Genomic DNA, 144,179 nt, shown 5'->3' on the forward strand with positions numbered 1-144,179 from the left:
GACTTCAGAGGGTATTTCATCAGGTCCTGTGGCTTTTTTATCTTTTAGAGTTTGTACGGCGCGTTCCACTTCTAATCTTGTTATTGATGATCCAGCTAGATAATTGCTTATATTATTCTCAAGAGGTGCTCGCTGCTCATCCGTGAAAAGTTTTTCTATATAATCTTTCCATATAGTCTTTCTTCCCTCCATATCAAACACTGCTTCATTATTATCATTAAATATAATTGCACTTGTCTTTCTTCCATACGTCCCCGCAGATTCCTTTATATTTTTATGTAGGTTAAAGTCGTCATGTATGGACTGTAGAAATTCAATTTCTTGACATTTTCTATTCAGTTGGTCATTTTTTGCTGCGCGGATTGCCGATCTTATTTCTTTGTTTATTTCCCAGTACCTTTCATAATTTTTATTTTTATGTCTACTTCTTTCTTCCCGAAGTTCTCGAATTTCGTCTGTTATCCAGTCTTCAGTTCTTGCCATTGACCGGTTTCCAGGGTGCTTTTAGTTACTGTGTTTATAGTAGTTTTTAGGTTGTTCCACAGTAGATCCGGATTGTCTTCCTTGATGTTTTCTAATTCTCCATTTATGGTATAATCGCTAAGTTTTCCGATATCGATTTTTGGCTGGGTTTTCTTTTTCCGTATAAGCGCGAGTTTGAGGCGCAGTTTTGAGACCAATAGATTGTGGTCTGTTGGAACATCTGCACCTGGATATGTTGTACACTTGGAAACACAGGAGTTATATCTTTTGTTTATCAATATATAGTCTATTTGATTTCTTACTATATGTCCATGGTTGTCTTGCGGTGATTTCCATGTGTATAATCTCCTGGGGTGTAGACGATAAAATGTGTTCATGATCTTCATATTGTTTTCTTGGCAGAATTGGATAAGTCGGTCACCTCTTTCGTTTCGGTCTCCAAGACCATATTTCCTAGTGATGTCTTTAACTTCATCGTTACCAACCTTCGCATTAAAATCACCTAGTATAATATTTATTTCATGACTATTTGTCATTCTTAATAGTTGCGAAATGTTGTTATAGAATTCCTCGATGTCATTGGCATTTGCATCGCATGTGGGAGCATAAATTTGGATTATGTTGATGTTTATTGGTTTTGCCATTATTTTGAGTAGGATGACTCTACCCAGTTACGCATGAGGCTATGTGGTTTTTTACAATGATACACACTCCATATCTATGAAGGCCGCGCTGATTTCCTGAGTGGTAAACAGTGACATTTTCTGATCTAAAATCACAACTGTCCTTCCACCATATTTCGCTAACACCTAATATGTCTATTTTAAGACGATTCATTTCACTGATGGTGTTGTTCAGTTTTCCAGTTTCATAAAGACTTCGGACATTCCAAGTCCCAATTGTTAATTTTTGTTTGGTTTTACCTCCGGCGATTCTTAGCACCCTCTCTTGGCCGGAGACTGAGGGTCGTGTATTTTGCGTTGTATTGTTCATGTTGTACGATTTTCAAGGGATGTTACTTCAGTGGTTTCCCGTTGCCTTCTGAAGGGTTTATAGTTATCCGTCTACATATTCAGCCGCTCCAATGGAGTACAGACGCTGTTTGCTGCCGCCGAATCTCGATCAGACGCTGCCTTTTTCCTTTTATTTTTGGTTCGCCCCACATATTTTATTTTTGCGGTACCCGTCATATCTGATGAGCTTTCCCCTATCCACCACCTGGGGAGGCGTCCGATGGGAGAAAAAAGAAAAAAAAAATTTTATTAGTTCTGTCCTGACCAATATTATTATTATTATTATTTCACTATTGTTGTTTGTTGTGTTTATGGAGGTGCAGAGAAAGACGAAGTCTTCCAGTAATATTTAGTCCGTGTTCTGTGGATTACGTTTTGTCGCCGTTTACTGCCAGATCTAATTTAACAGATTCTCTTTCGACTTTTTCAAAGGTATCAGTTCATTATTTTACTGATCGACCGTATGATGTCGTTGACGTCAGCATAAACAAGCATTGGTGTATATTGCAAAGTTTCTTAAATGTTGAATAGTTTGCTCGAAAGCGTGTCTCCTTGTTTAAAACTTCTTTCGTCAATGAACTGTTGGGAGAGGTCCTTTCCTATTTTAACTGAGGACCGAATAACAGTTAACGTCATCTCATAAGCGGAGATACTAAATTCAGACATGGCTTGTTATACCTTTGAACGTAAAGGCTGCTTTATAATAGACATAAAGACGGAAAGTGCCGATCTGTATCTCTTGGGTCTTTTCCAATTGTGGATTTACCTTGTCAGAGCGACATTGGCATGACCCGTAGGCTGTTGTTCAAACAACATTCTCAGAATGGTCATGTTCCAATCGTTGTGTATGCGTTGATGTCTAGATAATGTATACACCTTATTACCGTGTCGCCTCCGGTTTTGAAATGATCGACTGATAAGATATCGGCTCATGCTGCCTAATTATTTGTCAGCCGGTTTATTGCTGTCTTCAACTAATCCTGGCCGGGCGGTATACATACACTCAAACCATCTTATGCGATTGAATCGGTGGTATCGTCGTCGACTTCGCTAGTATTGGATACCAACAGTTTGGAAAAATTCTGTTTTCACATCCTGAGCACACTATCTGTATTTGTAACCAGATTACCTTGCTGGTCTCTACAGGACGATGTGCTTGCACCAAAGGCATCAGTTTGATGTTTCACTCTTTGGCAGAATTTTCGTATTTTATTCACATTCCTTCTTTTTCCTGCGGAAAAGACATTTTCTCTCTCTTCTTTTCTCCCGATCCGTCCCTCTCGAGGGTTATGCGTTGCTGTTGGTTGTAGAGTAGCAGCACGACACTCCCGGTCATACTATGGGTTCCTTGGTACAGGTCTCTGGTGACCAAGTATGGATTTTGTGGGTGTATGCCATTAGGTCTGTTCGATAACTTCGCAAGAAAAAAGAATTTGCAAGTTCTTGCACTAACTTCTGATTCCTATTTTATTGAACAAGTTTGTTATCGAACAGCATTTTGTAAAATTTTGTAAAAATTTGTACAAACTTTTGGGTTATCGAACAGGCCTATTGTGTTGATATATTACACTATGCAACACTGAAAAGGCAAACAACTTCTATTATGCATTTTTTGAAAGTACATACTTAGACTACAAAAACCCTAGTAGGGTTTTGTCCTGTCAGATCCAGTTCGGATTTTATGGCCTCATCTAAACCGGGCTAAATCTACACTTGTTTGCATTTATCAGGCCTTTATCTCAGAAATGATTTGGAATTTGACTGTGCTGTCTTTGGCAATATTGTAGCTCTGAACTAGTAGAGCTTATCATTTAAACAGACCACATAAGAAATACTCCATCTACAGCATCAAAATCTATAAAATACGAGTATAGAAAATTTTACATAATTGCTGAAATTATGGTCAGTATCGGCTAAACTATTGGGAGTTGATTTATCCGATAGCCTTAGATGCTAGTGCTATTTTTTATATAATTTTATTGTAATTTTTTATTATAATAAATATTTGAAATAAATAAATAAATAAAATTGGGAGTTGAACCAAGTAACGTTTTGCAAGAATCTTCCAAATAGAGTTCTCAACAATACCTTAGAACATTCTGAAACTCTAAAATGCTTACTTCATGTTGTTTCAGCGGTATTTTGCATCATATCTTTTACAACACGTATTTCAAACACAGTTCACACTAACAGTTAATCCTAGCATTTCGGATTTCACTACATTATTGAAAAATGTACTGAAAACAACGGCATAGAGGCATTTACAACAATGACATTTTCTGAAGAGTTGTGTATTACATTCCGGGGAATATTTTCCCAAAAGAAACTATTCAGAAAAAATTTACGGATTTGGAGATACGGCGCGAAAAGTATAAAAATTGTGGAATTTTGCATATATTTTGAAATTTGAAGCACTAAATATAGTTTTTCGAGTTCGTTATTTCTCCAAATATTTTATTCTTGCCCTTATCTACAAATTTGCTTCAGAAGTTAGAAGAAGATTCGCATTGATTTCAGAGATATAGCCCCGAATTTCTTTAAAAACTCAATATTTAACCATGTTTAGATGGGGCCATAAAATCCGAGCTGGATCTGACACAACAAAACCCAACAAGGGTTTCTTGTCGTTTGGGTCTGTAGTTTCAAAAAATCCTCACTTCGAATTGTTTGCGCAAGATAACCTTAAAAATTTTGCACACTGTTATTTTAAACGTGGAGTGTTTCAAGCAATTGAATGAGTAGAGGGGAATATGCTGTGGCTATATGTTATGATTGCAGCTTACGGATGTTCAACATTTGTGTTGTGCCGTTTCGTACAATATTTGCTATGTTTAATCGGGTACACAGCAACAAGGTGGTGTTAGCTCCTCAGAACGATCGTAAATCCAACAAGCTCGATGAATCTCTTCAACATTAGAGGGATTTGTTTTGCTTTCTTGTTATACCCTCCACCATATTATGGAGGGTATGTTAAGGTAGTTTTTTTTTCGTTTGCAACGCATTGAGTCGATCTAGCTGTGTCCGTCTGTCCGTTTGTTGTAATCGTAGCGCCCACAATTAAAAGAACTGTATATTTTTGCACAAGAGTGAATTTTTCCAAAGGCAGTTGAAGTTCGAAGATGGACTTTATCGGCTCAATGTAAATCCCGATTTTCGCTATTTTTATTATTTTACCTACAATTACACTGTGATACAAAAGTGGACGAAAATTTTTTGCAGGATTTCTGATGCACAAATTCGGTTTTGTGGGAGTCCATAGAAGACGAAAATACTTTTGGTTTCTTTGGGTCACTTCGGTTTTTCATTTTATAACGGTAAATGTAGTGAAAATGGACTTTCTTGGATTTTCAACTTTAAACGGACATTACTTCTTTTTTCCACAACCGATTTGCACGCACTGTTTTTCATTATAAAGAGGAGGGTAATGCCTTTCGAACAAGCCATAGGTTTTTAAAATCGGTCAACAAATGGCTAAGTAATAGTGGTTTAAGTGTGACAAAAACGCATTAAAAAACAGTAAAATGTGTTTCCTTGTGCTCTAGGCTGCGTAAACGACACCTAACAGTACAATTATTTACTGTTAACAAGTAGGAAATTTAGTTGGCTTTCCAAAATGGGAAAAACCAACGAAATCGGTTGAAAAATGAATGCGTTATGGCATTTTTTGTGTTTCAACTTTTTGGTTTTTTTTCATATTTTCCTTTATAAAAGATGGGTATCTTAGAATGTATGATTCTAATTGTGATTATCCTGCTTAACAATTACGCACAAGGTATCAATGTTTTATAAGGGAAAATATGAAAAAAACTAAAAAGTTGAAACACAAAAAATGCCATAACGCATTCATTTTTCAACGGATTTTGGTGTTTTTTCCCATTTTGGAAAGCCAACTAAATTTCCTATTTGCTAACTGTAAATAATTGTACTGTTAGGTATCATTTACGCAGCCTAGATCACAAGGAAAAACATTTTACTGTTTTTTAATGCGTTTTTGTCACACTTAAACCACTATTAATTAGCCATTTGTTAACCAATTTTAACAATCTATGGCTTGTTCGAAAGCCATTACTCTCCCCTTTATAATGAAAACCAGTGTGTGCAAATCGGTTGTGGAAAAAAGAAGTAATGTCCGTTTAAAGTTGAAAATCCAAGAAAGTCCATTTTTCACTACATTTACCGTTATAAAATGAAAAACCGAAGTGACCCAAAGCAACCAAAGGTATTTTCGTCTTCAGTGGACTCACACAAGACCGAATTTATGCATTAGAACCCCTGCAAATTTTCACTGTAGCACAGTGTTATTAACCGAACAAATAATTCGCATTTGAGTTTTCGAATGGTCACAAACCTTCTCCATCAAAAATTCTCAACATAGGTCCATTTTTTGGTAGAGCGTCATATATATGTAGTTTAATATTTGAAGTTCTCAGTGGTTACAAAACTTCTCCACCAAAAATTGTAAAGTTAGACGGCACAAAGACGCTTGCAATATTAAATAATTAACATTCCGCCCAAGTAACATACATATATTTGGAAGAGGAATTCTTGACTTTTTCCAACCATAAGTGCTAAAGGTCGCAGTTATAGTTTAACACTGAAAAAGTTTTGCACGAGATTAACGTATAATTCAAGGAAGTTGCTCATAATTTTGAATGATGATTGGTAATACTAAGCGAATGTGATTGAAGAAGATTTTTTTTAAAACATATCCAAATTGCAACAAGCTGGCTATATATGGAAAATAACTGTTGATCTTTACCTTGATGGAAATTATAATAATGTAGCGATCTTAATCCGGTTTGATTTTATTTCTCAGAAATATATGTATATGTGTTCATATCTGTATCACTTTTATATTTATTTTCTTTGAGTTACATATTAAATCCCGACTACGAAATAATATGACCTCCATAATAATTTATCCTACCACATCACTGTCTTTTTCTTCTTTATCCGGTCAGCCTATGGCATTACTAATGGACGGTTGAGCAAACCACAGAACTCCGGTTATGCAACCCATAACCAACCAATTCAATGTCCATCACTTTGGGATGCGCCACAAAGTTTACACCCATTTTGGCAACCATCATCACACGAGTCAAGCGTGTTCTATACTTGTGCATCTACAGACATACATACATACATCCAAACATAGGAATATAGTGTTTAAATATTGAACGAAGATTTATTGTAATGCCATCGTGTCCAAGTGGAAATAAATCAAATATTTTTTCATGTGGAAATTGTAGCAAAGAAACGCATAAATGAGACGAGAGGCAAAATCTAAATCAATTTTTTTGTTGCACAAAAAAAAGAAACGAAAAACGAGGAGGAAAATCTAAACTTAAAATGACACATGAAATGACCTCTCTTGTGAATATATAGCACACACATATACGGTAGAAATGTGTTTAGGTTCATTGGTGTGTGTGTGAGTATACGTATATTATGTTAATGTTACGAAATGAGTAACTGGGGGATATGAAAAATAAAATTTTGGAAGAACTTTTTCGGTGAATTTTGTCAGAGGGTTCCTTCGGTTTGTAGGTATGTACATTAGGGTGATAGTATTTCGACTTTTTTTCTAAAAAAAAACGTTCCTTTAAGAGGAATGAATGACCTTTTTTGGAAATGTTTGTTTCCCTTCGTTTATAAAAGTACTAAGCTTTTCATCTTATCCTTTGCAGGAGCAGAATATTATTTTAACTGATGGGCCTTCATCGTTGTTCTTTCCAAAATATGAACCCATATTTATAATATCCCGATATTGAGTTTTGGTAACCTCTGGCAACACAAAATATTAAATTATACCGAAAAAAAAAACATAAAATTGGGCAACACCCAACAGTTTTTTGCAAGTCAATTTTTTATATTCTGGGAACACAATATTCCAATTAACAACTACTTTGGTGTGACTAAAATGGGGCTACACACATGGGACTATTCCCAAACCTGGACCTATACCATCTGATTTTTTGCAAGGTATTTTTTGTACCTTTCAGTTAATCCGGTTACAAATGTGACTAAAACTTTGGAAATACCGAAATTTGGGAGGGATCGCTCTATGGGGCCTATATGAAGACGTGGAGCAATACCAACAAATTTCAGGTGAACAGACGAAATGCCAAATTTCAGTCGTTTCGGTGAGATATTGAGGGTTCAATCTTCAAAATTCCAAAACTCGTGAGGAACGCTTTTATGAGGACTATATAATCTAATCCACCGACGTAGCCAGGGGGGGGGGGCCCGGGGGGCCCGGCCCCCCCCGAAATGATTTTAGTTCCCATAGGATATTAGCTTATGTTACACATTTTTTTTAATTTTTGAGTAAAATTTTAAACCGTTTTAAATTATTCAAGAAATATGTAATGTAGTTTGAAGCATTACAGAGAATTATTTAACTACATTGGTACACTTATTGTCCAACATATTTGAAAATATAATAATAATGAACAAGTTAGGCTTTTTGAGCAATTTTATGCATAGTTCTTGTTAAGTTTTAAGGTGTTGTTTAATCGGAATTTTAGGCTGACGGTGTTACTAAGTTCAGAACAATACGTATATTTGTGTTTATTGAACGTTTGTTTGTAGGTCCAATACTTTGGCTTATAAACAACATCCAGAAAAACATTTTTGCGATATTTCGTTTTTGAAATTTTTTATAAGAGCAATTCAACAAAAAAATGTAAAACTGTTACTTAATCTTTGAGGTTTTAAGTATTTGTATATTTTCTCTAACACGTTGTTATGATGAACTATTTTGAAATTCATAACAATTACAAATTCTTTATTATGTTTGAAATTTGCAATAAAAATACTATTTTTTTTTATATAATTTCTGTTCCACCGCAGTGTCCTAAATGTATATTGGACAAAATGATTTTTCTGCCGAATTTTTATGTTTTGTTCCACCTTTCGAATGTTAATAAAATCAAGATTATTGAGCTTGAGATCAATGTTTGTATTTTACTAGCTTAACCCGGTGCGGTTCGCTACCCTGAATAAGGTAAAATATATTTTGACAAATTTATTTGTTGGCCAATTTTTCGTCACTCATTGCAACTTTCATTAAAATCGGGTATATAAAGCGTGTTTGGTGCATCAAATACATGAAATCGGAGGAAAATATATATGGGAGCTATATCCAAATCTGAACCGATTTCAATATGATTTGAAAAATTTATTTCTAGACCCAATTCCGTCACACATTCCAAATTTCATTGAAAGTGGGCCTACATAGCGTGTGTGCATAAAATACATGAAATCGGCCGAAAATATATATAGGCGCTATATCCAAATCTGAACCGATTTGAATTCTAGACCATTTTAGACCGATTTATTTTTAGACCAAATTCCTACACACATCCAAAATTGGGAGACATTATCTGTTACCATTCTATAGATACTTGCATAAAAAATCTAAATTTTTTGGAGGTACCTCCGATTCTTATGATATATCTCCGGATCAACGCGGAATTTCAGAAATTTTTATAGCCTCTGTTATCTTCAGGCCCTGTAGTGATATACTCTGAAAATTTAAGGAAAATCGGTTTAGCGGTTTTTGAGTCCAAAATTGCAATGAATTTCATCTTCAGAGATTTTTCTGTGGATTACTCTTTGAATAAAACCAGAAGAAAACGGCATAGAAACCCACAGCAATTGTATTTTTGGGAAGTACTTTCAATGGATGCACATTTCTAGAAATGTTAATTTTTCCTGCTTCGGTAAAGGACCTTGTGACGACAAACGAAATCTAAAAACTGATCGGAAACAGGATCTTCTTCGTCAAAATCTCAACAAGTACCACTCGACTTTGCGGACAGGAATATACCCTGAGTCTGTGTGAGTTGAAACTTTCATCTATAGACAGATCGAATAGCGGCTACACAAAATCCTTAAACCCAAAAACTATGCATTGGGAGATTTTCAGAAATTTGTAGCCAATTTCGGACGTATGAACATGCAAACAAAATATGGATTTGTATCATTGATCACAAGTGTTGCGGAGAAGGTATGGAGAAATGGACCGGACCGACATAGTTCATTTTTGGAGTAGATCTTATTTTGGGAGTCATTCCTTTTAAAAGATATTGCGCCCACCAGTCATTTCAGTTCGCCACAGTATTATTTTCACCTTTTGACTCTTATGTCAGGAAATATGGACTTGCCCACGATAAACTTAATACCGCTCTAAACTGCACTTAAACAACTATTTTGAATGTTTGTGAGGGAGGTACCCCAGTATGGCCCATTTTCGAGCAAAAACTAAGTTTGGAAAAAATATTACTAAATCCAAAGTTTGGACCAAATCTGTTGCTTCGTTCAAGAAAACTCGCGCATACCACTTTAGCTAAAATTCTTGAACTTTGGGGGGAAAATACCAGAAGAAGTAGACCGAAAAGCACCATCGAATTTTGTATATATAAGGCTCGCTGAAATATTGCGATAAACAAAGTTTGGACCAACGCAGTATCCGGTTCGAAAGTTGTCGTGTGCACTAGCCACTACACATTTTCTCTGGAAGTATAGACTTGCCTCTGAAAAACCTGTACGGTAGTAATAGGAGCCCCGAGAACACTTGTTGCAAAAAAGCAATGCGTTTCCAGAGAGTTTTTTTATTTATTAATTAATTTATTTTATATTTTTACTTATAACTAATTATTAGCATAAAGGGAGTAAAGCCATGAACATTGAGGTCTTAAGCATACACAGCTTATCCAGAGAGGTCTTAATCTGCACTTAGCTGAAAAATTTTGAAAAACTCTGCGGAAGTTTGCCGAAAGAGTAGATAGATCAAAATATCACGAAGGCCAAATTTTGGACCGAATCGGTTGATCTGTTTGAGAATTATCGTGCTCCCCAGGCGACTACCCAGACGAACGGACATAACTAAGTCGACTCCAAGTTTTCTGAAACAGATTTCTTCCAAACACACTTTTGCCCTAAAGCCATTATAGAGTATAAAAAATGTGGGAAAAATTGTGTTTATGGATTTTTGCTAAAGGAATGTATACATGTATAGACCTTGGATTGGGCGACATAATTTAATGTTAAACGAAGTTAAGACTGGATTCCAGAGATTCCCTTGTTCCTGGTAAATTTATGAGAAGATCCAGAATTTCTATAAGTGAAGTCCGACGATTGGGCGCCAAAATTAGTCTTACATAACCGCGATTAGGTGCTAGAATTTCTTGATGGATAGACTAACTATTGCTCAGCATTAGTTCTCAGCCTTCAGAAATTGTTTGCGATATGTGGACATCGGATTTTTGCATATTTTTGAAAATTATAATGTTAAGATATTTGAAAATTAAATGTTATGATATTTCTAAGGTTTTCCATTGTATTCGCTTTCTTTTGGCCTTACCGAAGTGATATCACTGAATTTCAAAACATTCGCTGTAGTTTTGAATTATTTGATAAATGATACGCCCAAAAATATATGGCATTATAAATATATTCATTGTTTTGACCATATATTAACTGTGACATATTGTAAAAAAGTTCTAAAAACAAGATAAAATTGGCCAAGAAGTCTTGCGCCATATGAACTAAAAAATAGTATTATTTCATTAGTAGAGTAAGTCTAAAATAAGGTTTGCATCTTTGCTAAACATGAACTTTCAAAATTTTGGTCAGGTGGGCCCCCCCCGAAATGAAATCCTGGCTACGTCCCTGATCTAATCTATATTATTCCCTTCTAGAATAATGTATACTCCTGTGGAAAACTAAATACAAAATTTCAACCATTTCGGAGGGATACTGGAACCAAAACGTTCAGGAAACTGAAAATTGGGAATGACCGTTTAATGGGGCTATATGAAGACTTGGGCTTATACCGACAAGTTTCATATGGATAGTTTTATACCCCCAACAAAGACAAATATCGAAGTTTAGAAATTTTGGTCGGATATTGAGATCACAGAATTCAAAATACCGAAAATCGAGAGGTACCTTCGAATATGGGGTTATATGAAGGCGTGGAGCTATACTAACAAATTTCAGGTGAAAAGTTTTATAACTCCAAATTTTAGGCATTTCGGTTGGATATTGAGGCCACACTAGCAGCCCTATCTTTAAAATTGCGAGCTGTATCATGACAGAAGGACGATCAGACAGACGTGGTTATAACGACTTAGAATTTGCGCTGATCAAGAATATATACACTTTGTAGGGTATCCGTCGAATATTTCGATGTGTTACAAACGTATTGACAAATTTAAATATACCCTCCATATTATGGTGGAAGGTATAAATACATACAGTCAACACGATGCTATGGAAAAGGCGTCACAACAACACCTAAGGGTGATGCCTTTATTTATAGCTGACATGACATAGAGTATGAGTTTGGTTGCGGTTTTGTAGATGGCTGGAGCCTAAAATGTGAATGCAAGACGTGCTTCACTTCGGATAAAAGCTACATTTTTTGCTCTCATGTTCCAACTGAAGACAAGTACGAACAGACCAAAGAAAAAAATCAGACAGTATAGGTCCACGTTTTGGTATTAGTCCAGGTTTTTAGTCACTTTTTTCTACCGAATTGGTTGTTAATTGGAATTTTGTGTTCCCAGGAGAGTGAAAGCCTACTTGCAAAAACAACTATCCATATATTTGCAGGCTTGGGCCTAACCCCACTAAACTGATATTGTACAATTATATGTATTTCGATGGTTTTTGTAATATTTCCGAACCGAGATTGCTGTCATTTGAAAGAAGAACTTAGAAGAATTTTCGACTTACTTCAATACAGTTCGTAGTGGAGGGTATAAAAATTTCGGCTCGGACGAACTTAACGCCGTTCTTACTTGCTAAACTCTACAGCATTTAGTCTTAGTGGTCCTGATCGAAGCGTCCATCTGTTGAAAGACATGTGGTCTTATTTACATATATTGAGCGTATAAATCGTGTGTTGTTAAACGGCGCATTCGCCATATATTCTTTCTTGCTCGTCCTTGTTTTCTGTCGAGACATGGGCGTTCCTTTCCTGTCGGTCGTTAAATTAATGTCTACATGAATACATTCAAGCGGTATTGAAAGACATATAATACAACCGGCAATATCGATTTTAAGTTCACAGTACTAACTGGGTCCCCTCATCTCGTTGATACATTTTAAGCATGAACCAGGCTGGGATTCAAACATGGGTCTCCGACAACCAAGTGACACAAGTGACTGATACAGAAGTACATTCACAATCAAAGGTGGAAAATATCTGCCATAGTATTTGTAATAAAGCATTGAAAAATAGGGTTACCAGCCAAGTCGGACTATAAGAAAAGTTTGGAATTAAATAACATTAAAATAAATAAAAAAAAATCGAATATACAGTTTTCGAATGATTTGTGGTATAAATGCTAGTTACCAAGCTTAGCCTTTGTCCACCCATTAAAATAACATTCTATTATACCTGATGATCGGACTTAACAACCCGTGAAACGTACACAGAAAAAAATTGTAGCCATTTGATAAAGAAATTCAAAGATTCAACCAAAAATTTATCGATTTTCCGGCAATAAGAAAAATTGTCATATTGACAAAATTCGATAAAATTTTTTGATCACAAAGTAAAAATACATTTTGATAAAATAAAATTGTAATATTGATTAAAATATTTATCGATTTTTTTATTTTGAACTGATAAAATATTTCACAGATTGACAAAAATATTTATCAAAATATTCCACATTTTGCTTGATAAAAACAAAATATTTTCTTGATTAAAAAAATTGTTGAATGCATTTTTTCCAATCAATAAAAAAATATTCATATTTACAATTATTTCGTTGTTTTTTTGTTAAATACAGACCCAGAAGCCACAAAAAAAGATACATACACACATTTTTAAATGGTCGTGGTTATTTATTTAATTGAAATGCCAAGTACAAAAGCAACACCAGACGCATAGGTACATAAAAAATAACAGATGAAAGAAAGAAAACAATGGAATGGAATAATTAATAACAGAAGTACATAATTATTTAGTGCCACACATTAATTTTAATATAAGAAAACAAATATATCACTTTTAAATATAAAATACAGGGAACATCATTGAACGTTGTGAAATAAAACACATTCTTCTGCCACATTGAAAATCATCAGGGGAAAATGGGTATCTGTAATGTGAGAAATAGTACATCCATATATATTTCAAATATATAAAATGTTTTGATGTTATTACCAATATCACATGCGGTTGCTTCTTTGTCCAATAAAATATTCGTATTATCCTTTTTCATATTCGTGAATTCAATTATAAAATGCATTGTGCACTTGAAAGGCACCTTTACTTTAAGAAAACACACAAACATTGATTTATTTCTGCACTACTGATCCACACAGAACGACTGCTTTAAAGAGACTGCCAAAATAAACCAAACTGATGGTTAAAAAATGTTATCTGCCTTCCTAAACCACCAAGCAAAGCAGAAAAAAACATGAGAACTCGTACCGTTTTTTTCTTTCCCTCTTCTTTTGTTAGGTTCATAAAAATCAGCAACAAAAAACAGTAACAAACTTACATACAAGCCTTCACCCGAGCACAAATAAATAAACAAGCCAAATGCCACACAAACGCTCCATCCCTTCATGCCGCAAAAATTCCATGACCATGCTTTGAAATATACACAGCAACGACACTCACATCTCAAGAAAAAAAAACACAGCACCAGTGTTGCCGTTTTGGGCATATCGGCCCAAATTTGCCGAATAAAAAATAATTTTTAATTTCGGGCCGATGGGCGGCCCAAATCCTTTTTGGGCCGTTTTCATGCTAATAATTTTAAACAATATTTGATAAAATATCAAATATTATTATTTGGGCTATTATTGCGTTTTCAAATCCATCCAATAGTAAAAGAAAGGATGTAATAATGGCCCTTAAACTACTAAATACAATAACTCCATATAAGGTAACCTCAAACGAAGTTTTGCCTGTTATGAACCAGATATTACATTTTCCCAGACTTGTAGAATGTGACCCCGATTTAATAGTAACAGATTTGAGTTTTCTAAGACTCGGTGAAACTATACTGTCTTTCATCTCAAAGAGCACATCTTATAATATCTTCGGAATTTTTGTTGTTGAAAGATAGTGCAAATTCTTGAGGTAAATGGCTATCTGCGAAACCATATTTTTGTAAAAGCGTTTTGCGGTGCCAAGATAGCTCGAAAACGGATGGCCCGATCATAGTATATTTTTGTAAGCGTTTTAGGAACCTAATAAAACAGAATTAAAAAAAAATATTTTTAAAAAATTTTTGAGCTGTCAAAGTCAAAATTTCGATTTTAACGAAAAAAATTGACTGTTTTTGTCAAAAAATTGGGCAAAATAATTTTTTTAATCTGTCTCGCTTAAAGGCAGGCGTTTTATGTATTTAATAAGCTCACATGAATAATATAATAATGTCATATGAAGTTCGGTCAATTCGTTTTAGAGCTATCGTTGGCACCGACTTCAAAAACGCCGTTTCGAGAAACACGCACTTAAAGTTTATATGCTACGTTCAAATCGCAATAAATTGTTGCCTTCCAATCATTATTTCTCAGACAATTTTTTGCGACATACTACCTTTACGTACAAATAGACAATATTTTTTTCGATTTTTCTAAAAGTAGTAAAAGGTATCTATGAGAAATATATATTTTTGTTTTAATTTGTAATGTTGGGCCGTTTTAGGTCGTTTTGGGCCGTTTTTAGGAAAATTTTGGGCCGAAAAAAATTTTTCGAACGGCAACACTGCACAGCACATTGTTGTAGCGCTCTCTTTATGCCCTACAAATTTTGTTTCTCTCGCTCTTGAGAGCGAGAACATGCGACAAACGTTGAAAACCATTTTAACTACAGAAATTTATTAATAACCATAAACAAATTTCAATAAATTATTTGTTTGAAATCGTTTATTGATCGCTTTCTAGTAACATTTTCATGTTTGATAAACATTTTCCCTATATATTCGTAATATTTTGTCGCCATTCGACAAAAATATGGTGATAAAGCTTTTAATCAAAATTTTCAGAGTGGCTTTTTTCTGTGTAGCATAATGGTTGTGTGGGACTTCGGTGGATTCCTAATTTTTCAATGTACTTCTTAGGTCATAACAGTTTAACTTGAAAGAGAATTAATTTAAATATCACTATAAAATGACCATCGCCTTAATAAGGCAAAAAAAAACATTTTAATTTTTCGACACTTTCCGCCCAAACACCCTTTACTTTTTCTAAATATGTGCGAGTAAATAGAAAATTTAAAATCATTTGTACTGCGGATCCTACATTTTGTTTTGTTTTATTCTATGACATCTGTTTACCAAAATCCCTTGTGTTGCTATATTCTACTCTTTAATTTCGCACCTGTCACAGGGTGAAATTACTAAACCTATGTCCTTAATACACCGACCAAGATTTTGGTATGGCGGCAAGCGTATAACACACTGCACTCTAGCTTAGTTAGTATATAACACTTCTGGGTATCCATCCAAGAATCTTAGCTACTAGTTCATGCTCTTCCTCCATGTAGTTTCTAATTACAACCTTAAAACCAAAAACAGCACAACCAATGGCAACAGAAGCAAAACGTGCATCTATTCAAAGGTATGTGTGTGGGCAAGTAAGTGCGTTCTTAAATGAAAATGTTTCTCATTTTCTCATTTGTTTGTAGTTTGGTTGGTGTTCATTGTAAACAAGTTAAGCTAAAGTAAAAATAACGACTGCAGAATGAGTGGCAATGGAAAAAAACAGAACTTCACCAAACTCATTTGCATTTTCTTATGCTAATGTATGTTAATTATAGAGAAGTCCAGTGCAGGGGATTTGCATTTGCTATTTTTTTGTTCTTTTCTAATTTTCAAAAGCTGTTTAGAAGGAACCAAATAATGAAAAAAGTATTTAGTTAAACTTTAAATAGGAACCAATGTTAGTTTATAATTATGCACAAATATTGAAACAGTTTGTTTTGGTAAAAATTCATGTAACAACGCGAAATATTTGTCAGAGACCACCAATGTGGTATACCAATCTTCATATCTCATATCGGCCAATGCCAACATATGAGTCTAGATGTTTACTTATTGGGATGGAAACCTTGGAAAATAGACATAAATTACAGTCAATGATGTTCATTTATGATGTTATTAACAATAATGTCAATTGTCCTTCAATTTTAAATAAATTGTCTTTCACTGTTCCTTCTCGCAGTCTTCGAGGATACAATATGTTCGCGATAGATATATATCGACAAAATTTTATAATAAATAGTTCACTTATAGGGACTTTGCAAAATTTTAATGCCCTTAATAAAATATCCATGGTTGACTTTAATGCACCAAGGGAATCATTTAAACGTTTCTTAAAAAGCCATATAATCTAATATATTATGTATATATAATGTATTCACTATTATTTAGATTAAGTATATTTAATACTTTTCAAGTTACATATTTGTTGTAGTCTGTAAGGAAATGAATTCCATAGACGAAATAAATAAATATCTCGACGAGATAAGGCGATTTTGAGATGTGTGTCCGTCCGTCTGTCAATTACACTGTGCAACAAAATTCAAATTTTTTTCAAAATGATGGAAAAAATCGAGTAGATTATGAAAGTAGAGCTAAAAATATGAGGCACTTGTATCGGCGTTTTTAAAGTTTACGTCGGAAAGTAACCAAAATAGGCGGGGCAAGTTCCGCCCATTTTTAGTTTCTTCGAAATATTCGAATTAGGATATCTTGGAATCCTTGCATTTCAGGTATATAGTGTCTTTGGCAACTTTACTCAGGAGGGTATGGGGAATATTTTTGATAAAAATTTTGACTCTCATGCTGTTCATCAAAGGGGTCTTTTTTGTCCTTTTTTGAAAATCTTTCAAAAGCTCCTTGAAAATATGATCGTATCAAATCCAGATATTCTACAAAATTGTTCGCCATAAAATTTTATTATAGGTCTCAGAATACACCAAATCTGTAACTCTTGTATAATCGCCAGGAATCTCTAAAAATGAAAAACACGTTTTAGGGTTAAAGTCGGACTTCATCTGAGTTTATTCAAAATTGTCCCACAAAACATAATTTTAGAGAGATGATGTCAGAGACAAAAATATTCTTTATTAAATTTCACTATGGGTCAACAAAGAAATGAAATGTCTATTTACATTTTATAGCATGAAAATATCAGTATCAATTTTGCTGAAAAAACATGAAAATATTTCCCAATTTTTTTGATGAAAAAATGTTTCCTTCTTTTTTCGAGTTGATACATGGAAGTAATATAAAACTTGGTTATAGGTGAAAAGTGTCAAAGGACGAAAAATTCTACACAAAATTTCACCATATATCTATGTATACTATTTCCTTAAAAAATTAGATTACAAATTTATATATATTAGGATGAAATTATATATTAGGATGAAATTATATATTAGGATGAAATTATATATTAGGATGAAATTATATATATCCAGTTAGGATATATTCATTTATGTCAATTGCTATAGTTAATTACGTAAATGCCACCAATGTAGGAGTGACACCCATCTTCTGTATGAATTTATAACGAAAAACCATCAATAAGATATTTATATTTTTTAATCACAACGACAATCTGTTTAAAAATTGTAAAATACAGCACTAAACCCTACACCAAAAACAAGGGCTGCTAAGAATGTTATACGTTATGGTTACAGATTTCTTTTAATCAGAGACTCACAATGAAATTTCTTTTGGAACATTTCTTTCTTTAACAATATTCCCAAAAAGTAAAGGATTTTGCTAGATTTTGATCCAGTATGGAATTATGTAAAATTAACAGTCTAAAATTAAAACATATAATTTCATCCTAATATATATAAATTTGTAATCTAATTTTTTGAGGAAATAGTATACATAGATATATGGTTTATTTTGAAACTCATAGTGAAATTTTGTGTAGAATTTTTCGTCCTTTGACACTTTTCACCTACAACCAAGTTTTATATTACTTCCATGTATCAACTCGAAAAAAGTAGGAAACATTTTTCATCAAAAAAATTGGGAAATATTTTCATGTTTTTTCAGCAAACTTGATACTGATATTTTCAAGCTATAAAATGTAAATAGACATTTCATTTCATTGTTGACCCATAGTGAATTTGATGAAGAATATTTTTGTCTCTGACATCATCTCTCTAAAATTATGTTTTGTGGGACAATTTTGAATAAACTCAGATGAAGTCCGACTTTAACCCTAAAACGTGTTTTTCATTTTTAGAGATTCCTGGCGATTAGACAAGAGTTACAGATTTGGTGTATTCTGAGACCTATAAAAAATTCTATGGCGTACAATTTTTAAGGAGTTTTTGAAAGATTTTCAAAAAAGGACAAAAAGACCCCTTTGATGAACCGCATGAGGGTTAAAATTTTTATCAAAAATATTCCCCATACCCTCCTGAGTAAAGTTGCCAAAGACACTATATGTCTGAAATGCAAGGATTCCAAGATATCTTAATTCGAATATTTCGAAGAAATTAAAAATGGGCGGAACTTGCCCCACCTATTTTGGTTACTTTCCGACGTAAACTTTAAAAACGCCGATACACGTGTCTCATATTTTTAGCTCTACTTTCATAATTTACTCGATTTTCCTTGTCTTTTTTTTTGTTGTCACACAGTGTTATAAATTGTAATCAAACTGCAGGCCCCAATTATGGATGATATGAATTTTGCATGGTGGTCGGGCTTAGAATAGACACCTATTGTTGTTGGTGATGATCGTGAAATATTTATCGGGTGAGATGGACCAAATACGTTATTTTAATTCGATTTTGTAGCTGCTCTGTAGGTCGCAATAATAGTCCGATCGCCTGGAAATTTTAAATAAGGTAAGGGTATATGGCAAAGAAGAAGCTTGCAATTTGGGATGGTGATCGGGTAATATTCAGAGGGTTAAATGGACCATAACGTTTGTGTGAAAATCTTTAATTACAGCTTATATTTTAATTCCTGGGAGACACATTGCTGGTAAGTAAGCTATACTTGGAAAAGGAACTCTTGACCTTTCTATTGATGTCAATTGTGTTGGTGTACATGATCAATTAACAGAGTAACAGCCTAATATATCGACACGCTAGAGGTCGCAATTATAGCTCACTAGTCACGAAATTTTACACGAGGTAAGAGTTTAGGTCGAGGAAGTTTGCTACAATTTTGGATGATAATCTGATATCATTTAGCGGGTGAAATGGACCATGGACCATTACATTAAAATTTATTTTTGGTCCATATTTTAATTCATAAAAGAACTACTGACCTTTCCCCTGATGCAAATTGCAATAATGTGTCTGCTAGAAAACGGGCCTACTGCCTAATATATAATGGGTTTTGTGTATAGAACCACATCTTCCTATCATTCTACAAATTGTCTTTATCATGGAAATTACGTGGATTTTCTATTCATATATTGCAGCATGACCTAGCTTCGCCACCTTTTTTTCCAAAATGTACTCGGTGTCTTATGTGGGGCTCAAGGCATATCAAACTGGTAGTGGCATCGACATATTTGTAATATCGCTCATTTATTCAAAGAGTGGCATAACTCAAAAAATGCGTTTTCTGAAGAAGCTTGCAATTTGGGATGGTGATCGGGTAATATTCAGAGGGTTAAATGGACCATAACGTTTGTGTGAAAATCTTTAATTACAGCTTATATTTTAATTCCTGGGAGACACATTGCTGGTAAGTAAGCTATACTTGGAAAAGGAACTCTTGACCTTTCTATTGATGTCAATTGTGTTGGTGTACATGATCAATTAACAGAGTAACAGCCTAATATATCGACACGCTAGAGGTCGCAATTATAGCTCACTAGTCACGAAATTTTACACGAGGTAAGAGTTTAGGTCGAGGAAGTTTGCTACAATTTTGGATGATAATCTGATATCATTTAGCGGGTGAAATGGACCATTACTTTTATATGAAAAATATAAAAATGTATTTTTGGTCCATATTTTAATTCATAAAATAACTACTGACCTTTCCCCTCATGAAAATTGCAATAATGTGTCTGTTAGAAAACGGGCCTACTGCCTAATATATAATGGGTTTTGTGTATAGAACCACATCTTCCTATCATTCTACAAATTGTCTCTATCATGGAAATTACGTGGATTTTCTATACATATATTGCAGCATGGCTTAGCTTCGCCACCTTTTTTTCCAAAATGTACTCGGTGTCTTATGTGGGGCTCAAGGCATATCGAACTGGTAGTGGCATCGACATACACTCCACGTCAGTAGAATAGAACACCTACATTTTCGTTAATGTCAGCTTATTTATCCCGAAACGAATGAATCTGCGTTTTTAATCTTGTGGGGATTTAAAGTCTATGATGTTACGTATCAAACACAGAAAAAATTATGTTTCTAGCTCTTCGCGAAATGATTTTCTGATTAATTTTACGATAGTACTATGAAAAATAGGCATTTATTTTTGGTCATCAGGATAGAACAGTCACTTTATTTTCGCGAATTTTTGAGATATTAACGCCGAATTTTCTTTCAGTCGATAAAGCAAGACTTTCTAATCATTTTTCACCAAAGAAAACCTATAAATTATTCCGCGGACACCGAAATAACAGCGTTAAAGTGTTTAAATTGACAGATATTTGAAACATCTCGGAATATCAATAGGAGTCTCGCAGTTATGTCATATTTCTTCACAATAATATAGAATATGACACAGACAACCTCGACGGATATTATCGAGTGCTTCGGATGCTGATAAGATGGAACATTTTCAAAATAATTATGAAAAACGTCGAAATTTCTTATAAAAACCTTGATGTTTTGTTCAATAAAATGGTTTTTCCGCGAACAAGTCTGCCGTTTAAAGGTTTGGAAATATGCTCCAGATTTGGAGGAAGATAATCTGATACGAAAACAACCGTAATTTTAATACACTGAGGGAAATTTTAGCACATTTTTTAAATTGAACACACCCTTTGGACTTCGAGTTTTATATGTGTTCTTTTTTCGGTGTCCGCGACTGTTCTCAACAGTCTTATGCTCCAATATAAATGGACCGGTTATGCTCTCTATACCGGATTTTACGAATTAGTAGTTTTTTTAACTGAACTCGCAAATGTAAAAGCCCCGTTTTCGCGGGAAAACACAGTCATGGAAATTGAGGTTATAGGTTTCGTATGTTGTTTTACAAAGTACTAAAATTTCCTTCAGTGCATTAAAATAACGGTTGTTTTCGTATCAGATTATCTTCCTCCAAATCTGGAGCATATTTCCAAACCATTAAACGGCGGACTTGTTTGCGGAAAAACCATTTTATTGAACAAAACATCAAGGTTTTTATAAGAAATTTCGACGTTTTTCATAATTATTTTGAAAATGTTCCATATTATCAGCATCCGAAGCACTCGATTGTATCCGTCGAGGTTGTCTGTGTTATATTCTATATTATTGTGAAGAAATATGACATAACTGCGCGACTCCTATTGATATTCCGAGATGTTTCAAATATCTGTCAATTTAAATCCTTTAACGCTGTTATTTCGGTGTCCGCGGAATAATTTATAGGTTTTCTTTGGTGAAAAATGATTAGAAAGCCTTGCTTTATCGACTGAAAGAAAATTCGGCGTTAATATCTCAAAAATTCGCGAAAATAAAGTGGCTGTTCTATCCTGATGACCAAAAATAAATGCCTATTTTTATACCCTCAGCCTTTAGGCTAAGGAGGGTATATACACTTTGATACGATGAAAATGTGCCTCATCGAAATAATGGTTTTAGACCCCAAGTATGTTTGGACGAAATGTGTTTCAGACAATTTGGAGTCGATCTAGCCATGTCCGTCCGTCTGTCTGTCTGTCTGTCTGTCTGTCCTGCTGGCTGGAGCGCACGATAACTCTCGAACCGATGAACCGATTTGGTTCAAATTTTGGCTTTCGTAATATTTTGCCCAAACTTAGTTTAAGTTCGAAGATGGGCTATATCGGTCCACTCCTTCCGGTACCTCCCCCACAAAAGTTCGAAAAAGTTCGGAAAATTTGTGCGCACGATAACTCTTTAAGGGGGTAACCGATTTGGTTCATACTTTGCTCATCGTCAAATATGTACCAGACTTAGATGAGGTTCCAATATGGACTCAATAGGTCTACTCCTTCGGGTACCTCCCACACAAAATTTCGGATAAGTTCAGTTTAGGACCTGCTCTCGAATCGCTTTGGTTTTTTTAGCAACTTGTATTCACTGCCCCCCATACGACGGTACAAGTTTCAGCAGGGGCAAGTCCAAACTTCCTGAGAAAATAGCTTGAATGTTTCACAAAACCCCTATGACACCGTGTGGGGTGGTTGGAGCGCAAGATAACTCTCCAACGGATCTGCTGATTGTGTCCAAATTTTGGCCTTAGTAATATGTTGTCCAAACATAGTTTAAGTTCGAAGATAAGCCATATCGGTCCACTCCTTCAGGTACCTCCCCCACAAAATTTCAAAAATGTTCGGAAAAATTATTCGTACGGTAACTTTTGAAGGGAGTGGCCTAATTGGTCCATACTTAACACATCTTAATATATCTACGAGATATAGATCAGGTCCAAATATGGACTATATTTGTCCACTTCATCCAGTACCTCCCAAACAAAATTTTGGATAAGTTCACTTTAAGACCTGCTATCGAATCACTTTTATTTTTGTTGAAGCAACTTGCATTCGCTGCCTCAATTATGATGGTAAAAGTTTTTTCAGGGGCAAAACCACACTTCTTAAGCAGACAGCCCAAAGGTAGTAAAACCCCCTATGTCAACGTATGTAGTGGCTGGAGATCAAAACTTCTGTTCTTTAATCTAATCAACATATTTGTCGGTTCATGCGTTCAAAATTTTTAAAACCCTCTAAATACCTACGTTTTATGGGAAAAAAATTGTTTCAATATACACAGGCTGAGGGTATATCTCTGTCGGCCAAGCCGACTGATACTTTTTTTACTTGTTCATAGTACTATCGGAAAATTAATCAGAAAATCATTTCGCGAAGAGCTAGAAACATAATTTTTTCTGTGTTTGATACGTAACATCATAGACTTTAAATCCCCACAAGATTAAAAACGCAGATTCATTCGTTTCGGGATAAATAAGCTGACATTAACAAAAATTTAGGTGTTCTATTCTACTGACGTGGAGTGTATTTGTAATATCGCTCATTTACTCAAAGAGTGGCGTAACTCAAAAAATGCGTTTTCTGAGATAGCAATTTCTATTTTTTATGTGACTTCTATTTTATCTTGTGCCAAATTTTCATGTTGATATCTCTAAAACTCTACGAGTTACAGCTCATTTACTACGAGTTTGACATTATGCAACAAAAAAGTTTTTTTAAGTTTATGAAACACTAAAACACTTCAAATCATGCTTGATCTTGCACAGAAATTTAGCAGTGATATCTGGCAAGCTGTTTACGAAATATGGTTCATGTTCAAGTTAAAATGAGTTTTTCTCGAAACTCGATTTTTTGAAATGTGTCACTCTTTGAGTAAATGAGCGATATGTTATTTCAAAATTGTCGTTATACCCTTCACCACCTTGTGGTAAGGGGTATTATGTCTTTGTGCATTAGTTTGTAACATGCAACAGGAAACGAGATAGACCCATAGTTCTTTTAGGGATATACATAGAATCACTTTCTGAATCGATTTACGCATTTCCGTCTGTCCATGTATTTTTGTAGACAAAGTACAGGTCGCATTTATTGTCGGATTCGCATGAAAATTGGCCAAAGGACGAACGCTATTTATTTTGGTAAAAATCGGTTCAGATTTGGATATAGCCCCCAATTTAAGGCATCTGGTGCACGAAACACGCTATATATGTCCGATTTCAATGAAATTTAGAATGTGCGACAGAATTTTATCTACAAATAAATGTGCCAAATTATATAGAAATCGGTTCAGATTTGGATATAGTTCCCATATATATTCTCGGCCGATTTTAGGTATTTGATGCACGACGCGCGCTATATATGTACGATTTCAATAAAATTTGGAATGTTTACAGGGATTTGGCCTAGAAATAAGTGTGCTAAATTATATAGAAATCGGTTTAGATTTGGATATAGCTCTCATATTTACATATTTTAGGCAGATATTTGAGGCATTTGGTCCACGAAACACGCTATATTTGTCCGATTTAAAATTTAGAATGTGTGAAGGTGGTTAGTCTTGAAATAACTGTGCCAAATCATATCGAAATCGATTCAGATTTGTATATATGTAGCTACCTTATATATTTTCGACCGATTTGAGGTATTTGATGCACGAAACACGCTATATATGTCCAATTTTGATGAAATTTGGACTATGTGACGGAATTTGGTCTACAAATAAATGTAAAAAATTATATCGAAATCTGTTCTGATTTGGATTTAGTTTCCATATATATTTTACATATTCGCAGTGGTGTAGGGTATTATATAGTCGGCCCGCCCTACTTTGATCCTTTCCTTACTGGTTTTGTTGTTGGGGAAATTACAACAAAAATATGTTTGTTACAAAGGGGTTTGACATTTCATATTCGAACAGCTGGTGTGATACCACTACCTTGGTAATTGTGCCATGGTCGGGCTTATGCCTTGTTCATACTGACGGTAGTTCGCTCTCTATTTGTTGTTCGAGCCCAAATTATGCATTAATTACTTAATTTTCCATACAACATTGCATTGTTCAATTTAAATTACTCTCCGAATGACGATAATATATGTCCCATCTCTAACAAATGAGAGTATTTATCGAAATAAATTAATTTTGACAGACAAATTTAAAAATTTATGAAAAACACCAACATTTTTATATAAACATGCAACACATGAATGAAAAGTAAACGGTGGAACGATTATTATACATTCAAATCATAGTAAATGTTGACTTATCTTCCATTGCAATTGGATTTTTTGGTCCATTGCACGATGGGGCCGATGACAGGCTTTTGAGGCAAAAAATCACAGGGGCAAGCTAGACCTTCAAAATTTCGTGCAGATGTTTATAATCGGCCTAGAAACTAATCTGCCAAATTTGGTTGATATCGGTTTATATATACAGTCTGTCGCAAAAGTTAGTATACACCGTTGAAACCAAAATGTATTAGGGATAAATATCACTATAACTTATTGAAAACAACAAACAATTAGTTTTATTTGATAGGATTAAGGATTAAGGATTATTACATGTTTCAAAAGGACAACGGCCTCAAAAGTATGGGTTTCCTTCAAGAAATTCCCGTTTTTTCAAAAACGACAAGTCAAAACTCAATCAAGATCACCCCATATTGAAACTTTAGAGCTTTTCTGAGCATTTCATTGCTTTAAAATTCATAAACAGGAAATAACACCCGGAATTTTGTCGCTACAGTTGTTGTATTTGTAGATGATAAATTTTTGTGGATTTTACGATCCAGTGTACGATGGACTCGTCACTATAAGTACTACAACTGCCATTAAAACCAATTAATATACTCTTTATGATCTTAAGTACAGATTTAGTTTCATTTTGTTCAAAAATATCAAGTATTTTTTACACAGTTCCACGAGGATTCTCCGTTGTATACTAACTTTTGCGACATAAATTTTGGTCTTTTTGGGATTCGACCCCTACTTTCGCTAATGTATGCAAATATTGCGCACTTTTAATTGTTATTACGGAAGACAACCATCTTGTCTATCAAATAAAACTAATTCTTTGTTGTTTTCAAGAAGTTATTGTGCTTTTTATCCCTAATACATTTTGATTTCAACGGTGTATACTAACTTTTGCGACAGACTGTAGATATAGCTCTCATATATATGTTCGCCCGATTTCGAATAATTGATGGACCAAACACGAAAAGTTTGTCCAATTATGATGATGTTTGGAATATGTGGCGGAATTCGGACTGGAAATAAGTTTGCCAAGTTATTTTGAAATCGGTGCAGATTTGGATATAGCTCCCATATATATTTTCGCCCGATTTGAGTTATTTGGTGCAACAAACACGCAAATTCTGTCCAATTTCGATGAAATTTGAAACGTGTGACAGGATTTTGTCTAGAAATATGTTTGCCAAATTATATTGAATCGGTTCAGATTTGGATATATATTTTCGCCCGATTTGAGGTATTTAGTGCAACAAACACGCAAATTCTGTCCAATTTCGATGAAATTTAAAATGTGTGACTGAATTAGGTCTAGAAAAAAGTATGCCAAATTATATCGAAATCGGTTCAGATTTTGATACAGCTCCCATATATATTTTCACCCGATTTTAGGTATTTCGTGCAGCAATCACGCTATATATGTCCAATTGTGATGAAATTTAAAGTGTGTGACAGAATTTGGTCTAGAAAACATTATTGAGACATCATATTGAAATAGTTCATAAATTTTCTCTGTCGAAGTTAATTGTTTTCTCAATTTAGTTGGTTGATACCGAACTTCCTTGAGAACATAGTTTAAATATTTTTCTTTTGACAAATTGGCCGAAACAGAGGCGGCATGAATCAAGGGTTTGGTACTGTTGCCGTGTTCATAGCAGACTTCCGAAGCAAGTTTTCTTCCTTCACTATAATCCACATTAGGGCGCCCTCTCTTCTTTTTATCATTACCTTGTTCTAGCGTAAATACTGTGTAGCTAGCTAACCATAAGCTTTCAAATTGTAATACACGACTTTTTTACCTCCAATTTTTTATACATTTTTGGTTAAGGCGTGCACAAATATTATAAATTTGCTTTTTAACTTCCGTCATGAAGTTGTCTTTAACACCTCGATTAAATTTTGCAGAAATCCATTCTATAAGGAGTTTAGGTTTTCGCTGATTTTCCAACCAAAAATTAAACATATCCAAGTTTTTAAGTTTTACGAAATCTGGAAGTTGATATTTTTTTTATTCGCAAGTATACGCAAAAATTCTTTTCAAAATCTGTTAGCCGACATTGTCACCTTTCACCAGATACATATTTTTACGAGAAAGCACCCTGAAGTCGAAAGTTCTACTCCAAAGAACACATGGACGATACCACAGACTACATCAAAAACCTTCACTTACTGACACAACAAATTATTGATCACATCTAATATTACATTTACACTTTTATTAATAATCTTAATTTAAATACAATTACCCGTATTTTCCATTTTTAAAAAATAGATAATATCAACAGATCGGGTTTTGGCGCCAAAATACTTAAATTGTTTAATTACGACTGAATGTCAGAAATAAACGGAATCATAATTATGACATCTTTGACAGCTTGGCATGTCGCCGTGGGTCGTTGCCAGATTGTAATTTTTTGGTTTTGGAGGTATGAAAGTGTTAAGAATATAATTCCGTTATTATTTGATTTCAATCGCTGACTTGAAAAAATGACTTTTTGCCTCAAAAACGTGCCATTGGCCCCATCGTGCATTGTTTCAAATTCGTGCACAAATCTAGAAACTAAAATCAAATGCTTGCCTGAAAGTCTGTATGCCAAAAAGTTATTTTGGCAGGTTTCTCTCTCGTTAATTTTGTGAATAGTGAATAGAATTTGAAAAATGTGTTGAAAACACCACAATTTTTAGAACAAATAGAAAACATGAATTAAAAGAATAGAATTTAAAATAAAATAGATGTTTGAAAGAAAGAAAAGTATTTTTCCAGTTCATATCAACTAATTTTGCATGTTTTTTTGGTTGAAACTTCCTTTAAAATCAGCAAACAAAATGTATGAAAATATGAACTATGTTGGTATGAAGTATGTAACATGACGTATTAACGAGTTAATTGTGAGAGCGAACAACGTAATTAAAGTACTGGTATGAACATGGCATTATATTATTATTTATTTTAGGTGTATTCCAAAAAGAAACCTGATATTCAAAGAAAATTGTAATATGTAGCAGAAGGGGCTAAACAACGTGAATTTTCCAATTTAGGAATATTTATTAGAAATGTATAAAATATAAATGCTCCACAAACATCCCAGGTGGGACAAGACATGCCTTCTCTCATATCAATGAGTGCACCCCGATTCATGGGACCTACTGTTTATCACCGAGTCCGAACGGCGTGTCCCAAGACACCACCTGTAGAGAAGTTTTACGTATCGTTGCAACATTATTGTAGCTGATTGTTTTCTTGAATATTGAACGTTTTAATATCTGTGGACCAGAAACAGAGCAAACTAGATAAAAGTGACATTTGAATTGCTATTTAAGAACAGTTTCTAAAGAGTTCGTATGCTCTAGAAAGTTGTGTATTGAGATCTAAGGTACATTTTTGTAGTTGGTTGTTTGCTTCAATTTTGATCGGTTTCGTATCTGTAGACCAGAAAAATTTTAAAAGAAATTTGACCTTGGCGATTTTGACCTTGCATATGAAGTTTAATGGATTTATGTGTTCACAATTTTTGTTCTTTAAGACAAGAGCTACAACTTTGTCCTTGAGAGTAAATCAAATTTCTTAACAATTTGGAAGATATGATTCTAACAAAATGATCCCTTTTGACATCAACGCCTCAAACAATTGATGAGATAGGGAAAAAGGGAGAGACACGTGTCATTTCTTTTTTGAAAATCCTCAAAATACCTAAAATCTACAGATACCATAATATGTGTGCTATACCAAAAACTAGACCAATGCAGACAATTTTTTGTGGATACGTTGCACGACCTGCCTTCTCCCCAAACGTCAAATTACAGGAGTTCGTTCAAAAATTAATGTTCGGGAAGGGCATTGGTGCTAGCCTCGGTCTGCATGCGATGAGGCATCGGACAGTTGCTGTTTGATAATGGGCTGTGATGTAAATGTGGCAGGCCCAATGGCCCAATGGGAGAAATTCTACTCTCTGGCGTGTTCAAGGCTGAATGAAATTGCAGAACTTTATACAGCAATGGAAGCCGATAGAAGACTTGAAGATATCACAAGTAATAAGGAGTGGTTTTACCGAAGGCTGAGGTTAGCTCAGCCATTGCCAGGGTCGACTTAAGGATCCACAAACCTTAAGTAAGGAAAACGATTAATTGTATTTCAGTGCTTTATTGAAACAATTCAGTAAACATGAGGATTAAATGTGTTTGCAATTAGATGTTGTTAGGGTTGATAAGCTCGTTTCGGTGCTGTCGTCACGGTGGTGATCGGGTGTGGGGCTCGGCTTAGTGCTATTTCGGTGGCTGTCGGCTCAGCAGTCGTCGGGTGTATGGTTCGGCTCTGTGGTATTCGGCTGTTGGTGGCTCGTTCGAAATCGTCGGGAGTGTTGCTCGGCTCTGTGGTAGTCGGATGCTGTCGGCACGTTGGCAGACGTCGGGTTTGCTTCTCGGCTCTGTGGTAGTCGGATGCTGTTTGCTTGTTGGCAGTCGTCGGGTGTGCTGCTCGGCTCTGTGGCAGTCTGATGCTGTCGGCTCGTTGACAATCGTCGAATATGTCGATCGGCTCTGAGCGATCGGATGCGGCGGCAATCGTCGGGTGTGTTTCCCGGCCCTGTGGTATTCGGCTGAATGACGGTCGGCTGTGACACTCTGCATAGAAAAGAGACGAGTGTGGTTAGGCGACGGAGCGAACGAATCGCTAGGAGCGAACAAATCGCAGTGTTTGAACGAATCGCCAGGAACGAACGGCTCGGCAGGAAGCGAACGAATCGCCAGGAGCGAACAAATCGCCAGGGGCGAACGAATCGCAGGGCCGATGGCTGTTGTTAGATTCGGTTCAAGTGATTGCGGTTACTGCCGCATGTCCTTCTCTTGTACTTCTACAAATTTGGCGACGAAAACCCAACATCTTATTCGTCTAGCTGTTTAGAGTGAATCACAATTATGTCCGAACATAACTCACAGATTGTGCGTTGAAGTTAAAACTATGTATGCTCGATGTTCAATTTATGCATAAAGTTGTAATTATGTATGTACATTAGGGCTATAACAAAAAATACCACACCAGTACCATGTGCGGAATATTGTCCCGATAACGAAAATGAGTGTTTTTTTCGATTCGGTGAAAACAGTTTCCGCTCCGACTAAGATTTCTAAATGTCTTTTAAACATTTTTTTAAAAAAAAATATATGCTTTATTTATGTTAAAATAAACGCTTAAAATATGGCGATTTGACGAAATTTATGTATTGGACATATGTAGAATTTTCCGATATTAAGATTATATTCAATTTCAATAATAAATAGTTTATTTAATAACGATTTGGTAGCATAATGGAAAAATAAAGGATATAACTGCAATGGAAAATTTTTATGCAATCGGTTTCTTATATATTTCTTAATATTTTTCCATGCTCTACATTGCTATGTGGTTGTATTTTTGACATTTGCAAAAAATGCAAAAAAGTTATAACCTTAATAATAACTACTGAAGCTTGTGTAATATTAGGGAGGCGCCTGTGCAATGTAGTGGTCACGTTACAAAGTATTCTCCTTGATTCCTATGAAAAGTCTTGTTCATTAGCATATAGAAATTATACAGTTGATGAATTATCAACATTAGGTTCCCGGTCCTCTGACCTTCAGGTGGAGAACTGCCAACGCTTTGCTTAAGTCCTTTGCAGAGAAAACCGTAAATATCAGGCAGGACAGATCTGGTTGCAAAGAAATGCAGGCTATGTGAAGATGTAGAAGGGACTTAAACAATCGAGCACCTTTCTACCGGTGTCCTAAACTGACAGTCAAAAGACACAGACTATTTGCTGTCCGTGAGATTGCACATCTCTCTTACTCTCTTGCATAGATCCTGTGGCCCTTTTGAGATATAGCAGCATCCTTAAATGGTTAGGTTGCGGGTCATAAGTTCAATTAACCTCTACAATAATTGAGCTAAAACGCCATATTTTTGCACTCGAGTGCCTTCCAGGTAAAGTACGTCTTTATGTTTAAGATTCGTCAGCTCTGTACCCATAAATGATTTTAAGCTGTTCTTAAATAACACCGATCTGTTAGAATTGATAACAATCGATTATTTACTCGTATTTTGAAGCAAAGTTATTAAAAATAATAACATTTTTTGACCGGTTTTGTAATTCCGTTTGTAACACATCGAAATATTCATCGGAGACCCTATAAAGTATATATTCTTGATCAGGGTAAAATTCTAATTCGATATAACCATGTCGGTCAGTCCGTCTGTTGAAATCAAGATGCAGCACGCAATTTTTAAGATAGACCTTTTTAATTTTATATAGAAGTTTCTATTGCTCCTTGGGATGTTTAGTATTGCAAATGGGCTATATCGGTCCATGTTTTGATATAGACCCCATAGAACGAAACCACCCGATTTTCGGTATTTTGAAGGTTTAAGCTTTATTATCACACCGAAATGGCTGAAATTTGGTACTTAGTCTTCGTTGGGATATACAAATTTTCCCCAGAATTTTGTCGGTATAGGCGGTATAGGTTAGGCCCATGCCTTGATATAACCCCCATAGAATGGTACCTCCCGATTTTCGGTATTTTAAAGGTCGTGGCCTCAATATTCCATCGACATGGCTGAAAGTTGGTATTTGGTCTTCAATTGGCATATAAAACTTTCCATACTAAATTTGTCGGTATAGGTCCACGCCTTGATATAGCCCCCATGGAACGTACCTTCGGATTGTCGTTATTTTGAAGTTTGTGACCCCAATATTCCTCCGAAATTGCTGAAATTTGTTATTTAGTCTTCATTTGGGGTATACAATTTTCCATGTTGAATTTGTCGCTTTAGGTCTACTTCTTTACATAGTCCTCATAGAACTGTTTCTCCCGCTTTTCGATATTTTAAAGGTCGTGGTCTTAATATTCCACCGAATTGGCTGAAATTTGGTATTTAGTCTTCATATGGGTATAAAACTTTCCAAATAAAATTTGTCGGTATAGGTTCATGCCTTCATATAGCCCCCATAGAACGGAACCTCCCGATTTTCGGTATTTTGAAGGTTGTGGCCTCAATATTCCACCGAAATGACATTAACACACCGAAAAGTTTGGTATTTAGTCTTCGCTAAGGAAGTAAAACTTTACACCTTAAATTTTCCGGTTTAGGTCCACATCTTCATATAGCCCCCATACAACGGGTACCTCCCTATTTTTGGTATTTTGGAGGTTGTGGCCTCAATATTCCACCGAAATAAGCCATATTATCTTACCGAAATATCGAAGATTTGATATTTAATCTTCTTTGAGTCTAAAAATTTTCTTGCAGAAATTTGTGGGTATAGATCGACGTTTTGATATAGCCCCCATAGAACGGTATCTCCTGAATTTCGGTATTTTGAAGATTATCCACATTGTTTTACCGGAGTTGCTGAAATTTGGCATTTAGTCTTCTTCATAAACGAAAGGAAACAAAGGATATAACAAGTTCGGCCTGGCCGAACTTAAATCCGTTCTTACTTGTTTTTACTTAAATTGGCCATATTATTTCGAACATCTTTTTATAGGCCAAATCATATCTCTGTCATCCCTAATAGTCCGGTCAAAATAGACATGCGTATAAGGGGGAAATAGCAAAAATTCCCACAAAGCTGAATTTTGGTGGAAAGCTTGGGTTGGTCATTAGAAGCAACGTCCTAAAAGTCCCCATCGATCCCATGTGTGCAAAACAAGTTATTCGGGGTCAAAGGTCATTTTTGGAGGCATTATTCAGTTTTTTTAATTTTTCTTAAAAACGGTAATACTAAGCAAAAGCCCGCTAAAGTAAAAGTTGTAGACTCAATAATTGTCTACAAGATTGGTCTTTATGATTCTTAAAAAAGACTTACCATTTTCGAGATATCTCGATCTAAAGGTCAAATAAAAAATTAGCCGCGTAAGTACATTATGAGGCGAACCGGTTAAAGTAACGACACTATGTGTTAGATACTTCCGTAAGCTTTCAAACGATATCCACTTTGCAGTAATCGGGTCAGTAGAACCGGGTCTAACCCGGTTTTTAAATTTGGCCTTTCGGGTCTAATAACCGGCGAACCGGATCCGCAACCGTTGAAAATTATACATTTCCGTAATCAGCGCAACAAACCCTACCTTCGGACAAAACTTGAAAAAAATCGGAGAGTTTTCGTTGGGGTCGTTCCCGTTGGGCTTTCGATTATACATGTGGGTTAAATGGGCTATATTTGCATAAAATGACTCTAACATTGAATAACTCTACTAAACACGCTCCGATTTTGTTAGAATTTTTTTTAGAAGATAGCTATAATTTCGCTCTTCAAGAAAATATATATTTTTTGGGGGGACAGACCCGATTACTTCGCTTATTTTAGCCGGTTTGTCTGAATATGTGCATATTTCCCTTATAAGTGCATAAAAATCATGTGTTTTTTAGAACAGCTATATCTCACGAATGGTTCCTTCTAAGAAAAAAATTATAAGGGTCAAACTTGTAGATAATTTTTCTGTCTACAATATTTACTTTAGTCACTTTTTCATTAGATCCACCGTTTTCAAAAAATAAATCCGAAACCCTAAAAACCCTTAAATTTTGACCTTTGACCCCGAATATTTTTTTTTGCACACATGGGATCGATGGGGACTTTTAGGACGTTGCTTCTAATGGCAAACCCTAGCTCTCCACCAAAATTCAGCTTTGTGGGAATTTTTGCTATTTCAATGTCTATTTTGACTGGACTACAACGTCAAACCACCAATTGAACAAATGTTGACTTAATTTAATTTATGAGATAGTGTTCCCTAATAGAAAAGCAAATTGCGTCATAGCACTCTTAGCAGAAGTGTTGTAGAAACGTTTAAAGGAACTATAATGTCTGTGGATCTATTATTTCGCACATCAGTGTACTCTACTCCCATATATGTATTTTTTATCCGATTTCACTTATTTGATGCACGAAAACCCCTACAGGCAACGACATCTGTGCAACCAAAAACCTTACATAACCTTGGAAAATAATATAGACTAAAATCCAGCAACATATCACTTCTCCATACCAATAGCGACCCTTATGCAAATTTCCAAGACTCTAGTTTCAGAATTTTTGTCTGGGTGTTGTTGAGTCTATCAGAAAAAGTCAATAAGGCACCCAATCATTATCATAATTATGTAATGGAAGACATTGTTTAAGGCACTACCCAATAGGACTATTCAAATCACCCTTGGAATAAATAACTAACAAAAATACAGTTTCCATAATACACAGCAAATCTTTATGTTTGAATTGTTCCTCCATTGTCAGAGTTTACGTTAAAATGCATTCATGAACTGACATTCTGAAATTGGAAATTGTCAAAAAAAAAAAAAAAAAAAAAAAAAATCAAAAAAACCTACACGTTAAAGAAAAAATGTATTTTAAGTTCTGAGAACTTCTCATTGAATCGAATATATATACCAATTATTATTTTATAAATTGTCGATTGGTAAAACTGAGTGAAACGAATTGCAATTTCATGTCGTATTTTTTCCAGTTAAACTCAAAGAAACAGCGGTGCAAATGTGGGTGTGTGCAATGCAATATCACAGAAATAAATATACACATTTATTGATATGAATGAATTTGCAATATTCATTTGTATTTATCAAAAAATATAAAATGAAACAACAGCAATTGCAACAAAAATAATAACAGCAAAAATCATTGTTAGTTTGGTTTATGTATTGTGGCCAAAACAACAGCAGCAACATCAACAACACCAACAACTTTGTACATACATATACCAGTATCGTACATTGTACATCAATAAATTGCATTTCATTCATTCATTTATTCATTTAACTGGCAAATTTGAATTTGATATTTTTCACTTCAACAATGGTGGAATATTTTGTAGCTGAACGTTTCAAATTGTTGTCCAATGTAAAAATAAATGATTTTTTATTGTTGTGCCCATCAACCTCAATTCAATGCAAATGGATAGACATTTATGTATGTAAATGAATATGTATGCGGTTGGATCGAATTGAAAGTAATTAGAAAATATTATGTGGATTGAATTTGGTTTCGATGTAGTAGAATGTGGATTCCATTCTCCCATTGGGTACATAAACCAACACAATACTTTTGAAGCCCTTTTAGATTAGCACATCATACCTACGTAAAATAATTATCTGTGCAATTTAATATTGTGCTATTTTTTGTCGAAAACATAATATATTTCCAATATTATTTTTACATTGTAGTTAGTGCTTGTGTATGCTTTTAAAATATAAAAGATAATTGTGTATTTATTTTATAATTAAGAAAAATAATTTATAAAAACTTTGTCATAGAAACATTTTAAAAGATTTTGCTGAAGAACCGTTCGGATCTAATTGGACCTTTCTGCCAGATAGTGCTCCGATCCACGTTGATCGATTTACAAAGGACTTTTTAAAAGCACGAAATGTACGGCTATTGGAGTAGCAACCTGTGAGATACGGCCACAAACCCATTGAAGATCTTTGGGCATACTATCCGCCAAAGTTTTCTCAAAGTCAAAGAAGTACACGACGCTGAAAAAATTTAAATGTGTAGTACTGGAGGAATTGGAGAATATCACCACTAAGACCTTAAGAAACCTTGTCAGCTCTATGATACGGAGGCTACAACAAGTCCTAATATTAAATGTTCAACAATACAATATCATATTAATTTTACCTCAATTGGCCTCAATATCCCTCCAAAATGGCTAAAATTTGGTATTAAGTCTTCCTTGGTGGTATAAAACTTTCCACCTGAAATTTATCGGTATAGGTCCACGTCTTCATATAGCCCCCATAGAACTGTACCTCCGGATTTCTGGTATTTAAGAGGTTGTGGCCTCAATATCCCTCCGAAATGGGTGAAATTTGGTATTATGTCTTCCTTGGGGGAATACAACTTTCCACCTGAAATTTGTCGGTGTAGGTCCACGTCTTCATATAGCCCCCATAGTACGGTACCTCCCGATTTCCGGTATTTTGAAGGTTGTGGCCTCAATATCCCGCCAAAATGGCTGAAATTTGGTATTAAGTCTTCCTTGGGGGTAAACGATATTCCACCTAAAATTTGTCGGTTTAGATTCAGGCCTTCATATAGCCCCCATAGAACGATACCTCCCGATTTTCGGCACTTTGAAGGTTGAGGCTGTGATTATACATTTCACTATTTTATTGACTTGTCTGAAAATAATTTTAAACAGAAAAATTGTACATACAAACATTTTTGTACCTATTATTGAAATATGGGTTGCATAAGAAAATATGTAAAATGCATAAATTTGGCATATGCAAAAATGTGTGCATTTTGCATAATTTTGCATATGTCATATGTTTCGATTGCAACTGAATCAGAAGCCAAACATATGCCTAGTCCCAATTTGACCTGAATCGGACCAAAAATAGCGGTTGCATAAAATTCCGCTGTCTACATATAAGATAGTATCTGGCATATTGAGTGAGAGACTGAAGCCTATGGTCAATGAAATTATTGGACCGGGAAAATCCACCATTGACCAGATATTTACCTTGAGATAAATCCTGGAAAAACCCCAAGAAATGCAGATCGACACTTCTCGATTATAAAGCAGCCTTCGACAGCCCTATGCGTTCAAGGTATTCCAAACCATGTCTGATTTTGGTATTCCTGCAAAGATCACTCTGCTTTGTATAATGACATTAACTGATATTCGGTCCTTGGTTAAAATAGGAAAGAACCTCTCCGAAGAGTTTATTACCAAAAGAGGTTTCAGACAAGGAGACGGCCTGTCGTGTGATCTTTTCAACATCCTGCTGGAGAAGGTCATACGAGACGCGAAGATCAAAAGAAGTGGAACAATATACACGAACAGCCATATGTTACTTGCTTATGCCGACGACATTGACACCATGGGTCGATCGGTAAAGGAAGTAACTGACACCTTTGCAAAAGTCGAAAGGGAATCGGCAAAAGTGGGTCTGGCGGTAAACGGCGGGAAGACTAAGTTGATGGTGTCGATGCGCAATGCGTCCATAGATATCGGGCCAACTGTTGGTTGGTTCCTATAATTTTGAAGTAGTAAAGGACTTCGTCTGCCTCGGCACCGCCGTAAACACAACCAACAACATCAGTTGTGAAATACGAAGAAGAATAGTGTTGGCCAACAGATGCTACTTCGGTCTGAGTAAGCAGTTTATGAATAAAGCCACATCTCATCAATCAAAAACAACGCTTTGCAAAACACTGATACTATCCGTGCTGATGTATGGCCCCGAAGCCTGGGTACTTGCGCAAGCAGACAAGGCAGTGCTTGGTGTGTTTGAGAGAAAAATTCTTCGAAAGATCTACGGGCCAATATGCGTTGACGGTGAATATCGACGTCGTATGAACCATGAGCTGTATCTGCTATACAACGACATCAGTATAGATAAACGTATCGAGATGCAACGATTGCATTGGCTTGGCCATATCATAAGAATGAGCGATGATAAACCCGCTAAAAAGGCGTATAAATACGTGCCACATGGCGGTGCACGCAGAATTGGCAGGCTTAAGCTTAGATGGAGCAAACAAGTGGACGAAGAGATGAAAAGACGCGGTATCCCAGAAAGCGAAGCAGTAAATAGAGAGAATTGGAGATCTTTTCTAAGTTCGGCTTATGGAACAAATGTTCTGTAATGGGCCAGCTAAGTTAGTAAGTACTGCTTTGACGTTGCGATGACTTTGGCGGATAGTATGCCCCAAAGGTCTTCAATGGGTTTGTGGCCGTGTCCACAGTTAGCCACTTCAATAGCTGTACATTTCGTGCCCTTAAAAAGTCCTTTGTAAGTCGATCAACGTGGATCGGGGCGTTATCTTTCTGAAAGGTCCAATTATATCCGAACAGTTCTTAAACCATACAAATATCGCTTATACGGGTATTTCAAAAAATCAATTATAATTTGATATGTATATTGAAGATGTAGCCGACACAGCATCACAATAATGTACTCCTTTTGAGTGTGCTGGTACCCCGCGATATATTAGTTTTTTTGACGGGGCGGATCGTATACATCATAGATCGTTTAAATCCATCCACTGAACGGTGGAAACGGCTACTGCAAAATTTGAAAAGTTTGCAAAATTTTTTTTTGAAAATATTGCGGATTAATTCGCGTTTTCTGTGGATCGTTTCTTTTTCACTTAAGAAACCGACACAACACTCGCGTTTTTGCAGAAACGAATGTTTTAAAAGTTTAGCGGTATAGAAGTTGTATACGATTTATCCCAAAAATTTATTGAATTGAATGTACATCCACGGTTCTTGATGAATTTTTATACCCTACAGCACTATGTGGGGAGGGTATTATAAGTTGGTTTTGGCCAAAAATTTTGTAACGCATCGAAATAATGGTCGTAAACCCATACTTATATATATCAAAATGAATGTCTCGACGAACTGAGTCGATCTGGCTATGTGTGTGTTGGTGGATCCCGGAGGGGAAGAAGCCTATTGATTTTGGTGATGGTCGGATAATATTTAAGGGTCGGAATGGGCAAAAAACTTATGTGGATAAAAAGAAAACGTTTTTTTTTCAAAGCGAATATGCGAATATGGAGTATACCAAAAACCTGACAATGAAAGTAGAAAATATCACCTTTCTAATAATGTGAAGTATGATCTCGTAGGTGATCAAACAACGAAGATATCACAATAGTCGCAAATAAAACCCAAATTTTCATTTTTGCGATTTTAAATATAATGACGAATATCACGGCTTTGGCTGGGGACTTTCCAAAAGCAAAGTCTGACTATGAAAGTAGAAGATCCCATCTTTTCAACGAACTAGATCAGCGTAGGTGACCAAATAACGGAGATATCGCAATGGTCGTTAATACATCCCATTTTTACATTTTTTGGAAATCGCAATTTTGATCGGATCGTCACGAAATTTCGAGAGTTACTGAGGGTCTCACAGAGGAAGAAGCCTATTGATTTTGGTGATGGTCGGATAATATTTAGGGGTCGGAATGGGCAAAAAACTAATTTGGATAAAAAGACAATGTTTTTTTCAAATAGAATATCTCAGCTTCTATAAGGGGTAAACCAAAAGGTTGTCGTAGGTGGTCAAACAACGAAGATATCGCAATAGTCGCTAATAGAACCCAACTTTTCATTTTTGCGATTTTAATAATAATGACGGATATCACACCTGTGGTTGGGGACCTTCTAAAAGCAAAGCCTGACTAAGAAAGTAGAAAATCGCATATTTAAAATTATGCAAAGTAAGTTGGCGTAGGTGGTCAAATAATAGAGATATCGCAATAGTCGGCAATGCATCCCTTTTTTCCACTTTTTTGCAATCACACTACAGGTCGGAATTTTGATCGGATCATCACGAAATTTTTTTTCACAGAGATAGAAGCCTATTGATGTTGGTGATGCCGATAGCAGTCAAATATAAAATTCAATATTAATTATTTTGGTTCAGTTCGCCTTAAGTCATTTGGTATAAAAGCCAGATAGTTGAAAATTTTGGTATCTCCATAAAAGAAACGTTTTCGAGTGAAAAGATTATGCACAGAGGTAGTGGTGTAGGGTATCACATATATGGCACCGTACCGATTATAGCCTTTTCTCACATTTTTTGAAATAGGTTTAGATCGATGTATTTTTTCACGGTTGATAGTGAAAGCGGCTGCGCGTAAAAAGTGTTACACTTTGTGCAAATTATAAGCGTTATAAAGTTTTTTTGCACACTAAACTGTTGACGATGCTACATCGCAGCCGCCAAAATAAATTTTGGTAAATTTATACAAATGTAAAAAAAAACAATTCGTTGTATCAGGATACAGCATTTGCACCAAGTGATTTTGAGGTTTTCGCGATTTACACGCTATCAAAATGCATTTTATCCGGTACAATTTTCCTTCAAATTTATTTCCCATTTAAAGGAACCCAAAATTTTTTTAAAAGTCTTCCATATCTTCTTCGAGATATTAGCGTGTATTCGGGAAGTGATTACAATAATAAACGAGCGTTTTCGCGTGAATTTTACCTAAAATAGATAAATAACTCCCACCCATTTTTCCTACATTTTCTTACTAGCTTACAAAATAAATTTGAAAAAATATTTTTTCTTACAAATATTTATTAAATTTTCTCAATATATTTTTTGTTTTTGCTATAATATGCGAACTGCTAAACAGGTTTGTAATGTTTTGGTTTCATTTGAATCTTCACCATGTTTAGATTACGTACATACATATTTTTTTTAATATTTGAATTTTATTAAAACAAATTGAAAACTAACATTTTTTCTTATTTTCCGCGAAACTTTACAACTTTTTTACTAAAGTAATGGGACCTCAGTAATCATATAGTACGAAGGAAGCCAATAATTAACAGTGTTTCTCAATATATGAGTAGCGTTTTATTTAAGACGTTCAAGTCTGTATTGTGTTCATTATTCCTTCATGAATCATAGTGAAAAATAAGTTTTTGTATCGAGATACGCTGATGTTTGGCTACATACTCGTACACATATTGATGTGTGTCGTCCTCCTGAGTCTGTTCGTCGATTTGACTATTTTTTCCAAATGTTTGAGGAGTGGTTTATTCTTCTAATGGTCAAATAAATTTACATTCAAAATCCAAATGCATTTGCTGCCAAATGCACATTGAAGTGTTGCGAATGTTAAAAGCCAAATATAATACGAACAAACGAACGTACATCGGGCCACCGCTGATTATATTAGAGAATTAGAATTATTGATTTTTAAGAACCCTATGATGGGTTATGTTCACGAAAAATTCAAATTTCGTGGACAATTTAATATTGGCGCAAATTGAGAATGGAAAGGTATTCTTTTGGGAGAACTGTATAATTCTCCTAATTATAGTTCTTTGTAGATAGTCGGATATTTCTCATGATAGAGTGCATATGTATATATAAATACATACTTACATTTGCTGAGCGAGCTATTGAGTGTGACAAGTTACTGTCAACATTTAGAAATAAAACATTTGACACATTCCATTTTAATGCCCCTTCAAAATTTGGTATGTTAAATTTGATCGATTTGCTTCTATTTTGTCAATGGGTTTTGGGGTTGTTGTTTGAAAATTCGTAATCATTATAAAGTGTATTCAATGCACCACAAATAGGGCCTTTACTTAACCTGTTGAAAAATGTGTTTAACAGCTTGCTTATGTATGTTAATGCGAAAATGCATGTGAATGAAACGCACCCAAACTTTAGTTTTCGAAATTTTATATCCTATGCTTTTGCTTAAAAAAAAAAAAAAAAAAAAACAAGTGAGAAAAGGCTATAGTCGGTACGGGGCCGACTATATGATACCCTACACCACTACCCCTGTGCATAATCTTTTCACTCACCTATCTGGCTTGTATACCAAATGACTTAAGGCGAACTGAACCAAAATAATTAATATTTAGTTTTATATTTGACTACTCTCGACATCACCAACATCAATAGGCTTCTATCTCTGTGAGAAAATTTCGTGATGATCCGGTCAAAATTCCGACCTGTAGTGTGATTGCAGAAAAAGTGGAAAAAAGGGATGCATTACCGACTATTGCGATATCTCTATTATTTGACCACCTACGCCAACCTAATTTGCATAATGTTAAAGATGGAATTTTCTACTTTCTTAGTCAGGCTTTGCTTTTAGAAGGTCCCCAACCAAAGGTGTGATATCCGTCATTGTTATTAAAATCGCAAAAATGAAAAGTTGGGTTCTATTAGCGACTATTGCGATATCATCTTTGTGTGACCACCTACGACAACCTACGTTACATTGTTTCAAAGGTGATATTTTCTACTTTATTGCCAAGTATTGCTTTTTATATACCCCTTATAGACGCTGAGATATTTGCTTGGGAATAAAATGTAGACTTTTTCTCCAAATAACTTGTTTGCTCATTCTGATCCCTAATTATTATCCGACCATCACCAAAATCAATAGGCTTATTCCCCTCCGGGACCCTCATCAACACCCAAAATTTCGTGACGATCCGATCAAAATTGCGACCTGTAGCGTGATTACAAGGTTTAGATGGACAGATCGACTCAGCTCGTCGAGACATTCATTTTGGTATATATAAGTATGGGTCTACGACCATTATTTCGATGCGTTACAAACTTTTTGGGCAAAACCAACTTATAATACCCTCCCCACATAGTGGTGTAGGGTATACAAATGAAAGCCACACACATGTCGCATAGTGGGGGTTGTGTGGGTTCGAATCTTCTGTTCTCCTTATCACTTGCAAAAATCATTGGTCATTAAGCTCGACTCTAACGAGAAATTAATTAAAATTAATATTAACAGGTAACTTTTCATACTCCTCATCATAAAATATTCTGAACTAAAATGGAATAATTAGTTTTCATTCCTGTCCTTTCTTATATGGTGCCTATATCTAGCTATGTATGTTGCCAATTTCATCATGTTAAGGTAAAGATTGTAGCCACATCCCTCAAAACACAATAAAATCGGGAGATACCGTTATATAGGGGTTACAAAAAAACATGGACATGTTGACAGTTTTTGATGGAGAAGTTTTGTGACCACTGGGAATCTCAAATGTCAAATTATTGGTAGTTTGGATGAAAAATGTTGAACAAATTCTAGCTAGTTCGGTTAAAATTGTAGGTAAGTTCCTCAAAATTCCGAAACTCGGGAGGTACCGTTATATGGGGGCTAAACCAAAACACGGACCTACATATCGTCGGTGTCATGCTTAAGTGTTCCATACGCCATTTGCCCATTTTGAGATAATCGCATTTTAATGTTTTGCGTCAAGAACTGTATAAAGAAAATATTTATATTTTTGACTTGAATTATTAATAATAGTATATAGAAGATATTTGCAAAAATATAGAGGAATATGTGTTGAAATATAAAAGTTATAGAGAATTTTTTAAAAATATAATTTTTGTTGATTTGTTCCATATCCGCACTTATGACACAAATGTGAAATATTACACCATATGTAACAAAATGACAAAAAATGTCCATCTTTGCCACAATAAATTAAAAACTTCTTTTGAAAAGGGGTTTTTAAACTTGTACATTTTTTTACTGAAAAAAGTTTAAGATTTGGCGTCGAAGCATGGATATCCCGGAACCTAGAGCAGATAGGAGAAGATAGATAAAAAAATTCGGAAAGAGCATACAGGAAACCCTTAAAACCACCTATATCCCAAAAAGTGAAAAATAGCGTATGGAACAATGGATATAAATCAAAAAATGTAGCCAAAACCCTCAAAATACCGAATATCGTTAGGAACCGTTATATGGGGGTTATACCAAAACATGGACCGTTGTTTAACAATTTTTAATGGAGATGTTTCGCGGCTGACATATGTCAAATTACGGGTTGTTCAGACAAAAAGTGTAGTTTAATCCTAAAAATACCGAAAATCGGGAGGTACCGTTATATGGGGGTATATCCAAACATAGACCTCCATTGACAAAGGTTTGGTGGAGGGGTATTGTGACTACTAAGAACTTCATGTGTCAAATTATAGCTAATTCGGTCTATAAATAGTATCTAAAATCCTCAAAATACCTAAAATCGGGAGGAACCGTTATATGGGGGGTTATATGGACCTATGTTGACAATTTTTGTTGGAAAAGTGTGGTGACCACTAAGAACTTCAAATGTAAAATAATAGCTATTCCGATTAAAAAGTGCAGCTAAGATTTTCAAATTACTACAAACAGGGAGGTGCAGTTATACGTGGGCTATATCCAAACATGGATCTCTGTTGACAATTTTTGGTGGAGAGGGGTGGGGACCACTAAGAACTTCAAATGTCAAATCACAGGTAGTTCTAAAAGCCTCAAAATATCTAAAATCGGAAGGTACCGTTATATGGGGGCCATACCAACCAATGCACTATGTTGGAAATTTTTGAAGGAGAAATTTTTTTCAAATTATAGGTAATTTGGTCAAAAAAATTAACCAAAAACCCGAAAATTGGGAGGTACGTATGTTGTAGAAGTTTTGAGAAAATTGGCAACTTCAAATGACAAACTATAGTTTGTTCGGTTAAAACTTGTAGCTAAAATCCTCAAAATACAGAAAGCCGAGAGGTTCCGTTATAGGGAGGCTATACCAAAACAAACAAAATTTTACAACATTTGTTCTAGAAATTTTGTGATCACTGGGAACATCAAATGTTAAGTTACAGCTAGTTCTGTAAAAATTTTAGGTAAAATCCTCAAAAACCCGAATATCGGGAGGCACCGTTATATGGAGGCAGTACCAAATCTTAGATCGACCTGTCTATGGAAACAGGACACTTGGGTGTTAAAATACAGGGTTTTAGCTCATTTTTGTGGATACGATCACGATCGACTCAGTATATATATACTTTATATATGATTATTTCAAAGCGTTATAAATGGAAATACCAATTCCATTATAGTTACTTCTTTATGCCGAAGACATTGACATCGACTGATCAACACATCAATAAAAGAAATACCTGATACCTCTGAAAAAGGTTGAACAAGAAGCTGATAAATGGGTCTGGCAGTAAACGGCGCTAAGACTAAGTTGGAGGTATCGACGTGCAATGTGTCCACAGAAATCGGACCAACTCTGGAAGTTGGTATTTAAAATTTTAAAATATATAAAAATTTCGTTGTGAAATAAGAAGAATAACACTATTGGCCAACAGATGCAGCTTTAGGCTCAGTAGCCATTTTTAAAACAAAGCTACATCTCGTTAATCTAAAATCGCACTTTACAGAAAACTGATACCATTCGTCGTAATATATTTCTGTGAAACTGGGTACTTAAGCAAACAGATAAGACAGTACTGGTGTGTTTGAAAAAAGCAAGTAAAAAAAGCGTTAAGTTAGGCCGGGCCAAACTGTTTATACCCTCCACCACAAGTGGTATTGAAGTAAAATGGAACAATTAGTTTGTTTTCGTTTATGAAGAAGACTAACTACTAAATTTCCGATATTTCGGTAAGAGAATCAGGTTGCTCTCGAATCAAATTTAAATGGAAGGTGCTTACACCTGGGAATTTTTTGTGGATTCTGAAACTACAATGTTCATAGATGAGAAAAATCAAAAGATCGCTTTTTAAATAAATCGCGATTCAAGTTGACATTTTTAGGGGTTGTTTTGGTTTTTGCGATTTTGCTTAGAAACCGCAAGTCCTATCAAAATAGAAATAAAGAAAATGTTGTAGCTATCAAAATTCTCTACAAGATTGACCTTAATGACGTTTTCGTAGGTTTTACAACTTTTGAGATATAGAAGTTGAAATTGGGACAATTCAAATTCAATTCAGTTCTGTATCGTCTCCTTATAAAACAATGTCATGACTGCAATTTCCCAACTTAAACTTATATATCTAAAAAGTGGTACAACCTAGGAAAAATTGCATAAGCCAGTCTTGCAGAGAATTTTCACAGCTATAAGATTTTCTCCAGTACCATGCCGATAAGAATTGCCGTATTCAAGTAAATTCGCGAAACCATAACAAAAAAACCTAAAAATGTCAACTGAGCTTCTTTATCTCAAAAATGATACAGCCTGAGAACAAATCATAAACATCAAGCCTGTAGAGAATTTTCACAGCTACAACATTTTCTTTAGCTCCATTTGGATTGGACTTGCGTTTTGCAAGCAAAATCGTGAAAACCTAAAAATGTGAATTTTTACCGCGATTTATTTAAAAATCCCAATAGCGATTTTTTTCTTGTTTTTGGATTTTTCTCATCTATGAACTTTGTTGTTTCAGAATTCACAAAAACTTCCCATGTGTAAGCGGTTTTCATTAAAAGTTAGTTAAGGCGCACCCTTCATGACATTGTTTTATAAGGGGGCGATACAGTCAGTGCATTGTCCCAATTTAAACTTCTATATCTCAAAAATGGTAAAAACTACGAAAACACCGTAAAGGTCAACCTTGTAGAGAATTTTCATAGCTACAACATTTCCTTTATTCCCATTTTGATAAAACTTGCGGTTTCCAAGCAAAATCGCAAAAACCTAAACAACCCCTAAAATGTCAACTTGAATCGCGATTTATTTAAAAAGCGCTCCAGCGAGTTTTTTGTTTTTTGATTTTTCTCATCTATGAACATTGTAGTTTCATAATCCGCAAAAACTTCCCAGGTGTAAGCACCTTCCATTTTAATTTGAGCACCGAGGAATGTGTCTAAAACCTAAAAAATACCGAAAATCAAGAGGTATGCTTCTACGGGGGATATAGAAAGACGTGGACCTGTGCTGACAATTCTTTACTGGAATATTTTATAACCCCATGGAAGACTAAATAACAAATGTCAGTCATTTCGGTGGCATATTGACGTCACAACCTTCAGAATTACGAAAATCGGAAGGTACCGTTCTAGATGGGTTATATCGAAACGTGGACTTATACCCACGAATTTCAGTCGGAAAGGTTTTTACCTCCAACGAACTGTCAGCCATTTCGGTGGGTTGTTGTGGCCACAACCTTCAAAATACCGAAAATCCAGAGGTACCGTGCTATGGGGGCTATATGATGCCGTGGACCTGTACGGACAAATTTTATACCACCAATGAAGACTAAATGACAAATTTTAGCCATTTCGGTAGAATATTGAAGACAAAACCTTCAGAATACCGAAAATCGGGAGGTACCGTTTTATGGCGGCAATATGAAGGTGATGACCTGTAACTACAAATTTCAGATGAACAGTTTTATACCATCAACGAAGACCAAATATCAAGTGTCAGCCATTTCGGTGAAATATTGTAGGCATAACGGTGGAATATTGTAGCCACGGTGCTACCGTGGTGCAATGGTATGCACTCCCTCCTCGTACGCAGAAGGTCGTGGGTTCGATGCCCCAGCTAGGCAACATCAAATTTTTAACGGTGGCGAAATATCCCTCAGTAATGTTCGCTACATTTCTTGAGTATTTCCATGTAAAACTTCTCTACAAGTGGTGTCTTAGGACTCGCCGTTCGGAGTCGGCGATAAACTGTAGGTCTCATAACATTGAGCTAATATGAATCGGGGTGCATTTATTGATATGAGAGAAGTCTTCCTTGTCCCGCCTTGGATGTTTGTGGAACAATTAATATTATATATTACTAGGGGACCCGGCGAACTTCGCCTCGCAGTCTGTTAGGTACTGAACTTTATGGCTTTGGTTCAAACCTGCAGGGTTCAGTTAGGTTCAACCTGTTATTGCTATCACCTTGTAGCATTCGATTACAAATATTTCTTTGTTTTGAACTGTTTAGAATAATCTTTGAAGCAGATACACATTAGACAATTGTACTTTCGTCAATTGTCCGTTTCGTCGAAGAAAGGGTGGTGAGAGGTAATGTGTTTCATTTTCCTCGAATCTCTCTCTCTGCTATACACTGACAATTGCTGCTAGAAAATTAGGTAATTGTTAATCGGGACTATGATATTTATTTAAGAAAATAACACATTTTGCGATGTATATAAAAAATTTCGGTAAAATAGTTTAAGCAAAGTAATATAATAATGCACCTATCGTTTCAAAATCGATGGTTTTCTGAAATCCTTATTTTCACCACTGAACGTGAGATTTCAATCAAGCAATTGAATTCGAAGGAAGATATAGATCGTAAGGATTTTAATTTAATGTCAAGTATTTGAATTTCAATGGCGAATGAGCGAACGGGTTGCATTGGAAAAATATGGTCTTATATTGAGCCATTTATGAATCAGAGATTTTCTATAATCGAAAGGCGATGCCGAACTAAATTGATGTTGTTTATGTTAAATTTCGGATTGAGTCAATGATAATTTGCAATACGTTCTCCAATTTAAGTCCTTTGATGACTTCTTATCTTTTGATAATTTATTATTGCTTCATTACTAATGGCCTGATACAGAATATTTGTCACATAATTCGACCAAAAAATCGTCAGTACCTCCGGTTTCTTGCTTTATTCTTTCCAATGTTTAATGTATTTGGCCATTTGTAGTTGCCTTTCATTTAATATTAATATTTTGTTGATTTTAAAATTTTGAAGTTTTGATACACATATAATATCTATAATATCGCAAATTTATTTTAATTCCATCACACATTCCAAATTCCATTAAAATTGGACATACATAGCGTTTTTGGTGCATCAAAATCTGTCAAAAATATATATGGGAGCTATATCTAGATCTGAACCGATTTATATACATATAATCTCGGAAATTTATTTCTAGACCATATTCAGTCACACATTCCAAATTTGATTGACATTGTGGATACATTGCGTAGTTGGTGAAATGGATAAAATCGGCCGAATATACATATGTATATATGAGAGCTATATCCTAATTTCATGAAAATATGCCCAAAAAATATATTTGGAAGCTATATCCAGATGTGAACAGATTTCAATATAATTTCCCAAATTTATTTATGGACAAAATTCCGCCACATATTCCAAATTTAATTGAAATTGGGCATAAACAGTATATTTGGTGCATAAAATACATAAAATCGGTCATATGTATTCGGCCGATAGGAGCTATATCCAGATGAGAAGAGATTTCAATATAATTTCGCAAATAAATTTCTGGGTCAAATTGCAGCACATTCTAAATTTGGAGAATATATCTGTTACCATTCTAAAGTTATTCACTGTTGTAATATATATGTATGCTGCAACATACTCTTAAAATTTCAGCTAAATTCGTTCAGTGTTTTTTGAGTGCATAAGGTACGAACTACTATACAAACATTATTCTGCTTCATATAGTGGATTCTTGCAAGTTTTAAAACCGAACTAACGACGGCTTTTAAAACAAAAAATGATATGCCTTATTATAACAACAGCGAATTAATGCCTTAAATGTAGGGTTGAATCCGTTTTCTTCAATGATTTCGGCACCAAACGAAGTCATTTGGAAACATGCATTGTATTGCTACGTGTTGGAAAGAAAATGACGCGATTCCGGTGTTCCACCACGTAGCAAGTAATACAATGGCTCTGGGGGTATGGACCATTGTGGTAATTTTACCTTACCACCGAGGCAGCATAATCCATTTGTTTTTCCAGATAACTTCAAAGCACCACAATGGATGTATACAATATTCATCGGCCCAATTTGAATAGATGGATGTGAGCTGTAGTCTATGGAACAATCGTAATGGAACGCTACGCGATTCAAATTCGCACTAACAGCATTTCTTCTTGCGCGTTGATTCAAATTTTGGCATTCTTGTGTTGGTTGGTAAGCTCGACGATTTCTCATCGCAATGTTGGTAATTTCATTGTTTGCTTGTCTTTGGTCTGGGGTTTGGGATTCACGAAGCCTGGCCATACTTGCGCGGCGCTGTTCCCGTGCAGTTTCTTGATCAGCCCTATTTAATTCATATGCGATATTCCTAACTCGAGTTGCATTTCGAGTCCGACGTGAAACATTGTGATTAACACTGGTAAATGAACAAAAATATCGAATAATTTCTGATTTTTCTCCAAATCATAATCAAATAAACAACACATATACATACATACATATGTATGCACGTCTTTATTCTGTATATTGCTACGCACAATTTTCGAATTAATTTTCAACGCGCTTTTAAGAATCGGGTTTCTCTTTTAAATTGGTTTTTGGTTGGTACAAACAATCAATTCAATATCGTTAGTCAAATTGGAAAAAATATTTTATATACAACGTTCAAAATTGACAAAAAAAAGAAACACACAGACAAACAAAATTACAAAATATCTTCATGTTTTTTTTCGCGTTTTTTTAATTTTTTTTAGGTTTTATCCTTTTCTGTCATGAGACGATTCCGAATTGGCGCAAATTGTCAAAATCTGTTTAGCCGTTCTTGAGTTATAAGCGTAGTAACTAACATCATCCTTTTTTATATATATAGATTTCAAATCGTTATAAATGGAAATACCAATTCCATCATAGTTACTTCTTTATGCCGAAGACATTGACATCGACTGATCAACCCATCAATAAAAGAAATACCTGATACCTCTGAAAAAGGTTGAAGAAGAAGCTGATAAATGGGTCTGGCAGTAAACGGCGCTAAGACTAAGTTGGTGGTATCGACGTGCAATGTGTTAACAGAAATCGGACCAACTCTGTAAGTTGTTTAAAATTTTGAAATATTTCGTTGTGAAATAAGAAGAATAACACTATTGGCCAACAGATGCAGCTTTAGGCTCAGTAGCCATTTTTAAAACAAAGCCTCATCTCGTCAAACTAAAATCGCACTTTACAGAAAACTGATACCATTCGTCGTAATATATTTCTGTGAAACTGGGTAATTAAGCAAACAGATAAAACAGTACTGGTTTGTTTAAAAAAAGCAAGTAAAAAAGCGTTAAGTTAGGCCGGGCCAAACTGTTTATACCCCCACCACAAGTGGTATTGAAGTAAAATGGAACAATTAGTTTCTTTTCGTTTATGAAGAAGACTAAATATTAAATTTCCGATATTTCGGTAAGAGAATCAGGGTGCTCTCGAATCAAATTTAAATGGAAGGTGCTTACACCTGGGAAGTTTTGTGGATTCTAAAACTACAATGTTCATAGATGAGAAAAATCAAAAGATCGATTTTTAAATAAATCGCGATTCAAGTTGACATTTTTAGGGATTGTTTTGGTTTTTGCGATTTTGCTTAGAAACCGCAAGTCCTATCAAACTGGAAGTAAAGAAAATGTTGTAGCTATCAAAATTCTCTACAAGATTGACCTTAATGACGTTTTCGTAGGTTTTACAGCTTTTGAGATATAGAAGTTGAAATTGGGACAATTCAAATTCAATTCAGTTCTGTATCGTCTCCTTACAAAACAATGTGACTGCAATTTCCCAACTTAAACTTATATATCTAAAAAAAATGGTACAACCTAGGAAAAATTGCATAAGCCAGTCTTGCAGAGAATTTTCACAGCTATAAGATTTTCTCCGGTACCATGCCCATAAGAATTGCCGTATTCAAGCAAATTCGCGAAACCATAACAAAAAAAAACCTAAAAATGTCAACTGAGCTTCTTTATCTCAAAAATGGTACAGCCTAAGAACAAATCATAAACATCAAGCCTGTAGAGAATTTTCACAGCTACAACATTTTCTTTAGCTCCATTTGGATTGGACTTGCGTTTTGCAAGCAAAATCGTGAAAACCTAAAAAACACCTAAAAATGTGAATTTTTACCGCGATTTATTTAAAAATCCCAATAGCGATTTTTTTCTTGTTTTTGGATTTTTCTCATCTATGAACATTGTTGTTTCAGAATTCACAAAAACTTCCCATGTGTAAGCGGTTTTCATTAAAAGTTAGTTAAGGCGCACCCTTCATGACATTGTTTTATAAGGGGGCGATACAGTCAGTACATTGTCCCAATTTGTACTTGAATATCTCAAAAATGGTAAAACCTACGAAAATACTGTAAATGTCAACTTTGTAGAGAATTTTCATAGCTACAACATTTTCTTTATTTCTATTTTGATAAAACTTGCGGTTTCCAAGCAAAATCGCAAAAACCTAAACAACCCCTAAAAATGTCAACTTGAATCGCGATTTATTTAAAAAGCGCTCCGGCGATTTTTTTTTGTTTTTTGATTTTTCTCATCTATGAACATTGTAGTTTCATAATCCGTAAAAACTTCCCAGATGTAAGCACCTTCCATTTAAATTTGATTCAAGAGCACCGTGGTCCATCTTTGCCACAATAAATTAAAAACTTCTTTCGAAAAGGGGTTTTTAAACTTCTAAATTTTTTTACTGAAAAAAGTTTAAGACTTGGCGTCGAAGCGTGGGTATCCGGGAACCTAGAGCAGATAGGAGAAGATAGATTAAAAATTCGGAAAGAGCATACTGGAAACCCTTAAAACCACCTATATCCCAAAAAGTGAAAAATAGCGTATGGAACAATGGATATAAATAAATCAAAAATGTAGCCAAAACCCTCAAAATACCGAATATCGTTAGGTAACGTTATATGGGGGCTATACCAAAACATGGACCTTTGCTTAACAATTTTTAATCGAGATGTTTCGCGGCTGCCAAATGTCTAATTACGGGTTGTTCAGACAAAAAGTGTAGTTTAATCCTAAAAATACCGAAAATCGGGAGGAACCGTTATATGGGGGGTTATATGGACCTATGTTGACAATTTTTGGTGGAAAAGTGTGATGACCACTAAGAATTTCAAATGTTGAATAACAGCTATTCCGATTAAAAGGTGCAGCTAAGATTTTCAAATTACTAAAAACAGGGAGGTGCAGTTATACGGGGGCTATATCCAAACATGGATCTCTGTTGACAATTTTTGGTGGAGAGGTGTGGGGACCACTAAGAACTTCAAATGTCAAATCACAGGTAGTTCTAATAGCCTCAAAATATCTAAAATCGGAAGGTACCGTTATATGGGGGCCATACCAACCAATGCACTATGTTGAAAATTTTTGAAGGAGAAATTTTTTGCCCACTGGTTACCTCAAATGTCAAATTATAGGTAATTTGGTCAAAAAAATTAACCAAAAACCCGAAAATTGGGAGGTACCTATGTTGACAATTTTTAGTGTAGAAGTTTTGAGAAAATTGGCAACTTCAAATGACAAACTATAGTTTGTTCGGTTAAAACTTGTAGCTAAAATCCTCAAAATACAGAAAGCCGAGAGGTTCCGTTATAGGGAGGCTATACCAAAACAAACAAAATTTTACAACATTTGTTCTAGAAATTTTGTGATCACTGGGAACATCAAATGTTAAGTTACAGCTAGTTCTGTTACAAATTGTAGGTAAAATCCTCAAAAACCCGAATATCGGGAGGCACCGTTATATGGAGGCAGTACCAAATCTTAGTTCGACCTGTCTATGGAAACAGGACACTTGGGTGCTAAAATACAGGGTTTTAGCTCATTTTTGTGGATACGATCACGATCGACTCAGAATATATATTCTTTATACACTCCACGTCAGTAGAATAGAACACCTAAATTTCTGTTAACGTTAGCTTATTTATCCCGAAGCGAATGAATCTACGTTTTTAATCTTGTAGGGATTTAAAGACTATGATGTTCCGTATCAAACACAGAAAGAATTATGTTTCTAGCTTTCCGCGAAATGATTTTCTGATCATTTTTCCGATAGTACTATGAAAAATAGGCATTTATTTTCGGTCATCAGGATAGAACAGTCATTTTATTTTCGTGAATTGTGGAGATACTATCGCCGAATTTTCTTTCAGTCGATAAACCAAGGCTTTCTAACCATTTTCACCAATAAAACGATATAAATAATTCCTCGGACGCCGAAATAACAGCGTAATCGGGTTTAAATTGACAGATAATAGAAACATCTAGGAATATCAATAGGAGTCGCGCAGCTATGTCATATTTATAAGATATTATAAGATAGAATATGACACAGACAACCTCGACGGATACAATCGAGTGCTTCGGATGCTGAAAAGATGGAACATTTTCAAAATAAGTATGAAAAACGTCAACATTTCTTATAGAACAAGTCTGTCGCGAACAAGTCTGCCGTTTAAAGGTTTGGACATGTGCTCCACATTTAGAGGAAGATTATCTGATATGAAAACAACCGCTATTTTAATACACTGAGCGAAATTTTAGTACTTTTTAAAAGCTATTTACGCAACCTAAAACCTCAATTTCCATGACTGTGTTTTCCCGCGAAAACGGGGCTTTTACATTTGCGAATTCAGTTAAAAAACTACTAATTCGTAAAATCCGGTATGGAGAGCATAACCTGGTCCATTTATATTGGAGCATAACACTGTTGCGAACAGTCGCGGACACCGAAATAAGAACACATATAAAATTCAAAGTCCAAAGGGTGTGTTCAATTTGAAAATGTGCCAAAATTTTCCTCAGTGTATTAAAATAGCGTTTGTTTTCATATCATATTATTTTCCTTTAAATGGGGAGCATATTTCCAAACCTTTAAACGCCAGACTTGTTCGCGGAAAAACCCTTTTTTTGAACAAAACATCATGGTTTTTATAAAAAATATTGAAGTTTTTCATAATTATTTTGAAAATGTTCCATCTTATCAGCATCCGAAGCATTCGATTGTATCCGTCGAGGTAGTCTGTGTCATATTCTATCTTATTGTGAAGAAATATGACATAACTGCGCGACTCCTATTGATATTCCGAGATGTTTCAAATATCTGTCAATTTAAACATTTCAATGCTGTTATTTCGGTGTCCGCGGAATAATTTATAGGTTTTCTTCGGTGAAAAATGATAAGATGGCCTTGCTTTATCGACTGAAAGAAATTTCGGCGTTAATATCTCAAAAATTCGCGACAATAAAGTGAATGTTCTATCCTGATGACCAAAAAAAATGTCTATTTTTCATAGCACTATCTGAAAATTGATCAGAAAATCATTTCGCGAAAAACTAGAAACTTAATTTTTTCTGTGTTTGATACGGAACATCATAGACTTTAAGTCCCCACAAGATTAAAAATGCAAATTCATTCGTTTTGGGATAAATGAGCTAACATTAACAAAAATTTAGGTGTTCTATTCTACTGACGTGGAGTGTATATGATTATTTCAAAGCGTTATAAATGGAAATACCAATTCCATTATAGTTACTTCTTTATGCCGAAGACATTGACATCGACTGATCAACCCATCAATAAAAGAAATACCTGATACCTCTGAAAAAGGTTGAAGAAGAAGCTGATAAATGGGTCTGGCAGTAAACGGCGCTAAGACTAAGTTGGTGGTATCGACGTGCAATGTGTCCACAGAAATCGGACCAACTCTGGAAGTTGGCATTTAAAATTTTGAAATATTTAAAGATTTCGTTGGGACAACAGATGCAGCTTTAGGCTCAGTAGCCATTTTTAAAACAAAGCCTCATCTCGTCAAACTAAAATCGCACTTTACAGAAAACTGATACCATTCGTCGTAATATATTTCTGTGAAACTGGGTAATTAGGCAAACCGATAAAACAGTACTGGTTTGTTTGAAAAAAAGCAAGTAAAAAGCATTAAGTTTGGCCGGGCCAAACTGTTTATACCCTCCACCACAAGTGGTATTGAAGTAAAATGCAACAATTAGTTTCTTTTCGTTTATGAAGAAGACTAAATATTAAATTTCCGATATTTCGGTAAGACAATCACGGTGCTCTCGAATCAAATTTAAATGGAAGGTGCTTACACCTGGCAAGTTTGGATTCTGAAACTACAATGTTCATAGATGAGAAAAATCAAAAGATCACTTTTTAAATAAAACGCGATTCAAGTTGACATTTTAAGGGGTTGTTTTGGTTTTTGCGATTTTGCTTAGAAACCGCAAGTCCTATCAAAATGGAAATAAAGAAAATGTTGTAGCTATCAAAATTCTCTATAAGATTGACCTTAATGATGTTTTCGTAGGTTTTACAACTTTTGAGATATAGAAGTTGAAATTGGGACAATTCAAATTCAATTCAGTTCTGTATCGTCTCCTTATAAAACAATGTCATGACTGCAATTTCCAAACTTAAACTTATATATCTAAAAAAATGGTACAACCTAGGAAAAAATACATAAGCCAGTCTTGCAGAGAATTTTCACAGCTATAAGAATTGCCGTATTCAATCAAATTCGCGAAACCATAACAACAAAGCCTAAAAATGTCAACTGAGCTTCTTTATCTCAAAAATGCTACAGCCTGAGAACAAATCATAAACATCAAGCCTGTAGAGAATTTTCAAAGCTACAACATTTTCTTTAGCTCCATTTGGATTGGACTTGCGTTTTGCAAGCAAAATCGTGAAAACCTAAAAAACACTTAAAAATGTGAATTTTGACCGCGATTTATTTAAAAATCCCATAGCGATTTTTTTCTTGTTTTTGGATTTTTCTCATCTATGAACATTGTTGTTTCAGAATTCACAAAAACTTCCCCTGTGTAAGCGGTTTTCATTAAAAGTTAGTTAAGGTGCACCCTTCATGACATTGTTTTATAAGGGGGGCGATACAGTCAGTACATTGTCCCAATTTGTACTTGAATATCTCAAAAATGGTAAAACCTACGAAAATACTGTAAAGGTCAACCATGTAGACAATTTTCATAGCTACAATATCTTTATTCTCATTTTGATAAAACTTGCGGTTTCCAAGCAAAATCGCAAAAACCTAAACAACCCCTAAAAATGTCAACTTGATACTCGATACTAAGAGCTTCATGAAATGCTCCTTCCATATCCTCAGTACGCTATCTGTATCAGTTACCAGATTCCCTTCATGATCTTTGCAGGAGAATGTGCCTGCACCATACCTTTCAGTCTGGTGTTTTACACTCTGGTAAAATTTGCGGACTTCATTCTGACTCCTGAACATCTCGAGTTTCTCACGCTCACGTGTTTCTTGCTCTTTTTTTTTCTTCTGAAAATACGCTTCTCCTCTCTCCTCTTCTCCCGATATTTTTCTTTCGCGCTTCGTGTTGCTATTGAATGCAGGGTTGCTCTGTATGAAGCGTTCTTTTCTTCAGTAGCCTTACGGCACTCCTGATCGTACCATAGATTTTTAGGTGGTGATTTTTGGTACCCAAGCACAGATTTTGCGGCAGTTTGAAGTGAGTGGGCTATTCTTTGCCACCGCGCTTCAACATTATCGGGACAAGCAGTTGCGTCTTCCAGCATGTGAGTCAGTTGAGCGGAATAGGCTTGTGCTATCTGTTGTGTTTTCAGCTTCTCGACATCCAGCTTCCGTTAAGGCGAGTGCGTACCTTTGCTGCTACAAGGAAATGGTCCGAATCGATGTTCGCTCCTCGAATCGATCGGACATCTAACACACTGGACGAGTGTCTTCCGTCTATCACAACATGATCAATCTGGTTTCTTGTTTTCCCATCTAGGGATATCCACGAGGCCTTGTGTATGTCGAGGTGTTGGAATCTGGTACTGCTCACTACCATGTTTTTTGCCGCTGCAAAATCGATCAGCCTCATTTCGTTGTCGGATGTTATTTCCGATCGTAGGACCAAAGATATTTTCTTTCCCAATTTTAGCATTAAAATCTCCTAGAACAATCTTAATGTCATGGCCAGGGCAGCGGTCATATGCTCTCTCTAGGCGCTCGTAGAATATATCCTTGGTCTTTTCATCTTTTTCTTCGGTCGGGGCATGGGCGCAGATGAGACTGATGTTAAAAAACTTTTATTCGGATTGTGGCAATTCTCTCATCATCAGGAGTGAAGCTGGAGACGAGATTTTTAAGCCTCCTATTTACCATAAATCCAACAACTAGCTCATGTTTCGTTTCATGGCAGCTATAATACAGTGCGTAATCGCTTGTTATTTTTACGTCTGCCCGGTTCCATCGCACTTCCTGTAAGGCGATAATATCAGCATTGTACTTGTCAAGTACATCCGCCAATGCGCAAATTGCACCTGCTCTGTAGAGAGTCCTGACATTCCAGGTGCAGATTCGCAGATTATGGTCCTTAAAACGTTTGCTGGGTTGGTCAACTTTAGAGGGGTTTGTTTTTCTTCTTTTTCTTTGTTTTTTTCATAGTATGCGGTGTTTTGACGGGGTGAGTTACTAGCCCAACGCCCAACCCAAGTTTTTAACGTTCTTATGGGTGAACGCGCGGCACATGTTAGCTCACTACCTTCAACGTATGTTAAAGGCAGCTCCCCAGCTGACACCACGGGGAGGTCAGTGTCCACTTGAGATGAAAGAGGGACCAAGATAAATCCTGGGCTTTGCCATGTTAAAGCCGGTCAAGACCGTTGCTTGGTATCATTCATCCCCTACGTCACCCATATTGACGTCACAACCTTCAGAATTACGAAAATCGGAAGGTACCGTTCTACGTGGGTTATATCGAAACGTGGACTTATACCCACGAAGTTCAGCCGGAAAGGTTTTTACCTCCAACGAACTGTCAGCCATTTCGGTGCGTTGTTGTGGCCACAACCTTCAAAATACCGAAAATCCGGAGGTACCGTCCTATGGGGGGTACATGAAGCAGTGGACCTGTACGGACAAATTTTATACCACCAAGGAAGATTAAATGACAAATTTTAGCCATTTCGGTAGAATATTGAAGACAAAACCTTCAGAATACCGAAAATCGGGAGGTACCGTTCTATGGCGGCAATATGAAGGCGAAGACCAGTAACTACAAATTTCAGGTGAACAGTTGTATACCCCCAACAAGGAAGACCAAATATCAAGTGTCAGCCATTTCGGTGGAATATTGTAGCCATAACGGTGGAATATTGTAAACACGGTGCTACCGTGGTGCAATGGTATGCACTCGTGGGTTCGATTCCCCTGCTAGGCAACATCAAATTTTTAACGGTGGCGAAATATCTCTCACTAATGTTGGCTACATTACTTGAGTATTTCCAAGTAGGTCCCATATCATTGAGCTAATATGAATCGGGGTGCATTCATTGATATGAGAGAAGTCTTCCTTGTCCCGCCTGGGATGTTTGTGGAACAATTAATATTATATATTATATTATAACCTTCAAAACACCGAAAATCGGAAGGTACTGTTCTATGGGGGCTATATTAAGGCGGAGACCTATACCGAAAAATTGCTGGGGTAAGTTTTATACACCAAATGAAGATCAAATACCAAATTTCAGCCATTTCGGTGGGTTGTTGTGGCCACAAACCTTCAAAATACCGGACATCAGGAGGTACCGTTCTATGGGGGCTATATGAAGGCGCGGACCTATACCGACAAAATTCATATAAGTTTTATACCCCAAGTGTAGAATAAATACCAAATTTCAGCAATTTCGGTGGAATATTGATGTCACAACCTTCAAAATACCGCAAATCGGGAGGTACAGTTCTATGGGGGCTATATGAAGGCGCGGACCTATACCGACAAAATTCATATGGAAAGTTTTATACCCTAAATGAAGGCCAAATACCAAATTTCAGCCATTTCTGAGGAATATTGAAGCAACAGCCTTCTAATTACCTTAAATCGGGAGGTACCATTCTATGTGTGCTATATATGAAGGCGTGGACCTATACCGACAAAATTCTGGGGGAATGTTTTATACCCCCAACGAAGACCAAGTATCTAAACTCAGCCATTTCAGTGTGATAATGAAGCCAAAACATTAAAAATACCGAATCGATCGGGTGGTATCACTCTATGGGGGCTTTATCGAAACGTGGTTATAGCCCATTTGCAATACCAAACATCCTAGGAAAAATAGAAACTTCTACACCAAATTACAAAACTCTATCTTAAAAATTGCGAATTGTATCTTGATTTCAACAGACGGACGGATGGATGGACAGACGGACATACGGACATGGTTATATCAACTTAGAATTTTACCCTGATCAAGAATATATATACTTTTTTGGGTCTCCGATGAATATTTCGATGGATTACAAACGGAATGATAATTTTAAAAATTTGGGTGGTTCATTACAAAAAATAGCTAAGACCCTCAAACTACTCAAACATGAACCTGACAATTGTTGATTATTGAGTTTCGTGGTTGCAGGGATTTAGACATTTTATGTTCACGATCGACTAAAAATTTTAGCTTATATCCACAAAATACCGATAATTGGGAGTTGCCGCTATGTGGGACCTATACCTAAACATTTACCTATGTCGACAACTTTTGCTGGAGAAGTTTTGCACCTGCATTGAATCTCAAATGTCAAGTTACGCTTAGTTCAGTCAAAAAATGTAGCTAATACCATAAAAATACAGAAAATCGGGATGTACCGTTGTATGAAAGCTATACAAAAACATGGGCCTATGTTGACAATGTTTGATGTAGATGTGACCTGTAAGAACCTTAAATGTCAAATTACAGGTAGTTCGAGTAAACATTTTAGATAAAATCGCCAATGTACCGAAATTCGGATGTACCGTCATATGAGGACTATACTTAAAAATAGGCATATTTTGACATGTTTTGTTAGAGAACTGCATCCTTTTAGGGTTTAGACCTACTAACCGAACACACCCTCACTTGGATCTTACCACCCCAGGCCATGACCCGAAATTTGTTGCACTGTGTTATAATCGATTTTCTGCGGTTATCAAAAAGTCGAAATATAGGGATTAAGGACAACTGAAATAATTCCCAGACCGAAAAATATCATTTTAAGTTTAAGACCAAAATCGAAAAGTCTAACAAGTAAGCAAAGGCTATAGTCGGACGGGGCCGACCATGTGATACCCTACACCACAACCTGTCGGAGTATTTCAGCCATGAAAAACGTCTCTACAAGTGGCAACTTAGGACACTATCAATAACTTAATATGAATCCATTGATATAAGAGAAGCCTCTCTTGTCTTCACTGGGATATTTGTGGAAAAATATATAAATTATACATTTCTAAATAATATTCGAAAATTGGAAAATTCACATTGATTAGCCCCTCCTGTTACATCTTCAAATTGTCTTTGAGTATCAGGTTCCTCTTTAGAATACACTTAAAATAAATACATATATACCACGCAATTTGGTATATTTCATAATTGGGAAAATTGGAAGTTTATTGAAGATCTAGCGTCCAAAATTGTGCACTTGTACCTCACATATGCTTCGAAAGTAGTTCATTGTGGGCATATATTGTGATATCTGAAATATATTTTATACCGGCAGAAATAACTAACAATGAATAGAAATTCAAAAATTTTGCATGCAAACAAATTTATAAATCCCAAAATTATTCATATTCAATTAAACAGCAAAGAAGGGAGTATAAGTCAGCGGCGCTAATGGTGATATACCTTTAGCCTCTACAAATATATTTATTTTGTAACACGAATTTGCTTCAAAATACGTGAAATCTGTAGGTATCGTAATATGGGGATATACCAAATTAATTTTAGTAAGCTAAATTCTATTAGAATTATTATTATTTATATTTTCAAATTTGTAATTTTAGTTGGAGCCGGCAGGGGTTTTTGGAACTTCTGAACGATTATCTCAGGAAGTATGACTTACCTCGGGAAAGGGACCAGAATACGGAACGTAAAAAGAACCTTCTTCAAAAAGAAAATAATAATCAAATATATCCGATACGGCTCTTCAAACTGCACTTTCCCAAATTTTGTGTGGGAGGTACTCGAAGGACGGACATATATAGTCCATATTCCGACCTGACACATGACTGAATGAAATAATACGATGTGTAAAGTTTCGACCAATCAGAAAATCCCCTTGAGAGTTAACTTGCGGATTTGCGGCGCAAGTACAATCTGCTGAAAAAAATCATAACGATTCAAAAGGACTCTTAAATTTCCCTTTTTCCCGAATTTTGTTTGGGAGGTACCCTAAGCACCGATATAGTCTCTTATCCGATCTATATCTGGAAGGAATAATAATATATGGAAAGTTTTTAGCGAATCGATTGCTCACTTCGCCAGTTATCGTTCACACAAATTTTCGAAAACAATTTTGAACTTTTTTTGGGATAGGTGTGTACCAACATCGCCTACATTCGAACTTAAACAAAGCTTGGGCAAAATATTACGAAGTATAAAATTTGGTTCTAATCGGTAGATCCGTCCGAGAGTTATCGTCCGCATCAGCCAGCTAGACATTAAGAGAGACAGATGAACGGACAGGGCTAAATAGACTCCAAATTGTCTGAAACGAATTTCGTCCAAATATACTTGGGGTCTAAAACCTATATTTCGATGAGACACATCTTTGGTCGTATTTTGTTTGTATCCCCTTTACCCTAAATCATGAGGTGTAAGATAGGTGGAGAGGCGACCCCATGTTGCAATATTTGTATAAAAATCCAATTTGACAACTGAACTGAAAATTTCTCTGTCATGATAGATAGATAGATAGATAGATAGATAGATAGATAGATAGATAGATAGATAGATAGATAGATAGATAGATAGATAGATAGATAGATAGATAGATAGATAGATAGATAGATATTGTGGTTCTCTACACAAAACACATTATATATCAGGCAGAAGGTGCGTTGTCTAGCAGACACATTATTGCAATTTGCATGATTTTTCCATATGTGGGCTCCTTTGCCGGTATATGCCCTCCAGGAATGAAAATATGGACCAAAAATAAAATTTGTATATTTTTCATACAAAAGTAATGGTCTATGTCAACCGCTAAATAATATCAGATAATCATGCAAACTTATAGGCATTTTCTTCAACCTAAACACTTACCGCGTGCAAAATTTCGTGACTATTGAGCTATAGTTGCGACCTCTAGCGGGTTTATGATTACATTACAAACAAAAAAATGGATATATTAGGCTGTAACTCTGTTATCTGATCACGTTCATCAACATAATTGACATCAATTGAAAGGTCAAGAGATCGTCTTCCAAATATAATTCACGAGTGGGGAAGGTGTCTTTCAGGAACAGAGATATAAGCTGTTTATTAAAAATTTTCACAATTTTCACACAAAAGTTGTGGTCCATTTAACCCTCTAAATAGTATCTGATCGCCATCTCAAATTGCAAGCTTCTTCTTTGTCATATACTCTTACCTTATTTAAAATTTCTAGGCGATCGGACTATTATTGCGACCTACAGAGCAGCTACAAAATCTGATAAAAATTATGTTTTTGGTCCATTTCACCCGCTAAATATTTCACGATCATCACCAATCAAAATAGCGATCTATTCTGATGTGAAGCCGACCTCCATACCAAATTTTGTGACGATCGGTCCATAATTGCGGCCTGGAGTTTGATTACAATTTATAATGGACAGACGGAGACACGGACGGACGGACGGACGGACGGACACACATCTCAAATCGCTTTATCTCGCCGAGATATGAAGATTGGTATACCAAATTGGGGGTCTCCGACGAATATTTCGCGGTGTTACATGAATTTTTCCCAAAACAAACTTATAATACCCTTTCCACATAGTGGTGTAGGGTATAAAAATCGATTATTGCTTTTTATTACCTATCCCTAGTTGAACCAATGTGGTTCAACCGATTGAATATTTAGTTCTCAATATCCTTTTGAATTTGTTATGGTAAATAATATATGTATTAGCAAGATGTCCTGGACTATTTGGATCACACAATGGTTTGTTTTATTTTACGAAGTGAAACTCTTTTCGAACCTTTCGGTTTTTTTGCACTTTATTTTCTTTTTCTTCTTTGAAGTACAAAAATAAAAGATTGATTTTCGGGAATAATTTCGCAACAACAAAACTTTGAGTTTTCTTTTGTTTTACAAAAATTATAGAAATTTTGATGCATCAACTAAAACTAGTCAACGAATTATGCATAGAAGAATTTGTTTAGAATCGTTTAGCAAATTACTTAGAAAATAAATAAGGAAATAAATATTAATACACATTACAAATATAAATAAGGAGGTCCACGTTCTTGCGTGGGCCATTCGTACAAAATATTGAAATATTTTACAAAAAAGATAGACAACTTGTTTCAATTGGTTGCGGGCGGGGATATTGCATATTGGATGGATGGATGATGGCATGGGGTGTGAATGGCATTCACACTGCACATCGCCCTTTGGTAGTGTATAAGCATCTGATACAAATGTTGTACAAGACAAATCATTCTTTGTGATTTGGAACGGCCGTTTGGGCGGTCGGTCGGTAGGAAAAAACAACTGGCCGCACAGTTACATCCGCCATTTTCAATCATTCTTTACATGGCGGTAATCATGTGGCTGTCATCCTGCTGGTTGTCGGTGATCAATTTCGACTTGGTTTTCGAAATGTCGACAATCTGTTGTTTTTTGCTGTCATCTGTGCGGTTGGTATTGTTGGCGTCAATATCATCCTCATTAATGGTGTCTGTCGCATATGAATTGGGTGGCGGTGAATCCCGTTCCTCGTTTTCTTCGTAGATAACATCACAATTTGTGGGTATTGACTTGGGTGGTGGCTTTTTGACTTGCTTTGTCTTTTTGTTGCTGTTCGCATTGTTCTGCTGCAGCTCATTCATTTGAATTTGCATTTCACGCAGGCGATCAGTCAAAAGATACATGTCACGTTCCTGTGATTCACAGCGTTCACGCAATTCAGCAATTTCTCGCAAATCTTCAGGGCGAGGATCACGTCGTTCATAACGCATACGCATCTCCTCAAAGAGATTGGTAAGGCAGCGACATTTTCGATGTAATTGTTCGATTTCGTTGGCATTGCTGATGTCACGTTTGTCGAGAGCGATCTTTTCAGCATCATAGGCAGCCTTGAGATCTTTCAAGTCACGTTTGTAGCGCAGTTCGATTTCTTTAACTTTCTCCTCTGCATCGAACATTTTCTGTCGGTGTCTTTCGGCCAATTCTTGTAGGGCTTGTTCCTTTTCTGCTGTTAGCTTGGCTCTGAGTTTTTGCAGTTCCTTCTCATGTTCTGCCTTTAATTCTTGGGTATTGATTTGTAGTTCCTTGGCAAATTCTTCCTTAACTTGACCCAAACGTTCACGGAATTTTTCTTCCATTTCTTCCTTCTCTGCTTCGAACTCACTACGTAATTTCGATTCCAATGCCTCTCGTCGCTCTTCCTCTTGACACATGGCCTTTTGGAAATCACGATCAGCTCTATCCAAATGCATGCGTGTCTGTAGTAAAGCATGATCGGATTTTTCACGCAATTCTAAGAATTCTCTGGATTTGCGTTCCAGAGCCTCTTGGGCTTCCGTCAACTCCGCCCTCAGTTCTTCTTCATTGGCGGTATAGCGGTTTGTCAGAGCTTTCAACTCTTCAACATGTTCAATTTGTAGCTTATCCAAGGCATCACGACGCTCATCCACATAAACAGATTCAAGTTCATTTTTCAGTCTTGTCATCTCTGTGTACAGTTTATCTTCCCAAAATGCGGCAGCTTCGTTGCGTACTTCATCGATACGATAAATCATTTGACGTTCCTTATCATAGAGAGCATTATCACAATGGAATTTTATTTTTGTTACAGCCTCAATTTGCTCCTGAAGACTGGTGTTGGCTGTCTCCAGCTCTTGTTTGAGGGATTCAATTTGTGACATCAGTGTCTGTATTGAGGTGGCCTGTTCATCGACCACACCTCGCAAAGAAGTCATCTGTTTTTGATAGATTTTTAAATCATCAATTTCTCTGCTAAGCGTTTCCAGTTCATTTTCTAGAAGTTCAACATTTTCAACAGCTTCTCGACGAGCAGCTTCAACTTTATCAATTCGTTCTTTGCACTGTTTTTGGGTTTCACGTAACTGCCATTCACAATCGGTCATTATGGATTCTTCACGTTCTGCAAGAGGGGGAGAAACAAAGAAATAAATGTAAGTCAACTGAAATTAAATAAATATGTATGTATATGAAATTAAATGTTTGACAATATATTTTCGCGTGTATCAGAATTATTAAAAACTACTCTGAGTACGTTCTTGTCGATAAAACCAAGTCCGTCTGCCCGCCCGTCTATTAAAATCAAGATACAGCTCGCAATATTTGAGATAAAGCTTTATAATTTGATACGAAAGTTCCTATTACTCTTAGGATGTTTAGTATTGAAAATGGGCTATATCGGTGCACGACCCCATAATACGGTATCTCCGGATTTTCGATATTTTCAATGTTTTATAGTGCGTTTAAATATAACCAGATTTAACAAACCCAGTGGGTTTCAAATGTCAATTCCTTTGCGTATACGCCAAATAAATCATTATTAAGAAGGTTAACCCTGCAAAAGGTTATAATATAAACATGGCCTTAGCCTCATAATTATACCGAAATTTCGTTATTTTGTTCTTTTAGAACTACAAAACTTTCCCCCAGAAATTTGTCGGTACATGTCCACTTATATACTTATATATACTTATATATACCAAAATGATTGTCTTGACGAGCTGAGTCGATCCGTCCGTCCGTCTACCCATCTAGACCTTGTTATCACGCTAAAGGTCGTAATTTTGATCGGATCGTTTTTTGGTTGTTAATGGGGGTCCCGGATGGGAAGAAGGCTACTGATTTTAGCGATGGCCGGATAATAATAAATAAATGGGCAAAAAACTTATTTGGGGAAAAAGTCAACGTTTTTTTTCCAAAGCAATTACATTGATGCAAAGTAGGTTGGCGAATGTGATCAAACAAGGGAGATATCACAATAGTCCGTAATGCATCAAATTTGCCATCTTTTTTTTTGCAATTACGTTACATGTCGCAATGTTTATCGCAGAGAGAAAGAAGCATATTGAACTTGGTGATAGTCGGATAATATTCCTTAAACTAAATGTTTACCAATGAAGAACTTATGCACAAGGGTAATGGTGTAGGTTATCACATACTCGGCGCCGTCCCGACTATAGCCTTTGCTCACTTGTTTAGGGTTTCAAAACTTCCCCCAGAAATTTGTCAATGCAAGTCCACGTACCGGTACCGCCCAATTTTCGGTATTTTCAAGGTTTTCGCCTCTTTACCACACCGAAATGGCTGGAATGTGGTTATCGGTTGGGGTAAGAAACCATGTCCAACCGATATGACTGGAATTTGCCATTTGGTCTTCGTTTGGGATATGAAACATTCCCAGGGAATGGTATGAACAGGACCATGTTTGATTATAACCCCCATACTTTTACATTTCAACTTCCGCCGGACCGAACTTTTTATAACCTCTAGCATGAAATATTCTCAACAAAATTTTAATAATTATTCTCCTTTCTGCCCACAATTTTAGGTGGAGAAGTTTTTGGACCACGAATACCCCAAATGCCTAAACTAGGACAGAAACTGTATCCAAAAATGTCTTCAATCGGGCGGCAGCTGTCGTTGCTTTCAACATAGGAAATTTGTGTGTGGAGAAGCTTTGTGTCTGCAGGGATCTTCACATATCAAAGAATGGATATTTTAGTCAAAAACTGAAATCCGGAGGGTCAAATTGTAGGTAAACAAGTAAAAAAGTATCAGTCGACTTTGCCGACAGAGATATACCTCCAGCCTGTGTGGATTGAAATACTTTTTTAAAAAAAATTATGTATTTAGGGGGTTTTTAAAAATTTGGGCGTATGAACCGATAAAAATATGGATATGATTAAAGCACAAAAATTTGCGGGGATACCGATAGATAGGGCCACTAGGAAAACCTTCGGTAAAAATGTCCATAGTTTCCTCGTACAGAACCTTAACACATACATTTTGAATATTTTTGTGGGTGGAACCCTAAGGATTGGGCAAATAGGGCCCAGATTTGAACATAAACTAAGTTTCGACAATATTTGCTCAGGAAGTGTGGATTTGCCCCTGATGAAACTTGTACCGTCGTATGCGGGGTAGTGAATACAAGTTGCTACAATAAAAATCAAAAAGATTCGAGAGCAGATCCTAAACTGAACTTTTCCAAAATTTTGTGTGGGAGGTACCCGAAGGAGTGGACCATAGAGTCCATATTGGAACCTAATCTAAGTCTGGTAGAAATTTTACGATGTGCACCAAATCGGTTACTCCCTTCAAGAGTTATCTGGTGTTATCTGTCCCATCTTCGAACATAAACAAAGCTTGGACAAAATATTACGAAAGCCAATTTTTGGACCGAATCGGTTGACCCGTTCGAGAGGTATGCGCTCCAGCCAGACAGACGGACGGACATGGATAAATCAACTTCAAATTGTCTGAAACGGATTTCGTCCAAACACACTTGGGGTCTAAAACCATTATTTCGATGAGGCACATTTTGCCCGTATTAAAGTGTATATACCCTCGTTAGCATAAATGCTGAGGGTACAAAAAGAAATTATTTAATATTTTTAAAATACCTAAAATCGGGAGGAACCGTTAAATTGGTGCTATACCAAAACATGGACCTATTTGAACAATTCTTAATGGAGAAGTTTTGTGACCAGGAGGAACCTGAAATATCAAATTAAAGGTATTTCGGTAAAGAATGTAGCTAAAATCTTTAAAATACTTAAAATCGGGGGTATCGTTATATTGGGCTATTCCAAAATATGGACGCCTGTTGACAATTTTTATGGAGAAGTTTTATGATCACAAGGAACTTTATACATGAAAAACAGGTAGTTCGGATAAAAAATGTAGGTTAAACCCTCATACCGTACCGGGAATAACGGTAGCTCCGGGGTATATACGAAAAAAAGGTCATATCTTGAAATTTGTTGTTGAGATGTTTTGTGATCTCTGGGAAACTCAAGTATCAAATCACAGGTAGTTCGGTATAAAATTTAGGTAATGTCTTCAAAAAAAAAAAAAAAAACAAACAAACATTGTTCCACAACATCCCATACGGGACAAGGGAGACTTCTCTCATATCAATGAGTGCACCCCGATTCATATCAGTTCAATGATATGGGACCTACTGTTTATCGCCGATTCCGAACGTCGTGTCTTAAGACACTACTTGTGGAGAAGTTTTTCAAGGCTGAAATACTCAGGAAATGTCGCCAACATTACTGAGGAGTATTTTGCCACCGTTGAAAAATTTTGATGTTGCCTGGCCGGGGAATCGATCCCACGACCTTCTGCGTGCAAGGCGTGCGTGCATACCATTGCACCACGGTGGCATCCAATATCTTCAGAATACCTATAACCTGGAGGTACCGTTATATGGGGGCTATACCAACACATGGATCTTTGTTGAAAATTTTTGGTGGGGACATTTCGTCACTGCACGGAACCTCAAATGTCAAATTATGGGTAGTTCCGTCAAAAAATATAGCTAATATCTTCCAAATACATTAAATCGGGAGGTTATATGGGGGCTATATCAAAATATGGACCTATGTTGACAATTTTTAAGGGAGAAATTTTGTTGCCACTGGGAACCTAAAGTGTAAAATAAGCGGTAGTTCGGTCAAAAAGGATAGCTAAAAAACTCAAAATACCTAAAATCTGAAGGCACTGTTGTGCTGGAGCTATATCAAAATATGGATATTTGTTGATCTATGTGAAGAAGTACCGTGACAGCAGTGAACCTCAAATGTCAAATTATAGGTAGTTCGGACGAAGAATGTATCTAATATCTTCCAAACATCTAGAATTGGGAGGTACCTTCCTATGAGATCTCCACCAAAACATTGAACTACATATATTGACAATTTTTGATGGAGAAGTTTTGTGACCTCTGGAACCTAAAGTGTCAAATAACAGGTAGTTCGGTAAAAAAAGAAGCTTTGACCCCCCTCAAAAAAAAAAAAAACACACACACACCGAGGATTGGGAGGTATCGTTATATGGGGCTATACCAAACCAAACGCTAGAGTCATTACAACAGACGGATATGGCTAGATCGGTTCAGAATTTCATATATACATATATGTATACTTTTTGGTTACTGCGATGTGTTACAGACAGAAAAACAAAGTTAATATACCCTGCATACTATGGTGGAGGGTATTAAAAGTTAAGAATATTTAGATTCGAACTATGCTTGAAACCAAGTTCAACGTACTGGGAAGTTATCGCACTAAAGTTAAACGAGATATATGTACCTCAGACTGCGGCATAATGAATAGAAGCAAACCAACCTGTTCTTAACCCTAGATGTTTCAGCTGTCGTGGGAAAGGTGCCGATACAGAATTCGATGTAAGTTTGCCAATTACAATGTGCAAAGATTGGACTCTCTTTAAGAGACATTTTAGTTGGTGGCCGTAAGGATTTTACAGCTAAAAACAACGTGAAAGGTTTTAAAATGTTGCAACATGAATCGCGGGGACTACCAAGATATGCTCCTAAACTGCACATTTCTGAACAATTTTTGAATTTGAATTTTCGTTTGGAAGGTGGAGAAATATTGCGCTTTGCAAAGGTTGGACCAATGTCAATTACTTCATTAGATAGTGGGATATTTTAGAGCTTTTAGACCATTGTGTTAAGAAGCATGGACTTGCCCATGAAAAGCATTACATGACAGTAAATAGAGGATTGCAAACGATTCTCGAATAGCCCTTAAACTGCACCAAATAGAACAAATTTAACTATTGTGGGTGAGGAATCCTAATTTTTCTTAGAAGTTGATTAACGTTTGCAATAAATTTTAGGATGTGTAAAGTTTCGGTACAATCGAATAATAATAATGATAAGTTTTGGTGCTTAACAGTAATTTTGTTTAATGGCGATAGTGTTTCTTAACATTTTAGGACCATTATCACAGGAAGAATAGACGGAAAATGTTTATAGTCTAATAATGGGCAGCGAGGACAACATGTTGCAAAAAAAATTTCAAACTTATACGGATATGTCCTTACATAAAATAATTGTTCCACAAACATCCCATAAGGGACAAGGGAGACTTCTCTCATATTATGATATGGGACCTACAGTTTATTGCCGAGTCCGAACGGCGTGTCTAAAACACAACTTTTGTAGAGAAGTTTTACGTGTCTGAAATACTCAGAAATTGTCGCCAAGATTACTGAAGGGTATTTTGTCACCATTTAAAATTTGAAGTTAACTGGCTGGGGAATCGTTTTGAAAAAAGGTGGCAATGCGACCCATGCTTCAATGTACGTATAAAAATCCAATTGGACAGTTACTACGCTAGGGCACCATGTAATTTGCAATAATGTAAAAACTGGGAATGGGACAATGTGGTTCTCTACACAAACCCCATTATATATTAGGCAGTAGGTCCGTTATCTATCAGACACGTTATTGCATTTGCATCAGGGGGAAGGGTCAGGAGTTCTTTTTCCGTATGAAGGCTACTTTGCCGGTATATGTCTTCCAGGAAATAAAATATAGACCAAAAATATTTGTTTTTTTTTATACAAAAGTAATAGTCCATTTCACCCGCTAAATAATACCAGATCATTATCCAAAATTGTAGGCATCTACTTCTACCTAAACTCTTATCTCGTGCAAAATTTCGCGATTACTGAGCTATAATTGCGACTTCTAGCGTGTTTATGATTACACTACAAACAAATAACAGGGTATATTAGGCTGTAACTCTGTTATCTTATCATGTACACCAACACAATTAACATCCATAGAAAGGTCAAGCGTTCCCCTTCCGGGCAAGTAAGCTATTACTTGCCCGGAATGTATCTTACAGGAATAAAGATATAAGCTGTATATTAAAATTGTTCACAATTTTCACACAAAAGTTGTAGTCCATTTAACCCTCTAAATATTACCTGATCGCCATCTCAAATTGCAAGCTTCTTCTTTACTGAGGGGTATTTTGCCACCGTCGAATAGTGTTCTGATGTTGCCTGGCCGGAGAATCGAACCCACGACCTTATGTGTGCAAGGCGGGTGTGCATACCATTGCACCACGGTGGATATGTTCTTACACTTTTGTGAACATTTTTGAAAATTTCTGTGGGAGGTAGCCGAAGGTCCATCTTTGAATTGGATCTAAGTTTGAAAAAATTATATGAGGACCAAATCATGGAAAAAATCTATTAATCCTTTCTAGTGCCAATGCTAAATCGACACCAAATTGTCTGAAACGAGTTTTGTCCAAAAGTACCTGGGGTCTCGAACTGATAACTCTCGATTTGGTTTAAAATTTCCAAATCGAGAGATATCAGTTCGTCCAAACTTAGCTTAAGTTCAGTCCAAACTTAGTAAGTTTTGAAGCTGGGCAATATCGATTCACAAATTCCTCTACCTCCCCCCAAAATGTGAAATCATGACACTAAAATGGTACACGCGATATCTCTGAACAGAGAAACCAATTTGGTCCAAACTTAGGACCTCCTAGTAATTTGTCCAAATTTAGTTTAACTTCTATAATCGTCCATATCGGTATTCTCTTGGGCCTGTCCATGCTTCCTGACATAGTGGTCCAAACCAACTAAAAAAACTGAAGGGTGCGCTATCTACCGAAAATAAATGACTCCCAAAATAGGATAAACTTCTAAAGTGGACTATGTCTATCCATTCCTTCAAGTACATCCTCCGAAACACTTTTGAACTTTAATCCTAATCCAAATTTTTGTCCGCAAGTTCAAATGTCCAAACAGGGTCACAAAATTCTGAAATTTCAATTTTGGGAAAAAGGATTTTGGTTCTGTAACCGGTATTCGATCTGTTCATAGATGAAAGTTTCTATTCACATAGGCTGAGGGTATATCAATGTCGACAAATCCGACTGATACTTTTTAGTTGCTTTATCATAGGTCAAACAGAGATAAGAATATCACCTCCTTCCCGATCTAAAAAATATAATCGGATTGAGATTTTTGACATGACGGAAATCTCTTGTTGTCCCTTCTAAAATTTTAAGGAGAAATATATTCGCTTTCTATATGGTATTATGTTTCTGATTTCTAGAAATTAAAGTATTCCTGAAGCGCTGAACTAAAATTGTTAAACATTTTTCAACGAAAATTTTAACAGGTTTCCCCTTTTACTTACCCATATTTTGCGTCCGTAACATTTCGAATTCTCTTTGCCATTTATCTTCACATATTTTTCTCTCATTTTCGGAATTTTCCAAAGCACTCTTCAACAAAGCCACCTGTTCATCCAATGATGTGCGTATCCTTTCCACTTCTTCACGCTGTTCCTGGGCTTCGGTTTGGGCTTGAGCCAATTGGGTTTGTAAATTACTAGCCAACGCTTGAGTTTGTTTATATTTTTCTTGTAATTCGTTATACTGAGTTTCGAGTTCATCTGCCAAACAAACAAAAACAAAAGTGAAATAAAAACGAAATAGGGGGAAAAATAACAAAAAAAAAGTTAAAATTACAGAACATGAAAAGAATTGCACCCTTTTGGAAAAAGAATTTCATTTGTAAAAAGTAAAGAAGACATGAGAGGGTGGAACTACAAACCATATTTCGCTTTCAACTCATCTTCGCATTCGTGAAAACGATGGCGTAGATTTGTTTTTTCATCCTCCAGCACTTTCAGTTTTTGGCGGACATATTCATCATCCCGTTGAGCTGCATTTAATTCTCCCTGTAATCCTATTGCATGGAATGAAATTGCATTAAGTTTTAGTTGTTTTTTACGCTTTCTTTTACGATATCATCAGGCTTTAACATCAAAGGGGCTACTATGTGTGGGTGAGTGAGCATATCTGCTCGCTAACCCTATTCTCTTGCGGCCCTCTTCTTCGTATGCTATTTGCACTGACACTTACTTTCAACATTCCAGGTTTTGGTGGATAATTCTTGTTCTAAGGATTCAATTTTCATTTGCATTTCATTGATTTTCGTTTGCAGTTGATTCACATTTTTGTGCGCATCTTCCAGTTGTTGAGTAAATTGAGTTTTCTGCTCCAAGAGTTCTTTTCTGAAAGTAGAAAAAAAGAAAATAAATGAAAGGCCAATTGTGAAAATATGTTAATGGACATTAAAGTGCAGAACATTGATCATAGATTAGTATTTTTTGTTGTTGTGAGAGTAAGATAGGGAAATTTACGATAATTTTTTTAGAATTTCGGTTGCTTATCTGTGCAAATGAATAATCTTGAATAGATTTAGAATAGAAATACAATACAATATTGTTGTACCAACATAAAGAATGCATGGACAACGACAATAGTGTTGTGGACTAGGGTGATAAATTTTCGCATTTAATTCTCAAAAATTATTTCTTGAAGCACAAATAAATGAACTTTTGCCTATTAACGTCTGAGGTAACGTTCCTTCAATTTAAGACGTTACCCTCACTTGTCACTTTTAAAAATTCTACAATTTTGTTATTGGATTAGTTTGAAGTAAAGAACCTTTCCCACGTGACTTTCCTCTTACTGACTATCCTCTTACTTATAATGAATCAAATATGTATTAGATATTAGCAGCTCAGGGGAAACGCTGTTCCTATTTGGGATTCTTCTCCCTTATTGCATTTTTCTTACACTGTATAGATGGGCGACTTTTTCTATATCACTAGTATCTGACGACTTTTAGTAATACTGTTGGATCTATTTAAAGAAAGTCTTCTGGTCATTATACCCTCAGCCTTTAGGCTGTCTGTCTGTCTGGCTGGTGCGCACGATAACTCTAGAACGGATCAACAGATTCGAACCTTCCTTCCAGATATATATCGGACTCGAATACGGACTATATCGGCCCACTCCTTCGGGTACTTCCCACATAAAATTCGGATAAAGTGAATTTTAAGAGCACCCCTCGGATCGTGTTGAATTTTTGTCAGTAAGCTATCCTTGCGGCTCCCTTCACGATGGTAAAATTTTTTTTCTTGCGCAAATCCATACTTCTTGAGATATTAGCCTAAAATCTCCATGAAACCCTGACGGCACCAACCAAAATGGCAAATCCGCAAGATAATTCTCGAAGGGACTTTCAGATTAGTACATACTTTGCACATCGTATTATTTCATCCAGTCCTGCATCAGGTTAGAATATGGTATATGGTAACATGGGGCGCCTTCGCCACGTTTTTGTTCAAAATCTTCTCATACGGACACCGTTAAAGTTTTTTGAAATATTATTTTTGGTACAAATATTAGCATATCTTGACTATAAGTTTTGATATATAAATGGTTATAATTTTGTTTTTAAAATATTATTTTTGAGAATTTACAAAATGTGTAAAAAGTGGCGAAGCCTCCCCATCCATGGGGCAGCTTCGCCATCGATATTGAACATTCTCCAACGGACTCTAAAACTGTAATTTACCATACTTCTTCTATAAATATCAACATTATGCAAATAAGGAACGTGTTTTCTATTGAATAATCAAAAATTATTTTAAAATTCACAAAAAGTAACCGATTCCAGCGGTTAATTGATGTAGGTGCCTTGAATTTAGGTACAAAAATCATAATATAACTAAGACAAGATACGTTTAGGATAATATTTGATTTTAACTTCATATTACAGTGTGGTATATCTATGGTATAAAGAATTTAAGTTAAACATGGCAAATTTCTAACATTAACCCACCACGTCTCCATCATGGCGTAGGCGCCCCACCCCTTACATATTTCATAATATTAATATATTGACATTTGCAATTGCTTTTTTCATGCGAATTATTGGGATTTGTATTCTTCAGTAGTTGTCTTCTAACGGTATAAAATGTGTTTTTGATATCACAAAAGGTAAAGAAGATATCACAAAAAATACCTACCATAATTATTTTTCCCAATACCCTGAAAACACAAAACCGCGTGCGTTCGCTATCATACCTATGACACAACTGCCAACTTTTGGGAGATGATAGATCTTCATAAAACTCACAATTTTGTTTTTAACGGATTTTTTCTAGCACTTGTATTTTGCGAGAAAATCGGCGCTGGCGTAGCCGCCCCAGTGGCGAAGGCGCCCCATGTTACCATATATCGTCCAGTCCTTCGGATACCTCCCACACAAAATTCGGAAAAAGTGAAGTTTATGATCTCCTCTCGCATCGTTTTGATTTTTTTTCAGTGGGTTGTCCTACCGGCCTCATTTACAACGGTACAATTTTTTTTTTCGGAGTAAGTCAATACATTCTTAGGTAATAGCCCAAAAGCTCCAAAACCCTGTCGGCACATATGGCTATTAAACATTTTCAAATTTTTTTTTCTGAACTGTTATTTTTTTGGTCAGTGGCTGAGGATATATCTCCGTCAGCACAGCTGACTGATGCTTTCTTACTTGTTTTTATTAAAATGCACCCAACCAAAGTGGGATATTCTTCGTTACAATTAAAATCCAGAAATGAAAAAAGTGGGAAGGATTAGCGACTATTGCCACGCCTCCGTTATTTGACTACCTACGTACTTTGCATCATCTTAAAGGTGAGATTTTCTACTGTAGGAGGTATTCACATAAGAATAAAACGTTGAACATTTTACCAGTAGAAGTTTTTTTGTCCTTTCAGACTCCTATATGATGTGACCAAAATTAATAAGCTTCTTCCCCTATTGAAAACCCATCTCCACCAAACGTAATGATCCGAACAAAAATTCGATCTTGTACGTTTTATACGGATACACATGTACAAATCGACTCAACTCGTCGAGACCTTATTTTCAAACGAACTTGTAAACCAAAACCAACTTATAAAGCCCTATCACTTACAAGCCCACATCCCAGAAAATATTGTCTTTCCTAGCAAAAAATTTATATATAAGTAGTCATCAATGACTTAACGATAATAACATTTCCGCACTCAATGGTCCATCTTGTAACTAGATATAATTATGAAAGTCGCTTCTTTCGATTTTAGCTCATCTCCGTAGGATTTTTTAGGGCATTTGGACAACTATATTAGGTAGCATGGACTTGCCCACAAAAAAATAAGTATATAGTTGTAATCAGAATCACATGGACTAACTTGTATTAAAATTTCAAAACAATCCTCGAACAGCTCTCAACCATAAGCAAAGTTTGAACTTTTGTGAGAGAGGTACTTGAAACATTTGTTTGGGGGAATTTGATGTACGTTTAAAATAAATATTACGATGTTCAAAGTTTGTCCAAATTCAGCCACCCATTTCGATTATCATGGCCTCCTGTTATTTAAGTTGGTCACCGTAGGATTATTTAGAGCTTTAGAAGCAACCGTTTCCTATGAAAAGGCCTTTAACTGCGTTTAAGCGAAAAATTTGAACTTTTGTGATGGAGGTATTCGAAAGTGTTGTCCGATATGTACCTTCATGGAACTTGAGGTACGTTTAGAAGAAAGTTTTGGTCAAATATTATACTCAATTCCTTAGTTATCGTACTTATAATTTATTTTTATTGGCCTCTGCAGGGATTTTTAGACCTTTTGGGATATTATCTCAAGAAGTATGCAATTACCCCCGAAAATAATTGTACTGTTGAAATGGTGGAAGTGAGGACAAGCTGCTGCAACAAAAATGATCCAAGACATGTCCAAAAATTGCATTTGTGTGAAAAAATTTGATAGAGGACGTGGAAGAAATGTTTGACCAAATCAGTTGATCCGTTCTGGGGTTACAATACGCATCATTTAAGAGGAAAAAATAAAAAATCCCTAAATTCAGGCGGGCCAAAATTTGTATACCCTCTATCATAACACATTCTGATCTAAAATGGAAATGCCTAAATTAGGTCATAAAATGTATCTTAAGATGTCTTTAATCGGGCTGCACCTTTATACGAATATCAAATAGTCATGTCATTTCCACTATTACGCGGTTTCTATGTTTTCAAGTGTTGTAATGTTTACTTTAACATTGTTTTAATTCTATGCCACAACTGGAAGTCCTTGTATATTAATATAATGATCTAAAAATTTGTACCAATAGGTAAACTATAAAGCAAAAATTGGTTGCGAAGGAATATCTTCATTATTACTCGAAGTTTTGACAAAAAATGAAAAAAATCTAACAATTTTTCTTCAATTTTTTCTTTAAAACCAAAAAACAAAAAAACTTAGAGCAATATTTTTTATTTTTTCCTCATATTTTCTTCGCATTTTTGTCAATAACATGAATATTATAGTTCCGATGTTCACGCCATAGGCTTTATTTTATTTCTCACAATATCTGGATTCTGTTGTATTTTTTTAATTTATTTTGTACACATAAACGCTATTATTTCAAAAATATATTTGCAAATACATACAATTTCGTAATAAATTTGATTTTTCGCTTGAGTGGAGTATTCCCCCATTGCACGATGGGGCCAATAGCAGGTTTTCGATGCAAAAAGTCAATTTTTGAAGTTAACAATTTGAAAAAAATAATAACGGATTTCGATTGCCAACACTCTGAATCACTAAAAATAAAAAAATAAATCAATCTGGTAACATCACATTGCGACATACTGATCTGGCAATGGTCACATATTTTCATATGCATCTTTTTCCGACATTCATTATAAATAAGTAGTGAAAGCATTTTATGCGCCAAAAGAAACATTTCAACGTTTTTATATTTTTTAAACATGGAAAGCTCTTTAATTTGTATGTAAAATAAGATGGTGTTAACAAATAATAAAAATGTTATGTGTGGTAAATGTATTTTTGAGGTAAGATGTGATGTCTTTTTTGGAGTATTTTGCATTGTTATCAATATGTTCTCTGGAGTATAACTTTTGAGATCTAAGTAGATCTAGGATATTATATATATGTGGTGAAAGGTATTAATGTGTACTATCATTTTGTGAAAAAATTAGCTGCGCCCATCTGCGCCTTTTCATAAAAATCTGATTTCAGATGTCGTAATACTTAAAAATATGCACATTTTTATGTTTTGGTTGGAGAATAATCGGAAAATCATTAATGTTATCAATTGGATTTCGGAAAAATTTAATGGATGTATATAATAATATATATATAATAATATATAATTTCAAAAATATCGCAGACAAACTTTGGCTTTTGTGGCGGAATCTTAGCCGATTTTTACCTCATGGAACCTCATTTTATTAACTTATAACAAACCACAGACAAAACCATGAAATTTTAACATATGTATATAGGGGAGCTATATCTATATCTGAAGCGATTTCAATATAACTTGACAAACTTATTTGTATCCGAATTCCGTAACATTTTCCAAATTTTATTGTAATTTGATGGAATTTGCATGCTTGGTCATTTAAATCGGGCGAACATATGGGAGCTATATCCAATTCTGAACCGATTTCAATATGATTTGTCAAAAATGTTTCTAGACCAAAATCCGTCGCACATTTCAAATTTCGTCAAGATTGGACATACATAGCGGGATTGGTGCACCAAATACCTAAAATCGGGCGAAAATATATATGGGAGCAATATCAAAATCTGAACCGATTTCAATATAACTTGGCAAACTTATTTGTAGTCCTAATTCCGTGGTATTTTCCAAATCGCATAAAAATTGGGCAGAATTTGCGTGTTTGGTCCATCAATTGCTTGAAATCGGGAGAACATATATACGGGAGCTATATGTATATATTAACCGATATGAACCAAATTTGGCATATTAGTTTCTAAGCCCATTATAAGCATCTGTACAAAATTTGGAAGGTCTAGCTTACCCCAGTGATTTGTTGCCTCGAAAACCTGCCATTGGCCCCATCGTGCATTGGCTCAACTTCACTCTATTACAGAGAGTAATGTTTTTCAAAATGAACTGACAGTGTTGCAAAATTTTACTGATCGCTACCAATATCATGATTTCATCCCGGCGAAGGGAATTATCAATTGACTTCTTAGTTTTTGAAATCTTCAACAATAAACAAAACAAACAAAAAACAGCGGAGGCATGCGCAAAGGGAAATTTGTAAAAAACAAAATTCCAACAACAACCTCACAGGCAACTGTGGTGATGTTCTTTTCAACTCACAGAATTCGATGAATTCTTAGTTGATACATGCTGACATGTTGCAGAATATTTTGATTTTGGTGTTTCTTTGGAAAAGCCGAAAAGTGAGTGTGATTCTCATTCATATGGGAATACTACAAACTTAAAGATTTCGATTTTTCGCTAAAAAGGCATCATTTCAAAAACTGAGAAGCCAATTGATAATTCCCTTCGCCGGGATGAAATCATGATATTGGTAGCGATCAGTAAAATTTTGCAACACTGTCAGTTCGTTTTGAAAAACATTACTCTCTGTAATAGAGGGTAATAAATGAAGTTGAGCCAATGGGGGAATACTCCACTCAAGCAATCAAATGAGATTGAATCTTCAACAATAAACAAAACAAACAAAAAACAGCGGAGGCACGCGCAAAGGGAAATTTGTTAAAAACAAAATTCCAACAACAACCTCACAGGCAACTGTGGTGATGTTCTTTTCAACTCACAGAATTCGATGAATTCTTAGTTGATACGTGCTGACATGTAGCAGAATATTTTGATTTTGGTGTTTCTTTGGAAAAGCCGAAAAGTGAGTGTGATTCTCATTCATATGGGAATACTAGACACTTAAAGAGTTCGATTTTTCGCTAAAAAGGCATCATTTCAAAAACTGAGAAGCCAATTGATAATTCCCTTCGCCGGGATGAAATCATGATATTGGTAGCGACCAGTAAAATTTTGCAACACTGTCAGTTCGTTTTGAAAAACATTACTCTCTGTAATAGAGGGTAATTAATGAAGTTGAGCCAATGGGGGAATACTCCACTCAAGCAATCAAATGAGATTGAATCTTCAACAATAAACAAAACAAACAATTTGATTTTTCGCGAATCCATTGAGGCATTTCAGGAGTATTTTGACATCATCGTAAGGGTGCACATTCAGTTAACGGCAATGACTTATAACAGCTTATTATAGTTCTGTACGATAACCCAAAAATTTGTAAAAATTTTTACTGAATGCTGTTCGATAACAAAATTATCCACCAAAAGAGAGCGAGTTGGGGGAGATTTTTGGAGAGTTTTGTGACTGAGACTGCTGGGACAAATTTGTCCCTTAAAAATTTGTAAGTTCGGCCAGCTGAATTTTAATCAGCTGTTCAATGTTAACAACTTGAAATGTTAACATTATTGACCAAGAAAATTTCACATTTTCAAATTTTTTTCAGATTTTAAAGCGTTGTGGGTAGGATTACTGCTTTAAATAAGTCAAATGCAATTTTAAAATGTATGTATGTTTTTGTCCATTTGGGTTAAAATATCAAGAAAAAAAACAAAAACATTTTTCAGAAACAGCTGACTTTAGTGCAAGTTTTTGCAAATTGTTGTTCGATAACTTTCTGCAATTTTTCTTGCTTGAGAGAGTAAAATTCACTAAGAGAAGTTGCTGGAACTTGCTGAGTAATTATTGCAGGGAAAGTTATGGTACAGACCTTATATAAATCCGCGATTTTTCGGAATTTTGTTCTAAATTTTAAAATTAAGACGGTCATATCTTTGGCGCGCACCGGTCAATGTTATTTGGAATGACGATTTCTTTCTTTATCTATGTACCAAAAATTATTGAGGTAGGATAAAAAATAGATTTTTTAAAATGGAAAACTCGATTTTAAATATGTTTCCCCATATGTATGAGGATTTTAGCTACAATTTTTACCGACCTGGTTGTAATTTGGCCTTTGAGTTTTCCAGTGGTAGAAAAACTTCTACACCAAAAATTATTTAGTGCCTATATAACGAATCCTCCCGATTTTAGGTGTTATGAGGTTTTTAGCTGCATTTCTTGATCGAAATATCTGTAAACAAGTAAAAAAGTATCAGTCGGCTTTGACGACAGAGATATACCCTCAGCCTATGTGAATTGGAACTGTGATCTACGGACAGATCGAATGTATTTAGGGTCCTTTCTCAATTTTGTGGCACTTTTTGGACTTTTGAATTTGTCGAAAAAATGTGGATTATGATTAAAGTTCAAAAGTTTTGCAGAGGAGGGAATGGACCTACATACATAGTGCATTACGAAAGTGGATCTTATTTTGAGAGTCATATCTTTTCGATAGATATCGCGCCCCAAGTCACTGTTTTACCAGTATGCCAGGAAGCATGGACTTGTCCACGGAAAATATAATATGGCTGTAAACAGGACCATAAAGAACATCATCGTTATAAATTTCCAAAGGATCCCCGAACAGACCCTAAACTGCACTTGGACACAAATGTTGAACTTTGTGGGGGAGGTATCGTAAGGAGAGTACCGATATGAAGTTAAACTAAGTTTGGACTCATTATGACGAAAGCCAAATTTTGGACCAAATCGGTTTATCAGTTCGAGAGTTATTGTGCTCTCAAGCTACTACATATGGTGCCATGAGAGGTTTTTACAACTTTCGGGCTGTTTTCCCAAGAAATAATGACTTGCCACTGAAAAAACGTTTACCGTCGTATTTGAGACAGCGAAAGTTAGTCAAGAGCAGGGAGGTACCCGAAGGAATGGTCAAATATAGTCCATATTCAAACCTGATCTATATCTTGTAGATATATTAGGATGCGTAAAGTATGGACCAAATCGGCCCTTCCCTTCAAGAGATAAAGTGCCGGAAATTTTTCCGAAAATTTTTGATCTTTTGTGGGGGAGGTACCTGAAGGAGTGAACCGATATGGCTTATCTTCGAACTTAAACTAAGTGTGGACAAAATATTATGAAGGCCAAACTTTGGATCGAATCGGCAGATCCATTCGAGAGTTATCTTGCGCTCCAACCACTACGGTGACATAGGGTTTTTTTGAACCTTATAGACTATTTTCTTAGGAAGTATGGTTTTGCCCTTGCTGAATCTTGTACCGCCATATGGGGGGCCGTGAGTACAAGTTGCTACAACAAAAATCAAAACGATTCGAGAGCAGGTCCTAAACTGAACTTTTCCGAAAGTTTGTGTGAGAGGTACCCGAAGCGGTGGACCGATTGAGTCCATATTGGAACCTCATCTAAGTTTGGTAGAAATTTAAAGATGTACAAAGTATGGACCAAATCGGTTTCTCCCTTCAAGAGTTATCGTGCACACAAATTTTCCGAACATTTTCGAACTTATGTGAGGGAGGCACCGGAAGGAGTGGACCGATATAACCCATCTTCGAACTTAAACTAACGGACGGACATTGCTAAATCGAATCCAAATTGTCTGAAACACATTTCCTCCAAACATACTTGGTGTCTAAAACCAGTATTTCGATGAGGCACATTTTGGCCGTATGAAAGTGTATATAAATACTAGGCCGGGGCGATTTGTATTGAAGGAAAAAACCTTAATGGGCCCTACGCGTTTCTGATTCCTGGGATTGAACTGAGCAAAAAAGTCCACTAGACCATAGGTCTCGGTGAAAATCGAGCCTCCCCATTTTGACTTTAAATTTTTTATCCACGTTTTTTGGACATTTTGGCATATATCGGCCAAACCATTGAGATTTTCGATCCAACACACAGACAAAAATTTTTGCTAAGACAGTTATTAAGAACTCTCTTGGCCTTGAAAAGGTGCAAACTTTTCGGAAAATGTCGATAAATGGCACTGTGCTACAAAAGTTGACCAGAAAAATATTCAAGCGTTTTGATGCAAAATTCTATTGTGTTGCGATCCATGGACAACAAAAATGCCTTTAGTTCGTTTGGCTCACTTCGTTTTATTTTTTATAACGGTAAAAGTAGTGAAAATCTGGGTTTCTTACATTTTCAAATTTAAACGGACATATCTTCTTTTTTCACAACGGATTTCTTTTGATCCTTCTTCCTCTTAAAGGGGTGAATAATGTCTTTCGAACAATTTATTATTTTTTAAATCGGTTAACAAATGGCTAAGTTATAGTGGTTCATGTCTGACAAGCCCCACAAAAAAAAATTATAACTGAATTTCTCATAATTTTCAAAAATATAATGTTTTTTTGTTTTGTTCAATATTTATTTTGAAAATTGTGAGAAATTCAGTTATAGTTTTTTTGTGGGGGTTTTCAGACTTAAACCACTATGACTTAGCCATTTGTTAACCGAATACAAATAATAGCTGTTCGAAAGACATTATTCACTACTTTAAAAGGAGTGTCTGTGTGTTGGATCGAAAATCTCAATGGTTTGGTCGTTATATGCCAAAATGTCCAAGAAACGTGGATAAAAAACTTAAGGTCAAAATCGGGAGGCTCGATGTTCACCGCAGACCTATGGTCTAGTGGACTTTTTTGCTCAGTTCAATCCCAGAAATCAAGGTTTTAAAATCGCCCCAGCCTAGTATATACCCTCGTTAGCATAAATGCTGAGGGTATAAAAATTATACACCAAAAATTGTCAACATAGGTATGCACTTCGATGTAGGCCCCATACATTTTGTGTGAATCCGTATAGTTTTTAAAAATCTGTTTCCGCGCATTTTAAACAGATGTAATTCTTTATTTATTTAAGTATTTTAAAAAACATTTTTTGCAAACTATCGAATTTTGAGGGGCATTTGGATTTAGAACGCAAAAAAAAACTAAATTTACATTTGCAAATTTTGAATCCACAAAACAGTTTTTGTGCATTGCTGCCATCCTATAAAGAAAATAAAAGAGTGCGAAATCGCTAGTACTACAATCAAATAATAAGCTTTTAGACAAATTTAGTTTCAAAACTTCAAAAACCACCTGTTTTTTGCTGCAAAATGTCAGCATCCTTTTGAGGCGGTTACAGTGAAAATTCGAAAAAAATTATATTTTGGAAACGTAATGTCTTCTGTTCCAAATTATAAAGCTCTATCTTAAATATAGCGAGCAGTACCTTGAAATGAAGAGACATCGTTATTTCGACTTAAAACTTTATAAATATCTTACAATGCTAAATTAATTTCTTTATTGGTGTTATTGAACTCATGGGATTTATTTGGTATAAACTTATTTACGTCAAATTAATTGATATCACTACAGATTTACTTTCGCTTCGAGGTGTTAGGGAAGATCGTTTCTATAATTGATTTTTGGAAGGTAAATACATGTTTGTTTATTTTCTAACTTAAGTTATTTAGGTTCATATCTTTTGTTTATATAATAAATTTGATTAAAACTAGACGGAACATCAAAAACTATTATTGATCTAAGGTGATAGATTGGCGTTCTATTTTGTTGCTTTCCAAAATTAGTTCATAAGGTGTTAAATTCACTTTACCATAAAAATAAACAAAACGCCATAAACAAATTATACATTCGCAAAACATTGTTTTGTTGTATTCGCAGTGATTTATGAACATAAACGCTAGTACGCCACTTTTATAATTTATTCCATTTGCAAATGAGAACGCAAACAAAGTTTCATCGATCCACTTTAAATATCTATTTCAGAAAGAAGAATTGGAAAAAATCACACACAACATCCTACTTTGCAAATATGTAGTTGGTATGACGTCTTCTAATTGCGGCCTTCAAATCCCATCCACACACAAAAACCAACAACACCACCAACCAACTAACCGTCGAACCATTCCATTTTCCACGCTACAAGGCAATAAATAAATCGATCTTAATTACGATAAAAAATACATTATTTACTTAATTGTATTTGCATATTCCTCCTCCTCCAAATGGCATAGCAAAAAATTAAAAAAAAAAAAAAACAACAATAAAAATGGGAACATTTTCTTTGTTTTCATACCCCACTATTGTCTGTTGGCGACCACTTTAATTGAAAACAGGCACGAGTGCGAGAAGAAAATTCATATACTGTGTGAATGGACTTTGTATTTTAACCAATTTCATTGTAAGAAGAAAAAATAAATCTGTTGGTTTGTATGGAACTCATAAAATCTTGAAGTTCAAAAGCATTTAAATTTATTAAAAAAAAAAAACATTGGAAAATGGTGTCGTCATTCAAAATATACAAGGATTAAGGTCAGATGACATATTTTAGGTTGTTCAATGCCGTTGCAGAGCGATTTCCGAAGTGAAACAATAATCGATGATAAAAAGAACAAATATTTCCTAGACAATTAGTTAGTACAGAAGGGACTTTTTAAACTCTTATACAAATTTAGTCAGCAAAAGAGCGCGAAAAACTGAGTTCTTACCTTGGACCAATCTAAAATCATTAAACTCTTATACAAATTTAGTCAGCAAAAGAGCGCGAGAAACTGAGTTCTTACCTTGGGCCAATCTTAAATCATTACCAGTATGATCATTCCTTTTAAAATGTTTACTAGTATAAAACAAGTTAAAAAGGACTATAGCCGAATGGGGCTGATCATGAGTATTAGGTTTCCGCGAAATTTCCTTCTAAACTCTTAACTTATGCAACATTTTGTCGGTATTGATATATATGGCTGTAACTCTTTTATCTGACGATGTCCATCAACATATTTGCCATCAAAGTTGAGGACAAGCATTCCTTTTCTAAGTATAACTACGAAAAGTGTACGAGTATTCCAGGAATAAAGATATGGACTGTGTATTAACAAATAAACAATTTTCACACAAAAGTTTTGGTTCATTTGATCTGTTAAGTATTATCTCATCAAAATCGGGTAAAAGTATTTTTCCAGCACGAGAGAGGTATAGAGGAAAAGGAGAGAGGGAGAGGAAAAAGGGAGAGATGGAAAAGTGGGAGTGTGAAAAAAATCGAAATGTACAGGCGCCAGAATGAAGACAGAAAATTCTACCAAAGAGTGAAACAGCAAAATGATGGCTTTGGTACAGGCACATTTTCCTGTACAGACCAACAAGGTAATTTGGTAACTGATACAGATAGTGTGCTAAGGGTATGAATCCAATAGTAGCCAAGTCGACGAAGATACCACAGATCCAATCCCAGAAGATGGTATTCTATGTATACCACCCGCCCAAGATGAGGTAAAGACAGCAATAAACCGGCTAAAGAATAATAAGGCAGAAGGGCCGATGACCTACCAGCCGAGATGTTCAAAACCGGAGGCGACACGCTGATAAGGTGTATGGATCAGTTAGTTAGCTCTATGTGGCAGGGAGAACAGGACGATTGGAACCTGAGCATCCTGTGTCTGTATGCTCCAACTACAGGGGCATAAGTCTTCTCCCTACTGCCTAAAAGATAGTGTCGGGGATATTGTGCGAACGACTAAAGCCTATAGTCAACGAAATAATTGGACCATACCAATGCGGCTTTGGATCTGGCAAGTCCACCATTGACTAGATATTTATCCTACGGCAAATCCTGGAGAAGACCCAAGAGATGCAGATCGACACCTACCACCTTTTTGTCGATTAAAAAGCAGCCTTCGACAGCCCTCTACGTTCTAAGGTATTCCAAGCTATGTCTGAATTTGGTATCCCAAAGCTCATTCGGCTTTGTAAAATGACTTTAACTGACACGAGTTAAAATAGGAAAGAATCTCTCCGAAGAGTTTTGTACCAAAAGAGGTTTCGGGCAAGGAGACAGCCTTTCGTGTAATTTATTCAACATCCTGCTGGAAAAGGTAAAGTGGGTCTGGCGGTTAACGGCGAGAAGACCAAGCTGATGGTGTCGACTCGCAATGCGTCCATAGAGCTCGGACCAACTTTTGAAGTTGGTTCTTATAATTTTGAGGTAGTAAAAGACTTCGTCTACATCAGCACCGCTATAAACACAACAAATGACATCAGTTGTAAAATAAAAAGAAGGTTTGTATTGGCCAACAGATGCTACTTTGACTTAAGTAAGCAGTTCAAAAACAAAGCCACATCTCGTCAAACAAAAATAACGCTCTACAAAACACTGATACTACCCGTGCTGATGTATGATTCCGTAGCCTGGGTACTTGCGCAAGCAGACAACACTGCGCTTGGTGTGATCAATGAACCAATCTGCGTTGACGGTGAATATCGAAGTCGTATGAGCCACGAGCTGTATCTGCTATAAAACGACACCAGTATAGATAAACGCATCGAGATGCAATGATTGCGTTGGTTAGGTCATGTCATAAGAATGAGCGCTGATGAACCCGCTAAAAAGGCATATAAACACGTCCCACATGGTGGTGCATGCAGAACTGGCAGGCCAAGGCTTCGATGAAGCAAACAAGTGGAAGAAGAGATAAAAAGGCGCGGTATTCCAAAAAGTGAAGCAGCAAATAGAGAGAATGGGAAATTTTTTCTTAGTTCGGCTTATGGAACAAGTGTTCTGTAATGGGTCAACTAAATAAGTAAGTACATATCGCCACGGCCTAGTGTACAACCTTAAAATACGTAAAATCTGAAGGTACCTTCATTTTTGGGATATATTAAAGTGTGAACCTATATAGGTAATTTTCTGCGTGGAGGTTTTCTACCCATTGAGTATCCGAAATACCATGTAACAGTCACAGCAGTAGCCTAATCCTTTAAAACATGCATGTATGCCCACAATTCTTAAGCATGTTTTATACCCATATTGAATACTAAATACCAAATTTCAGTCATTACGGTAGGATAATGTGGCTAAAACCATCAGAATACCTGTATCCATCATTCTTAGCGGACGAACACTAAATCCCAATTTTCAGCTATTTCGGTTAGAGAATGTGGAAGAGAATATATCGTATTTTACCTTTTTCCGTAAGGCGGGTAAAACCGTAAAAATATTGAAAATCGGGAGGTTCCTTCTATGGGGGCTATAACAAAATGTGGTCCTACACTGAAAATCCTTTGCAGAAGACTAAATACCAAGTTTCAGGCATTTCGATTAGATACTATATTTAAATGGGGAAGACTATATACCGAATGTTACCCATTCCTGTTGGATGATGCGTTTAAACCTTGAAAATACCGTAAATCGGGCGGTACCGTTCGATGCCGGACTTATACTGGGAGAAAGTATTGTAGCTCCATGGAAGACGAAATACCAAATGTGGCTAAATAAGATAATGTGCCTGAAACCTTCAAAATACCGAAATCGGTAGGTACCGTTCGATGGCGGACTTATACTGGGAGAAAGTATTGTAGCTCCATGGAAGACGAAATATCAAACCTTCAAAATACCGAAATCGGGAGGTACAGTTTTATATCAAAATGTGGACCGATGTAGCCCATTATCAACACCAAACATCATAGGGGTAATTGAAACTTCTGTACCAAGTTATAAAGCTATATCTTAATTATTGCGAGCTGTATATTGACTTCAACAAACGTACCAAGGGGCATGGTTATTTCCACTTAGAATTTTATGCTGATCAAGAATATATACTTCATAGGGTCTCCAACTAATATTTTGATATGTTATAAACGGAATGACAAAGTTAATTATACCCTCCATATTATGGTACAGGGTATAAAAAAAGACTTGAACACATTCGTCAATAAGAAATGTGAGTAATTTCATTACTAGGTCGGGAACGTGTTTGGGATAGTATTTATAATTTTCGACATACAATTTTTTTAATATTTAGCGTTTTCTTAAGCCATAAAAACATTTTTCCTTTGGTTTATTTTAGAATATGAACACATGCCTTTGGTGACATTTTATTTTAACAGATATTTCTTAAATTGTCATTAGAGAAACTATTTCCGTCAGATCGTTTTCCCACAGACAAAAAGTAAACGTTGATGATTGAATGGACAGATTATAAAAGAAAAAACAATGCGAATGATTCAATGATATATTTTCCTTAATCTTTGTTTATTTAACGAATCTTTTATTTTCGTTTATAAACAGAATAAATTTATTTAGATATGTACATATATAAATGTGTACATACATATGTATATACTACTGTTTATGGAGATCTTCAGCGTAACAATAGATATGTATATCACAATGGGAATTTATAATATAAAAAAATTACGAATTATAGTAAGTGTACATTTTACTCTACTATTAATATTCGCGATCAAGTTGATGGACACGTATCCATTTAAGATCTCATTCATGTCTCGATATTAATGGCAAATCTTTCATTGTTATTCACTGTAAAAAGACCACAATAAAACAAATGTTTCTTTTTCGAGAACATAAATTTGCAATATGTAGTTTGTTAATACACGTATGCGTTACCTTAAACAAATATACATATTAACATTTGTGTATGATTGGCATAATCGTTGTGAGTAATAGCATTAGTCGGTCCCCAATGATTTAGCAGTATTTTAAGTTAATCCACATTGTGTTCGAAAATAAAAAAGTATATTACTTTTGTTGTTATTTTGATCATCACAGCCAACTTTTTTCAAATCATAAAATACTTATCATTACAGTTGTGTTCAAAATATGAGCCGTAGAATATGTTATTAAATGTAGTGAGCAAAAATGAAACGACGTGCATTATTTAAATTTTAATTTATTTTTAATTTTAATTTATTGGAAAAAGTCGATTATATAAAAACGACATATTTGTGTTTAATTTAAAGTTCGGGAATTTCTGTATGATAAAGTGGCTAAAACCTTCAAACAGACATAAATCGAGCTGGCGGTACAATTCTACATGGGCTGTAACAAATCGTGATCGATAATTTTTTTCGGTTGGATAAAGTGGTTTAAACCCCAACAGGGATAAAAATATTAAAGCGATTCGGGCTTAAATCAACAACCTCCTACATTCAATATCTTGGAAATGTTGTATGTGGCCCTGATTATAATGATGTAAATGTTTACAAGGGCAAGTCAATACTTCCCTAGAAAATGGCCTCAAAGCTCAAAAAGTTTTTACTGGTTCCAGCTGAGTATCCGATTACAAATCGAAATATTTCTTCCAAACATACACCAAATTCCAAGAAGGTGTGCGTATATCGGACAACTATTTACCTCACAGAAGTTTCCAAGTCCCTGCTTCCTGATAATCCGAAGGCTCTAACCATGCATCGGTGGCCAAGTAAACTTGATTTTGGTCACAACTAACAGTGAACTAACAGCGGGAGTGACTAACAGTGATACAACCTTGTGCACATCGTAATATTTTTCACAATCACAAATTATCACCTAAGCTGCGTTTGTCCCCCACAATAGTTCAAGCGGAAATACTGGCCATAAAGAAGGCCTGTACAAAACTCTTAGAGCATCACACAAAAAAAACAATAGGAATCTTCGTCGACAGTCAAGCGGCGCTCCTTGCACTAAAATCTAATTCTGTCACATCAAATCAAGTATAAGACTGTAAAGAAAAACTTGCCAAACTAGTGCGTCTGTCAAGTAGTTAAAGGAGATATCTTCAAATACTATCTATCATTGGCTGAAAATAGATGGGACAAAACTGTAACATGCCAAATATCAAAATCTACATGGCCTCAATACAACGCCAAATTCAAAATGTTCCTAATCAGCCAAAATCGACGGAACCTGGCAAGTGTTAACCGGTCACTGCGCAATTGGCAACCATGCAAAACGATTGCCGTAGCTGCGGGAATGAAGAAGAGTAGGAAACTGTTGGGCACATCCTCTTTTCCTGCCCTGCACAAATGCAACTACGATTCAAAGCTCTTGGACAACCGCTCCACCGAGATAACCGAAGCAGGTCTGGGAGACCTTCTGCGATTCCTAAATTCATCAGGCTGGATTTAACTGCCAACATGTTACAATGACAAAGCAATCTCTGAACGAGTAGTGTGGTTTTCAAAACGGTATTTCTTACATACTGATTGAGGCTATAAAGTGTAGCCAACCAACCCCCACAATAGTTCGCGTTTGTCAAACAAAATAGTTCAAAATGTTCGTTCATTTACAAAATAATTTTGTGATAATGTTTGGGTGACGTAGGGGATGGAAGATACCAAGGAACGGTCCTGACCGGTTTTAACATGACAAAGCCCAGGATTTATCTTGGTCCCTCTTTCATCTCAAGTGGACACTGACCTCCCGTGGTGTCACCTGGCGAACGGCCTTTAACACCCGTTAAAGCTTGTGAGCTAACATGTGCCGCGCGAGTAATGATAGTATTATCATTACGAATATAATAATTATATTTATTAATTTTATAATTTAATTTAATAATCTATTTTCTTAAAAAAAGGTAAATAGCTAAAAATCATTCCTTCTTCCCTTTATTTCCATTAATTCAATAATTATAAACAGATATAACACACATTTTATTATAAATGATTAATTTATAGATTTGTTCTCTTCATTATTATAATATCAATACTTTGTATAATTCTACTTATCGGCATATTTGAATTTACAGTTATTATTCATAATTTTCATTTCCTGTAAAACATATTTTTCATATTTTGTGACTTTTGTATTTCCCTTCAAATAAATACGTTCATTATTCTGAAAATATATATTTTTAAAAATATTCAATTCAAATAAATTATTGAAAACTATTTATAAAATCGAATTTAATCTGGATAAATAAGCGGTTTGCATTACTCGCGTTCACCCATAAGAACTTTAAAAACTTGGGTTTGGGCGTCGGGTTAGTAACCATCCCCTAGTAAAAACAGCCTACTATGAAAAAACGAAAGAAAAGAAAAACTAACCCCTCTAAAGTTGACGAACCCCGCAAACGTTTTAAGGACCATGATCTGCGAATCTGCACCTGGAATGTCCGCACTCTTTATAGAGAAGGTGCAGTCTTCGCATTGGCAGATGTACTTGAAAAGTACAAGGCCGATATTACTGCCATACAGGAAATACGATGGATTGGGAAAGGCGTCACAACAACACCTAAAGGTGACGCACTGTATTATAGCTGCCATGACGTAAAGCATGAGTTTGGTTGCGGATTCGTAGTTAGTCGAAGGCTAAAACATCTGGTATCAAGCTTCACACCAGTGAATGAAAGACTTGCTGCAATTCGAATAAAAGCTAAATTCTTCAACATCAGCTTTATTTGCTCTCATGCTCCCACTGAAGAAAAGGACGATCAGACCAAAGATATACGAGCCCTAACCACTATTAATTCGTACACAGAGCATATTTCAACAATGTGTTATTAAAGTATGTATATTAGGGCGACCCATAAAAACAAAATATGTTTATTTTGGAGCTCCTACCTCCTGAATTTGTTTCGATTTGATCAAAAAACCTTATATATGAAATTGTACGGGGATAGGTTAACGTTAACCCGTATCTACCGAGCGATCTTTGTTCCATAGTAAATTGTATGGAGTCAAAGGTGCATTTTCACGAAAATTCTCTAAAGGCCGCAATTATGGTCCAATCGATGAAAAAACTTTAGCAGTTCATTATTGTGGCTAAAAAATGATCTCTACAAAAATTTATTACGATCGGTTAACGATAACCCGTGCTCTCTGGCCGCTCTTTATTTTTCATAGAACTTTGTATGGGGACATAAAACGAAGTTTCCGAAAATCGCTCTACAGGCCACAATTATTTTCCAATTGATGGAAAAAAAGTTTACCAGTTCATTATTTTGGCTGAAAATGAATCCTACAAAAATTTATGAAAATCTATTCTCTTTAGACATACATTTGATGTAAATTAAGTTTCATGTTAAATAGTGAAAAAATACCTGATGTACGAATTAATAGTGGTTAGGGCTCGTATTTTACGAGCGCTGAGAAGAAAAATATGACCGTTGCCCTGCCCATGACATTAAAACCATTCTAGGCGATTTTAATGCCAAAATTGGAATGGAGAATATTTTTGGCCCAACAGTGGGGAAATTCAGTCTCCACAGTGATACATCTGACAATGGTATGAGGCTGATAGACTTTGCAGATGCAAAAAACATGGTAGTTAGCAGTACCAGATTTAATCATCTCGATATTCATAAGGGCACCTGGCTGTCTCCAGATCAAAGGACAAGTAATCAAATTGATCATGTTGTGATAGATGGAAGACATTCATCGAGCGTGTTGCATGTACGATCGTTCCGAGGCGCAAACATTGATTCGGACCACTACCTTGTTCCAGCAAACGTTGTTCCGGTTAAACGTAGCAAACAAAATACGAACAGACACAACACGAAAGTTAGACATCGGTAAGCTGCACACAACAGATAGCCACAGCATATTCCACTCAACTAGCCCAAGTGCTTAATTAAAGCACTCCTCATCCCGATAACATATCAGCGCAATGGCAAAGCATTGCCCACTCCTTGCAAACAGCCGCAAAATCCTTACTTGGATACCAGAGACCTCCACCAAGGAATCCATGGTATGATCAGGAGTGTCGTGCTGCCACCGAAGAGAAAAATGCGGCATATAGGGCTACTTTACAATCCGTTGCAACGCGTAGCGCACGAGAGAGATATAGGGAGAAAAGGAGAGAGGAGAAACGTCTTTTCCGCAAAAAAAGAGAGTGATGGAAAAGCGGGAGTGTGAAAAAAATCGAAAAAATCGTACAGGAGCCAGATTAAAGCCCGAAAATTCTACCAAAGAGTCAAGCATCAAACTGATGGCTTTGGTACAGGCACATCCTCCTGTAGAGACCAGCAACGTAATTTGGTAACTGATACAGATAGTGTACTCAGAATATGGAAAGAACATTTTTTGAAACTATTGGTGTCCAATAGCAGCGAAGACGACGAAGATACCACAGTCCCAATCCCAGAAGATGGTATTGAATGTATACCGCCCAGCCAGGATGAGGTAAAGATAGCAATAAATCGGCTGAAGAAAAATAAGGCAGCAGGAGCCGATGGCTTACCAGCCGAGCTGTTCAAAAGCGGAGGCGACACGCTGATAAGGTGTATTCATCAGCTAGTTAGCACCATCTGGCAGGAAGAACGAGTACCCGGCGATTGGAACCTGCGTATCCTGTGCCACGTCCACAAAAAGGGAGATGCTCTAACTATAGGGGCATAACTCTACTCCCTATTGCCTACAAGATAGTGTCAGGGATATTGTGCGAACGACTAAAGCCTATGGTCAACGAGATAGTTGGACCATACCAATGCGGCTTTAGACCTGGCAAGTCCACCATTGACCAGATATTTACCCTGCGACAAATCCTGGAGAAGACCCAAGAGATGCAGGTCGACACCTACCACCTTTTTGTCGATTATAATGCAGCCTTCGACATCCCGCTGCGCTCAAAGGTATTCCAAGTCATGTCTGAATTTGGTATTTGTTATGACTTTAACTGACCCGAGGTCCTCAGTTAAAATAGAAAAGAACCTCTCCGAAGAGTTTGGTACCAAAAGAGGTTTCAGACAAGGAGACAGCCTTTCGTGTGATCTCTTCAACATCCTGCTGCAAAAGGTTATACGAGAGGCAAACGTCAAAAGAAGTGGCACAATCTACACCAATAGTCACATGTTACTTGCTTATGCTGATGATATAGACATCATGGGCCGACCAGTAAAAGAAGTAACTGATACCTTTATGAAGGTCGAAGGAGAATCTGCTAAAGTGGGCCTGGCGGTATACGGTGAGAAGATCAAGTTGATGGTGTCGACGCGCAATGCGTCCATTGAGCTCGGACCAACTGTGAAAGTTGGTTCCTATAATATTGAGGAAGTAAAAGAATTCGTCAACCTCTGCACCTCCGTAAACACAACAAACGACATCAGTTGTGAAATAAAAAGAAGAATTGTATTGGCCAACAGATGCTACTTTGGTTTAAGTAAGCAGTTTAAAAACAAAGCTACATCTCGTCAAACAAAAATAACGCTCTACAAAACACTGATACTACCCGTGCTGATGTATGGCTCGACGTCGTATGAACCACGAGATGTATCTGCTATACAACGACATCAATATTGTTAAACGTATGGAGATGTAGCGATTACGTTGGCTAGGCCATATCATAAGAATGAGCGATGATGAACCCGCTAAAAAGGCGTATAAATACGGACCGCTTGGCGGTGCACGCAGAATTGGCAGGCCAAGGAATAGATGGCGCAAACAAATGGATGATGAGATGAAAAGGCGCGGTATTCCAGAGTGCGAAGCAACAAATAGAGAGAAATGGAGATCTCTTCTTACTTGTATTATTGAGATTCCGAGTGGTCGCGAAACTTTTACGCCAAAAATTGTCAACATATGTCCATGTTATGGTATAGCCTTCAAATAACCCTACCTCCCGATTTTCGGTATTTTGATGAATTTAACTAACATTTTTTTAATAATAATGGTTCTACTCGAGTGATGACATATTTTGGTAAATTTTCTGACATAATTTAGGCATTTGGGGTATCCGTGGTCATAAAATGTATCCACCTTTTAGACCAAATATTTCATTGTGGAAGATATGAAAAGTACGAACTTAACTCATATCGGCCGAACTTAACTCATCAATGAGTCCACCCCGATTCGTATTAGCTTAATTACACTATGCAACACTGGCAAACAACTTCTAGTATGCATTTTTTGAAAGTACATGTTGAGACTACGAAAACCCTAGTAGGGTTTTGTCCTGTCAGATCCAGTTCGGGTTTTATGACTTCATCTAAAACTAGTGTTTTTTGCATTTATCGGGCCTTTATCACAGAAATTATTAGGTATTTCGCTTTGCTGTCTTTACCAATTTTGTAGCTCTTAACGAGACCACATAAGAAAAATCCATCCAGGGCATCGAAATCGATAAAATGTAGAAAATTATACACATTAAACACAGTTCACACCAACAGTTTATTCTCGAATTTCTCGAATAAAATTTGACATATTTATTAAATGGTCGTTGAAAAATATACTGAAAACAATGTGATAGAGGCATTTTACAACAATGACATGTTCTGACGAGGTATGTGTTACATTCCAGCGAATATTTTTCCAAAAGAAAACATTAAGAAAAAATTAACGGTTTTTGGAGATATGGTGCGAAATATATACAAATTGTGGAAATTTTCGATATTTTATAAAATTTGATGCAATAAAGGCAGTTTTTCGAGTTCATTACTTCTCCAAATATTTTATTCTTGCCTTTATTTACAAATTTGCTTCAGAGGTCAGATGAATATTCACATAGGTTTTAGAGATATAGCCAAGAATTGCTCAAAAAAGTCAATATTTAATTATGTTTAGATGGGGTCATAAAATACAGGCTGGATCTGACACAAAACCCAACTGAGATTTTCTGTCGTTTGGGTCTGTACTTTCAAAAAATCTTCAACTCAAATTGTTTGTACAAGATTACGTTAAAAATGTTGCACAGTGTTATATGGGACCTACAGTTTATCGCCGAGTCCAAAATGCGTGTCCTAAGACAATACTTGTAGAGAAGTTTTACATGGCTGGAATACTCAGGAAATGTCGCCAACATTACTGAGGTGTATTTTGCCACCGTTGAACATTTGATGTAGCCTAGACGGGGAATCGAACCCACGACCTTCTGCGTGCAAGCCGGGTCTGCATGCCGTTGCACCACGGTGACACTCCAGAAGTAGTCAATGCTACTCCAACGAAGCATATTAGGCTATTATTTCTCCCGGGACAACTGTGATCTAGAGTCTCAGTCAGAGACTCTACCTGCCTCGAGAGTGATGGAGTCTTCGGTAAACTGACACTAACTTTAGAGGAAAACATTTAGATTATGGTATTGTTATGGGTATTGTCCCAGCTTATTATATCGGTCTCCGTTGAATAACTATACCAATTGCCCGAAATAAATGATTTGAACCAGTTATTCGACGCAAAAAATTCCGCTAGTTTTCAGCGAGATGCAACCGCGATTCTAACCATGACATATGTTTCATATCCTGCGTTAACGGCACACCGCTCCGTGCATCAAGATGTATACTCTCCAACTTCCCACAAAGCCAAGACCGGTCAGCAATTATAAATATCGGTGTTACAATATCATACATACGGTCTAACGATAAACCAAAATTGAACTTCAGGAAAGTAGACTGACCAAAATACACCACAAAACATGATTGCGATATCAGATTCATACCCCCAGTGGCAAAAAATATCGGCATATTGCTCTTCTTTCGGTGTCCTTTTTGAACGTCTAATATTCTCGCACATTAAAGACGAAATTGACAAATGCATCCCAAGGAACAAGCAGGCTTCCGCTAGAACCGAAGCTAGACAGACCAAGTACTGGCCCTTACCAATTTTATCGAGTGTGTTTTCGACAGGATGAAGTAAACCGCAGTATATTTCATTGATTTGGCAACAGGCTACGACATAGTCTGGAAGAAGAGTCTGTTATTACTAAACAAAAAACAAAAAAATAATACTAAACAAAATCGGCAGCGACAGACTATTCACTGTCCACTTAAACGACAGCTCTAGCAGGACAAAACAACAAAACAGTAACTGCCTTCCCTAAGATTCATTCCTTGGCCCAACATTGTTTAATTTAAATTATGCAGATGATACGGCGATCGCAACACAAAACACGAAATTTGAAATCATCGCATCTGAAGATATTTAACGCAGCACGACGGTGACATCCATTTGATAATACCGCAAATAGAGCGCTACCATTATATATCAAAATTTTATCCTACCTCTGCAAGTTTCCTACGCCCTCCAGATCTTTTAGCAATCATCCGAAGAGGCATGGGGAAACTTCTCTCATTCTATTTATTGGCCTTTGATATGGGACCTTCTTTGTGTCGCCGAGTCTGCACAGAATCATTAAATCTACTTTGAATTTCATGTTGGTCAAGAACGCATATAGGGTTTTGGGCTTACTTTTATACAAAAGACACGTGCGATAATATGTACAACAGACAAATACACCAAAATACCAATTACCAATTATATCCGAATTGAAAATATATTTCGGCAAATTATTTTTATATTTGTATTTTTTATTTGAAATTTACATTTTAAAAATAGGTTTCAACAAGAAACGTGTTGTTTGTTTTTCTGTTTTTTTTTACTTGAATGCAATCGACAAATAAAACAAATGTCTGTCTATCTCTAGATATGGACCAGTTTTCTTTTTTAGTTTGCCGGCTAAATTGAGAACAAGCTCCGTGTGTAAGAAAACATAATTCTTTACAATGTTCATATTCGGATACACTTGCATGTTGTTCGCAGTTTTGCCCATTCCGCAGAAAGTAAAACAATATTTTTTTGCATTCAAAATTCACTTGTAGATAAATGATGATGAGGATGGTTTGTGTGTGGTGGCATAACGGCGTGGGAATGTCAGACGTGTTGTTTTTATTCGGCGATTATTTTGTTTGTCTTGTTTGTTTGCTTGCAGTCGACGGCGGGAATGGTCGTAAGAAATCTAAAGAAAATTAGGAATTTCAAACGAAACATTCTTTCGTTCCGATAAGTATAGATTTGACTATGAAATTTGGCACGTTCCATTGAATACAGCGAAACACAGCGGGAGCAAATCAACGAAGGCGAATAAAACAAAAAAACAACATGACGAAAATATTTATTTATATATGCCATGTTTGTGTGTGTATGTATGTAACATATGCAAAATTTTCAAAAAACATTTTATGTTATCATTTTTTGAACGTTTAAGCCGTATGGCTTTTCTTTTGCTTCTTTTAAATGTCTTTCAAATTTATTTTCACTAGAATCGAAAAAAATGATTCACATTTTTTCATTATATCTCTATTATTTTATGGACTAAATTTTCTTTTTATCAAAACAACACACATAATCGGGACAGAGTTGCCATTGGAAGTATAAAAAATTATTGAGAGCCCAAAATTCAGTGCTTGTGGACTTAAAATGAAAGTTGAAATAAAATAGATTTTTTTGGTCATAACATAAGGGAGGCTAAGTGGTGCAGTACCACACTTAATATCTACCATGAGCAACTTAAAACGATCTTCCATAAACTTCACGGTGCTTCAGAATAGGGTTTTCCTGGTCAACATTCTGCAGCTTTTGTACGGATAGGGATAATTTTATAATCGGTAACAAAAAAAACTCACATTTTATGCATGTAATTTCAAACAATGTAAAAAAGTGTTATATATAAATCCTACCTACGTATAGAAAAGTCTATCTATAGTTTCTGAGAAATAACTATTTTGATTGCTTAGGCTGGAGTATTCCCCCAATCGTTTGACTTCATTTATTACCCTCTATTACAGAGAGTAATGTTTTTAAAAACGAACTGATCGCTACCAATATCATGATTTCATCCCGGCGAAGGGAGTTATCAATTGGCTTTACAGATTTTTGAAATGATGCCTTTTTAGCGAAAAACTGAACTCTTTAAGTGATTAGTATTTTCAAATAAATGAGAATCACACTCACTTTTCGGTTTTTCCAAAAAACATCAGAACAAAAATATTTGCAAATAACAATCAGCACGTATCAACTAAGAACTCATCGAGTTCTGTAAGTTGAAAAACATCATCACAGTTGCCTGTGAGTGATTGTTGTTGGAATTTATTACAAACTCCCTTGCGCGTGCCATTCGAATGTTTTAGCATAATTATCCTAACGACATGAATAAAATTTAATATTTAGTATTCGTTGGGGGTATAAAACTTTACTTCAAAGAATTGTCGGTATAAGTCCACGTTTTCATATAGCCCGCCAACAATTTTCGGTGTTGGATTATTCTACCGAAGTGACTAAAATTTCATGTTTGGCCCTCGTGGGGTACATGAAGAGAATTGTCGGTACAGGACCAGGGTTTCATATAGCCCCAACAGAACGGTACATCCGGATTTTGAGGATTACCAAGCATTTAATCGTTCACATTTTGATATAATCCTCAAATAAATGTACGCCACATTTTTGGCATTTTCAAGGTTTTAGAAACATTATCCTAACAACAGGGCCAAAATTTGGTGTTTAGTCTCTGATGACTTATAAAACATTCCTGCTGATAATTTTATTATAAAAAAGGTTCCGCACAAACCACTTTGATTTTTTTTTAAATATTATGAAATGAAAAAAAACAAATTGCACGAATGAATAACCTTTTTCCTATTAATGACTAACATAACTTTTATTTCACATAAATATTGAAAAAGGTCCCGCACAAACCACTTTTAATATAAAACAAGTAAGAAAAGTCTATAGTCGAACGGAGCCGACCATGAGATACGCTATACCACTATCCCTGGACAATCGCTCTCCACGGAACTTCTTTTCAATGATTGTGAAAATTTAATTATCAAATATCAGAGATGTAATATATAATACTTATGACCAAAACCAAAAAGTTATCTAGATGACAAAGACATTTTTGTAGCAGGAAAGGACAATTTAGTTCACACAAACTAAAATGTAAAGAAACCCACTTATGTAGTACTCCTACTTCCGTTGTTTAACCGCTACGTTATTGAAATTTTTACCAATTTCACACAAAAGTTTCAGTCCATTTAACCCGCTAAGTATTATCTGATCTTCACGTTGGTTTGTACGCTTCTTCTTCTTCATAAACTCAAACTTTGTTTAAAATGTTGCGGGTTATTATTTTGACCTACAGAGCCGCTACAAAATTGGTTAAAATTTTGTTTTTGGTCCATTTCATCTCCTGAACATTTCACGATCATCACCAAAAACTAATCATTTCTATTCTGGCCCGAATCCAACCTCCTTAAAAAATTCGTTACAATCGGTCCATAATTGCGGCCTTAAGCTTGTTTACAAGTTTTAATGGACGGACACACATCGCTAAATCGCTTTATCTCGTCGAGATATGAATTTTGGCATACCAAATAAGGGGTCTAGAACGAATATTTCGTGGTGTTACATAAACTTGTGGAGAGACAATATGTAGCATGGGATAAAAATGAACCCATTATATATTAGGCAGTAGGCCCGTTGTCTAGCAAACACTTTATTGCAATTTACATCAGAGGAAAGGTCATTAATTTTTTCCCATATATAGGCTACTTTGCGAAATATATATGTCCTCAAGGAATTAAAATATCGACAAAAAATAAAATTTTTATATTTTTCATACAAAAGTAATGGTCCATTTCACCCGCTAAAGAATATCAGATCATCATTCGAAATTGTAGGCATCTTTTTCGACCTATACTCTTACTCGGTGCAAAATTTCGTGACTATTGATGTATAATAGCGACTTCTAGCGAGTTTATTATTACACTACAAACAAAAAACAGAATATATTAGACTGTAACTCTGTTATCTGCTCATGTACACCAACAAAATTGGCATCAATTGAAAGGTCAAGCGTTCCACTTTCACGTATATCTCACTTGTCCGGAATGTCACTTCCACGAATTAAGATTTAAGCTGTATATTAAAAATATTCACAATTTTCACACAAAAGTTTTGGTCCATTTAACCCTCTAAATATTATACGATCGCCATCTCAAATTGCAAGCTTCTCCTTTGTGATATACTCTTACCTTATTTAAAATTACGTGTTGATCGGACTATTATTGAGACCTACAGAGCCGCTAGAAAATTGGATAAATATTATGTTTTTGGTCCATTTCACCCGCTAAATATTTTACGATCATCACCAATAAGAATAGGGATCTCTTCTGATCTGAACCCGACCACCATACAAAATTTCGTGACGATCGGTCCATAATTGCGGCATGGAGCGTGTTTACAATTTATAATGGACAGACGGACGGACGGACGGACACACATCTCAAAATCGCTTTATCTCGTCGAGATATGAAGATTGGTATACCACATTGGGGGTCTCCGACGAATATTTCGCGGTGTTACATGAATTTTTACCAAAACAAACTTATGATACCCTTTTCCACATTGTGGTATAGGGTATAATTACCAAAACAAACTTATAATACCCTTTTCCTCATTGTGGTATAGGGTATAATGATATATATGTAATAATTCGACGATAAAATAGTGAGAAACCAACGGTTATGTCGTGTGCCCCTATATCTTGATTTCAGTTAAATATCTGCTTATAGTAACTTCAAACATTTTTCAAAAGTTCTGAAAAATAAAAACTTTAAAAGCTTTTTGTGTGCAATCTTTTTTTTCGAATCACTTTATAATTAAGACTCAATGTAATCTTATGTAGAAATTCATAACGATATGATACAGGGGTATGAGGTTGTAAAAAAGGGCCCATGGAAACTTTGAGGCTTCAGTTGCACGTGTTAACATACTCCGATTGTACTCAAACTTTGGTAATCTCAAAATCTAACAAAACTAAAACTTTTAGGGGGTTGCCGCATAAAAATTTCCGACATAGATGTTTTAAAACCAACCTAATGGCCACGTTTTCGTATAACCCCGTTAGCATGGTACCTACCGATTTAAGGAATTTTGAAGCTTTTATCCACATTACCCAACCGAAATAGCTGAAACAAAAACCTCCGATATCTGGTATTTTGATGATATTAGCAAAATTTTTTGACCAAACTACCAGTAATTAGACATTTTGGCAAACCAAAAAAAAAAAAAAAAATTCTCCACCAAAAAAACTTCTTTAACATATCGTTATACCTCCCGACCTTAGGTATTTTGAGGATTTCAGCTACATTTTTTGACCGAACAGGCGGTAATTTAACATTTAGTTTCCCAGTGATCACAAAAATTCTCGCCTAAGATTTGTCAACGTGGGTCTATGTTTTAGTATAGCCCCTATATAACCCGTTTTAAAGTATATTGGGGTATGTTACTTTAATCTTTTTGACCGTCCTAGTGGTAATTTTACACATTTAGGTTTTTTTGAAGATTTCAGTTACATTTTGTGACCGAACTTTACATTTGAGGTTTCCAGTGGTCACAAAACTTCTCCACCAAAAATTATAAACATATTATGACATATCACTTATCTAACAATACCTTCCGGTATTTTGAGAATTTTAGTTATTATACCCTAAGTCTTTAGGCTAGAAAGGGTATATACACTTTGACACCACCAAAAAGGTGCCTCATCGAAATAATGGTTTTAGACCCCAAGTATGTTTGGACAAAATTCGTTTCAGACAATTTGGAGTCGATTTATCCACGTCCGTTCGTCTGTCTGGCTGGTGCGCACGATAACTCTCGAACGGATCAACCGATTCAAACCAATTTTAAGGAATCGGAATATTTTGTCCAAACTTAGATTAAGTTTGAAGATGGACCATATCAGTCCACTCCTTCGGGTACCTCCCCCGCAAAAGTTCAAAATTTGTCTGTAAAATGGTGTGAACGATAACTCTCGAAGGGAGCAATCGATTTAGTCCAAACTTTGCACATCGTATTATTCCTTCCAGATATATATCCACTCCTTCGGGTACCTCCCACACAAAATTCGGATAAAGTGAAGTTTAAGAGCTCCTCTCGGATCGTTTTGAAATTTGTTTCAGTAAGTTGTCTTGCGGCTCCCTTTACGACGCACAGTACGAAATATGGACACTTTAGTGGGACTTTACTCATAACTTTTAATGTGAAGAACGTAGGTTACTAAAATTTTCAAAAAATGTTTCTTATAGTTGAGGGTCGTATGTGGATAAATATGGGCCACATAGACCAGCGGTTTCCTATAGCCCCCACATATCGTTAGTGACCGTTTTTACGTATTAGGTTCATTTTTCAACCGATTTTGCTGCAAACTGGTATATTTGGGTTTCAGTGGATGGAGAAAATATGTTCAAAATATTGTCAATTTCTGTTCGTGAATTGGTATAGCCCCCAATGAGCGGTACCAGCCAATATAACACATTGAGCGGTACCAGCCAATACAATATATTTGTTTGAATTTTGGCATTTTATGTTTTCCGTACGTAGAAAACCGTTTTGCGAAATATTAGCAACGTATTTCCTCGTTATGCTATAACCCCAATATGAAGGGACATCGCATTTGGGATATTTAAATGGTGTTAGGTAATTATTGCCCACCGAGTTTGGTTTACTTTAAAATTTGTCTTCATTAAATAGAACATATTCTAAAAAAACAATTCAGAGCATAGATCCTTGCTTTGGCCCCTCCCCCAAGCATCCACATACATTAGTAAATGAAAAAAAAAAATAATTTTTGAAATTTTTTATTTTTAGTATCGTGTCATTGATATAACATAAATTTTACAAATTGAACGTTTCGACTGAGGATATGTTTATCTTATTACACGGTTCTACAAATGAGTATATCACATAAAAGCATCTGGTGCAACTGTGCTTTGACTTAGATACTTAACGATGTCCTGAGAAAACTGCTACAATTTGACAATTTTTTTTCTATAAAATGTGAATGAAATTTGCAAGAATAGTCATAAAACTATTAAAAGCAACATTCCTTAGTACTGGTGAACCTTTTTTGGGATAAACGAAACCAACATTGACGTCAAATGCCGGTCCTTCTATCAAATTTTCAAAAATATAGATATAAGAATATTCCAATGACTTTCTCAAAAAGTTGCATATCTCTCAAACCTGCGCAAAATGCAGCTAATTTTTGGTTTGTCCATAGAAAAATATTCTACCTCTCATTGTGCGATTTTTTCTGCAATTCACCACAATACTTAAAAAAAAAACTCCAAAACTTATAAAAAAATATTATACTTTTAAAAAAGCACATTTTTGGGGAACGAATAGCAACCAAACTAAATTAAATATTACAACTCTATAAACGCCAAATAATCAAAAAATTGTCAAGAATTATAACACCGACAAAAAATATGGTCAATTAGCTTACCATTTGTTTGTATCACTATATTACTTAAGCAAAGCTAGAAGCAATTTTTAAGCAAAATAAATATTGTAAGACAAAGTGCAACTTTTAAGTGCATTTCTTGTTGTTTCGCGGGGTAAATCACAAAACTGAATATGAGGCATTTGTCGTGGGATACTTGGCAATGGATCCCAACAATAATATCGTTAGTTCTATGTACTTTAATTTTTGAGTAAAGTTCCACTAAAGTTCCCATATTTCGCACTGTGCGACGGTACAATTGTTTTCTTTCGCAAGTCCATACTTCCTGAGATATTCGATTAAAAGCTCCAAGAATCCCTAACGGCACCAACCAAAATGGCAAATCCGCAAGATAATTCTCGCAGGGAGTTTCAGATTGGTGCAGACTTTGCACCTTATATCATTTCATCCAGTCATGTAAAAGGTTGGAATATGGACTATATCTGTCCACTCTGTACGTCCCACCCAAAATTCGGATAAAGTGAAGTTTATGAGCTCCTCTCGGGTCGTCTTGATTTTTTCAGCAGGTTGTCCTTGCGGCTCTCTTTACGATGATAAACTTTTTTCTGGCGCAAGTCCTTATTTCCTGAGATATTTGCCTAAATGTTTCAAGATACCCTGACGGCACCAACCAAAATGGCAAATCCGCAAGATAATTCTCGCAGGGGGTTTCTGATTGGTGCAGACTTTGCACATCATATTATTTCATCCAGTCATGTATGAAGTTGGAAAATGGGCTATATCGGTCCACTTCTTCGGGTACCTCCCACACAAAATTCGAAAAAAGTGAAGTTTAAGAGCTCCTCTCGCATCGTTTTGATTCTTTTTTCAGTAGGTTGTTCTAGCGGCCTCATTTACAACGGTACAATATTTTTCCGGAGTATGTCGATACTTCCTGAGATAATGTTCCAAGCTTCAAAACCCTCCGGGCACATACCAAAATGACTATTGAGGAAGATAACCCTAGAACTTTTCCAAAAGTTTCTTTCAAACGTAATTTAATATACGGTACCTTTATGAAGAAGTTTGGTTACCAAAAATTCTTGGTAAATTTCAATGATTTGGTATAGCCTCACATTACGGTACATACAAATTTTAAAGCAAACTCGTGATACAAAAACAATATATTTAGTCCGGTCAAAATAGACATGCGTATAAGGGGGAAATAGCAAACATTCCCACAAAGCTGAATTTTAGTGGAGAGCTAGGGTTGGCCATTAGAAGCAACGCCCAAAAAGTCCCCATCGATCCCATTTGTGCAAAACAAGTTATTCGGGGTCAAAGGTCATTTTTGGAGGCATTATTCAGTTTTTTTAATTTTTCTCAAAAACGGTAATACTTAGCAAAAGCCCGCTGAAGTAAAAGTTGTAGATTCAATAATTGTCTACAAGATTGGTCTTTATGTTTCTTAAAAAAGACATACCATTTTCGAGATATCTTGATGTAAAAGTCAAATAAAAAATTAGCCGCGTAAGCACATTATGAGGCGAACCGGTTAAAGTAACGACACTATGTGTTAGATATTTCCGTAAGCTTTCAAACGACCGGGTCTAACCCGGTTTTTAAATTTGGCCTTTCGGGTCTAATAACCGGCGAACCGGATCCGCAACCTTTGAAAATTATACATTTCCGTAATCAGCGCAACAAACCCTACCTTCGGACAAAACTTGAAAAAAATCTGAGAGTTTTCGTTGGGGACGTTCCCGTTGGGCTTTCGACTATACATGTGGGTTAAAAGGGCTATTTTTGCATAAAATGACTCTAACATTGAATAACTCTACTAAACACACTCCGATTTTGTTGGAATTTTGTTTAGAAGATAGCTATAATTTCGCTCTTCAAGAAAATATATATTTTTTGGGGGACAGACCCGATTATTTCGCTTATTTTAGCCGGTTCGTCTGAATATGTGCATATTCCCCTTATAAGTGCATAAAAATCATGTGTTTTTTAGAACAGCTATATCTCAAAAATGGTTCCTTCTAAGAAAAAAATTATAAGGGTCAAACTTGTAGGTAATTTTTCTGTCTACAATATTTACTTTAGTCACTTTTTGATTAGATCATCCGTTTTCAAGAAATAAATCCGAAAACCTAAAAACCCTTAAATTTTGACCTTTGACCCCGAATAACTTGTTTTGCACACATGGGATCGATGGGGACTTTTAGGACGTTGTTTCTAATGGCAAACCCCAGCTCTCCACCAAAATTCAGCTTTGTGGGAATTTTTGCTATTTCAATGTCTATTTTGACCGGACTAATTTTATATACGGCATAATTATTGTGTTTGGTTTGGCTTTGGGTTTGACTGATACTTTCTTACTTGTTATAATTTTTTTCTTTTGACTTGAGGTAATTTTATATTTGAGGTTCCCAGTGATCACAAAACTTCTTCTTCAAAAATAGACAACGTGGGTCCATGTTTCGGCATAGCGGTAATTTACACCTGTGGTTCCCAGTGGTCAAAAAGTGTCTTCCGAAAAATTGTCAACATGAGCCAATAATTTGTCATAGCTCCTTATACCGGTACCTCCCATTTTTGTATAATTTGAGGATTTTACCTATATTTTTTATCGAACCACTTGTAATTTTACATTTGAAGTTCCCTGTTAAAATTGCGATTTCAGGTATTTTGAAGTTGTTGTCTATATTTTCGTACTAAATTTACTGTGATTTGGTATTTAGGGCTCCCAGTGTTCAGAAAATTTCCCACCACATGGACTTTCGTAACAGAAAGAAAACTGTTTATTATATTTTAGTTCATAACACTTCATTTTGAAATTATAGATATTTCGCTTAAATTTTGTAGTAAAAACCTTAAAAATCCATAAAATGGGAGCTGTACCAAAACGTGGACCCACATATCTCCATAAATATTGGGCTTGCAAATGATGCGTTACAAACAAAAAGCAATATAATATTACACTCTGTAATATGGTGAAGGTTTTTTTATGTTTGAAGATAAACGCGCGCGTTTCGCCTAAAAACTTTTAACGCTGGTTCACACACCAGAATCGATCAAAACCTTCTGTGTACGGAGAGGAAAACACCTTTAGGAATTATCCTTAACTTAACACTATCTATCAATGTCATATGTGCTGAAATTTCCCTTCATTGTACTGTTGCTAATATGTGCAATATTGAGGATTTTCGTTAAGTCATTTACTTTTTGCGTCCACACCAGCAAAAATGCAGTGAAATTACGCCTCCACATTGTCTGAATGGGTAGATATGGAAAGTTTTTATTTTGAGTCATAAGACATTGATAGCTAGTATAAACAACCTCTTAGAAATATTGTAAATGGTATAGTTCCTGTTAAAGTTCCATCAACAATTTTATAATTTTGGTCTAAAAAATCCAAACTGGTAACACTATCATTCAAACATTTTTTTTTTTGAATATACTATATAGTAAATATATGTAAGCATATACTTGAACATCTGTACTTGAAATAGACACCCTCACAAAAGAAATATACCATGCGTATATATACATTCATATACATTATATTATACATTCATTATTGAATTGCGCTGTGTGTTTTTTTAAAGAAATGTGGACATGTGCCTTAAATCCATTCATTGATCGATCATTGATGTAGTTCTCAGAAAATGAAAAATGAATCTTTCATTTTCCAGATTATCGTTAATTTATTTCAATTTGAACATTCATATTTTCTATAATCAAAAGGTTATCTGTCGTGGAGAATTTTGCATATTGCATGTGCCGCATTTATTGCCAAATTTCCGTTCATAAATTTTACGGGGGCGCTAAAAAATGTTGTTTTTTGATAATAAAATCACAACAGGAAATGATATATTGAGAAACGTTTTCGATGAAATGCAAGAAAAAAGTCCCCGTTTTCTTTTGCATGAAATATTGGAAGTAATAATTAAGGTGCATCTTTTGATTGAAAAATGTGTTTTCGCAGAAAATAATCAGTTCAAAAAGGCTGAGAGCAGTCCTTGGGGGGATATAAAACTCTATTATATATTGTCACCTTTCAATATAAATGTTAGATAGATACCAACAAACGTAGCATTCCAAAAATGTTTGTAAAGAGATTTTATGCATGCGACGCACAGAGGTTCAGAATATTTTTTCCTGGTAAAAATTCTGCAACTGTTAAACAGATTGGGATATATTCATAATTGTTGTTCGACACTTAATACGAGGGCTCCACGAAAACTATCTGAAATTTTGAAACTGAACTATCTGAATATTTGAATTTTTTTGGATAGTTTTTATCCTATACCTACTCAGGACAATGTGTCACACGACATTGTGCTATATTGTTTACAAAAAAAAAATGGAAATTACTTTGAACATTTTCATCCGATCATTTTTCACAACTTTCGACGTGGATAATCACGGCAAGAGTGCATCGATCAAGTTAAATCTTGTATGTTGATAAATGGCCTTCCTATAGCACTTCGAAAAACTGGTCTCTCACAACCTTAGTTTATTGGCTAGTGTCGGCCACTATTGAATTTATTACAATAGTGGCCGACACTAGCCAATAAACTAAGGTTGTGAGAGTCGACCAAAATTGGACGTTGTGCCAGAAAAAAAAATTAAGCCATGCGTGAACGGATAATGGAATAACGCCATGTTATATACCGTGAGATAGGGGAATCTGTGGACATTTCTTTCACCATTTGACATTTAATATTACCTGAACACCTGGCCGCAAAAATGGAATTTTCTCGTAAGATGCGGCAAAATTGGAAAATCGCTCAAAAGGAGGCTCTTGTGGATTGGTGCAAAGAAATTGTGAATAAAAATGTTCGCTGTGCTTCAAGCGACGTTTATAGGGTCGTCACAGACGACTAATCTTGCATCTGTGCTTAGGAGCCCGAAACAAAACAGGAATCGACCGTATGGGTCTTCGAAAACGAGCCAAATCCAACGAAAGTTGTTTATGTAAGAAAACTTCGAAGCAAATGGTCGCCTCTTTCTTCGGCAAAACTAACTATACGGCTTCAGAAAAGTAGGACGGCTAATTCTAAGTGTTACACTATAATTTTTTTGCCTGAAGTCTTCGGAAAAATTCGAAAAACGAACATAAGAAGACGAATCATTCTGCATCATGACAATGCAAGCTCTCACACATCGATTTAAAACAGCGCCTGTTTGACCGCGCAAAACGTGGAATTGATGGGTCATCTGCTGTAAAGCCCTGATTGGGGATCCAGTGACTTTATTTGATTCCGGCACATCAAGAAAAAAGGCGTGGTCAACGATTTTCGTAGCCAGAAGATGCTGTACAAACGTTCGAAAACCATGTTTTCAGGTCTCTAAATCGGAGTGGAAAAAGGGTATCAACAATTGGCTTGAGCACATGAAAAATCATATAAACAATGTTGGAGACTACTTAAGAAAACAATAAAAAAAATTGGATGTTAAATATTCGCGTTTTCAATGTTAGGCCAGATAGTTATCGTTCAGCCCTCGTACTTTCAGATTTTCGGTGAATAAAGAGAACCAAATTCGTTTTAATAGTTGCAGAGGAATTCGAGGTCACTTAAACTGTATTGTTTTTATACCCTCAGCATTTGTGCTAGCGAGGGTATATACACTTTCATACGGGCAAAATGTGCCTCATCGAAATAACGGTTTTATACCCCAAGCATTTTTGGACGAAATGTGTTTCAGACATTTTGGAGTTGATTTAGCCATGTCCGGCCGTCTGTGTGGCTGGCTGGAGCGGATCAACCGATTAGGTCCAAAATTTGGCTTTCGAAATATTTTGTCCAAACATATTTTAAGTTCGAAGAAGGGCTATATCGGTCCCCTCCTTCCTGTACCTCCCCCACAAAAGTTCGAAAATGTTCCGGAAATTTGTGCGCACGATAACTTTTGAAATTTCTACCAGACTTAGATGAGGTACCAATATGGACTCAATCGGTCCATTCCTTCGGGTACCTCCCACACAAAATTTCGGAAAAGTTCAGTTTAGGACTTGCTCTCGAATCGTTTTGATTTTTTTTGTAGCATCTTGCATTCACGCCCCCCCATACGGCGGTGCAAGTTTCATCAGGGGCAAGTCCATACTTCCCGAGAAAAAAGCCCTAAAGGCGCAAAAGCTCTATGACACCGTGTGTAGTGGTTGGATCGCAAGATAATTCTCGAACGGATCTGCCGATTCGGTCCAAAATTTGGCGTTCGTAATATTTTGTTCAAACTTTTAAGTTCGAAGAAAAGCCATATCGGTCTACTCCTTCAGGTACCTCAGGCACCACAACTCTTGAAAGGAGTGACCGATTTGATCCATACTTTGCACATCCTAACATATATTCGAATATATTTGTACACTCCTTCGGGTACCCCATACAAAATTTCGGATAAATTTACTTCAAGACATGCTCTCGTATCAATATGATTTTTATTGAAGCAGCTTGCATTCGCTGCCTCGATTACGACAGTAAAATGTTTTTCTGGGGGAAGTCCATACTGCTTGAGAGAACAGTCCGAAACGTGTAAAAAACCCTATACCACCACATGTAGTGGCTGGAGAGCTTGAACCGAATACTGCGTTCGTCCACACTTTTGATATCATAATATTTCTTCGAATATTAGATGAAATTCAAAGGCGGTGGTTATAGGTCCACTTCTTCGGATCTCTAAATAGTTTATCCAAACTTAGTTTATATTCAAATGTGGGCTCTATCGGTCCAATCCTTGGGATCGAGGATCCTTCGGAAATTTTTACCGAAGGTTTTCTTAGTGGCCCTGTTTACAGCGATATTATGTTTTTCGTAGGCAAGTATGATACAAAAGCCCTATCTATCGATAGCCCCTGCAAATTTTTGAGCTTTAATCCAATCCATATTTTTGTCGGTTTATACGCCCAACATTTTAGAAACCTCAATAAATACTTAATTTTTTTATTTGGAATAAAGTGTTTCACTCCACATAGGCTGAGGGGTCGGCAAAGCCGACTGATACTTTTTTTTTTCGAATATCCCAAAACCCTATAGTACATTTATCCCACACTCTATCAGTGATCCCCATTCTAAATTTCAGAACTCTAGCTCTAGTTGGTTCGCCAAATGCAAATGGTACCATATTTAGTACCTTTTAGTACTTTTCGTACCGTTCTCGTTCGAATTTCCAAAAACGCAGCGTTATGTAACACCTACGGACCACGAATGACCTTCACTCATAATTTCAAGATTCTAGCTCCAACCGTTTAGCCTGGGTGTAGATTACACTGTGAACCGAAATTTTTGGGGGGTGGAAAATTCCTTTTAGGGATGAAAGCCCTAGGTTTTCAACAATACAGGTTTCTTGTTCCAGCACCATAACCGCGTAATATGTGTGACGCATGTTAATCGTGTATGATTGACAATTTTAATAGCTTTCTAATGATATACATATACGGTTAAGTATCATACGATTTTAGTGTCAAAATAACCGGTCCAAAATTCGGATATCCGTCGAATCTGTCCTTCGGGTTTCTAAATATACTCAAGATTATCTCTGAACCTCAAAAGGAATTGTTCACCTCCTAGACCTAGATCATAATTTTTCCGCGTAGTGAAAAGTATGCTTTTCAATAATATGCTTTTCAACAATACGGGTTTCTTGTCCTTCGGGGTTCTGTATGTACTCACTAAGGGCTTTCATCTCCAAAAGGAATTTTCCACCGCCAGACTTTGAGCTCCATTTTGTTGCACAGTGTTATCAGTCAGTCATCATTACACAACTCTTTTGTAAGTATAGATTGATTTTGTATAACGAGTTTCTTTCAAAATACGTGGAATCTACAGGTACCGTAAAGTGGTGCTATACCAAATAATTGACATATAGTGCAAAAATTTGTTGTAAGCAAACTTCCATAATATTCGAACCCGATTTATATCTGGAAGGAATAACACGATGTGCAAAGTTTGGAATAAAATCGATTGCTCCCTTCGAGAGTTACCGTTCACACACATGATCATCAAAAAGTCAGATAAGTTTTAGGGCACACTTTGGAGTTATGGCGTAATGACATTTTTGTTCGAACGGATTAACTGATTTTGTCCAACATTTGGCTTTCTTAGTATTTTGTTCCTCGTGTACCTCCCACATAAAAGTTCAACATATTTCGCAACAATTATGCGCACGATAACTGTCGAAGGACTTACCGATTTGGTCCATATTTTGTACATATTAATTTTTCTCTCATACAAAAAACAAAATTTCGAAAAAGTACAGTTTAAGATCTTCTCTCGAATCGTTTTGATTTTTGTTGCAACAACTTGTATTCGCTGCCACCATTACGACGATTTAAGACATAAACATAGGGTAGGGAGTGTCGGCAAAAACTAATGTTAATCATTTCTTTCCCTAGCAACGTTATTCTCTTGTATTCACCTCTTCCCAGGTGAAATCAATCGCGTTTCATTCTCCGGTTCATTTCAACAACATACATGTACATATGTATGTATCTTTATAACTTTACTTACTTCAAACTTTCAGCTTTCAAATCATTTTGTACGGTTGACTTATGACCAAAATTGAGTGGTTGAAACTCGGTGACATCTTCGATAATTTCAATCGTTGTTTTACCACTGCCAACAACGCTATCATCAACACTTTGTTTTCTAGGCGATGAACGGCCGCTGCTGCTACCCTCTACATGGATGGGTATAAAATGGACATTGCCCATGGCATTACCGGTGGCGCCATTAATATTAATTATATCACGTTCTTCACCTGCATTCGAATCTGAGGAGGTATTATTGGACGAGCCAACCCCACCACCACTACCATTTGCAGAAGATGATGCATTGCCACAAGAGTTTGTTGACTCGACAACAACATCTGGTAGGCTAATACTTTCGATGCACACCAAACGCTCTGAGGGATCTAGAAATTCAGTTGTTGTATCAACAAAATCAATTAATTCTTCACAATGTGTTAGGGTCTCCTCACAATCAGTGGAACTGCCATCGCGTACAAAATGCTGATGTTGTTGTTGTTGCTGTTGATATTTCATATGGTGTTGTTGTTGCTGCATGGATGAAGTGCTAGAACAGCGCCCATTCGTTGTTGATGTTGTTGTGGACGATGCAATCGATTCACCCATACCAGAATCGGGATAGCTTGTGCTTAAATTAGAATCGGTACTATTATTGCTGTGATTTATATCAATGCTTCTGGTGGTATATTGAAGGCGATCTGGACTGAGCGATGCTGAGTTTTTACGTTGAAGAAATTCATTGTCAAGGTTGCTGTGACTGCCGGCGACATTTTGTTGATGTGTTGCAAATTGGCTGTTTGGTTTTTGTTTTAATGCTGCTGCTGCCGCCACACCTTCATCGGTTTCATTGCCCTCATCACTGTCATCTTCATCTTCCTCATATTCCTCTTCCTCTTGTTCGGGTACATCTTCTAGTTTAACATAATTATAACGCATTTGTGAGTACATTGACGTTGGTGATGGCGAACGATATGATGATGGTGAACTTGAGGGCGAAGATAATGATGTGTTTTGGCCTTCCATTCCATGTGCGGAAGATTCTTTGTTTGCTGGGGTGGTGGTGTTGCTGCTGCTGCTGTTATGATCATTGAACTCTTGTTTGGCTTGTTCAAAATCATAAATTCCCCTCTTGTCACTATTGTCACACCTCTGAGAGTATCCTCCAGACTGTGTGGGATTGGGATAAAGAGGTGTACTATTCGTGGTAGCGGTACTACAATCGGACACGGTTATTGTTGGTAAACCGGGAGATTGAACTCTACTTCCATTATTGGAAGCGGTATTTTGAGCTGGTAAAGGTGATTCGCGAAATTCCCGTATGTGAGCGGAACTGGACGATGGTGATATTTCACCACCTTTGGTATTTTTTTGACCCATTGTTATTGTATTTGTCGATGTTGTTGTTAAATTATCGCTCGGATTATCACATACCGTCGTTACTTCTTGTTTCAATTGATGACGATCATCACAATTGTCCGCAAAATGTTGATCGTTATTTGGCGTTACTTGTGCGATCACACTAACGCTATGCTCGATGACCGGAGAACGATTAATGTAATAATGCTCATTGCTGCCGACATTACTCAAATTATTTTCATACTCTTCATGCTCTTCTCTTTGCTGAAGAGATGATGATGATGCTGGCGATGAGCTGAACTGGCCATTTGTTACTCGCTGTGTTGTGTTTTCCGTGGGCAGACGATATTCCGATGAGTCTATAGTTTGCTCTTCAGCTGAATTACTTTCGTCTTGGTGTTGTTGGGGCTGAGTAGGAAGAGAATTAGCGTTGTTCCTTTTGTTTTGGCTGAAATCTGACGGGCTATTATTAGACATAGTCATTTGATAAGTATATGTAGTGGTAGAGGGGTCGCCGTTCATTTCAAGGTGTGTTTTTATGGCAATTCCATCGTTATTGGTGGCAGGGGAAGGGATGACATTGGCAAGAACCTCATTATGACCAACATCATGGTGGTGGTCATTATTATCATAATTATAATTATTACTTTTATTATTGTGACCATAACTTTCAGAATTTGTGGAGGGCGTATGGGGTTGATCTAAACTGTGTTGGTTGCTGCCATCGCTATAGCCGCCACCGCCGCCATCGATTTCGTTGCCACTGATGCTGTTGTTTTCTTGATAGATGGCGGCAACAGGTGCATCAGAGGCATTTGTTGATTGCATTTGCTGCATTTGGCAGCCTGAAAGCTGAGGGTGCTGTTGCTGATAAATTAAATGTTTCTGTGATGGCTGATGCTGCTGCTGTTTCTGAGTTGTTTGTTTTTGATTTTGATTCTGCTGGTGTTGCTGAGTACTTTGATTCTGTTGATTTCGATTACGATTGTGATTACGTCCACGCGCCATATATACGTAATATTTACCTTTCTATAATTACTTCCTGCACTTTTTTCTCTGTGCTTTTATTTTTTCTTCTGTTTCTTTTTTCAATTTTTTTGATGGAAATTTCCCAAAATAACTTATACGCTCACACACACATCACTCTTAATTTATTTATTTTTGATGCAAAATAACACTGAACAATACTTGAATAATTGTATACTTTTTTTCTTCAACTGCAAACATTTTGGCATTCATTGCCTGCGATTGCCTCAAGGTTAACTTTTTCAAATTCCAATAGTTTCACATAATTTCACTTTCACCTTCACAACACATGGTATTGTTGTTTTTGATCTTTCTAAAAGCCCTAAACGGCCATAATCCTAGCCGAATGTTTTGTGTGGATGCCTGGTTTGCTATGCACAAATTTTGGGGTTTGGGATTTGCAAATCCGTATTGCCTAAATATTATTTGTCGACTGCATCGTTAAAAGCTATTGTGGTTCATGAAAGTCGTTCATCTATCTATAGGTGTTCTTCTTCTCTGTGTGTTTTTTTTCTTCTTTCGAATTTCTCTAGCAGGTATTTTTTTCTAATTTTGTTTTTATTCGTTTACGTTTTTTTTATTCACTTCGTTAGTGGATCATTGATTCGCTTCGATTTGTTTTAGTTTAATTGCTTTGTTTTTGTTTTATTGTTTTGGCAATTCGTTTACTTTTTATTTAAGTATTTTTCTAGTAATTTACAACAACAGAAAAAATACTATAATTATTCTTATAGTCGCCAATATAACAAAAAAAATACAAAAACCACAGAACACTTTAAAATTGTCTGCCACTGCTATTCCATTCGGCCTGTTCGTTTCGACTATACTGTTTGGTGTTATAAAACATTGCCAGCATTAATCTTAGAAGTGTTTATTTAGATAAATACCCAACAAACAAAAACAAAAGAGAGAATCGCCTAACAACAGGTAGATCACGGGGAAAGTTAGGATGTAAATTTATTTAAAAAATGAGAATATTGAAAAAAATGACATACGACAACCATAATTTGTGGTCAGAGAAAACTAGCAAAGAGTATGACATATTATTTAGGGGAAGATGGATTTTTTTATATAAAAATTGTTAAACTAAAATGTACGAATTAAGTTTGTAGGAAAAGTGACAAAAGAAATGCAAGAAATCAATCATAAGAAAACCAAAAATCAGGTTTTATAACACATCCATAGAAAGCAATCGTGTCTTATCTCTTGAAATCATATTGTAACAAGTAAAAAATTATTAGTCGGTTTTGTCGACAGAGATATACCCTCGGCCGCTGTGAATTGAAACTTTAATCTACGGACAAATCGAATGTATATAGTGTCTTTTCAGAATTTTGGGACCCTTTTTGGACATTTTAACTTGCCGACAAAAATGTGGATTAGGATTAAAGTTCAAAAGTGTATAGGAGGAGATACTTAAAGGAATGGACTGTTATAGTCCAATATGAAAGTGGATCTTATTTTGGGAGTCACCCTTTTTACATAGATATCGCGCCCACTAGTAATTTCAGTGGGTCATCGTATAAATTTTCGACCAGTTTGCCAGAAAGCATGGACTTGTCCACGGAAAACATAATATTGCTGTAAACAGGAACACAACGAACATCATCGGTATACATTTCCAGCATTATTGGTGAGGTAGCCTAAGGAGAGGATCGATATGGGCCATTTTAGAAGTTAAACTAAATTTGGACAAACTATTAGGAGATCTAAAATTTGGATCAAATTAAAGGGATGGTGCACACCGTTTAAGTGACGTTTTTTAAATATTGGGGGAAGTACAGGAAGTTGTGGACCGGTATTGCCCATCTTCGAACTGAAACAAGCCACTGCCAAATTAAATGTTTCACAAATGCGTAATTGAGACGTCGAATGCAAGCTGCTTCAGCAAATCAAAGTGATTCGAGAGCAGGTCTTAAATTGAACTTATTCGAAATTTTGTGTGGGAGGTACCCGAAGGAGTGAACACATATAGTCCATATTCGAAGCTGATCTATAGAAATATTAGGATGTGTAAAGTATGGATCCTTCAAGAGTTATCGTGTGCACAATTTTTCCGAACATTTTAGAACTTTGGCTTATCTTCGAACTTAAACTAAGTTTGGACAAAATATTACAAGGCAAAATTCGATCGTTATCTTGCGCTCCAACCACTACACATGGTACCATAGGGGTGGTTTACACCTTTAGGGCTATTTTCTCAGAAAGAGTGGACTTGCCCCTAATGAAACTTATACCGTGGTATGGGGGCAGTGAATACAAGTTATTACAAAGCGATTGAAGAGCAGGTCCTAAACAGGACTTTTCCGAAATTTTGTGTGGGAGGTACCCGAAGGAATGGACCGATTGAGTCCATATTAAAACCTCAATTTTACGAAGTGAAAAGTATGGGCCAAACCGGTAACTCCCTTCAAAAGTTATCATCCGCACAAATTTTCCGACCTGTGTGGAGGACGTACCTGACGGAGTGGACCGATATGGCTTATCTTCCAAATTGAACTAAGTTTGGACAAAATATTACAAAAGCCAAATTTTGGACCGAATCCGTTGATCCGTGCGCTCCAGCCAGGCACACAGACGGACGGACATATCTATATCAACTCCAAATTGTCTGAAAAGGATTTCGTTTAAAAATGCTTGGGGTCTAAAACCATTACTTCGATGAGGCACATTTTGCCCGTATGAAAGTTTCGAAAAAAATATTATCCGATAAATTGCAAGGTCCTTCTTTGTCATAAATTCAAATATCACTCAAAATTTCGCCGATCGGCAACAGAGCCGTTATAAATTCGGCTAAATAAGTTGTTTTTGGTTTCTTTTTAACCCCTACATATTTCACCATCATCGCCAAAAACTAATCGTTTCTATCCTTGTCCGAAAACGATCTCCTTACAAAATTTCGTGATGATTGGACCATAAGTTCGTTATAGAGAATTTACACATAACCTATGGCCACTAGAGTTATGACTCTTTTACAATCTCGTATCCCTGCATGATATTTTGATGAGTTTTTACCTAAGATTACATAAAATATTAATTATAAAGTGATTCGATAAAAAAAAGCCTCCACACAAAGAGCTTTTAAAGTTTTAATTTTTCAGAACTTTTGTCAATTTTTTGACGTCACTGTAAGCATATTTTTAACTGAAAGCATGGTATAGGGGCACACGGCATAACCAAAATGACAATACTTTGGCATTTAGGGTTTTTAGTCGTCAAGAAATTTCTCCACCATAAGTTATGGTCATAGGTCCACGGTTTCGTACAGCCCCCATACAGCGGTACCGTCCGATTTCACCTATTTTGACGCTTTTAGCTACATTTTCAGACCGAATTAGCTATAATTTGACATTTAGGGTTTCCAATGACCAAGAAACTTCACCACCATAAATTATGGGCATAGGTCCACGTTTTCTTGTAGGCCCTATATAGGGGGGGTTTTACACCCTTCGGGCTGTTTGCTCAAGAAGTATGGACTTGCCCCTAAAAAAAAATTTAACCATCGTAAGTGAGGCAGCGAATGCAAGTTGCTTCAACAAAAATCAAAGTGATTCGATATCAGGTCTTAAAGTGAACTTATCCGAAATTTTGTGTGGGAGGTACCGGATGGAGTGGATATATATTTGAACCTGATCTATATCTGATAGATATATTAGGATGTGTAAAGTATGGACTAATTCGGCCACTCCCTTTAAGAGTTACCGTACGAAAAATTTTTCGGAACATTTTTGAACATTTGTGGGGGAGGTACCTGAATGAGTGGACCGATATGGCTTATCTTCGAACTTAAACTATGTTTGGACAAAATAGTACTAAGGTCAAATTTTGGACCGAATCGGCAGATCCTTTCGAGAATTATCTTGGGCTCCAACCACCTCACACAGTGTCATAGGTTTTTTTTGCAACTTTCAGGCTATTTTCTCAGGAAGTGTGGACTTGCCACTGATGAAACTTGTACCGTCGTATGGGGGGCAGTGAATGCAAGCTGCTTAAATAAATATTAAAGCGATTCGAGAGCAGGTCCTAAACTGAACTTATCCCAAATTTTGTGTGGGAGGTACCCGAATGAGTGGACCGATTGAGTCCGTATTCGAAACTCATCTAAGTCTGGTAGACATTTCACGATTTGCAAAGTATGGACCAAATCGGTTACTCCCTTCAAGAGTTATCGTACGAACAAATTTTGCGAACATTTTCGAACTTTTGTGGGGGAGGTACCGGAAGGAGTGGACCGATATAACCCATCTTCGAACTTAAACTAAGTTTGGAGAAAATATTTCGTAAGCCAAATTTTGGATCGAATCAATTGATCCGTTCGAGAGTTATCGTGCGCTCCAGCCAGCCAAACAGACAGACAGACCGACTCCAATTGTCAATCGACTCCAAATTGTCTGAAACACATTTCGTCCAAACATACTTGGGGTCTAAAAGCATTATTTCGATGAGGCACATTTTGCCCGTATGAAAGTGTATATACCCTCGTTAGCATAAATGCTGAGGGTATAAAAAAATGGCCGGAGCGCTTTTTAAATAAATCGTGATTCAATTTGACATTTTTAGGGGTGTTTTGGGTTTTCACGATTTTGATTGGAAACCGCAAGCCCTATCGAAATAGGAGTTAAGAAAATGTTGTAGCTATGAAAATTCTCCACAAGATTGACTTTTATGATATCTTCGTAGTTTTTACCGTTATTGAGATATAGAAGTACAAATAAGGACAATGGATTGACTGTATCGCACCTTAAAAAAGATATTATAAACTCCAATCTCTATCATTACGATAGGAGCCAATTTCGTGAAACCCTAAAAAAATCCTTAAAAATGTCAATTTGAATCGCGATTTATTTAAAAAGCGCTCTGGCGATTTTCGTTCTTGTTCTTTTTTTATTTTTCTCTTCTATGAACGTTGTAGTTTCAGAATCCACAAAAGCTTCCCATCTGTAACCACCTTCCATTTAAATTTAGTTCAAGAGAATGGCTTTTCAAAACAGTTCCTCAGTCTGTGATTGTACAAAAACAATAACAGGAGCGGCGAATCTAAACGTGCTAAGAACACATCCCTAGTATTAAAAACAAGTGAGAAAAGTCTATAGTCGGTACGGGGCCGACTATGTGATACCCTACACCACTATATCTGTGAATAATTTCACTCGAAAACATTTCGTTTATGGAGATACGAACGTTTTCACCTATCTGGCTTTTATACCAAATGACTTAAGGCGAACTGAACCAAAATAATTAATATTTAATTTTATATTTTACTACTGTCGACACCACCAACATCAATAGGCTTCTATCTCTGTGAGAAAATTTCGTGATGATCCGATCAAAATTCCGACCTGTAGTATTATTGCAGAAAAAGTGGAAAAAGGGATGCATTAACGGCTATTGCGATATCTCTATTATTTGACTACCTACGCCAACCTACTTTGCATAATTTCAAATATGTGATTTTCTATTTTCTTAGTCAGGCTTTGCTTTTAGAAGGTCCCCAACCAAAGGTGTGATATCCGTTATTACTATTAACATCGCAACTATTATTAGCGACTATTGCGATAACTTCGTTGTTTGACCACCTACGACAACCTACGTTACATCGTTGTAAAGGTGATATTTTCTACTTTCATTGCCAGGTTTTGCTTTTTGTAGACCCCTTGTAGACGCTGAGATATTTGCTTTGGAATAAAATGTTGACTTTTTCTCCAAATAAAGTTTTTGCTCATTCCGACCCCTAAATATTATCCGACCATCATCAAAATCAATAGGCTTCTTCCTCTGTGAGACCCTCATTAACTCTCGAAATTTCGTGACGATCCGATCAAAATTGCGCCCAGTAGCGTGATTTCCAAACAAATGGAAAAATGGGATGTATTATCGAATATTGCGATATCTCCGTTATTTGGTCACCTACGCCGACCTATTTTGCATCATTGTAAAGATGGGATCTTCTACTTTCATAGTAAGGCTTTGCTTTTGGAAAGTATCCAACCAAAGCTGTGATATTCGTCATTATAACTAAAATCGAAAAAATTAAAATTTGGGTTTAATTTGCGACTATTGTGATATCTTCGTTGTTTGATCACCCACGAGAACCTGCTTTACATCGTTAGAAAGGTGATATTTTCTACTTTCATTGTCAGGTTTTGCTTTTTGTATACTTCTTACAGAAGCTGAGATATTCGCTTTGGAAAAAACCGTTGTCTTTTTATCCAAATTAGTTTTTTGCCCATTCCGACCCCTAAATATTATTCGACCCTCACCAAAATCAATAGGCTTCTTCCTCTTTGAGATCCCCATTACCTCTCAAAATTACGTGACGATCCGATCAAAATTGCGGCCTGTAGCGTTATTTTCAAAAAAATGGAAAAATGGGATGAATTACCAACTATTGTGATATCTCCGCTATTTGGTCACCTACGCCGACCTAGTTTGCATCATTGTAAAGGTGGAATCTTCTACTTTCATAGTCAGGTTTTGCTTTTGGAAATTCCCCAGCCAAAGCTGTGATATTCGCCATTATAACTAAAATCGCAAGCATGAAAATTTGGGGTTTATTTGCGACTATTGTGATATCTTCGTTACTTGTTCACCTACAAGAACCTACTTTACATCATTAGAAAGGTGATATTTTCTACTTTCGTTGTCAGGTTTTGCTTTTGGTATACATCATATAGAAGCTGAGATATTCGCTTTGAAAAAAAACGTTGTCTTTTTATCCACATACGTTTTTTGCCCATTCCGACCCCTAAATATTATCCGACCATCACCAAAATCAATAGGCTTCTTCCCCTCCGGGACCCCCATCAACACCCAAAATTTCGTGACGATCCGATCAAAATTGCGACCTGTAGCGTGATTACAAGGTTTAGATGGACAGACGGACAGACGGACAGACGGACGGACGGACGGACTGACGGACGGACACACATAGCCAGATCGACTCAGCTCGTCGAGACATTCATTTTGATATACATAAGTATGGGTCTACGACCATTATTTCGATGCGTTACAAACTTTTTGGCCAAAACCAACTTATAATACCCTCCCCACATAGTGGTGTAGGGTATAATAAATATCATAAATATATGTGAAAAAAATTTAAATTTTAAAATTTTAATTTTTTTACGGAGTAGATACATTTCAGCACGAAATTATCAATCTTGGAAATTGATCTAATTTTGGAATTAATTTCTTTCGATAGTTATAGTGCCAAAGATCCATTTTAGTTTGTCACCGTAGGATTTGTCGATTTTTTGGAACAAGAAAAAAGTACATCGTATAGGATGGACTACCTTTGATTAAAAATTTCAAAACAATCGTCCCACTTTCCTTTGCAAAGATTTGAACTTTCGTAAGGAAGGTATCCGAATGACTTTTGCAACATTATATTCTCGAAATTTGATATAGATTGAGAAGTATTTTTCCAATTTGAAATTTCAGAGGCATGTCCTTAAAATAGACTCATGCGAAAATTTTAAAATTTTGTGTGGGATGTACCCTGAGACGTTTATTGATATTGTCTATATTCGAACAAGGACTAATTTTTGGACCAAATCAATTGATTCATTCGAATATAACAAATAGAGTTTGTAAGGAAATTTAATGTTTTTAAAAACTTTATCTGTTTTGGAGACAAATTTAACAATTCTGCATTATGGATTGAGTGAATATCACACATGTACACAAGGCTTCAACGACAGCAGCAGTTTGGAAGTATAGGCCGCATTAAGCCATTTACCGGTCTAACATTGTGTCGTGGGATATGCTGGTAGTCTATGCAAATATTTTTTCTGATTATTGCTGAATTAGATTTGCGCTTTTTTATCTTATCTCATTTTGGTTTGTTATTTTTGTGGTTTTGTCTATTTATACAAACAAATTTATGTTCAAACACTGATGAGCATAATAATAAGTGCACTTATACATCACAGGCACATGTGTTAGTTACTAAAATACCAGGAGGACTTATTTATATGAAAAGTACTAAGTACTTCCTTAGTTGGAAGTATTGGAAGTTTTTTTGGAAGATTATACCTATGTGTACGAAAAGCACTAAATTTGTTACCATTTTGGTGTCGCGTGTGGTAATAAAGCTTGCAGTATATAACTTGGAATTATACTATTAGTGTACGGAAAGTTTTAAAGGGTAATAAACAATTGAAGCATTGAAATTGAATGAACTGGTAAATCCAGCGCTTTGAAATTTGTTATGCTCATCACTGATGCAATTAGATAATAATGGTTATGAAAATTCGCAATTAAAATGTATAAAATATATTTCATGTTTCTACATGTAAAACTATAGGCATTAATGATTGAGTAGGGCTAAAACTGTTAAATTTACGTAAAGATCCTGGATTGGGAACGAAACGAAGTTGTTTTTTCTGACGTTGACATATGTGACAATGTTTTTACAAAAACGTTTTTATACCTTAATTGAAATACTTTAACCCTTTGAACCACAAATTTTTTTCCCGTAGAGATAAAAATATTTTTCATATTTATTATGATTCGTAGTCACAAAATAAAGTTCTTATCAGTTAGGTTATGTTATAAAAAATTAACACAGTTTGTTTCTTAACCCCCTGTTCTTGGGAAAAATATTCTTCTCACACGAATTGTCAAATTTTGTAGACCGATCTACTGGCTTCAGCGCAAATTTGGAACGCGTCTATGAAAACTTAGGTCTGTATGACATCTAGGGGCAGTGCTATGGATGCATAAATTATTACGAATATAGACAAACGAACAAAAATTAGTTACAAAAACAGGGGGTTAGTTTTTGTATCATCGTTATATTTATTCCCTAAACCACAATGTGGGAAGGGTATTATAAGTTTCTTTTGCTAAAAACACATGTAACACCGCGAAATATTCGTCGTAGACCCCCAATGATGTATACCATTTTTCATATCTCGACGAGATAAAGTGATATATGGATGTGTGTCCGTCCACACATCATGATGATCAGATAGTTTTTAGGGGGTGAAATGGACCGAAACATTCATTCAATTTTTTATACCCTCCACCATAGTATGGAGGGTATATTAAGTTTGTTTTTCCGTTTGTAACGCATTGAAATACTCATTTGCGACCCTATAAAGTATATATATACTTGATCAGGGTAAAATTCTGAGTCGATCTGTCCACGTCCGTCTGTGGTAATCACTCTAGCATCCACAAAAATGGATATAGGACGCTGAAATTTGGGGAAAATGCGTCTTTTGTTTGCAGGCAGGTCAAGTTCAATGATCGGCTATATCGGTCCACGTTTTGGTATAGCCCCTATATAACGGTACCCCCCCCCCCCCGATTTACGGTATTTTGACGTTTTTAGCTACATTTTCAGACCGATTTAGCTCTAATTTGACAGTAAGGGTTCTTAAGTGTCAATAAACTTATATAAGAAAACTTGTTGACATAGGTCCACGTTTTGGTATAGCCCCCATATAACGGTACCCCCGATTTACGGTATTTTGACGTTTTTAGCTACATTTTCAGACCGATTTAGCTCTAATTTGACAGTAAGGGTACTTAAGTGTCAATAAACTTATATAAGAAAACTTGTGGACATAGGTCCACGTTTTGGTATAGCCCCCATATAACGGTACCCCCCGATTTACGGTATTTTGACGCTTTTGGCTACATTTTGAGACCGATGTAGCTGTAATTTCACATTTAGGGTTCTTAAGTGTCAATAAACTTATATAACAAAAGTTGTGGACATAGGTCCACGTTTTGGTATAGCCCCCATATAACGGTACCCCCGATTTACGGTATTTTGACGTTTTTAGCTACATTTTCAGACCGATTTAGCTCTAATTTGACATTAAGGGTTCTTAAGTGTCAATAAACTTATATAATAAAAGTTGTGGACATAGGTCCATGTTTTGGTATAGCTCCCTTTGAAAGAAGGCACAATCTATAATTATTCTTAAAACAACACCAGCCTGATGTTCTGCTCATTGCGGAACATAAATTAAACACCAAGCACAAAATTGCCTTTGAAAATTATGTACTTTTTAAGCAGTGTAGGACTAATGGCACGTTGGGAGGGGGTACTGCCATTCTAATCAAAAAACGTTTTAATCTGAACTGATTATGATAGACACGGGGAACATAGAGTCATGCAGTGCGAAAATTTATAGACAAGATGGTACCTCAATAATTTTTGTTTCCATGTACGTTAGACCTGTAGTACCGTTCCACCCCCCGATTTACGGTATTTTGACGTTTTTAGCTACATTTTCAGACCGATTTATCTATAATGTGACATTTAGGTTTATTAAGTGTCAATAAACTTATATAACAAAAGTTGTGGACATAGGTCCACGTTTTGGTATAGCCCCCATATAACGGTACCCCCGATTTAGTTACATTTACAGACCGATTTAGCTATAAATTGACATTTAGGGTTCTTAAATGTCAATAAACTTATATAACTAGTGGACATAGGTCCATGTTTTGGAATAGCCCCCATATAACGTTACCGCCAGATTTCATTTTGACGTTTAAATTCACATTTCTAGACCGAATTAGCTATAACTTGAGATTTAGGGTTCTTAGTGACCAGAAAACTTATATTCGAAATAATTATGAACGTAGGTCCATGTTTTGGTATAGCCCCATATACCGCTACCTTGGTATAACGGATTTCGGTATCCCCATATAACGGATTTTCGGTATTTTGAGAATTTTACCTACAAGTTTTAACCGAATTATCTGTAATTTGAACATTTGACATTTGAAATTCTTAGTGGTCCCCACACCTCTCCACCAAAAATTGTCAAGAAAGGTCGATGTATTGATAAAGCTCCCATATATGTAAAAGTACCTCCGATTTTCAGTAATTTGATGATTTTAACTACAATATTAAACCGTACTAGCAGTAATTTGACATTTGAAGTTCCATAAAAAATTGTCATCATAGGTCCATGTTCGGATAGAGCTCCCATATAACGGTACCTCCCAATTTTCAGTAATTGGCAATTTTAGCTAAAATTTTTAACCGAACTAACTGTAATTTGACATTTGAAGGTTGTAGTGGTCACCACACATCTGCATCAACAATTTTCAACATAGCCCCAATATAACGATACTTCCCGATTTTCGGTACTTTGAGGATTTTACTTAAAATGTTTAACCGAACGTAGGTCCATGTTTTGGTATAGCCCCAAAAGAAACCTCCCGATTTTCCGTACCTTAGCTTTATTTTCGGGTCCACCGTGGTGCAATGGTTAGCACGTCCGCCTTGCACTCAGAAGGTCTGCGGTTCGAATCCCAGGCCAAGCAACATCAAATTTTCAACGGTGGCAAAATTACCCCTCAGTAATGCTGGCGACATTTCCTGAGTATTTAAGCCATGAAAAACTTCTCTACAAGTGGTGTCGTAAGAGACGCCGTTCGGACTCGGCAATAAAAAGTAGGTCCCATATCATTGAGCCAATATGAATCGGCGTGCACTCATTGATATGAGAGAAGTCTCCCTTGTCCCATCTGGGATGTTTGTGGAACAATTATTATTATTATTATTATTATTATTATTATTATTATTATTATTATTATTATTATTATTATTATTATTATTATTATTATTATTATTATTATTATTATTATTATTATTATTATTATTATTATTATTATTATTATTATTATTATTATTATTATTATTATTATTATTATTATTATTATTATTATTATTATTATTATTATTATTATTATTATTATTATTATTATTATTATTATTATTATTATTATTATTATTATTATTATTATTATTATTATTATTATTATTATTATTATTATTATTATTATTATTATTATTATTATTATTATTATTATTATTATTATTATTATTATTATTATTATTATTATTATTATTATTATTATTATTATTATTATTATTATTATTATTATTATTATTATTATTATTATTATTATTATTATTATTATTATTATTATTATTATTATTATTATTATTATTATTATTATTATTATTATTATTATTATTATTATTATTATTATTATTATTATTAGCTTTATTTTTTGGACGAAATTTCTGTAATTTGAAATTTAAAAGCCGACAAAAATTGTTCATTTAAGTTCATATTTTCGTATAGCCCACATACCTCCGAACTAGTTGTTAATGATATACGAAGTTCCCACGTTATGTACCGATTTTCGGTATTTTGAGGATTCTAGCTACAATTTTTAACCGAATTAGGTGTTATTTGACATTAAAGGCTCCCATCAAAAACTGTCAACATATGTCCATGTTTTATTATAACCCCTATATAACGGTACCTCCCAATTTCTAGCCCACCAAAAATTGTCAACATTCATATTTAGATATAGGCACTATAAAAAGGGCCAACCGAATGAAACATTTTATGTACATTGTCTGACATTTTAACGTACCCACTTAAAGTTGGGGACAGGAATGAAAACTAATTATTCCATTTTAGTTCAGAATATTTTATGGTGGAGGGTATGAAAAGTTCGGCCCGGTCGAACTTAACGCTTTGTTACTTGTTGCATATCTATTTGTCTTTGTGGCCCTTGTTACGACGGTACAATTTTTTGGGGTGTCAAGGTCCATTCTTCTTGGGAAATTGGCCCAAAATTTAAAAAAACCATAGAGACGTTATAAGTATTGAGTTTACTTATTTTCTTTGAGTCCGAGGCTGAGGGTATATCTGCGTCGGCACAGCTGACTAATACTTTCTAACTTGTTTTAATAATATGTAGCGAAAAAGCCCCGATTGGTCATTATAAAATACGGAAAATAATACCTTACGTTTCCAGTAATGACGGTGTATATGTTTATGTACATACTCGTATGTTACATATCTCTGGTATGTTACCATGTATATCAACTTATGTACATATGTATGTATGACCGGGCGGCTAAAATATGTCGCAGTCATATAAAAGAAATTCATTGGAAGATAGTGCCCAGGTGTTGTGGAGTAGGGTATCACATGGTCGGCCCTGTCCGACTATCATTCTCTCTTACTGGCTTTTTATTATTCATGATGTGGAAAAGCATAAACTGATGAGTATGTTTAATTCTAGAGGAAATTTGATGGAAAAGAAATGGAACATTTTTCTGTATTTATCATATATAGTTGACAAATTAGCCAATTTTGACGTATATGGTGGTGTTCATAAAATTGTCATGTAATTTTCATATTGATATATGAAAAATATATTCAATTTTGTATGCTTTCATCCAATTCATAAAATTATCATCATCGATATTTGAACAAATATCCGCTTGATATCCTAAAAATCCCTAATATAAAATATGTGTCAATCTCCTCTTAATTCAAGTCCAATTTTCAAATAATAATATAAATACAACATCTTTCACAGTCTCGAATGTCCCAATGACCCTTTATACTTCATTGCCAGGTTTTTCGTCTTACACTAATGTAACCACTTTATTACCATAATGTCAAAATTTTGCCCACAGGCAACTTTCAAATTTCCAAAAATTATAATTGTTTTTTATTATTATTATAGTGTTTTTTACAGTGTTTTATTTATATTTAACTTGCTTTGGTGTGTGTTTAGTTCAAATCTGGTAACTCATTTTTAACACGGTTGCAGTTGACCATTCGAACTAAAACTTTGCACACTTTTTAGATTTGGATGACAATACACGAATATGAAATCAAAACCAATATTGGCCCATTTTTACACTGTTTTACAGTGTTTTATCTAATTTGCTTTTCAAATCTGGTAACTAATTTTTCACACAGTTGCAGTTGACCAATCGAACTTAAAATTTGCACACATTTCAGATTTGGATGACAATACATGAATATGAAATCAAAACCAATATTGGTCCATTCTTCCAGCGTTTTTACGGTGTCTAACTTAACCCCCTTTTCAAATCTGGTAACTGATTTTTAAAACGGTTGCAGTTGACCAATCGAAGTAAAATTTTGCACACTTTTCAGATTTAGATGACAATACGTGAATACGAAACCAAAATCAATATGGGTCCATTTTTCCTATAGCCCCCATATAACGGTACCACCCGATTTCCGGTATTTTGCTTTTCAAATCTGGTAACTCATTTTTCACATAGTTGCAGTTGACCAATCGAACTAAAATTTTGGAAACTTTTCAGATTTGGATGACAATACATGAATATGAAATCAAAACCAATATTGGTCCATTTTTACAGTGTTGTACAGTGTTCAATAGTACATGCTTTTCAAATCTGGTAACTCATTTTTAACACAGTTGTAATTGACCAAGCAAACTAAAACTTTGCACACTTTTCAGATATGGATGACAACACATGAATATGAAATAAAAACCAATATTGGTCCATTTTTACACTGTTTTACAGTTTTTTTTTTTATCTAATTTGCTATTCAAACCTGGTAAATCATTTTTCACACAGTTTTAGTTGACCAATCGAACTAAAACTTTGTACACTTTTCAGATTTGGATGACAATACCTGAATATGAAACCAAACCAATATGGGTCCATTTTTACAGTGTTTTATTTAACTTGCTTTGGTGTCCGTTTAGTTCAAATCTGGTAACTCATTTTTAAGACGGTTGCAGTTGACCAATCGAACTGAAACTTTGCACACTTTTCAGATTCATATGACAATACATGAATATGGTCCATTTAACAGTGTATTAACGGTGTTTTTTTAACTTCCATTTCAAATCTTGTAACTCAATTTTGACACAGTTGCAGTTGACCAATCGAACTGAAACTTTGCACACTTTCCAGATTTGTATGACAATACATGAATATGAAACCAAATCCAATATGGGTCCATTGTTTTCTATAGCTCCCATATAGCGGTACCACCCGATTTATTTCAAATCTAGTAACTCATTTTTAACGCAGTTGCAGTTGGCCAATCGAACTGAAGCTTTGCACACTTTCCAGATTTGGATGACAATACAAAAGTATGGGCCCATTTTTTCTACAGCCCCCATATAGCGGTACCACCCGATTTCAGGTATTTTGAGTATTTTATATTCATTTTTAGGCCGAATTGGCTGTAACTTGGTAATGGGACCCCCCATTGGTACAGAAACTTCCTCACTAACAATGATGAACATAGGTACCGGTTTTGGTATAGCCCACATATAGCGGTACCACCTGATTTCAAGTGTTTTAAGGATATTATCTTCATTTTTAACCCGAATAGGCATAATTTTGGCATTTGGGGTTTCCAATGGTACTGAAACTTCTCCACCAAAAATTTTAGACATTGGTCCACACAGTCCGATTTCAAGTGTTTTAAGGATTTTATCTTCATTTTTAGGCCGAATTGGCTGTAACTTGGAACTTGGAGTCCCCAATGGTAGAGAAACTTTTCCACCAAACATTTTTGACATCGGTTTAGGTTTTGGTATAGCCCCCTTACAGTGGTACCACCCGATTTCAAGTGTTTTATTGGTCAGTGGTCAAAAAAATGTATTTACTAAAAAGTTGAAAATAAAAAATAATTTAAAAAAATTAAGTTTCAGTGTTTTATTTAAAAATGCACTTAAAACTAGAAAATAATTTGTCGCTTAGCCTCAGTAAATATAAAACGCTTGTATTTAAATTATAAATGGTGGCAAAATTAAACGGCAAGCTTTTTATTTGAGAGATTCTATCATGAGAATGAATATATTTATTGAGGCTAAGCGACAAATTATTTTCTAGTTTTAAGTGCATTTTTAAATAAAACACTGAAACTTATTTTTTTTTAAATTATTTTTTTTATTTTTTTAGATCAACATCTAAAAAAAATTTGCTGCAATTATTCAATTAATTTGACATTTAACGGCGTTTTATAAAATCAATAAAATATTTCATTTCCAAATTTTTACTCGACTGCTTATATTAATCAAGCATAACTTCGCCAATCTAGCTATTTATTCAAAAGTACTGTCCATGTTTTTTATTCTTCTGAAATCAACCTACCGGCACACAGTGGATCCAGCCATTGGCCAAAAATAAGAAACTGAATGTCAAATTTTTGGTACAACATCTGGCAACTTTGACGGCTAAGATATATACCTTTTTAAAAATATATTAGTTTTCGTTTCATTCGAACGCGTTTATCTTAAAAATAGCACTAAAATTTGAAACATTTGAATAATATTTTTAGTAGTGAGTACAACTTACAATTTACGTACAGGTAAATATATTCAAAATATCGCGAAATTAATACGTATTGCTAAATATTATAATGGATTTTAAAGAAGGAGGCAATAGCGTAATTTTTTTAAAAACATATTGTTTTAACATTTTGTGGAATTCCAGTTAGCTGTATGTTTTCTTAGTGTATTTTGTAATGCTAATTCGTTCATACACTTAAATTTGACCTAAGGTTTTAGTCATGATGCCCACCAGTGCCAACCAAGATTATCCAGTATTAATATTAGCTTCCATCAAGTGCCTGACTTTAAGTGGTGACTCGCAGACTAAAACTGCTCTAGGATATGGTTTCTTTGGATATATTAGGGCATAACTCTGTTATGTGGCCACGCACATTAACATAGTTGGCATCAATAGAAAGCTCAAGAAGTTTTCTTCCAAATACGACTTACGTGGGTGTTACGTGTCTTCCAGAAGGAACGCTAAGAGATCTATATTAACAATTTTACCAATTTTCAGACAAAAATATTTGTATATTTAACCTGCTTAATTGGTTTGTTTCTATGTTGTTTTCTGCATCATAAAATAATCGGCACTTTTGTTCATGAAGTTTTGTACTAACAGCATAACGGAGGGTAAACGGAGGGTAAAAAGGGGAGAATTCCACGCTCATTGTTTCTTAAAACAATCCTCACATCAGCACAAAGCTGTAACCAGCGAATTAGCTTGTTATTTACACTGGAAATATTTTTGGCCAGTTACTCCATACAAGTGGATCCACTGTGCGACACCCACTTAGTATACAAAAATAATATGTCAAACGGTGTGGGGGAAGGTACCAGCATGGATGCTCCTACATAGTCCATTTTCGAACTTGATGTAAGTTTGGTATTTATTTGATGGTCATACGTTTTTATACCCTCAGCCTTTAGGCTATGAAGGGTATATACACTTTCATACGGGCAAAATGTGCCTCATCGAAATAATGGTTTTAGACCCCAAGTATGTTTGGACGAAATGTGTTTCAGACAATTTGGAGTCCATTGAGCAATGTCCGTCCGTCTGTCTGTCTGTCTGGCTGGCTGGCTGGAGCGCACGATAAGTCTCGAAGGGATGAACCGATTCGGTTCAAATTTTGGCTTTCGTAATATTTTGTCCAAACTTAGTTTAAGTTCGAAGATGAGCTATATCGGTCCACTCCTTCCGGTACCTCCCCCACAAAAGTTCGAAAATGTTCGGAAAATTTGTACGCACGATAACTCTTGAAGGGTGTAACCGATTTGGTCCATACTTTGCCCATCGTGGAGCGTGTACCAGACTTAGATCAGGTTTTAATATGGACTCAATCGGTCCACTCCGTCGGGTACCTCCCACACAAAATTTTGGAAAAGTTCAGTTTAGGAACATCTCTCGAATCGCTTTGATTTTTGCTTTAGCAACTTGTATTCACTGCCCTCCATACGACGGTATAAGTTTCATCAGGGGCAAGTCCATACTTCCTGAGAAAATAGCCTGAAAGTTGCAAAAAACCAATATGACACCGTGTGAGGAGGTTGGAGGGCAAAATAACTCTCGAACAGGTCTGCCGATTCGGTCCAAAGTTTGGCCTTAGTAATATTTTGTCCAAACATAGTTTAAGTGCGTACGATAACCCTTGAAGAGAGTGGCCGAATTGGTCCATACTTTACACATCCTAATATATCTACCAGATATAGACCAGGTTCAAATATGGACTATATTTGTCCACTCCATCCGGTACCTCCCACTCAAAATTTCGGATACATGTTCACTTTAAGACCTGCTTTCGAATCACTTTGATTTTTGTTGAAGCAACTTGCATTGCTGCCTCAACTGCGATGGTAAAAGTTGTTTCAGGGGCAAGTTCATACTTCTTGAGCAAACATCCCTGAAGGTCTAAAAAACCCCTATGGTACCATATGTAGTGTATGGAGATCCATTCTTTTTAGTATCTCCTCCGCAAAACTTTTGATATTAAATCCTAATCAACATTTTTGTCAGTTCAAACGCACAAAATTTTTAAAACTCCCAAAATACATGCGTTTTTTTTGAAAAAATTGTTTCAATATACACAGGCTGAGGGTATATCTCTGTCGACAAAGCCGACTGATACTTTTTTACTTGTTTTTTTAGATTTCGAAGAACGGACTTTTCCAAGATTTTTTTTATTCATCAGCATGACAAATACTACTAATGTTTAAAAAACTCGAAACGATACGTGAACAGAGCTTAACAGTGAATTAAAACAAAACATGTTTCAAAACAAAGGTACATATTAGGGATATGACTTTTTGACTTTTTTTCTCAACAATGATTTCCTATAGCGGGAATGAATGAACTTTTGCCTATTATGAAATGAAACAAGTAAAAAGTCGTTAAATTCGGCTGGGCCAAACTTTTTATCATACAATAGTCTTAATTAGAATAGAATAACTAGTTTCCTTACACAATTTTAGGTGGAAAAATTTTTCGACCATGGATACCCCCTATGCCTAATTTTTTTTAATCTAATATATAAAAGGCAATGTGTGTATGTTAGTATGTTTGTATGTTCCGAATAGACTCAAAAACGGCTGAAAAGATTTTTTTGAAAATTTCAGATAATGTACTGGGAACACCGGTGGTGAAAATAGGCTATATATTTTTTTGAATGGTCGTCGCGGAAGTTAAATATCGCGGTCATCCCAAATTATTCAAAAATGTATTATTTCAGATAATATACCTAATTTTAGTAAGCGTGACTACAAAACCGCTATAACACTGGCTTCAATATGTGGGATAACGCGGTCAACGCCATATTTTGGAATACAGTAAAATCCCGATGACTTGAGATGTCACTATATAGAAATTCCGAAAAATCGATTGGGAAATCTTATGAAATTTTGTATGTGGAGTTTTTAGGTCTGAGAATAGGTCGTAACCTATTTTTTTATCCCGCGAAGTGTAGTGACCGGTGGTCCTCTCACAATTTTTTTAAGAAAACCGCGAAATTCAAGATACGTTTTAATATATTGTTTACAAATTGTTTGCAATGCTATGGTAATTACAGTCTTGACCCTGAATGGTCGTCGCGGAAGTGAAATATCGCGGTCATCTCAAAATTTTCAAAAATGTATTATTTCAATTAATTAGAACTGTCGTAAGCTGTTTTTATACGGCTAAGAGTAGTGATCGGTGGTCCTCCCCACAATGTTTTTAAGAAAATCTGAAATCTTTGATATTTTTGAACGTATTGTTTACAGATTGTTTTCCCTGAATGATCGCGGTCATCACAAAGTTTTCAAAAATGTATTATTTCAATTAATATTCATAATTTTAGTAAGCGTGACACAAAAATGATGTAAACACTAGCTTGAACAAGTGGGATAGCGCGGTCGTGAGCTATTTTAATACGGCTAAGTGTAGTGACCGGAGGTTCTCCTTCAAATTTTTTTTTTTTTTTAAATCTGAAGTCCATGATATTTTTGAACGTATTGTTTACAGATTGTTTGCAATACTACTGTAATTACTGTCTTGACCCTGAATGGTCTTCGCGGAAGTGAAATATCGCGAAAAGTGAAATATCGCGGTCATCACAAAATTTGCCAACATTTATTATTTCAGATAATATACATAATTTTGTAAGCGTGCCTAAAAAACGCTATAAACGCTGAACACTAAACAATAAGTGGGATAGCGCGATCAACTCCACATTTTGGAATACTGTAAAATCCGTATAGCTTAAGATGTCACAAGATCGAAATTCCAGAAAGATCCATTGGAAATCAGACAAAGTTATTGATATACAATACAATATCGTCATTGGAATCAGAATACCGCGATCGTGTTCGATTTTTGAAAATATTATAATTACGGATAAAATCCCAAAATGTGGGAAGTGAAACTTCATGAGCATTGATTTCAGTCCTTGGAATAGCTAGGTAAAGATACATTTTTTAAATACAGCAAAATCTCGATAATAACAACTACAATTTATAGAAGTAATTTTTTTATGAATTATATACATATTGCCATACATATCCCTACGGAACATACTGTTACGAATGTAACTGATAGGTTTAAGTTAGTTTAGTTTAATTTCCGTTAATTTAAAAATGTGAATTGTAACGTAAAGTTTTATTACGCAGTTACTTTATTTAAGCAACAACAACAACTACCATGTAGAAATCTCTTCATTATTCTAGTTAGTTACCTTTCATTTATGTGCTTCTGTTTTGTTTTGCCACAATCATGTAATTATTGTTTAGTTTGTTACTTCGTTATTTCTTGCATCTGTTTGTTGTTGTAGTTACGTCATTACTGTGCTTGTCGTCCAATTGTATTCCCATCCCCCCCCCCCCCCCATGTATGTATGTGAGTATAGTTGTTCGCTTAGTGCGAATGTGAGTCTGTGTGTTCGTTGCACAGATTCGAAATGTTGCCAGACTTTGTGGATACTTCTAGAACAGGGAGACTTTGGGGTATAAATACAGGGGAAATGGCAATGACGTTTTAGTTGTGAATTTTATGCCGAAGTGTAAACATCGACTAGTAAAGAAGTAAAGTAAAGCTGTGTACTTAGCTATAACAGTCAGCTCCGAATAAGTGTAATAAAGTAAATAAAGCATTGTAGAAACGTAATCTAAAACGAACCCTGTTTTATTTGGTACAAATCGTATCGGGGAATAAAACAACGTCTACACGGAGATTAGTTAAATCTAATTCCGTAACAATTGGTGTCAGAAGTGAGATTACGATCATCCTACAATGAAGTTTAACGATCTACGAGTGGAAGACTTGAAGAAGGAGCTAAGTAAGTTGGAGTTGTGTTCTACTGGCAACAAGGCCGAACTACAAAAACGCTTGTTGGAAGAGTTCGGTAGTTGTTGTTGTTGCTTAAATAAAGTAACTGCGTAATAAAACTTTACGTTACAATTCACATTTTTAAATTAACGGAAATTAAACTAAACTAACTTAAACCTATCAGTTACATTCGTAACAATACATTTCGCTGAGGGGTATTTTACCACTATTGCATATAGAGCGCGAAGAAAAAAGGCGTTACGTTCGATCGGGCTGAATTAGGTTAAATCCACCAAAAATAGCGAAAATCAGGCGCCACCGTTCTATGGGAGCTATATCAAAACGAGGACGTATACTGAACAGTGGCTATATCTCTGAACTATCGAAAATCGGGAGATACTGTTTTATGGGAGCTATATCAAAACGTGAACCTATTACTGTTACATACCGAGCGCAAATAAAAAGGCGTGTCTTTCGGTCGATCCGAATATTTATGCTCTCCACTTTAAAATATATTAAAACCAGATTTCAGCCATTTCGGTGTGGTAATGATGTTAAATCCTCAAAAATAGCGAAAATCAGCCGGTACCGTTCTATGGGAGCTATATCAAAACGTGGACCTATACCAACAATTCTTTGCAGTAATAATTACGACCCCCACCGAGACCAACAATCCAATATATAGCAATGTTAATTGACGTGCACCGACCATTATATGTGGGCCACAAAGTGCTTTAAACTGTCGATTTATGGTGAAGGGTATAATAAAAGAGATTTTATATCTTAAATTTGGGGGATACCATTACATGGAATTTATGTCAAAACATTGATTTATATTATGAAGTTTCTAGAGGGATGCCTAATTATGGCTGTATCAATGCTGTATAGATAACTAAAGTTTACACGGAGAACCCAAACAACGGGCCAGCAACGCGGACCGGGTCAGCTAGTCTAATCTAAAAAATTGTTCAGCCAAGTGAAAGGTACCACCTACGAAGTATCACCTATCTTTACAATTTTTGGTAGGAAAGTTTTATAACTGCAGGGAACCTCAGAAATCAAATTAAGGGTAGTTCCGCCAAACAATATTGCTAAGACCCTCAAAATTCCGAAAATCGGGAGGTACATGGGCCTATGTTGATGATTTTAAGTCAAGTAGTTTCGTGACCACAGAGAATATCAAATGTCAAATTACAGCTAGTTTGGTTTAAACTAAAATCCTCAAAATACCAAAAATCGGGAGGTTCCTTTATATGAAACTACACCAAAACAAGAACATATGCTGACGATTTTTTTATTCAAATGTCAAATAACAGCAAGTTCGGTTAGAAATTGTAGTTAAAATTCTCAAAATAGCTAAAATCGGGAGGAACCGTTATATGAGGGCTATTTATAAACATGGACCAATGTTGACGATTTTTGTTTAGAACTTTCGTGACTATTACTTTAAATGTCAAATTGCAGCTAGTTCGGTTAAAAATTGTAGCTAAAATCCTCAAAATACCGAATATCGGGAGATACCGTTATATCGGGGTTATAGCCAAACATAGGCCTATGCCGACGATTTTTGGTAATATAAGACCTATACGAAAACATGGACCAATGTTGACGATTTTTCGTGGTGAAGTTTCGTGGCCACTGAGAACCTCTAATGTCAAATTACAATTACTTCGGTTAAAATTTGTAACTACAATCCTCAAAATACCGAAAATCGGGAGGCACCGTCATTGGGGCCTGTACCAAAACATGGACCTATGGTGACGATTTTGATGATTTTTGAGAACCACAAATTACAGCTAAATCGGTTAAAAGTTGTAGCTAAAATCTCCAAAATACCGAAAATCTGGAGGTACATTTATATGGGGGCCATAACAAAACATGGACCTATTTTGACGATTTTTAGTGGAGAAGTTTCGTGACTACTAAGAACCTCAAATGTCGAAAAATCCTAAAAATTTTAGCTTAAATCCTCAAAACACGGAAATTGGGAGGTACCGTTATATGGGGGCTATACCAAAACATGCACATATGCCCATAATTTTTGGAGTAAAAGTTTGTTGATCACTAGTAACCTTAAATGTCAAATTATAGCTAATTAATATACACTGCATACCATGATACAATCATTACAATGTAGGGCATAGCAAACAGCTGATACCAATTTTTTCAATTTGGTCTCTTATTCTTTCAACAAAATTTGTATATGTGTTTATTGTTTTGAAAACACCCATCCAGCATTTTTTGAAAATTATAATCATACTCGAGCCATTTTTGATTCGACTGCACGATTAAAAAGCTGGAATATGAGCTCATTTTCTGATCATAAATGACTCCTTTGTAGGGAGGAAAACGTAACCTCATGCGACTCTTCTAAACAAATCACAAATGAGTCTTCCTCTGCATTAGTTTCGAGTCATTTTTGCCCATATTCTGATGGTATAAAAAGTCTTTTTCGGGTCGTATTTCAATCATTTATTGGTGATTTGTTGATTAATTTGGGACTCTTTTTCGAGTCTTTTTAGAGTCATGTTTATAATCGGTTATGAGTCTTTAGGGAGTTTGTTGGAATGAAATGCATAAAAATTGTGATGAAACAAACTTTTGAACATATACAGAAGCTGTCACTGCAAAGAAAACTTGGCCTTCCATTAATTTTTCGCGTTTTAGATAATGACCCAAAAATTCAACTAAACAGTACAACCTGTTGTATATTCATTTAAAGTATTTCTGACAGAATAAGAAAATGCACACAGGTCTTGTTTTCACAGTTTTTTCGAACCTGTCCTACCTTCTAGATCATTGTACAATGCTCCATACTATGGTGGAGGGTATAAACACAATTCTCAAAAAATTATTTGCTGTTACATAAAGAAATGATCGTTTGTCCATTTTTGATTATAATAAATTTTATTCTATTTAAATATTAAAAAAGGATCCCGCACTAACCACTTTTAATAAATATGATATATGAAGTGAAACTATATATCGACGCCTCCAAACAATAGTATGCTAAGTCGACTTAGCATGTTTTCAAGTTCTTTATATTTTTATATTTAACGTCTTTTAACTTAAATTCTGTCAAATTTTGGTAATAATCGGACAATCCGAACAGAAGTTATAAACAAATATTTACTTAGCATAGTACTGAAGGTCAAAGAAATTTCCAAACTTTTAGAGCTTGTCCTGCAAAACTCACTGTTCAGAATTAGCAAACTATTATTTGGAGGTGCCGAACGTCCTTTAACTTAAATTCTGTCAAATTTTGGTAATGATCGGTCAATCCGAACAGAAGTTATAAACAAATATTGACTTAGCATAGTACTGATGTTCAAAGAAATTTCCACACTTTGAGAGCTTCTTCTGCAAAACTCATTTTTTAGACTTAGCATACTATTATTTGGAGGTGTCGATATGATATAAAATGATATATGTGTAATGATATGATGATAAATTTAGTGAGAAACAAAAGGTTATGCCATTATGGTTATGTTGAGTGGCTACAAAGCTTATTTTCAGTTATATATCTGCTTATAATGACTTCAAAAGGTTTTTTCAAAAAATCTCATATAGAAAAATTTTCAAATGACATTGTGTGTGAGCTTTTTTATCGGATCACCTTTTAATTAAGATTTTATCTAATCTTGGGTAAAAACTCATTCAAATATGATGCAGGGATACGAGGTTGTATAGAAGTCATAACCCTAGTTCATATATTTCGGGAAACCTGTTGAAGTGTTGGCTTAGTTCCAATATAGATTTATCCACGCTTATAAAATAAAAGATATTTAGATGCTTTTGCACAAATGTTGAAAATACAGTATCACTCCTTTTAATAACAGCAACTATGTACTTACTAAGTATTTCATTTCATTAATTTTATTATTATATTTTTTTTTTGTAAAAACTAAAACACTACAGTACCTATTAAAACGATCACATGTGTTCCAACATGTATGCGATCATGTTGTGTATGCTAAATTTAAACATAAATACATAGTTTTTCTTTCCCATACACTTTTCATGTGTGATTTTGACAAACATAAGTGGAAGCGTCTGTTTTCCACGCCTTGTAACAAACAAAAAACGTTTTTCACAGCATCCACCGACCAACACACAACATGCGTTGTTGTCTGTACTTTCACACTCACTTTGGTGGTTCATCTACGCACAACGCCGCGTGTGTTGAACGGGCCTATGAACATATTTACTCCAAGATGATCATTACTCAGCTAACAAAGGGGGAAAAGACCTCCATCTAAGAGCAAAAAAAAAATAAAAAACATAAAAACTTGAGACTTGCAAAGATGTTCTCATTAGATATCAATTAATATTTATTTACTAAATATAGTCTGTATGTTAGTCTGTTATGTCAAAAATAACTAATTCTGATGCTAAGACACTGCAATGGGATGCCAATTAAAATTAGAATAAAGAAGATGTTTTTGCGTCTTGTTCTATCGATCAAGGATAAGTAAGTAATAAGTAAATCGCAAATGTAAGTATGCAGTGGTACATATATACAAAATGTATTGGGATGAAAATTCCTATGATTTTATTATTTATAGACACAAAAGTAATCTTCAGAATAACCACTAAAAATGCATATGGTCAATACCAAAAATGTTTTACAATCGATGAGTCCGAGTTTCACCCATTCAGAATTCGCGAACTGTTAACATATGACTGAACAGCATGACTGAAATTCTTTAAAATGAAGTGTTTTAGGACTGATCCCATAATGCCGACCATTAAAATTAATTTTCGTGGAAGCTGTGTTGGCATCAATGGAGAAAAATGGGAAAAATGGGTTGAAGCCCTTCCAATTTCTGGCTTAACTATACATTTTTTAGAACTATGTCCAAAGAAAAAATCACAGAATACTTCATGGCAAACATGATACTAATGTATGATTTTTCGATATATTCACTACATCCACCTAAAATTGATGCTGACATTTTGAAGCCTGAATTTCGGTTTTTTTTTAAATTTTTTTTAACAATAGTGTTAATAGGATTATAGGACTAGTGATTTTAGGTCGTTTAGTGTACATGAGTGTCATGAGACCGCGTATATAGACACCTTGGCAATAGGAAAACCAGCAAAAATATATTTTGGCAAATGCGAAAACTCGTGTCATAAATTACAGAGATACGCGTCTTTTACTCAAAATAGAATGTGAAGAATCTATTTGAAATAGGTGTATACTGACGCACAGTGTCACGACTGTGGCCAAAAATTGTAAAAACTAAATACTTCGTTGAACAAATTTATTGATGGGTAGTGATAGAAAACATATTAATTAAGAAGAATCTGAATTTTGGTACTGATACGTGAAGTAGTTTTTGCTATATGAGGATTTAAATCCGATAATTTTAGTTAATACGTATTTTTGTGTTTATACCCTATACCACAATGTGGAAAAGGGTATAATAAGTTTGTTTTCCCAAAAATTCATGTAACGCCGCGAAATATTCGTCGTAGACCCCTCATGTGGTATACCAAACTTCATATCTCGACGAGATAAAGCGATTTAGCGATGTGTGTCCGTCCGTCCGTCCGTCCGTCTGTCCGTCCATTAAAAATTGTAATCAAGCTAGAGGCCGCAATTATGGACCGATTGTCACGAAATTTAGTATGGAGGTCGGGTTTGGACCAGAATAGAACTGATTAGTTTTTGGCGATGATCGTGAAATGTTAAAGGGATGAAATGGACCAAAAACAAAATTTTTGCTCGATTTTGTAGCCGCTCTGTAGGTCGCAATAATAGTCCGATCGGCGCGAAATTTTAAACGTAGTTTTGGTTTGAGATGAAGAAGTAGCGTGCAAGTCAACGGTATGATCGGATAATATTTAGCGGGTTAAATTGATCAAAACTTTTGTGTGAAAATTGGTAAAATTTCTAATGCACATCTTATAACTTTATCCCAAGAAGACGCGTTTAGTGGTATAGGGTATCACATGGTCGGCCCCGTCCGACTATAGTCTGTTCTTACTTGTTTTTTCTAAAATTAATAAATGATATTATGCGTTAATATTTAAAATTTAAAAGTAACGGTCGCTGCAAAAATGGTTCCTAAGTTCTCTTGGGATGTAATAAACTTGGCTACACTTTTGTTTGCATGTAAATATTAATCATATGGTGTTTACATTTACCCAAACATGTATTACTAAGTTTATTAATTTTCTGAAGAAAATTTTAAATTGAGTGGAGTGGGAAAAAATTGTATAAAAGTGTATATCGATATTTTTTGCTGTATGTGTAGTAAAAAGTGAGTACTTCAAATATATAAAGGTCCCAGCTGCAGAGGTTTGCAGACGAATGTGTCATTTTTCTTTTTCAGCGACCACCTCACTGAGAGGATACCCCTTTTTTATAGTGTTTTATTTAACTTGCTTTGGTGTGTGTTTAGTTCAAATCTGGTAACTCATTTTTAACACGGTTGCAGTTGACCAATCGAACTAAAACTTTGCACACTTTTTAGATTTGGATGACAATACACGAATATGAAATCAAAACCAATATTGGTCCATTTTTACACTGTTTTACAGTGTTTTATCTAATTTGCTTTTCAAATCTGGTAACTAATTTTTCACACAGTTGCAGTTGACCAATCGAACTTAAAATTTGCACACATTTCAGATTTGGATGACAATACATGAATATGAAATCAAAACCAATATTGGTCCATTCTTCCAGCGTTTTTACGGTGTCTAACTTAACCCCCTATTCAAATCTGGTAACTGATTTTTAAAACGGTTGCAGTTGACCAATCGAAGTAAAACTTTGCACACTTATCAGATTTAGATGACAATACGTGAATATGAAACCAAAATCAATATGGGTCCATTTTTCCTATAGCCCCCATATAACGGTACCACCCGATTTCCGGTATTTTGCTTTTCAAATCTGGTAACTCATTTTTCACATAGTTGCAGTTGACCAATCGAACTAAAACTTTGGAAACTTTTCAGATTTGGATGACAATACATGAATATGAAATCAAAACCAATATTGGTCCATTTTTACAGTGTTGTACAGTGTTCAATAGTACATGCTTTTCAAATCTGGTAACTCATTTTTAACACAGTTGTAATTGACGAAGCAAACTAAAACTTTGCACACTTTTCAGATATGGATGACAACACATGAATATGAAATAAAAACCAATATTGGTCCATTTTTACACTGTTTTACAGTTTTTTTTTTTATCTAATTTGCTATTCAAACCTGGTAAATCATTTTTCACACAGTTTTAGTTGACCAATCGAACTAAAACTTTGTACACTTTTCAGATTTGGATGACAATACATGAATATGAAACCAAACCAATATGGGTCCATTTTTACAGTGTTTTATTTAACTTGCTTTGGTGTCCGTTTAGTTCAAATCTGGTAACTCATTTTTAAGACGGTTGCAGTTGACCAATCGAACTGAAACTTTGCACACTTTTCAGATTCATATGACAATACATGAATATGGTCCATTTAACAGTGTATTAACGGTGTTTTTTTAACTTCCATTTCAAATCTTGTAACTCAATTTTGACACAGTTGCAGTTGACCAATCG

The 144,179-nt window shown here is 35.6% G+C and overlaps 1 protein-coding gene across 2 annotated transcripts; it reads right to left on the bottom strand.

The window, feature by feature from the left end:
- Positions 1 to 63,421: 63,421 nt before the first annotated feature.
- LOC141388988 (uncharacterized) lies at positions 63,422 to 116,581 on the bottom strand. 2 transcript variants are annotated; one of them, XM_073959928.1, is made up of 6 exons: positions 113,756 to 116,517; positions 113,287 to 113,689; positions 73,349 to 73,500; positions 73,038 to 73,172; positions 72,619 to 72,876; positions 63,422 to 65,550 (listed from the first exon to the last, which is right to left on the bottom strand). In XM_073959928.1, the coding sequence occupies exons 1-6, from the start codon at positions 115,665 to 115,667 to the stop codon at positions 63,974 to 63,976; spliced, it is 4,437 nt and encodes a 1,478-aa protein (XP_073816029.1). In that variant the 5' UTR covers positions 115,668 to 116,517; the 3' UTR covers positions 63,422 to 63,973. The 2 variants fall into 2 exon arrangements, with proteins under 2 accessions (XP_073816029.1, XP_073816028.1); XM_073959927.1 differs by having other exon boundaries at positions 113,287 to 116,581.
- Positions 116,582 to 144,179: the final 27,598 nt, after the last annotated feature.

This window comes from Musca autumnalis, unplaced genomic scaffold (assembly GCF_047663935.1).
Source record: "Musca autumnalis isolate F117 unplaced genomic scaffold, ASM4766393v1 scaffold_1, whole genome shotgun sequence".
Classification (NCBI taxonomy): Eukaryota; Metazoa; Arthropoda; class Insecta; order Diptera; family Muscidae; genus Musca; species Musca autumnalis.

What these genes read in the sequence shown, in the direction of transcription:
- LOC141388988 (XM_073959927.1), bottom strand. Translation starts at nt 115,667, where the DNA reads ATGGCGCGTGGACGTAATCACAATCGTAATCGAAATCAACAGAATCAA. An exon ending in TTGAAAGCTGAAAGTTTGAA is followed by an intron (nt 73,501 to 113,286) that starts GTAAGTAAAGTT and finishes TTCTACTTTCAG; the next exon opens with AAAAGAACTCTTGGAGCAGA. An exon ending in CAAAACCTGGAATGTTGAAA is followed by an intron (nt 73,173 to 73,348) that starts GTAAGTGTCAGT and finishes TCCATGCAATAG; the next exon opens with GATTACAGGGAGAATTAAAT.